At 38.6% G+C, this 125,334-nt stretch overlaps 1 protein-coding gene across 8 annotated transcripts; it reads left to right on the top strand.

Moving 5' to 3' along the window:
- Positions 1-32,743: 32,743 nt before the first annotated feature.
- FERMT2 (FERM domain containing kindlin 2) lies at positions 32,744-109,741 on the top strand. Of its 8 annotated transcripts, none has more exons than XM_058163084.1 (17): positions 32,744-32,900; positions 34,249-34,420; positions 51,759-51,992; positions 71,717-71,851; positions 81,682-81,714; positions 83,386-83,611; positions 83,707-83,809; positions 85,014-85,121; positions 87,397-87,531; positions 91,679-91,728; positions 94,319-94,443; positions 97,016-97,122; positions 97,253-97,474; positions 102,694-102,714; positions 104,982-105,106; positions 106,546-106,687; positions 108,310-109,741. In XM_058163084.1, exons 2-17 carry the CDS (start codon positions 34,261-34,263, stop codon positions 108,481-108,483), a joined length of 2,100 nt encoding a protein of 699 aa, XP_058019067.1. In that variant the 5' UTR covers positions 32,744-32,900; positions 34,249-34,260; the 3' UTR covers positions 108,484-109,741. The 8 variants fall into 8 exon arrangements, with proteins under 8 accessions (XP_058019067.1, XP_058019064.1, XP_058019069.1 ...); XM_058163081.1 differs by having other exon boundaries at positions 32,745-32,928; XM_058163082.1 differs by lacking the exon at positions 32,744-32,900 and adding an exon at positions 32,906-33,045.
- The last annotated feature ends 15,593 nt before the right edge of the window (positions 109,742-125,334 follow it).

Genomic DNA, 125,334 nt, shown 5'->3' with positions numbered 1-125,334 from the left:
TCTGTTCTAAACCAGAGCCATAGCTAAAAGCTATTACTTGGAATCACAAAACTTCCCTAAGAAGTGGCCTCCACAGAGGCATATGTTCTATGTTTAGGGATGAGGCACTCAGGCAGAGAACTAGGGCTTCAGTGTGGTGTATCTTAACTCTAATAAAGATGGTAGTATCCATCTGTAACAATACTATTTATCCACGTATAATTCTTGCAGATAAAGTCATGCACAGAACTGTGATCAGGTGCCTTGTAATAACTTGATGTCCTTAACTGTAAGTGCTAGGGAAGGAAGAATACGACTGTTGGGCAAAAAGCAGGAATTTAAAGAAAGTACTTCCCCCCCTCCCCGAAAGTTAAAATTTTGACCAGGGTGAAAGAATAACTAATAAAGGAGAATATTTGTAGCTCAAGAGTTGACATGAGAGGTCCTTCGTGCTGAGTTTGCTTGTTTTCTTGCAAACGTTTCATTACCCAAACCAGGTAACATCATCAGTGCAGCCTCTCTAGGAGTCTCTGGAGGTGGGGACAGCAAAAAAGTTACTTCCTGTTCAACCAGAAGTTGGCAAACGGTCAGTTTCTGGCCTCCAGAGAGCACCCAGGGAGGTGGGGAATGCATTTTCGCCCACCCCCCCACCCCCGACTCAGGCTCTGGAGTTAGGTGAGAGAGAGAAACGGGCCTACCGGGCCATAACATGCTAGGAGCTGGGGGGGGGGCGAGGGGAGGTTGCACGCACATGCATGCGGGCAGAGCACATAGAATTATGGGTGTGGGCATGCACACGACCCACACACACACACACACACTGCCTCCTGGCACGCAATGGCAAAAAGGTTGGCCATCCCTGTTCTAGTGGCTTGCCTGTCAGTGTTGGTGAGGGTGATCTTAGAGATTCTTTAGGCTGTTTCCCTTTGGGGTCTTATCTCTAAGATCACCCCACCAACACTGACAGGCAAGCCACTAGAATATAAAATGACAGCAAACAGCACCCCTTTCTGGCATTGATGATGTTACCTAGTTTGGGTAATGAAACATCTGCAAGAAAACAAGCAAACTCAGAAAGCAGCAAGGACCCCTCATGAAAGAATAACTGGCTGGGATTTTTATACTTGCATAGACCCTCAGTACATGACCCAGTTTGTTAAAATTCTAATATTTGGTATATAAACCTGGCTAGAATTGATTCTATCCTAAATAGTTTGGTGTAATTAATCAAAGGAATAAAAATATGTATATGAATTCATTTTCCTTGGGTGTGGTACTCGTCCTAAAAGATCAAATCTTACATATCAAGTGGTTCACTTCTGTCCTATGTCTTGACTGCTGGCAGTCCCAAGCAGTCAGCTGTGCTTGGGAAATTATTTATATCTGTTATATGTAGTTAGGTTCAACACAGCCTGATGGTAGCTTTCTGGGCTTTCAAAATTTTGAAGGCCTGCCCAAAAATATTTAGTCAACAAAATGGTTTTGTGTGTGAGAGAGAGAGAGGGAGGGGGAGAGGAAGAGGGGGAGAGAGAGGAGAGAAGGCGCATCTGCCCATTTTGACTTTGTTTGAAAAGCCGATTCCAATATACAGAATGTTTTACAGAGACTCCAGCTCAAAGTCTAGCTGTATCTTGACTTGTCTCCAAATCCCTCTACTAAGCAGTATGTCATTCTCTGCTAGATGACTTGGCCTGGTCAGCTGTTTTTCTCTGAACCACTTTTGTATTTATATGGATAGGAAAGCTGCCTCTCTTTTATCTCTGCCCCTTAATAGAACACCCATGAGTCAGAGGAGAGTTTCCTCCAATTTTGGTTTTGTTTGGGGGAGACATTCACCTTATTAGTGCCTTTTGGCTCTTTCATTAAGTAAAGGGTGCAACTTTCAGTTTCTCCTGCATCCCCTTTGTCCCTTTCTTGCGGATTTATTTTCAAAAATGGTTTCTGTCCAGGATGTATTTTTATGTTTTCCAGGATTCTGTAGTTAATCATGAACTTTCCCCTTTTCACTGAAAACTGTTGTCGTTTCAAAGGTTTGTGTCTTATGTAACATTAGTCTGGGTGAACTATAGTCCCGGTTTTCATGTTATAAGCCATTTGGAGGACAGAAGTAGCATAAAAGTAGCATGGCATAGGGTCGGGTTACTTACGGGACCGCCTACTGCTACCGAATACCTCTCACCGACCCGTGCGCTCTCACAGAGAGGGACTCCTCAGGGTGCCGTCAGCGAGGCAATGTCGTCTGGCGATGCCCAGGGGAAGGGCCTTCTCTGTGGGGGCTCCCACCCTCTGGAACGAACTACCCCCAGGACTTCGTCAACTTCCGGACCTCCGGACCTTCCGCCGCGAGCTTAAAACACACTTATTTATTTGCGCAGGACTGAATTAGATTTTAAATTTATGGGTTTTAAATGGGTTTTATTTTTATATTGTTTTAAATATTCGGCTTTTAGAATAAGTTTTTTAATTGTTTTTACTCTGTATGTATGTGTTTTTATGTGCCTGTTAACCGCCCTGAGTCCTTCGGGAGACAGGGCGGTATACAAATACGATTAATAAATAAAAATAAAATAAATAAAAAGAATTGTACTGTAAATACAGTAAACCTAACCTGTTGAAAATTGTAAGGGATCTTTAAAATTCTATTTTTGTGGGTTCCACTTTAATATAAGAGACGCCGTGTTAAATCAGGGGTAACATGCGGCCCGTACAGTGGCCTGAACCCCAAAGCTTGATTTTCAAACATTCAGTGATAAAACACCAATTTATTGTTTTCTTTCTTTACTGTGGTTTGTTACAAATAATGAAAAAGAAATGGCTCTGCCCTCACCCCACCCCCACCCCCTGCATCTGAAGGGAATCAGTGCAGTTGTTATCCTCTTATTTGTGCAATGATCAACCATCTGAAAGAACTGCTGTCATTAGGATTTTCTCGCAGATCTCTTGATGGCAGATTGCTAACTGTTATCAGATACACAATCGGAAAATCAGTTAGTTCTCCTAATTAACCAAGTTGCAACTGGTGTAATGCAAGTACTAATCATTGCGTTTTGAAGATCAGAAATTTAGAAGGATATATTATGATTATCTGAATTCAGGTAGTCCTTGGCTACAGTTCATTTACTGACTGTTCAAAGTTACAATGGCACTGGAAAAAATGACTTATGACCGTTTTTCATACTTACGACCCTTGCATCTTCCCCATGGTCATGTGACTTAAATTCAGACACTTGGCAACTGATTCATATTTATGACTGTTGCAGTGTGTGTGGGGGGGGGTTACATGATCACCTTTTGCGACCTGATAAAGTCAATGGGGAAGCTAAATTCACTTAACAACCATGTTATTGGCTACTGCAGTGATTCACTTAACAACTGTGACAAGAAAGGTGGCAAAATGACGCAAAATTCACTTGACAAATGTTTCATTTAGCAACAGAAATTTTGGGCTCAATTAAGATTATAAATTGAGGACTACCTGTACAACTTTCCATGTTAAAAAATAAATATATGTTTTTGGTAAAAATTGTTAAATTAAACTGGCAGCAACTTAATTGGCTAGGATACATTCAGAGTGCAGTTTTTCTAATGAATACAAAACATGGTACATTATCCATTTTTCCTTTGAGCAGCAGCAAGCAGAGGAATACCACCATCTTAAATAAAGAGAAAGTTTAATGTATAGTAAAAGTTAGGGGGTTGGACAAGAAACAGAAAATGTGAATTCTAGTCCTTCCTTAAGCATGAAAGCCAGCTGGGTGACTTCAGACCAGCCACTCCACGCAGCCGAACTCAACTGACAGGATTGCCACTTGAACTATAAACAGTTCCTCAGAATGACTACATCATGGGTATTTCTCCTCCCGTCCCGAAGAACTGCAAGAAGTGCTGCCAAGAACCTTAAGTTGTAAAAGTACTTATTTGCAATATGTTCAGATATTTCAGAAAACAATTATTTGATTATTTGACATTTAGATTTCCGTCCTAGTTTTTCCAGTATGGGAACACTTAAAAGTACTTGAAAGTATTTGAAATCATAGCTTCCTGAAATTTTTTAAATTACACAAAACCAGAAAACATATTAAAACATTTCTGAAAAGTCAATCACCAAAACAGAGAAGTAAACTCTCTGAGCTGTCCTGCTGTTTTCTGTCTGAACTGTTCCCAGGATCATCCCACATGGCACAGTATATGTCAGGAATACCAGGATCCAGAGCATAGGGAATGGCCTTAAAGGACATGAGGAAGAGCCCCTACCAAGGCAACTACCAGGTATGAGGCCCTTGAGTCTGGCCCAAGAAAAAAAACTTGAGAAAAATTCTAGCATTGCTTTTTTTTAAATTCTATTTCTGCTTTTTAAAGGCAGTTTATTCTCACAACTGCACAATTCTTTCGGACTTGATCCTTGATCCCACAGTCCAAGCTTAATACTATAACTAATACAGTACACAATATTGTTTAAATGGATAAGTATGTATGGAGCACACCAAGCAATGTAGACTAGGATCGTAAAGTAATTGAAAACGGAAGGAAATCAAGATTGGAATGGGACTCGGTAAGAATCAGTTTCTTCACTGGAATAAACTGGATTATGGGAAGCTGTTATCTGTTAGACAAGTAATTGAAGGTGTTGATGTAAGAGTTCTCATGTAAATATGTGCATATTGCATAAAATCCATTTAATATAGTGAAACTGATCTACGTTTTCCCTGCTCTGAGAATCTTATTGCTTGTTGATGAAAGATGCAAATTGATTCTAATTTGTGCATACAAAACAGGTTACTATTATTGCGCAATTTGAAACCCTTGGAATAGTGTATTTTCTATCTTCCCTCCCTCCCTCTCTCTCTGAACCAAAAAATATTTGGTTTACATGTGCCACATTTAGAACAGATAACCCCTTGTAGCAGTGAATAAACAAATGCCATCAGCTCCTTACAGTTTCCATTACTGTAGTTACATTACTACTCTGCAAGCTTTTGCCCATCCGATTATGCTCTTGGTTATTATTTTGCCTTCATTCTACAGTGTATTTTATCATTTCCATTCTGTTTAACCTGTACCTAGAACTTTGTCTTCAATCATGGTTGCTTTTCAGCCCTTTAAAAGTGATCGAAGAAATAGTATGTTAGTGAAAGTTCAGATATTGGACTGAAACTAGTGAAAGTTCAGATATTGGACTGAAACTCTTGGGTAAAACTGGCTCGTTCATTAAGCTTCGTATCATCTGTGAGTCCTTAACAACCTCTCTAACATCTTGCACAATCTTTCTTCTGTGCAGAAAAGAATAACAGATAAGCAAGAAAGTCCCTCTGGATCAACTAGGGCTGCAGATCCAGCGACATGCTTACCAGTCTTGTCTTGCAAAATGGGCTTGCTTCTCCTGTTTGTTTTAAGCAATTATAGCTTTTTCCTGAAGCTGGTTTCATGTAAGAAAGATGCTGGAAGAAATGCTAAGGTTTGAGGGCCCCTTGGACAAAGCATTTTCAACGGAACTCTTCTTTGTCGGCTGTTCTTCTCTCCAAAGCTGCTAATGCCCAGTCACTTTCTGCCTTTCTCTCATGTGCCCAATCCAGGTAACAACCAAAAAAAAGACATAAAACGAAGGCTGTCCACATTCTTCAAGAGGGCAGAAACAATATCTGCAAGAAAGAGGAACGTTAGAAACTAAAGATTCCAACTGTGGAACTCAGCAGTTCCCCAATAGTGTTTTTTTACCTTGCCTGCGTGAAGGAAAATGTTGCTTGAAATTACAGTAATTGGCATTGATCATACAGAAAGAGAAACCTTGGAGAAAGTATATAATCAAAATGATAGGATCCCCCAAAGCTGCTGCTATCTGTGATTTTTTTTTCATCTGGGTGTTGGCAAACAGCATTTTTTCCCTTACGCCTTAATATCAGATTCCATCTGATTTTCCTGCATTTCCCTCCCCTCCTGCACCAATATCTTTATCTTTATTTATTATTTACTTACTTAGTTAGTTAGTTTGTCAAACATGTACGAGATAACAGGTATAAGTATAAACATGGAACATGAGGACATGAAATGAGTACAAATAAATGGGGACAGTAGGACAGGGATGGTAGGCATGCTGCTGCGCTTATGAACATCCCCTTACAGACCTATTAGGAATGGTGTGAGGTCCATGGTAGTCAGTTTAAAATTGAAGCTATGGGGGTTTGACAACAGATAAGCAAGAAAGTCCCTCTAGATTAACTAGGGCTGCAGAACCCTAGTTTTTTCCCTCCCAGAGGGTAAAACCAGGAGCAAGGAACTTATTTCATCTATCATTTGTCCCTTAAATTTGTCCCTATTAATTGTTTCTTTTCCCCTCATAAATGTATGTATTTTTTCACAGAGCAAAGGATGCAAGAAGACAGAAGGTACAGCCAACTCCAGCTACAGAGATTACTTTTAAATAACAATTGTATTCCTGGTTGTGCAACTTGTTTTGTTGCAATTATGAAGACGTGACCTCTGGTATCAGAAACAAATCCAATCCTTTTCTCTAGGCCAAATGTGTTGGCATAAAAGACCAGCCTATGTGATCGTTGGGTTTTTTTTTTTTTTGTATGTGGTGAATATTTTTATTCCCTCCGTGATTGGGAAATAAGGTTTGTTGAGAGGGAGGGTTTTGAACTTTTTCCCACTACTGAGTTGAAGGGCTATCCATCCATCCTAGAGTCAGCAGAAAATGTTGACACAAACATTGCTATTTTTGTGGCCAATCCCTACCCTGGTTCTATTGTCTATTCTGAGATGCTGTCAGGTGGTGGTGTCCTTAATTAGCAAATGTGACACTCATTAGGCAAGGGTATTAGTTTCTCCTCTAACTTTGCTGCCATCTCTGTCCAGCATTTCATAACCTGCAGGAAAAGTGCCACCAATCAGACCCTGGCAAGAGTGGGAAGGGTCTGAATAAATTAGGGTTCTGCCTTTTCTAAATGCATTTGCCTGCTCTGCCTCTTTAATTTTCCAAGTTGTTTTTTTTTTAAAGGATAGAAATATTTCCAGAAAGAAGAGCAACAGACACTCCCTGGGATGATTGTAAAAATACAAATAGGGCCTGAAGAACAGGGAAATTGAAATTCACTAATTGCTGGCAATATTTTTACTCGGGAACAGCGGTGTGGTTGTACCTGCCAAATAAAGTGGCGTAGAAGCAGAGACATGTCCCCTCGCCTTCAGAAGAAATAGGTCTCTTCCCTCCTATACCTTGTTGGAAGCTGGGGGAAAGCTGGTGTCAAAAACAGAAAGTGAAGGGGTGATACGTCGAAAAGGGGCTCTGAAAATGAAGGATACTAACGGAAAAAGCAATGGCTGAAAGAGAAAGGATTATAGTGGAGGCTGGCAAGTGGCCAGAGAAAAGAGAGCTTATCTATACAGTATTCTCAGAATACAACTCTAATTACTTGTAGTCATCTGACTTTGTCCACATATCTTAAAGTAGCTGAGGTTGAGAAACACTGTCGTAGAGACTTTGGGGCGGCTTTCTTTCCGTATCTGCCATTTATCTAAGTTTCCTTTATATTATAGAACTTGAAGGACGACTCTTTCCATTCTCCCTCCTTGTGATATGTGGCTCTGCAACTCTACGTGGCATCTAAAAGGGTGCTGTTCTAGGAAATGGTGGCTGTTTTGTTGCCTTCCTTACTAATGTTAGGCAAAGGATAAACTAATGTGAGAGAGCGTGACCTGCAAAGTTGCTGAAGCAAATCGTTCTCATAAAGTACTCTGGCATGTACTTGCCTGCAATCCAGGTCACTATGCTCTTGGAGCACACACTTTTTCTGTTCGACAAAAGAGGCCGTTCTCAAAAATAGCACAACTACCGAATTGGGTGGGAGATGTACCCTGTTCCCCCCAAAATAAGACATCCCCTGATAATAAGCCCAATCAGGCTTTTGAGCGCATGGCAATAAGGCCAAGCGCTTATTTCAGGGTTCAAAAAAAATATAAGACTGGGTTTTATTTTCAGGGAAACACGGTAGCTTAACAAAAATCTGGTAGTAGTTATTTTGTTTCTCCCCCCGTCCAACTCCCCCAATTCCTATAGGATGGCAATATCTGCTTAAGCCTCAAAAATGGGTAGATTTTCAGCAGTTTGAGTCAAAACAGGAGGATCTCAGCTTCACTGTCTGGAAAGCTGCATGCTCTGTCAACTAGATAGCCAACTCTAACAGGGTTCATGCTAAGCCAAACGATTTGGTTAATGAATACTTAACCCCACAAGCATGGCCCCTCCTGGGCATCTGGCTGTGTATTGTGCAACCAAAAACATAGGATTACTGTCCTATATAAAGCCTCAATGTTTTTCCTATAGAGTGATAGTTTCTAAAATCACGGCTATTTGAAATTCAAACTAATTAGTAAGGCTTAACGCTATGGATAGTAACATGGCAGAGTTTTCCCACTCCATAATAAACTTACTCATTATGGTAATTTGTGGCTTAGCATGATATATATATTCATACAGAACTTATAAACTGATTGATTGAACCTACCCTGCTATAGTCTAATGACTCTCCATGACTTACTTCCACAGTATAATAATTAAAATATATATAGCACTTAGCAATAGCATTTAGACTTATATACCACTTCACAGTGCTTTACGGCCCTCTCTAAGCGGTTTACAGAGTCAGCATATTGCCCCCAACAATCTGGCTCCTCATTTTACCAACCTTGGAAGGATGAGTCAACCTTGAGCCAGTGAGATTCGAACTGCCAAACTACAGGCAGCCGGCAGCCGGCAGCCGGCAGAAGTCATTTGCAGTACTTCATTCTAACCACTACACCACCACGCCTCAATATGATACAATTTAAAGCAAACAACATCACAAAACCCAACAAAGACCACAAAATAAAACAGGAAGAAAAAAAATAGTGCAATGCTTAAAGTGAGAGAATGACTTTCAGAATGGTTTCATTTTCAATAGTTTCTTAAGTTTTGCCAGGTGGGACAAATCTGATCTCCCTGATGCATAACATCAACACCACCTAGGAAAGCAGGACCTTCTCATTTCATGCTCCCGGCATCCATAGAAGTGTAAGTAGCTGCTCTCTATAAGATCTGAAAGTTGGGCTGATTCTGGTTGGAGCAGGCTATCTTTTCAAGTAGCCAGGTGCCAAGCCACAAAGAGCTTCATAGATCAATATCAGCACTTTTCTACCCAGAAACCAATCAGCAATTAGCACAAGGCCCACAAAATCAGGAGGCTTGACTATTTGCCATCACTAGGAGCTGGTAAATATATAGATCATTACATTTGTTGGATCAGCTGAGTTTCTGAGTAGCCTTTAAGACCAGTCCTATGTAAAGAACATTGCTGTAGTACAACTAGATGGTACAAAGGTTATGAATGATTGTAGGTAGGTCTTTCTGCATTAAGTAAGGTTGCAATTAATGAACCAGCTGGAGCTGGGCAAAAACTCCTCAAGCTTCTATCAGCAAGTACCTCAAGTTCAGAAGACCCCACCCTAGTCTCAAACCACTTTTACTTACAGTATTTTTCAGCGTATAAGACGCACCAGAATATAAGATGCATCTTAGTTTTTGGGGAGGAAAATAAGAAAAAAGCTGATTGGCAGGTGGATTGGCCTCCCAGAATTCCCCCCAATCAGCTGTTTCCAGAGGTGAATTTTAGCCACAGTTTCCTTGGTTGTGAGCTCTGTGCCTTGCTTTTTTTTTTTTTTCTGCCTCTGAAACTTCTGAAACTTTGTTTCAAAAAAAAATTTCCTGCCTTTCAGAAAAAAAGCCTCTGAAGCTCTGTTTGGGGGCTTCTTTTCTGAAGCTTTGTTTCTGATGCTTTTTTCAGCCTCTGAAACCTCCCTTTGAGAAGCTGGGTGGGGCTACATTCGGAGTATAAGACACCCAGATTTTCACCCTCTTTTTTGCGGGGAAAAAGGTGAGTCTTATACTCTGAAAAATATGGTATCCATTTAGAAATCACACTGGTGTTGGTAAAGTCACATTCAGTTTCAGTCTGCCATCCATATTTTCACAGCTTCCAAACACAATTCTAGGACATCAATAGCATCTCCCCTACAATCCAGCATGGTGATGTAAAATTGGGTATCACCAATTGATAATACTGCTCCCAAGCTGGCAGATTACCTCATCCAACAGCTTACAAGGGAGAAAGAACTGGCTCCTGTGGCAATGCTATTGATATCCTAGAATTGAAGTTGGAGGCCTGACATTAGTTATCCAAAACACCAGGATCCAAATAGGGCTTCTTCAGAAGTGGGCCCACCCCAGCCTCCTTCAAGACTGATGGCAATTCCCCCTCCTGCAAAGAGGCATTGACAATCATCCAAATGCAGATGGCTACTTTTTGCCATGCTACAGAGGTATTGGACCAGCTTCTAGTCAGTATGACTGGACGTCAGCATTAAGTACTGTGAATTAGTCAAAACTGAACTAAATAAGTTATGCAAGTTTTGCTCGGCTACGGTATTATGTTAAAGCTGAATTCTGCTATTTTTAAAAAGAATGTAAGCGTGGAATGTGTATTGCCTGCCAACAGGATTTTGTTTCTTTTTAATGCACAGAGCCCTCCATAAGACAACATCAATACCCTCTGCAGCATTTTCTGCCTTATTGCCACTCAGCATGGCCTTAGATGTGGGCTGAGATAAGTGAAGCTAACGCCTAGCTTTCTGCCATGGCTGTGACCTTGTGGCACTCACAGAAGTAGTGGCATATCCGCAACAATAACGATGTCCCACCAAGTATCTGTGTCAGCCATATGGAATCCATTCTTCCACTGGGCAGAGCTGCAAGATCCAGCTTCAAAAAACAAACCAAAAAACCCATGCACAGAGCGTGGAATTTAGTACAGCCTTATGATGAACAGTGCAAGCAGCCAGCTACTCCTTCCTCTGGGTAAAAAAAGAAATGAAGCATTCATTGAAAAGTGATAAAATAAGTAGCAGTGCTTTGGAGGGGGAAGTTAAGGGAGGTTATAAATGTGAGTGGAAAAAATGCAGGGTTGGGTGGGACCCCATGCTGCCTGTAGTAGAATGGCCAGTGTCTGTAGCTCACAGAGACGGGTGGTGGTTCTTTATGACTTGCATTGCATTTAAGTCTTCTTTCTCCAGATCAGAGTAGGCTAAGAGGGATCAGTTAGTTAGCCAATAGTCAACCAGTTATATTCTTCAATGTTTTCCAAAAGATATTAGCCTACCCCCACTGCCTTCCTCGTGCTAGGGATTTTTCCTGCCTAAGGCTTACCACGTTGCAGGATTAAGACTCTTTCAGCTGTATTAACCTACCTGAATTTGCATTTCCTGTACTTCTAATGAGCCAAGAATGTGGGGGTTCTCTGCTTTCAGCTCAATATCTTGTGAACCATCCAGATGTTGCTGAGCTGCTGTTCTAAGCTCTCCCCCCAATTTGCTGGGCTGGGCTGGGCTGGGCTGGGCTGGGCTGGAGCAAATAGGAGATAAGAATTCAGCAATATGTGGATGTCCTTTCCATCATGGGCTAAAGCTCTCCTAGAATAGATGCTATCCACAGTTCCCATTACATTCGACCAGCATGATTGTTGACAGTCCAGAATGAGTCTAGTATATTTATAACAGCAGGATGTGCAAAGTCAATAGGGAAGCCTTATACACTGTAAGCCGCCCTGAGTCTTCGGAGAAGGGCGGGATATAAATGTAAATTAAAAAAAAAAAAAAGCCAGCAGGAAGTCCTTGCCAGAAGGTCCTCACTTGTCCTTAACAATCAGACATGATTCATAATTACATCCATATAACAATCACACCCAGGATTTCCAGAATAGCCATTGCTAAGTGGCATGGTCACATGAAATTTCACTTAAGTACTTATATATACATATAAGATGACAGAGAACGAGGTGGCTGGATGGAGTCACTGAAGAAGTAGGCATGAGCTTAAATGGACTCCAGAAGATGGTAGAGGACAGGAAGGCCTGGAGGAACATTGTCCATAGGATCATGATGGGTCGGACACGACTTCGCAACTAACAACAACAATTTATATATATTTCATTTCTAGAAATGCCAGCATTTTGAGGTGATTTCTAGCAAACAACATCTCTAACAATATAATCTACCAACAGCCCCAATGGTGGCAAATGGAGAAGGAAAATTATTATTATTATTATTAGAAACAGTGGTTGTTTGGTTGGTTTTATTCAGACTTCATTATTGTTTATAAATTATCCTAAGGTAAAGAATCCAGAAGCATATGTTAATTTTTTTAAAAAACCAACAAAAGACTTTTTAAAAATGTAATCCTAGGGGCAGTAAGTGGTTGGAGAAGACAAATTTAAAAACACGCCTCACTTTTTAAAACATGTCAGAGTTGAGACTTGGTATATTGCACACGGAAGGTCATCTCACAGGACAGATTCCCCCATGGAGAGGATAGCTTCTTCCATATTACCACCAGACAATAATCTGTAACCAGAGATACCGAGAGCAGGACGTCTTTGAAGAGGTGAGATGCCTAGGAGACTGTAATTTGTTCCTTGCAGTTACCCAATCTCAAATTGTTTAGCACTTTAAATACTAAAACCGACATCCTGGATTGGGCTCATTAGTAGGCTATGCTAATCATCAATCCCAAATGTATAGTATAACATTCCAGTCTGTAACCTCATATTTAAATACAAGTCTTTTGTATATATATCCATGTTGAAATCAAGAAGCTCTTCCAAGATTGCAGTGTTTTCAATTGTTCAAGTCTTCAATTGGGACAAATTGCTAATATAAATACAGTATTACACAGTTTTGAGAAGATGTTATCTTAAGATCCCCAGAGAAAGACTTCTAAAGCTCCTGTAGTTCCTTAATACTCTTAAAGCTGACAGCTGGATTTCACAAAACAAGGTCATTGGGATAGTAATAACACACATCTAGCCATTATCTCAATAGAGTTACACTATATCAATTAAAATTATTATGATCCCTTAAATTTACTTTACTGTATTTTATGACTTAATTTAGTAAACAATGGTTCAGTTAATTATGGGTGAACATGTTAAAGTGAATCCAGCCAGTGTTTCTAAAATACTAGAGAAACTATTTATTCTCCTAAAAGTTCCTTCTATACAATGGGAAAGAAAGTGGCTTCTCTATTAAGGTAGACATTCTTATTCTTGAAAATTGCTGAATATTATTTAAAATAATATTGTGTTACAGCTGACACTTAACAAGCGGCATAACTATTAATATTTTCATAAAATATGTATAAATATATTTACATAAATTGGGGGGTCTCTATGTGTGTATTTGTGCCTTCAAAGCAATCTTAATTATTACTGTAGCAACTGCCTGGATAATCCATGTCAATTTTCTTGGCAATATTGTCAGAAGCGGTTTGCCACTGCCTTCTTTTTGGAGTTGGGAGAGTGACTGGCCCAAAATCATCCAACTGGCCTCATACTTAAAGCACGGTCACCCAGTTTCCAGCCCAATACCTTGTCCCACAACACTAGCTCTAATAAATAAATAAAACTAATATAGAAATTAATTTAACTTCTTTCTTTCTTTACCTCTTCATTTTTTAAATTATGTGATGATTTCACTTTGTTGAAATTCTAAGACCCATCCCAAGTCAACAGAAAGGGGCAGGATAAGGACTGAACATGAACAGAATAAGAATGCAAATTGCTTAGTAGTCCAGTTCCCCATAAAAGCCAATCTGAGGCCAATGGGAATACCACAAAGGAAGCCATGGCAGTCGACTTTGTCTCTTGCTCTCACTAATTGCCAGTTGTGCTGCCTCCTAATTTTACAATTGGTACTCTTCAGATGCAGGAAAAATGGATAAACATATTCTATTACTGTGTTGCCCTGGGCCTCAAATGAATGAAATGAATGTATTCAAAAGTGGGAGTCCTTTTTTGGTTTTTTTGTCCTTGGATATGTTAATAAATGATGGAAAGTAATAAAATAACACTGCATTTTGGGGCTGAGGGAAATCAGAAATGCCTTCCAAAATCATGGATTAGGCATCAAAACAGCCTGGGAAATAGAGCCTTAATCCTGTTTTTAAATTGTATCTTGGCATTCTGATGATCTCCAGTTTTTGATTGTTTTACAGTATGGGCTTTCAATTTTTGGAGCAGAATGAAACATAACACCAAATGTTCATGGGAAAAGAAAAGAGAAACTTCATATTACTTGAAAGAGAAACTTCATATTGAGATTAGGTGTTCCTTCTTTTTCTGGTCATGGGTGGTTCTGGAAACAGTGTTAAGAGAGTTATTGTGGATTTTCCTAAACCCAGCTTATATTATTGTTCACCACCATTTAGAATAGAATAGAATAGAATAGAATAGAATAGAATAGAATAGAATAGAATAGAATAGAATAGAATAGAATAACAGAGTTTGAAGGGACCTTGGAGGTCTTCTAGTCCAACCCCCTGCCCAGGCAAGGAACCCTACACCCCTTCAGACAAATGGTTATCCAACGTCTTCTTAAAAATTTCCAGTGTTGGAGCATTCACAACATCTGTAGGCAAGTTGTTCCACTTATTAATTGTTCTAACTGTCAGGAAATTTCTTCTTAGTTCTAAGTTGCTTCTCTCCTTGATTAGTTTCCACCCATTGCTTCTTGTTCTACCCTCAGGTGCTTTGGAGAATAGTTTGACTCCCTCTTCTTTGTGGCAGCCCCTGAGATTTTGGAACATTGCTATCATATCTCCCTTAGTCCTTCATTTCATTAAACTAGACATACTCAGTTCCTGCAACTGTTCTTCATATGTTTTAGCCTCCAGTCCCCTAATTCTCTTTGTTGCTCTTCTCTGCACTCTTTCTACAGTCTCAACATCTTTTTTACATTGTGGCGACCAAAACTGAATGCAATATTCCAAGTGTGGCATTATAAAGTGGTATTAGGACTTCATTTGATGTGGTCCAGCATCTGCAAGGTTTATATAGACTGGGGTCATGGGACATACAGGTTATTGAGTTGGCAAAGGACAGGAAGGAGGGCCAAGAAGTGATTATTCTCATAAATAGTCCTCTCCCACTTAATTTCTTTATGCTTAAGGACTTGAATGAACAGGTAAAGTTGGGCTTAACTTTTCATTCTAAAGTAAGTTATTTAATGTTAACTTTAAAATGTAATCAGAAGCTGAGGGGTGATTGTTAAGTTTGTAGTGGGAAGGCTACTCTTTCTCCCAGACAGCTGTTACAACAATAAATAGCTCTTTATTTTGAAGAAAAACTGGAATAGATATCACTGCATCATCTGCGACATCAGCTTCAAATACGTGATTTCCATCAAGACAATAGAATGGGATGATTAAACTCTCCTTCGCTTGTGTGTGTTTTAACGATTAATTCCGCCTGCTATTATGATGTTATTTGCATTTTACAAACTTTAACACAGAGAACCCTTTAGCTCACTTAACTGTTTTGCAGTTAAGAGACTGAAATAAGAGCATCACCTCTCCCTATGAACTTTTTTTTTTCCTAGCTAATTTGGATGTAATTGGAACTATAGGTTTACATTCCTGCTGTTGTTATTAGTACAAAATAGCAGTTAGAAATAGAAGACTAAATATAAAGATGAACTTTAGGGAGTGACTATGAATGGATCAGTGTCCATAGCCTGGAATGCATCCACTAGAAACTTCCTGGCTGTAGCAAGCAGGGCTGAACCCATAAGGTGATAGGTTAATAGAGGCCCCTTGAGAACTTCTGTCTTATGAACTATCAGGGTATTCACCCTTGTCTCTTGCCTTGGAGTAGAAGCCTGGTAGTTTTTACTGCTGCCATCTATCTTCTAAGAGGTTATCTTCAACAGGCATCCTTCCCAGTGAAATCCTTGGTGGTCTCAGTGCTTGATTGTTGCTTTGTCCTATTGAGGGTTAAGATTTCAGCGCCCATTAATTCTTCAAATCTCATTCACAATAGCAAGAAAGTGCAAACTAAGCTGGCAAAAACCTCACAGCAATCATTGTATATTACGAATAATGCAATATGCAATGACTGTCACCCAGTATTTGCTAGTTTGCTGTGCTTGTCTTTGTATGTTTGAGTATGGAAAAGTAATCAGCATTTTTTTTTCTCTCTTCGTTCCTGTTGGGCAATGAACTTTCTTTGCCTTTAAAACTTTTTGTGATTGATAGAAGTCAATATGAAAGTTACTTTTTATGACAGTTGGCAGTAGCCTTGTCTTATTTAGGACTGACATCTTTTTAGAATAACAGATTTGGAAGGGACTTTGGAGATCTTCTAGTCCAACCCCCTGCCCAGGCAGGAAACCCTACACCACTTCAGACAAATGGTTATCCAACATCATCTTAAAAACTTCCAGTGTTGGAGCAGTCACAACTTCTGGAGGCAGATTGTTCCACTTATTAATTGTTCTGTCAGGAAATTTCTCCTTAATTCTATGTTGCTTCTCTCCTTGATTAGTTTCCACCCATTGCTTCTTGTCCTACCCTCAGGGGCTTTGGAGAACAGCCCGACTCCCTCTTCTTTGTGGCAGCCCCTGAGATATTGGAACACTGCTATCATGTCTCCCCTAGTCCTTCTTTTCATTAAACTAGACATACCCAGTTCCTGCAACCGTTCTTCATATGTTTTAGCCTCTAGTCCCCTAATCAACAGACATTCATCAGACAGCTTGCAGACGTTCATTATCCAACTGGGTGATATCATGGGAACAGGTGAATGTGGGTTTTGCTCTGTTTATGAGCAATGAAATGTCTGCAAGCTTACAGCTGAAATCAGAAGGCATCAAGGATTCCAGGCCATATTAAATAAATAGAGTAGTATACGGCTAGCTTGGGATAAGAGTTAAACATCTTGTGAATTCAATCAATTTTTTTCCTTGAAGGTACATTCTGTAGTGTGAGTGTGTGTTTGTGTGTGTACAGGGATGCCATTCTATGTGGTTGCATACTGAAAGCCTTGTCTGGAAGCTTCTTTGTATGAGCCACACTTTAAAAATGGTCAGCCTTCTATTTGTCTTTCTTTCATTGTGCAGGCATGATTCTTTCATTGTGCAGCCAGTCATGCCCCTTTCACTAGTTATATCTGTTCTGCCAACTTCATTTATCTGAGAAAGTGCACAGAAATATTTATTTTTATTTTTATTTATTTATTTGTCACAACATTATATATAAGCATAAGCATGAAATAATTATACGATATATAAACATATATATAATCATAAGTATGTAATAACTATATGAAATTGGATACAATCAAAGGGAACATTAAGACAGGAATGGTAGGCACTTTGGTGCTCTTATGCACGCCCCTTACAGACCTCTTAGGAATGGGGTGAGGTCAATAGTAGATAGTTTTTGGTTAAAGCTTTGGGGATTTTGGGAAGAGACCACAGAGTCTGGTAGTGCATTCCAGGCATTAACAACACTGTTACTGAAGTCATATTTTCTGCAATCAAGATTGGAGCAGTTCACATTAAACTTAAATCTATTGTATGCTCGTGTATTGTTGTGATTGAAGCTGAAGTAGTCTTCAACAGGAAGGATGTTGTAACAGATGATTCTATGAGTTAAGCTCAGGTCGTGTCGAAGGCGGCGGAGTTCTAAATTTTCTAAACCCAGGATTTCAAGTCTGGTGGCATAAGGTATTTTGTTGTGATCAGAGGAGTGGAGAACTCTTCTTGTAAAATATTTCTGGACACGCTCAATTGTATGAATGTGTGAAATGAGGTATGGGTTCCAGACAGGCGAGCTGTATTCAAGAATTGGTCTAGCAAATGTTTTATATACTCTGGTTAGTAGTCTAGTGTTTCTGGAGAAGAAGCTACGCAAGATTAAGTTTACAACTCTTAAAGCCTTTTTTGCAATGTAGTTGCAGTGGGCTTTGGCGCTTAGATCATTTGATATGAAAACTCCAAGGTCTTTAACGGGGTGGGGGTCATCAATAAGGTAGTGTCCATTGAGTTTGTATTTAGTGTTCAGATTCTTTTTTCCAATGTGTAAAACAGAGCATTTGTTGGAGTTGCCAAGTTTTTGACCATTCCGACACAAAGTCAAGGTCTTTTTGAAGGGTAGCTGTATTGTTGGTAGTGTTAAAATAGTTTAACATTGTCAGCGAAGAGAACACAGTTGCTTATAATATGGTCACAGAGATCATTAATTTATAATATGAAGAGTGTTGGTCCAAGAACGTTGCCTTGGGGAACGCCGCTATTGACAGGAACAGGATTTGATAGGGCACTGCCTGTTTTGACCACTTGTTGTCTTTTTGACTGTATCCAATTGTGGAGAGGTCCGGAGATGCTGTAGGATTTTAGTTTAAGGAGAAGTTTGTCATGTACCACAGAGTCAAAAGCTTTACAGAAGTCAATGTAAATTGCATCTATTGCTTTGCCTTGATCAAGATTTGTAGTCCATATGTTTTTGCAGTGTAGAAGTTGTAAATTACAGGATAATTTTTTTCTGAAACCAAATTGTTTATTAGAGAGTAGGTTGTTTGTTTCTAGATGGAGGGTAATGAATTGGTTGATGATTGATTCTATGACTTTGCAGGTGATGCAGCATAAAGAGATTGGTCTGTAATTTTCAACTAGACTGGGGTCTCCTTTTTTGAAGACAGGGATGACCGTGGCTAGTGACCAAAGTTTGGGAAGGGAGCTGGTCATGAAAGCTTTTTCAAAGATTATGCTTAGGGGTTCTGCTAAGTTAGTACAAAGCTTCTTTAAGAAGTATGTACATAGACCATCAGGTCCAATAGATAGAGATAGTTTCAGTGTGCGAACGCCCTTTTCGACATTATCTTCTGTGAAATCTATTTGTGTTAGGTCAATATATGACAATATGACACAATGAATTTGACACAATATGACACAATGAATTTGACACAATATGACACAATGAATTTGCTTTATGAAAGCCCCAAGAGACTCGGCTGTAGCAGACTCATAAGGCCACCCCTATCGGTCTTTATAGCTAGAAGACACTGATCTTCTAAGGAACAGAAAGCCACAGAATATCTTATTTTCACAAGCTGCAACAGCAGCTTGAAAGCATATCAGGTCACCCTGCTGTAGTCCATGTAATCGAACAAGTAAGCAGCTTCAATGGCTTACGCCCAACAAACAACAAAGCAGGCAGTTCCCAGGGCATATTTGATCTGCAAACAGATCCAGCTGCTTGTGTCCAAGTCATTAAAATGTTGGCTATATGAAAGCTTTCCTACCTCCTGTAAATGACTTTAAAAGCCATAGGAGTTCTAGCACTCTGAAAATAATGGTTTCTCTGGGGGTCAAACAGCCATTGGCTTTAGCTAGCTGGTAAACAGATTAGTTGGGGGTGGGGAGCATTAAAGTCCAACATACTTGGAGGATACCAGGTTCAGAAGACTGTAATTAATGAAGAAGGCTAGTGATATTGTTTTTCCTGCTCCAGCTGCCCTGTCTTGGACATTAGGCTTCTTCCGATTGCATCAGATCACATAATGATTTAAAACATAGATGATACTTGCAACTAATCATACAGCTTGACCAACTAACTTAGTATTATCTACCCTAGATCGGCTCTGCATTTTCTCTAGGTGAGGTTTTTCCTTTCCCTGATTACTAATCATTTGAGGTTCAGATGTTGGTTACTGAATATAAGACTTTTATCAGAACATAGGCGATGCCCAGCTGGATTGGGTCCATGGCCCATCTAGCAGTCTGCTCTCACAGTGGCCAATGAACTGCAAATGATACTAGTCTCCTGGTAGGTGGCCTTCAGAAGCCGTTACACTGTCTTCAAAGCTAATTCTGAGAAACTGTAGGACCAAGAACAATACTCAAAGCACCTTGATTTCTGCTCCCCACTTCTTTCTGTCATTTATTTCACAAATGAATAGCTCTTACCTCACCCTTTTCTTATGGTAATGATAATATGAAATGAACTCAGAAGAAGAGGGCAAGGTCACAAGCATTAGTGCAAGCAATGGTGTGCAATGGCATGCTAAAGTCACTTTGCCTAAAGATGAAACCCATTTCTTCCCAAGAGATGGCAGACTTAAAACTGGCCAATTGTAGCCCATCCCATTGGGAGGTGTACATCTCAAAGTGTAACATCTCCCCACATGCTTCCACTGAGGCCCAAGTGGGTTTTCTTGACTCCACACTGCACAGAGAAATCTGTGGCAAAGCTAGGTACTGACAGATGAAGCCAAATTTACAGTTTCTGAGGTCTGTGGTCTAACCACAAGGCTTTTGTTCCCTTTGAAGCTCAGTGGTGCTGCTCCTTGAACAAGTTACTGTTTGTCTTATTTTCCTATCCATGCCAATTTCACAGGCTGCATCATGGTTACATGTGCAGGGCTGATCATTTATCCTATTTATAAAGCCACCCATCTCATCTTCAACTTATATTGGGCAGTATTCCACAAAATTAAAAAGCAAGTTTACAAATTAATATTGTTAATATTTAAAACTTTAAAATTATAAAACACACACATATATACACAAACAGAATAAAGAGAAAGTGGGCAAAGAGGAGGTGTAGGTTTAGTTTCAAGGAAAGTTGACCTTACAAAAATTGACCTATTAAATCTGAAAATAAAACATGTTTCATTGTATCAGGATTTTCAGATTTTTTTTGGTTAAAAAATAAAAAAAATTATTTAAAAAAAAATAAACAAATCTGAAAATCCTGATACAGTGAAACATGTTTTATCTTATCTTTCATTTGTTTGTTTGTTTGCATGCTTATATGGATTTAATTTTAAGTGGCTGCCCAATTAACTCAGGGCAGCCAACAATCAATAACAATTAAAAGAACATTTCATATACAGAACTATACACAGGGAAAAACAAACAAACACTATTTTAAAAGGGGGTCACTCTATGGTCAGGGGAACAACCAACTCCTTAGCACTTTATGAAAGGCCAGCAAGGTTGGGGCCATCCAGTTTTGGGGGTGGGGAATGTTATTTCAAAGGGCAGGTTCTGGAACAGAGAAGACATATTTCTTAGAGCCTATTAGATGCTGCAGCTTAATGAAAGAGATTTGGAATTTGGTCATCTTGCCAGACCTTTTGAGATGAGCAGGGGGAAAAATGGACATAAGAGGTACCACAAATAACCCAGTCCTTTATATTTCTAAAATTTCATAGTAAGCCAGGGATTTCTAGTGGTTCACAAAATAAATGTAATTAAAATTCCATCATGTGATGGCCATAAAAAACAGGTAGGGCTTCAGTCATACTATTGCAGCCGCCATCTTGAGGTTTGTTTGTTTTTTAACCCTACCCTAAAGACATCTCTGTGTTTGGCAAAGGTAGAACAGGATGATATTTGATTTCAATGCCACAATTTACAAGCATAGAATCCAGAATATTTTGGAAAGTGAATAGTGTCCAGAGATTAAGGCGGTGAGCGAGGTAATCATAGATTTATTTATTTTTATTTATTTGTCAAGTACGTATTAGATAATATATATAAGTATAAGCATGAATTGAATACATAAAATGAATATGATTAAAGGGAACATTAGGACAGGGACAGTAGGCATGTTGGTGTGCTTATGCACGCCCCTAACAGACCTCTTAGGAATGGGGTGAGGTCAACAATAGGCCGTCTTAAGTTTAAAATTTTGGGGGTTTTGGGATGAAACCACAGAGTCAGGTAGTTTATTCCAGGCATTGACCACTCTGTTGCTGAAGTCATATTTTCTGCAATCGAGTTTGGAGCGGTTCACTTTAAGTTTGTATCTATTGTGTCCTTGTGTGTTGTTCTGGTTGAAGCTGAAGTAGACATTGACAGGTAGGACATTCAGATTCAGATCTGAAACTAGGAAGCCTGAATTTATGATTTTACTAAGTTGGGAGTTTGGGAATCTAAGGACCATTGCATATTATTGAGGTATAATTTCTAACACCATCACTTTTGATTACAATGATTAGGCCAGCCGAGATGTATAAGATTTGTAGCACCAGAGGACTGCCAATTCTCCACTTCAGCCTTAGGCATATTTTCTAACTAGGCCGGAAAGAAGAGATGAGCTGCTGTGCCAGGAAGCCCATAAAACTGTGTCTTATCCTCAAAAGTTAATAATTCGAAAAGGCAGCCAAGTAATTACTAAGGAAGCTAATGCTGTGTACATAAGATTGAAAGAAGAAAAAATATGGATTAAAGCTGGGTGCAACTGGAAAAAAAATCACATATACTGTGTGGTATCAAGGTGCTGAGAAGCACAGAGAAAAGGCTTTTTGCTCCGTTGGCTGAAAGAAAAGGCAGAAAGCCATAAGACTGTCAGAACCAGTAGCTAAAGCAAAGCCAGGTCTGGCTGATGTAATTTATGTCAACGTCTGAACCCCTTCATTTTGGTACCTTATTTGGACATGGCTGCCTATAAAATCCAAGCAGTTCTTACAAACAAATGGGAAGGGCTGACAGCTACTTTGCAATGTATGACGCATGTTGCTTGGATTTTCAACCTTGCCTTCAAATTTTGAAATGGAATTTCCTATAAATCGGGTGGAGTTGTTGCTCCTTTTGATTGCAGAAATTGGAGCAGAAGATATTCAAAAGAGATCATTTGTGTATTAAGTTTCTCCGCCAAAATCCCAGGGCAGAGGGATCCGCCTGCCCTGGGAACAGCCAAGAAGAGCAAGGAAAATGAGTGAAAAGGTGTGCAAACGTATTGGCATAACAATTGAAGGGACAGAAATTACATGCCTGGCCTGTGCCAAATTCCACATCTGTCTGGGGTAATCTCTCCCATCTTGCATTCTTTCTAAAATTTAAAAGGCAAGTGAAAACAGGACCAAAACAGCCAGAAATTTATCCTAAGAATTTATTCACAGATGGAAACAAAAGATGAAGAAGAAAGGAATAGGATTTCAAAGTAATTAGTGCAGAGACATGGGGGGGGGGGGGACCCAGAAAATGGGGATACTGCATCTACTGCAAAAATGAATATGAAAAATGTATGGAAGTAGTATAGAACATAAACATAAACACAGAACATCATCAGAGGGAATTTGAAGGTCATCTAGTCCAACCCTCTCTTTAGTAGGAGACCCTGTACCATTTCAGACAAACAGCTGTCTAGTCTCTTCTTGAAAACCTTTAGGGATGGAGCACCCACAACTTCTGGTGGCAAGCTGTTCCACTGGTTGGTTGTTCTCACTATCTGGAAATTTCTCCTTCATTCTAGGTTGTTTCTGTCCTTGGTTAGGATCCATACAGCCACCTAAACTTTGACTTCCCCACAACTCCACGGTTCAACCTAATGCTAATATAAACTGGGAACAGATTTAAAGAAGGTGCCTTCCTCCCTTCCAGCTTGTTAAAAAGAATTCTGTAACGTTTTTGAATTGGACTGTGCTGGGATCAGTAGAAGCAAATTCCTTTCCAAAATAGTTTACCCCAAAGAATGTATGGGTATCTTTTTTGTTCTACCACAAACCCCACACTGGCTCCCAGCTAGAAGCATGAAATTAGATTAGATAACAGAGGGGCAAACATTTAGACTTGGTTCACTTATCATAGTATGCCAAAATAAGCCTTCTTTGCTTCCCAATGTGTGATCCAGGGATTGACTTATTTGTTTTAAAAAAGCATATCAGTCACTGGGAGCCGTTTACCATTTGCAGCTAACCACAGCTGAACTATGTCCTGGCAACCAATAATGTCTGGGCGGATGGGGTGTTTGCTATGCTGGGCATGGATGGTTGCTGGCTGATTCAAGGATGGGTGGCTGGTATTTTAATTCAGCACAAGGAATGTCTCTGAATCAAATGTCAGCAGCAATTCTGCCAGCACTCACAGCATCAGAAGTCATCCTATTGATAATACAGTGTCCCCTTTCAATACCCTCAGAATGTACTTGATCCCTCAGAAGTCCTGGCCAGGAATAGCCAACACCTAACCCTAACCCTAACCCTAACCCATTCCTAAGAGGACCATAAGGGGCGTGCATAAGCGCACACGTGTGCCTACCGTTCCTGTCCTATTGTTTTTCTTTTCTTCTTCATATATATATATATATATATATATATATATATATATATATATATATATAAATATATATATATATATATATGCTTATACCTCCTAATATTTACTCATATATATGTTTTATATACTATATAATCTTTTTGTATGATGTTGTGACAAAATAAATAAAATAAAAAAAATAAAAATAAAGACAAGCTCAGGACCCAAAATGATCTTGACAGACTTGAACAATGGGCCCTATCCAACAAAATAAATTTTAATAGGGAGAAAAGCAAAGTTTTACATTTAGGCAGGAAAAACCAAAGGTATAAGTATAGATTAGGTGAGACCTGGCTCAAAAAGAGTAACTGTGGGACGGACCTTGGAGTCCTAGTGGACAATCACTTGAAAATTCAGCCAACAGTATGCGGCAGCAGCCAAAAAAGCTAATACAATCCTGGGTTCTATAAACAGGCATATAATCAAAATCTATGAGACTAAAACAGGAAGAACGGCTACAGGATTTGGTTTTGGTTAGTCTAGAGAAAAGAAGACCTAGAGGTGACATGATAGCAGTATTCCAATATTTGAGAGGCTGCCACAAAGAAGGGAAGTCAAATTATTCTCCAAAGCACCAGAGGGCAGGACAAGAAATAATGGATGGAAGCTAATCAAGGAAAGAAGCAACCTGGAAGTTTCTAAGGAGAAACTTCCTAACAGTGAGAACGATTAACCAGTGGAACAGCCTGCCTTCAGAAATCATGGGTGCTTCATCACTGGAGGTTTTTAAGAAGAGACTGGTCAGCCACCTGTCTGAAATGATATAGAATCTCCTGCTTGAGCAGGGGGCTGGTTTAGAAGACCTCCAAGGTCCCTTCCAGCTCTATTGTATTCTAAGTGTCTTTATTAAATCACTATCCCCTTCTTAAGAGGCAGGCAGAAAATTTGGCCACCAGCTCCAATTGGTGTTTGCCATCGAGAAGCTTGCTTTTTCAGCTGCACTTTTTCTTGGAGAAGTGATACAAAATTGACCCTGTTTGGAAAATCCCAAAATCTAGTTTAATTGTGATTTATGAAATGAGAACTGTTTGAACAGCTTTGAATTATATAGTATATGTGACCTGAAAGCTAAAGTAGTACAGTTTCAATTTAGTTTTTGCTTATATTTATTTTAACTTATTTATCAAGTTTTTAAACTAGCTATCTCCCTCACAGAGGGACTCTGACTTATGAATGGAGGGATTTATGCAGTCTTTGAGTTATATTATTCCTTCTAATATTTTTGGAAAACTTTCACTTACTCTGGAGAAGGTATGCAAACATAAGAGATTTTTAAAAAACACACATTAAGCTGTCCTTCCTTATTTTCATATGCCAAGCTGACAGAAGTTACCCAGTCACAAGCTTGAATTGTTATAATTTAATTTCCCACCTCTAAAACCCATTAAAATAAAGACTATGGTAATATTACAAAGCTGTTAAACCTTTAAAAAATTATGCATTATACAGAAGCCATTTTTGTATCATTGTTAAGCATATATGGATCACATGGAGAGAAGTGAGTTTGCTTAGAAAATTCAGATACAGTAGTCCTCAATGGTTCATTTAGTGACCAAAGTTACAACAGCACTGAAGAAAGTGATGTTTTTCAAATTTACAACCATTGCAGCATCTCCATGGTCACTTGATCAAAATTCAGATGCTTGGGTCATGTGATCAGCTTTTGCAACCTTCTAATAAGCAAAGTCAATGGGGAAGCCAGATTCACTTAACAATATTATTAACTTAACAAATGCAGTGATTTACTTAATAACTGGGGCAAGAAAAGTCATAAAATGGGGCAAAGTTACTTTACAAATATATCTTAAATTATTACACCCTTGTGTAATAATGTATTTTCTTTTTGTTTGTTTGTTGCAAAAAAAGTAATAAAAAAAACAAAAAAACAAAAACAAATATATCTTAAATTTTGGACTCTATTGTGGTTGTAACTCAAGGACTATCTGCATCAGGTGAGGTACAGCTACCTGATTAACTGAAAAGTAACAAAGAACATTTTCTGTTTCTCTGTCTTATCTATGTTTCTGCAACCCAGATACAGTGTCCCTTGTGTTAAATACCTCTTGCCCTGGGCATCAGGGAAGAGCAAAATGAACTTTGGAGAAACAGAAATCAAGGAATTTGAAAGAGTGTTTGTTCAAATGAGCAAACTTTGTTTAAGGGCAAGATCCTAATGACAAGTACTGGGTTTTCAGAGGATGCTATTAGTTGCTTATCCTTTAATATTCCCAATTTACCGTTTTGTAATGTAGCTGTTCTGTGCTTGGTTACACATCCAAGAGTAATTGTTTTTGAGCTATCACAACTGAGTTGTAAAAACCTTCAAGGTAGGTCTACACATTTTGTGAATGAACTCATCTCCATGAAACCACTCATTAAAAATTCCATACCTGCCAAGCGAGCTCACAAGGCTAGAGAACTGCTTTGGCGTCCCCTTGAAAGCATGAATGTTAGGAGGAGACAAAAATGTTGGACTCATGCAACTTACTCATTCCACTGTGCTGCTGTCCCTCCTCCCAAATTTAACCTAAGTTGCTGGATAATCATTTTGGACCTGTAGAAGATCATCACATCTAGGAAAACATAGGCTTTTCTAGGATAAACTCACCTGTTATTGTGATACACATTAGGATCTGCAAAACTAGCATGCCATCAGATTGGCTGCATGAATCCACACAGCAGGACAGATTTATATGAGTCGAGATATAATCATACCTTTCTTTTTTAAACCCATCATTATCAGCTCACGAAAACTTGCTTCTGGACTAGCTTCTGATGGTATGATTGGGAGAATTAATCTCCCTTCACATCTCTAATTTGTTTCCCTTCCCTGCCATTTCCATCCATTCTTGCCTTACATATTACATGATCCTGAGGATTCATTTTTATAATAATGATTGACTGTGGGATCTATATGACTTCTACAAAGGAAAGGATTTGTTTAAAAAAAAAAGTTAAGATTGTGGCCATGACTACAAAATTGTCCATTTGCATGGGCATTGCATGTGAAGAGCTTATAAAAAGAGGTGTGACTTCAATACAGGGGTGAAATCCAGCAGGTTCTGACAGGTTCTGGAGAACCGGTAGCGGAAATTTTGAGTAGTTCAGAGAACTGGCACATACCACCTCTGGCTGGTCCCAGAGTGGGGTGGGAATGGAGATTTTGCAAAATCCTTCCCTTAGGAATGGGGAGGGAATGGGGATTTTGCAGTATCCTTCCCCTGGAGTGAGGTGGGAATGGAGATTTTGCAATATCCTTCCCCTGCCACGCCCACCAAGCCATGCCCACAGAACTGGTAGTAAAAAAAATTTGGATTTCACCACTGCTTCAATGGAATAATAGTTGGCTGGTAGAGTGCTACAGAAGGGCGTCCATGTTGAAAACAGGGTGCAGGGGGGGGCACATGGCCTCCGCATCCTGTTTTGGCTGGCAGAGTGCTGCAGGAGGGCCCCACACACTCCGTTTTGGCTGCCAGAGACATTGTGGCTCAGTCATTTGCTATTTCTAGACTGGCCCTGCGGGCCAGATTTAAGCACCCTACAGTCCAGATCTGGCCTGCGGGCCTTGAGTTTAACACCCCTGCTGTATACTGTGTAGCCATCCCATAAGAACAACAGTCTGTGAGTTCAATTTCCAAGAGGATTTGAATCCCACACAATCAAGTCCAGGCTACCAACTTCTGATGACTCCTGGTAAGAATGAAATGAGTCACATACTGCCTCCTAGTGGTTCATATTACTAAAAGGACCATACAAGACAGACTAGTATTTCCCAACCTTAATAACTTTAAAATATGTGGACTTTGACTCCCAAAATTCCCCAGCCAACCATGATGACAGGGGAATTCTGGAAGTTGAAACCTACGTTTCTTAAAGTGCCAAGGTTGGGAAACACTGGGATAGATATTGTGCAAAAACACTGTTTCCCCATTCCTGAAAGTCATATAAAACCTTGTACATGACATAACATTTGTATACTATATCTCCCTAAGAGCTTAAAGGAGGGTAGACTGCATGTAGTACCATTCTGATATGGTAGATATTGCAAATAGTCATATGGTAATTCTTGAGTACAAGACAAACAAAAACATGAAAGGCTAGAATAAGAAACAGAGAATTCAAACCGCAGGGTATCAATGCTATGTGAATCTTGAGAGGTTATTTTGGGATAGACTGCCTGCCAGGGAAAATTTTTCCATAGGGTTCTTGATCTCTACCCCACCCCTTGCTGAAATAATGAGCTCTCTATTCTCAACATAGCTCTATTTTTGGTTGCCTTCCAGCCACTATATTGTTACAGCTGCTGGGTGACCCCTTTTTATTAAGCTGATTGCTTGATAATAGTCAGGAGTGATTGGATGATGTTCCTTCAAGAGGAATTAAAGACCTGAGGTATTTCTCTGAAAGGACATTTATGTCCAGACTGGGCCAGAAGTCACCAGTACCTCAATGAATTTTATACTACATTTTGAGAACTTGGAGGAGAAATTAGAATTGGTATTTGGAATGGACTGTAACTGAGGCATGCTCAAATTAGATGCCTCAGCATTTGAGACTATTTTAGATTAAAAATGACTATAGTGATAATATAGGAGGTAAAGATATGTACAAATATAATGTAAAATATGGATAATCTGTCTTTTTTCTCGCATGATGTTGGAACTTGGAATGTCCACTGCACTTAATTATAACACAATTAAAATTATTTGCAGGCATCAGATGAAAATCACTGCTTTAATGGCTTCAAAACTGAGATGCTGGGGAATAGTCAAAAGGGATCTTGACTAACAACAAGTACATTCCAGACTTGAGAGTTGTGTGAGTTTGGCCAATTGCAGTTTGTTCAATAAACCTTGGTTAGACAAGTACAAGGTATATATCCAACCACCATCCAACTTCCTTTTATTTGAAAGGAAGTAAGTAGGAAAGGACCAAAGCACAGGAACAGAGCACATTTTATTTATAATCTAACTGGCTAAAAATATCAGGTTCTTTCCTGTTAGCATCTCTGTTAATTAGATTAGCTAATAAAAGCTGGATAAAAGCATGATGGATCAAGGTAATTTCTCATGCATCTGCAGTGGTATGTAGAAAGAAAGGAATGTAGGTAAATAATAAAACCCTACTAGAACTACAAAATTTGGCAACTAAAATCACAATTCTATGTATGTCCATTCAAAACTTAAATGGAGTCTATTTCTGGGCAACCATGCCTCCAAATGCAAAATAATAGAACAACTGTTGAGAATCAGTATAAAATTCCAAAATGATCTAATAGCCAAGAAGCCTTCAGTTCCGTACATAGTTCCTCAGTCTACCAATGATTGGCATCAGAATATGCAAATACTCTAAGCTGCCTATACATTTGGGGAAACTAAAATTTAGTATGCAAAATGCTTATCTTAGATCACGTTCAGCTGTTCCAGGTGCCAAATATTTTCCTCCATTAGATCAAGGTTCACAGTTTCGTATTTCTTTCACCCAGAAATCTCCCTCCCTATTGGCCCACAGTGTATTTCTTCTTCAGCATTTTTAAAAGTTCATTTTAGCATTTCTTTTTGTTAATTTGTTAGAAAACTGCCAACTAGGCTACTGTCCAAGGAAGAGCTAAGTGTGCCCGAGATCCATTGTGAGTTGTTTAATCTTGAGTAGGTCGTCTTCTTGGTGGGGGACAGATTTAAACTACTCAATAGTTCCTAAGGATCAGAAGGCCAGGGCAGTTAACTACAACTCTTCAAATTGGATTGCCAATAAGTAACAAATCAGACATCAGATGCTACTTTTCTGTTCCTAAAATCAGTCTCCCCTTGCATGTGCTTGGCAGAGCACATGGGTGTGGGTGTGTGGCAAAAAAGACATGCCATGGCCATAACTTAAAGCTATGAAGTATTGCAATTGATATAGTTCCTCCAGCTTCATAAAGATCCTGAAGGAAGTAGCATTTTAATATATATATGGGCTGCAATACTGATTGGCTCAAGTCTTCTTGAATTACTTTTGATAAATGCAAAAAGGTCCTTAAAATGCTTCTTTCTTCAGGATCTTTATGAAGCTGGAGGAACTATTATATCAGTTGCAGTACTTCATACTTCTAAGTTATGGCCATGCCAGAATTAGATCATTGATTATTATACTGTTTATCCTGTGTGTGATTTTAATGTTTTGTTTCTACCAATGTTTACTTTTTATTTTAAACATAGGAATCAAATGAATTGTATAGGGAAGAGGATAATCATGCTAAAATTTAAGTCTGTAATATAAAACCTTTGTATGTGCCCTCTGCTAATTTGCAGTATGTTCAACACTGTTGAAAAGCTGATGCAGCCCATGCCCCAACAAAACTTGTGCAACCATGGCTGAGCTCAAAAAACATGCCAAGTCAATACCAGTGTAAAATTTCCTTGAAAGCATACAAGGGAGAAATCTCATGAAGGGAGAGTACAGTTTTGCTGAAAACCACCTATCTTGATTACACATATTGTTAGCCCTCTTCCTACAAAATTAACAGCACTCAACTGAGGTAAGCAGGCAGCCCACTTAGATAAGCAGAGTCAGCATAGTATAAAATCTAACTGCTACAACTGTCTCTCATATTGTGTCTTTGCGCCTTACTGTTTCTGATAACTATGCTTTAATTAAAACCAGTATTACATCTTGCCATGGAGATCTACTCTCATTCCAGTCACTGACCCTATTAATCCAAGACTCTGACCCCTTCTGACTTGCAGGATCACAGTCAAGTGGAAGAAGTTATTTCCTTGCCACACATTTCATGGCAAACACTGAGTTGTAGTTTCACAGCTACTCTGGCTCCTGTGCACTTCTCTCACTGGCAGAGACAACCCCACTCCTACTTCAGACCTCTCAGAAAAGCCTCCGGGTCCATAGAGTAATTGCTCCTGCTGTTCATTTGGGAATTTTTGCTCTCTGTGACCCCGTTGGCTTTCCAGACACTTCATGATTGGGCCAAATCTAAAGTGTTGGCAAAACATGCTTGAGTGGCCAGTTAAAAAAAAAAATCTATCCCAAGATCTGTTGCCAACATAGCCAGCAACAATGCTAAGCTTAGTTAATGTTAACCTTTTTTAATAGCTCAGCGTAGTGCAAGGTTCTCAAATTGTGGATTATGCTGCCCAGAGGTGGAGAGCAATTGGGGAAGGTCTTTTTTTTAAAAAAAAATACCTACTTGCTGTTTAAATTCACTCTGGGTTTCAATCCTAATTTTGCCTGCACAAGCCTACAAAGTTTGAGAACCTTTGCAAAACCCATACATGAACATTCAGTGATTAAAAACATGTCTATTCAGACTATCCATAATTCCAGAAAAATTACTAATATTATGGAGGAATAGAATAGAACATTTGTGATTAAGATACCCAAGCAATTTGTCTCTGATGCAGAAGCTCTCGGTGTACATCTAAAGCAACAGAGTAATAATAATCATGATGATACCAATAAGAGGAGATAGTAGAGAAGACCAGGATAATAGTACTAGAGCCATACGATATGGGTGAATATACTTAGACATAAGTGCTGTGAGAATTAGGTGTTCAACAGAGTGATGGTACAAGGGGAAAAAACTGTCCGTGTGTCCAGTTGTTTTGGCATGTAAATGCCCTATAGCAGCATCCCAGGGGGAGAAGTTGAATCAGTTTATGTCCAGGATGTGAGGAGTCTTTATATTTTTTCAGCCCTCCTCCTAACCCTAACCCATGTAATATACAAGTCTTCTCCGGAAGGCAGGCTGGTTGCAAGAGGAGATGAGACAAATTCCTGTATTTTACTTTGTAGAGCAACGTACGACAACCAGTGGCTTGGCCAGTTGGTTGTTCTCTGATCGTTTGGTTATTTAAACTTATATGGTTGCCCATCTCACACAAGGTGACTGCACTATAAAATAAAACAAGCAATTTACATGTTTAAAAAGACCAATTGAAAGCAAATCATAATTAAAACATATCTATAGAGATTCTCAGTCATCCAGGTCATGGTTGTCCCAAAGCTGCTTTTCCCAAGAGGCAAATTGGACTTTCGGAAAATCCAGTTGCCTGTTGAAAAAAAAAAGCACCTTTGGGACAGAACTAAAACAAACATCTGTTGCCTCTCCACGTAGGTATAGCCAACGCATCGCCATCCTAAAACTAGCTCTGAGGATTTCGAATAACCTCCTGGCTCTTGCCAGTCCTTGACTTTTTCCCCCAGGACGGTTTTTCAGAAGCGGCAATACGGGGGACAATCCCGGCACCTCCTGGCCCATCTTCCGACTCCAGTGCCCCGCCTTCCAACGCCTAAATTTGAGTTTGGCAAGCACCCGCCGTCTTATGCCGGATCCCATTCCCCATAATGCGCGCGGTTGTTGGCGAAGTTGTGACCCAACAAACGCAAGAGGAAAAGCGGTGGGGGAAAGGAAACACACAGCACAGAGAGAGGAGAGGGAGAACCACGTTGGGAGGCTGCGAGTTTGGACGGCTAAGTGGCGGAGCGCGCCATGCCAATTCTTCTCCCATCCCCAAGGAGGGCGACCCGCCAGGCTCTCTTCTCCTTGGGCGGGGGCAGCCCCCCAACCGCCCCCCTGAAGGGGAGCTGCCTCAGCGCCCCCTTCCCTTCCCGCGCTTTCCGCGCACCTCCTCTCCCTCAGCAGCCTCCCCCTCCTCCCCCTCTTCGCTTTCCCGCGCGTCCGCTGGCGGGGGAGTCCCGGATGTTGGCCCCTTGCCCCGCTGCTCCTCCGTCCTGGCTGCTCCTCCGTCCAGGCTTCCATAAAAGGGCAGCGCCTTCCCTCTCCTTCGTCCCCCAGGCCTCCCTCGCCCTCCTCTTTCCCCCCCGTCCCTCCCTCCCTCTGTCGCCATCCCCTCAGGCGGCGCCCCCGGCGGGCGGAGAAGGCTTCGGGGGTGGGGGGCGGCGGCTCCCGTCCTGGCTACGTCCTCAGGGCGGGGAAGAGAAGCGAAGCATCGGGCGAGGCAGGCAGAGGGCAGCGGCGTTGTGAGGGTGGGTGGGTGTTTCTCTGTCACGCTCGCAGCGCCGACTGGGGGGGGGGACCGCAACGCCCGCACGCAGGCGCGCGCGCGCAGGCAGAAGCGAGGCCGGGGAGCCCCTTGAAGGGAGGTGAGGACGGGCAGGCGGGGGGCTTTTCCCCTCGCGCGGCAAAGGCGAGCGGGGCTCCTTCGTTTCTCCGCTGCTTCCACGTCATCCTTGCTCGGTCGGTGGACGCGGGGGCATCTGCGCCCCAGTGGGGTCCTCGGGGTGGGGGGATCCGTGTGTGGGCTGCCAGGGTGATGGGTCGGTTTCTGTGTGTGGGGGTAGTTTGGAGGGTTTGTGTGTGGGTGCCCACTTCAGGGTCCTAGTCCCTTTTGAGGTAACTTGCTTGCCTTTCTCTCCTTCAAATAAGGTTCGCCGCGCTTTCAGCCTCGCTCCTTTTCGGTCTCTTCTCACTCTCCGTCCTTCCCAACTCTTTTTTCTCCCCAGGCCTCCTGTTCTTCTTTTTACCTGAGAAGTTAGCCTCCCCCCCACTCCCAGATTATTTTTATGGGATTCTAAAGATCCGACGGGCACATCCTCCTTCCTCTGTGAGCATTATTTTGGCTTGGGACATCCATTGCTCCTTTCTTTTTCTTGCCTGCTATACAACCCCGTATAATCTTGACTAATGCGCCTTGGAGAAAAGGAGCTTGCAAAATTTTTGTCCCTTATTTGTGCTCATGTGGTGCTTTAAGATGTTTATGCAATCTGTCTGCCGCTGTGAGTATATCTATGTTTTGTAGGACGAGTCCTAGGAGATCGTGGAGGTTATTATGGCTGAAAGGATGTGTTTGCTCCGGTGAATTATTCGGATTTTCTTGAGTAGTTTGGATCTTAAAGGGAATCTGTATCCTGAACTTCGGGGTCAAAGGGACTTTTGTCTCATTAACATATTGTAGGGACAAATACAGATCCGCGAAGAAGGGAATCTTGGTTTAAACATACCTGCAAACTGAAGCTAAGCAAGGCTTCACTTTATATTCCCTTTAACTTTACAAACCTCTTGCTGAGCGGCTGGAAATCTGCAATCTGGGTCCGCCCTCCCTTTACTGCTTCCCTAAGTAAATTGAACTGAGTTGGGAACTTCCTCCGTTTTGTTACTTCTTTACAGCTGATTTTTGGGAGTTTGTTTGCCTTCCTTGGTTATTTCTTTTTCTTGCTCTTTCTTTACTTTTCCTCACTGCTGTGATTTTCTTCACTTGAACGGGGAAGCAGGGAAGCTGCTCCTGAGCTGTGAAACAGGAGGCTTCAGCTTAACTAATGAAATGAATGCCATTTCCTCTGTTTCAGTAAAAAGGAGCAATGACGGCTCTGGACGGTATACGGATGCCAGATGGCTGCTATGCTGATGGAACGTGGGAGTTGAATGTGCATGTCACAGACTTGAACAGAGATGTAACACTGAGGGTCACAGGGGAAATACATATTGGTGGCGTCATGCTGAAACTCGTGGAAAAACTTGGTAAGTTGCAATAGAAAGTAGAGGGTTACAATGTTGGTGCTTTTCTGAATACTGTATAGGGAAATGAATATTTGATCTTTTTTTTTGACCAGATGAATTTGTTGAAAGAGATCAAGCAGCCTACAGAATGGAACAGGACTGCTGAATCTATAACTCTATAGCGGCATATTACAATCACTGCTGTGTATTTCTTTGCTTTGTCCCTAAGCTTTTTTACAATATTTTACTTGTGGTAGCAAGTTCAAATTTCATAGAGAAATACAGTGAGCAGTGATAGAGTATTATCCTAGTTTATGGTATAGCAAACTGGTTCTTAGATGAGCCGAAATTTATAAGATTTTAAAAATTTCAGTAATTATTAGGACAATATTTCTCAGTTGTTTAACAATAGAACAGTTAAATTGATATATGTGATATATGCTGTAATATATGTCTGAATACACACTTAAACCTATCCGGAGAATGTATTTAATTTTTTTTAGAACATTTATATCACTGATCAACTTAAATGCAAAACTCCAGGGGACAAACAAACAATTTACAGAACAAACAATTGAAAACACCAGAGTTACAAATAATCCGATACAAGAAAAAGAAACATCTGAGTATCATGTAGCAATTTTACAAAAACAAATATGTAGATTGCTCTCCCCTAAAATCCTAACAACTGGGTCATAAGAACCTTCTTGAAGGCTGAGAGGATTAGGTCCTTCAGACCTCAGGGACAGGCTGTTCCATAGAGCAGGAACCACGCCCTATACTATGATGAATGTGTTGATGAACTTTTAATTAGAAACCAAATTTAAATGTGCTATCTAGCAAAAGTGCTATATTGAAATGTTTGTTCAAAATGCATATTGCAGGGAAACATAAAGTTCTGCCTGACATATTTTAATATTCTGCTTGTTTATTGAGAGATGTTATTTGAATGTGCAGTCACAAGGAGAATAATTAAATGAATGTTTTTATTGCTCTGCTGGCTGAATATGCTAGCCTTAAATGCCTTCTCAAATACTGAATGATGTGCTGTGGACAGAAGCTCCATATAGAAGTCATCCTGCTTGATCCTCTGTTGCTCTGTGTTGTCATTGACAAGGGGTACTCTGCTAGGCAAACTAGAAAGGGTAATTAGCACACCTTAACCTGTATTTTAAATATTGCTGTGTCTTTGGGTTGCCATGGCAAAGAACTGTGACTGGTTCAGTTTGCCTTTGCCATCAAATGTTCCATTCTTTGAGAAGAGTTCTGAACTAACCCAGTATCAAAATGTGGCATAAGTAAAAAGCAATTTTATTTCTTTTCTGATTGCAAAGTGTGTTAGGAAAAGCTCTGCAAAGATTGTATAATTGAAAAATTTTAACCCGATGGATTATTGTAGTTATTCTTTTATTGTTTGGCTCATAAAATAATTAATTTTTTAGACTAATTGGCAAGAAGAACCTTTATTGTTGCAAAAATATTTCTCCTTTGCAAGAATGCTTGCTGCCATAGCAAAGTTTTAATTCTGGTTTTCTGAAGTGTGTGAAAATGACCAACTTCCTTAGTCAACTGATCTTGAATCTGATGGTGTTATGGCTTGTATTGCAGTCTCAGAGATAATTATACTTCCCCAATTAACTATTTTTCCCATTTTAATACTGTAGTACATCAAAAGTTCTGATCAAATCGGTGCAAATCATGGTTATTCGTTGATAGACACTGCCTTAACATTTTGCTTTTATTGCTAAGGCTGCTACATGTTATGTAGTTTTCTGAGGTTTAATCTGGTATTAGTTATATAGCACATATCATATTTGTTCAACATGTCATAGGCCATGTCTTGGAGGTTAGGATCTCACTGAAGTACATGAGCAGTACTCAGTTACTTTGCACTATGTTTTCAATCTTGAGCAGAATACTGTATTAAGTGCTAAAGTTCTTGTCTTGAGGCCAAATGCTGAGATATATTCAGTTGGTAATTAAAATATTCCTTCTATTAAAATACATAGGAAGTTGTTTGGAGTGCTAAAAACAAGTAATCCTTATAATGACTGTTTCCCTATGACTATCATTAACTGTTGTATCTTATGGTTCTTGATGAACGTATTTTTTTCTCTTTATGTACACTGAGAGCATATGCACCAAGACAAATTCCTTGTGTGTCCAATCACACTTGGCCAATAAAGAATTCTATTCTATTCTGGTCTCTAGTACATCTTTGGTTCACTATAACAAACTGATTTGTTGATTAGTTGCCCACTTAAATAATTTTGGTGTTGTTAAACCACCCCCATCCGGTACTGTATTAACAGTTTACACTGATGTAATAAGGAAGGAAAAGCAGATATAAATACTTGCTTCAAAGGGAAGCTTATGTTTGTATGAAAGAGTCTTATTTAGGTTTGATTTGATTTAGGAACTGGAAAGTCAAAGATTGAATTAATTGTGGGGTCAGCATTCTTCAGTTTCTACCCATTTTAAAATGCTACATTTTTCATATAGGCTAGTATGATGGTTTTGGTATATAATTTTCTTAAATGTAGGGTGGAAGTGGCTGTTAAGTTTGGTTTAAACTGGAGTGTATTTTCACTCAGACTGCTCTAGATTTAAATGTTGAGATTATTCATTATAGCATTGTTTCATTTTGTTATTATTTGTAATGGTTTTTATTTTAATGTTACTTTTGGGAGGGATTTGGAGCCTTGTTGAATTAATTGACATATACATTGTAGTAAACAAAATAAATGGTTAATAAATATTGTTTATGAAACTATTTTACAGCTGGGTTAATAACATTCCAGAAACAAGATAATCTAACCAATTTTAAGACATTGATGTTCAATAGCTGTTTAATAGCTCTTTTAGTTCCCCCCCTCCACCCCTCGCATAGTGTAATCTTTGATTTCAGATAATAAAAAGAGAGTGAGGGAAAGAGAGAGATCTCAAACTGAGAAACTACAGGTAGGTGTATAAAACACAAAAGGAAAAAAGCAAAGCAATTCTTCAAAAATTTGTTGTTGCTTTAATGTTAAAAGAGTTAGTATTTTAAAAAATACAGTGTTTAATTTGCAAATATAATTGTTAATTTGTGGGTGCTAAAGGCCCAGTCTGTACTGAGGGGTCCTTGGTGCTCTGAGCTTGGTTGTTTTCTTGCAGTCATTTCATTAACCAAACTAGATAACATCATCAGTCCTAATAAGGAGTAGGGTTTGCTCTCAGTTTATATTCTAGTGACTCAGTTTGTGCCTCCTATTTTGATACCACAAGAGGCAGAAAGAAATTAGAAGGTTCATTCTGTAAAACAGATAGTTCAAAATGTGTTATTTGATCTTGTGAATAGTATGTTAGTACTGTAGTGTCTTTGATGTTTTACTTGGATCTAAGGTTTATTATTTGTATATTACTCTGTAGTAGACATCACTGAAAAATCTAATCTAGGGATATTTGTAGCTTCGGTATATACTTTTTGTTTATTTTTTGCTTTTGATTGATTATGCATTTGCTTTAGCAAAATATAGTAAACAGAATTTGTTGGGATGAATAAGAGAGTGATAATAGACATAATCTGAATATATTTACAGATACAGATACAGATTAACAGAGTTGGAAGGGCCTTTGTAGGTCATCTAGTCCACCCCCCTCCCCTGCCCAAGCAGGAGGCCTACACCATTTCTGACAAATGGCAGTCCAATCTCTTCTACAAATCTTCCAGTGATGAAGCTCCCACAACTTCCAAAGGCAAACTGTTCCATTGGTTGATTCTTCTCACTGTGAGAAAATTTCTCTTTAGTCATGTCATATGTCAACTTCTAAATTATATCAAGTCTATTAAAAAGTTATTGAGATTTCTGTCCATTAGGCACAATTCAGTTCCTGTGCCACTTCAAAAGTGATTTATGACCTTTAACTTCCTAGATATTTTTAACTGAATTTAATCCCTGGAAATATACCGGTAATAAAATAGTTTCCTTGAATATCTTTCAAACTCTAGAAAATAAAAATATGTTCTAATTTTTCTTATAAGAAGAAAATTCAGGAAATGAACTTTTTTAAAATGACTGCTATCTCCGCATCCCTTAGCTTTAATGAAGATTTATGATATAATATGAATAAAACACCAAGAAAATGAAGCTTTACTGATTTACCAGTTGTATTGCACTACAGATTTTAGAGTAATGGAGGCAGGACTTGCGAATTCATTGAGCTGAATTTGTAATGTCTTCCCTTAAGCCACTATGCTAAATAAAAGTGCTGTTCAAATTATCCCTGTTCCTGCTTTTCTTTAAATGTTAACTTTAAATATGTTTTTTTGGTTTTCCCCTCCAAATAACTTTTCCATTCTTTTTCTGTCTTATTTTTAGTTTGTTTCTGGCTCACATTCAAAAGTTTTATATACCGGTAGGAAGATATCTAGGCAGATTGAAGATGTCCATTTTCCCATTTTTTCCCATTTTCCCTCCATTTCCTACTCAACTTCAACAGGCTTTTAAAACTATCATGAGCTTAGATAAATAATTTGCATTATTCAATCGGAGACTGCAATTTGAAAAAAAAAGTAGTGTTTTGGGGGATTGCGCTTAACTGAGTGCCTTCAATTAATTGTTTGCTGGGAGCATTAAACAGGGTTAGAGAGGGTTATTATTTGAAGTGCTTCTGCAGCCTTTATTACATATGCCAGCAGAGGGTCAGCTAGGAGCAAAGTAAAAATGAAGTTGGGATAGGCTAAAAATGGAGTAGGGGATAGGAATTCCAAATTGTGAATGCCAAAGAATGCCCAATTGCATATAAGTCTGAACAGCTGCTTAAGTCAGGCATTATACGCTGTGATTTATAGAAATTGCAAGTATTTCTCCTTTCTACCAAAATCATTTCCCCCTCAGATACTAGGATAAAAGTACCTACCATCACTGTCTCACATTAATGGGGAAGTCAGTTTTGCAGCTCAGAGCCAGTGTTTAGGAGTATAAAAGCCTCAGTCCCCAACACCATACCAAACTAAGCAAGCTCCTTTAGCGTAATCTTGCTTGCATTGCTCCATCCAAGGCTGAAGGCTTCCTGTCCAAACACAATTTGGGATCAAACCAAGCCAGATAATTGCTGCTTTGATAAACAATTCCTTTTCTTTGTGACAGTCATGAATGATGGGAAAGATCTATATCAGATGTACTGTTGAGCTTTCAGTCCATAGGTTCCGAATGCTAGCATAGGAATGAACTAGGTTTCAAGGCAACTCTTAATAATTCAGAGGTTTTGATAGTTAAGGTGAGTACATGTCATCAATATTTAGAATTTCTTAGATAGGATGGGTGGTGTAGAAAATAATTATATGAACATAATGTAATTTATATACTAATAATTTTAGTATAAATTTATGTACTAAGATAATTTATATAAACGTACAATACTTGTCAACCCAGCTCCCTTTGCTGTATCTTGTATTTTTATTTATATTTTATTCAGTTGCTATGAAATGGTTTATAATTACAGTGACAAAAATATATTCTAGTAAGTAAAACTGAGTAATTTTGAATTCAGATGCTAGATTACATTGGGACTTTGTGCATGGTTCTCAAAAGTTATGATTGAATACACCTTAATTCTCCTATATTTTCTACAAGTATTCTCTTGCAAGAAACTTTCCCTTGGGAAAATGGGAAACAAAGTGGAAATGTAGGAGCAAATGGGACACGTTCATAAACAAGCTTTAAATAAAGTAAATGACTTTATCTGCTAAGCAACTATGGATGTCCTTTCTGAACAGGAAGTGACATAGAACATTTGGCATTCTCATTCAGTTGGCAGAATTTGCTGCAAAGTAAATCTGGTAATTGATTTGCCCTTGAACAAAAAAAAAATGTTTCTTTGCTCACTACAAATTTGTATTTTTCCTCCCTAAAATTACTATTAAATATTACTACTTAAGAATGTTGTAAACTGATTCAAAATGTTTTTTTCCATTTTGCTGTAAAATAATCTTCATGCTTTTTGAATTATGGATTTCTTTACTACAACTTGAAGAATTAAACAACTGCTTTGGATTAGTCACAGAAATGGAATTTAATTAAATAGCTTATCCTGTTGAAATTATATGACTAAATGTGCTTTCTTCCTATCGCTCCTAGTCATAGCTTATCAGGAGTAAAATGAACCATACAAGTATGCACATTTTAGCAAACTCTACATGTGTACTTTTTAGCTTTATGTTTTTCTTGTGTTTCTAGAAATCTGCCCACAGTTGTAATCTAATTTCAAAGTACTATGTTCAAGAATGGCCCAAATTAAACTACCGTAATGAGTATGATAAATGTTATCAGAAAATATTCCCAAAGATACCAGGTATCTCTGAGCTTTGATTTCAGTTCATTTGCACTTATTTATTAGCTAGGTAGACAGTAGTAATTATCTTCTGGCTTAAAAATTAACCGCTTGAAAAGAATAAAATATTCTTGACTCATTGTTACAAGAATACTGAGAAATGGCATTTGAGCTTATGTTAGCAGTACTTATTTTTTCTTTGTATTTTAAAAGTACATAATGGTCTTTCCACAAGCTAGAGAAGACATCTGTTGAACTAAAAATGTGCCAATTGAAAATCGAGTGTCTTGCATTGAAACTTACTTGGGTCCTTCTCAGTTAAGCAGAAAGAAAATGTAAGAAACAGTGCTCCAACTATAGCATTGCAAGACACAGTATCAAGTACAAGTAGTCCTTGACTTATGACCATAACTGAGCCCAAAAGTTCTGTTGTTAAATGAGACATTTGTTACGTGAGACTTACCCCATTTTATGACATTTCTTACCTCTGTTGTTAAACGAATCACTGCAGTTGATAAGTTAGTAACCCAGTTGTTAAGTGAATCTGGCGTCCCCACTGACTTTGCTTCTGAGAAGGTTACAAAAAGTGATCACATGACCTTGGGGTGCACCAACGTTCATAAATACGAATTGGTTTGCCAAGCAATCTGAATTTTGATCACATGATCATAGGGATGGTGCAAAGATCGTAACTGAAAAATGGTCATAAGTCACTTTTATCAATGCCATTGTAACTTTGAACAGTCACTAAATGAACTGTTGTAAGTTGAGGGCTACCTGTATCTTTGTGGATGTTTTTCTCCTGGAGTGGACAGTGCAGTTGCATGCACAATTAGTAAGCAGCCCTACATTTTGAAAAATGAAAGCTAAACTGCTAGTGTTAAAAGTAATGGTGTTATGTTCAGATACTGCATTGGCTCGACTATAGAAGTATTAAGTAATCTTGTTACAGGTACTTCCCTCTGCCTAATTGGAAATAATATGAGTCTGATCAATAGATAGTTGTTCATAATAAGAACTTGCACTATAAAATACTTAAATACCTATCAGGAGTGCTGGTCAGGTACTTACAGAGGTATTCCTCAGCTTACGACTGTTCCTCACATTGAAGGCTATTACAGCATCCTTATGATCATATGATCACATTCTGGGAACATAGTAACCAGTTTACAATTTACAACAAATGTAGCTTCCTCTGGTCACCTCTTGCAACCTTTCCAGCCTGCTGCAGTCAATGGAGAGAAAATGGCAGGGAAATCACAAATCATGGTTACAGCGTTACTAAATGACTGGTGTTTTGCTTAATGACTGCTGCAAAATGGTCATAAAATTGATGCTTTAGTTAACCACACTGCTTAAAGATGAATGTTCTGGTTCCAATTGTGGTCATAAGTCAAGAGCTACCTGTATCTGCTAGCACAAAAAGTGTGAAATCTCTGGAAGCTCCACTGTTCCAATTGGAAGTCGTAATGGCCCTATTTAATTACAGATAGCCTCAGAAAGGATGCTTTATAGCCCTTAAAGCACGTCCAGCTGTTACATTGCAAAAACCTTCCCTCACCATTACATGGTTGCATTTCATCTGCTTGATAGCTGGCTTACAACTATAACTTGGTGTTGCATCCTGTGATTTGTGACCTTTTTTGCCCATTTCCAGCAAAAAATGCCTCTTTAGGAGAGTCAGTTCATACTTAAGATCATATGATTTGCTTGGCAACTACCATAAAAATGATTGTAAAATTGGGTCGTGTGTGTGTCTCAACTGAAAACTATCATAATTCATGACTGAAATTCTGATCCCAATTATGGTCACAAGTCAAGGTCTACATGTATATGGAATATATCCCTGAATCGTATGCTATTAACACCATTGCATTACATATGGGATATCGCAGTCTTCCTGAGAAAACAAAAATCCATTAAATGAAGAATGAATAATTTAGCTGTTATGGGTATTGAAGCCTAATACAACTAAATAGTACTAGAACTGTTAGTACTAGAACGTCTAAACAGAAGCATCTGGATTGAAGTCACAGTCAAAATTAGATTAGAAGACTCATAAAGTCTGTTAGATTACAAAAACAAAGAAAAATAAATACTGGCTAAACCTTAAGTTTGGTTTTAATGATTAACTATCTAGGTTATAAGGTATATGAATAGCTTATATCTCAGCTATACTGATTGTAGACCATGATTTGATGTTTGGATTTAAAAACCTCCCTCGAATGGAGCGTGATTATAATGACATCCATGTAGTTTTCTTGGCAGCGGTACAAAAATATTTTTAAATCTCTTTCTGAAAGTTTTGGTGGGAAGAGGCAGGGAGTGTTAACTATAGGAACATAAGAAAAAGTAATAACTGAAAACCAGAGGCCTGTAGGACAATCTGAAATATTGTGTCTGGCCTGTATAACACCCTTCCCAAATAGACATTGTAAAGCTCTATTTACAGTAGCATAAAAGGAAATTGTCGCTTTTATGTTAAATATGCCAAATAATGGCCTTTACAACAAGGGAAAAGAAGGTTTGTATGCCAAGTATAACAGATTTGCTGCCTTCAGTGTGGGAGATTTCTTTTTGGGTGCCTTCTAGGCTCTATGCTCCTGGATTGTTATGTATGATTGACCATGTAACCATAGCAGCTGTTCTGTGAATGAGCAGCCCCCTTCCCCAAAACAAATGTGGTACCCAACAACCAAAATGTGCTCTCAGAGTCTGCCGACTGACCCAAAGGTTTGGGAACTTTATAATAGATAAAGATATCATAGTAGTTATAAAATTGGAACTAGTGGTTCTGTATGTGACCATATTAATAGGTCATGTCACCATCCTAATATTGTCTAATATGCATGCAGATTAACATTTTCTGATTATTATTTTCTTGTTACAATAGGGTTAACCAGAGCTGCCAGCCTTTTTTTTTTTTAAAGAGGAAGGATAGATTAAGGTGGCTTGCTCCAGGCATCTGAGGATTTTGGAAGGTTTCCATCAACATACGGGCATTTTCCCAGTAATTCAGGAGCAGTTCTGTTGAATACCATGTTAAACTCTGGAGTACAGGGGTAGATTTTCCCTGGATGGCCTCTTCTCTCTGATCCCATGCATTTTTTAAAATTTAGACTCCAGTTTTATACACAGAATTGTGCCATGTCCAAAATTCAAGTTTTAGAATTTATATTTTAATTTCATGTATAATTATAATCTGCATATAGTTTACATTGTCTTACTATATGCTTTATCATCTTTGGTTTTTCTCTCTTTGTTTTTCATGATTTGAATTGCATCGATCAGAACTATGCTTTGATTAGGAGGTGGATATAAGATGTGTTATAAGAATTTAATGATCTATACAAAACATATATTTTTCATGGAGAACATCTATATGTGATGGCTAAGATTTGACAATGACTTGATGGCACATAATCAAGGGAATAAAATATCAATGATACTTTATATCAATGATTTTCCGGACCGAGTGCCCAAAGTGTGTGCTTGTGAATGCGCGCGCACCCGAACCCCCAAAATGCAATGCATGCACGGGCAGCAGAGACTCGAAGACCAGCTGGCTGGTGGGAGGCGTGCACATATGTGCGGTGGAGCTGAGCTGGGGCGACAGTTTGTGTGCCTACAGAGGGGGCGCTGCATACCACAGGTTCGCCATCATGGCTTTATATTGTTATCTGCCCATACTATTTAATATGGAGTCGGGTGGTCAATAAATTTATAACATAATAGTAACACAGCTTACCTCCTATGATGATACCTCTAACATCATCAAACATCAATATTTGCTTATCTCAGGACCTTGAGAAGGATTCAATAGATGGATAAAAATGCCAAATCCAGTCTAAATATCTGACTGACTGTATGACAAACTATAATAGCATGTTTTAGACCCTGTTAGAAAAGTACAGTCTAGAACAGGGGTGTCAAACTTGCGGCGTCATGTTGTCACGTGACGTATCACAACTTTTTCCCCCTTTGCTAAACCAGGGGTGAGCGTGGGCTTGGGCGTGGCCAGCGCGCGATGTATCCGGCCCTTGGGCCGCGAGTTTGACACCTCTAGTCTAGAAGAACCCATTAGTGTAAGTTGTAAGAATCTGGGTGAGTGTTTTGAGGACAGAATCCCTCACAATTGCTTCAGATGGGAAGCTAGATGGAATTTATTGAGATGACGGTGGTGTCAGGCTCAATACAGACCAGGGTGATTCTAATACAATGAGTCTGCTCTGGATACGCTGGACTAATGTCAGGCCCAGGGATAGGCAAGTGATGAAGCACCTGAATCTGCCAGCAGTCAGATGACAAGCGTCCTGTTCCTAGGCAACTGCCACAAACATACTATACAATCTTGATAACAGAGCAGAGTTGCTTGACATGCTACCTTACCAGGGAAAAATTGCATCTGCCTTAACTGATTCTGATCTGGCAATGGCCTTGTAGCTAAATGTTTGGGACTTCTTCATATGGAACAACCAATTCAAACTGAACCATCTGCGTTTGAGAATGATTTGTGAATCCAGAATCTCTGTCACAACCTTCCCAAGTGTGCCTTGAATTGTGACCTAACCATGTTAGCTGTATATGAGTCCCAATAACAGTGACTCATTGCAATCAAGTATTCTATTCCTGTGAACCTTGCTGAAGGATGTGCGTGACTACATACATTAACCTTCTAGTAGTGTTCACCACTGTATTTTCTGAGCTGCCTGTGGGTGTTAGGAGTTAAAGGCACAAAGCTACAATGGTTCCACCCTTCTCTGAGCAGACTGTTTCAGCCGGTGGCACTGTGGATGAGAAGTCAGACTCTAGGATGCTCTGTTATAGGGTTAGGATTTGGTCTTTGTTACCATGTTTTAACATCTACATAAAACTGTTGTGAGAGGTTATGTCAGTTTGTTTTACATAATCACCAGAATATATATCCATATTCACATTGCTAACATGGACCCAATAAGAGATGTGGTAGAAATCCCATCTCAGTGCCCAGTGGCTGCCAGTTCTGGTTGGGAAAACATAGGCTCAGATTCTATCCGAGTAAAATGGAGCAGCCATTAATTCAGAAATCTCCTGATTCCAGGGCTGTATTATTCTCCACTCTTGATAGCATTGTGTTGTCTCAGAGACCAGGCTCTCACATTTACTCAAAAAATATGTGCATACCATGGCTAGGTCCTTTGAGAGCACACCTGGAATGGGATGCCCTGAGGACAGTCATTCATACTCTTATCATCTTCTATTTTTATTGCTGTAATGCTCATATGTTAAACTCATGGCATCACGTGATGTAACGGTTTTCCCCTTAGCGGAGCTGAGATGGGCGTGGCCTGCTGTAATGTATGCTACTGCTGTAATGTATGCTACTTGGGTCTGCTTTGGAGGACCACCCACAAATTTCAGTTGGCCTAGAATGCAATAGAATAGAATAGAATAGAATAGAATAGAATAGAATTTTTATTGGCCAAGTGTGATAGCTATTGTACTGCCCTGATAAACCACTGTTGCTGGAGCTGTGCTGATTGCCAGTATAAATGTAATTCAAGATGCTGGCTGTTGTCTTTATCATCCTATAGGGCTTAGAATCTGGCTATGTAAAGATTGCTTTTCATGCAGATTTTGTTAGAGAATGCCAACTAAGGTCAGGTGGTAGGAGAGAGCCTGACAGTAGCATTTTTTCTAAGCAGCTCCCTTCTTATGGAACAGTCTGTCTCCTGAGGCATTGCTAGCATTTCTTGCTAGCAAAAAAGCAAAAGTTGCTTTAAAAAAAATCTTTTGAGGATTAACTGTGCACCCTAAATGCCTATATTTGTATTGTTTCCATTTTAATGATTGCATGCAATGTACTATTGTTACTTTAATATTTGTAAACTGCCTAGGCCTACAGGGATTTATTTATTGCACAAATACATAAACAAAAACTGGATGTCAATACTTTTATGCTATTTTAATCAATCATAGCTCTTTGTATAAGGATTGGCAGTCTATTATTATGAGAATGCTGGAATGTTAGGTGATGGATCTATCAGTGGTTTACCTAGTGCAGGGGTCTGCAAACTTGGCTCAGCTGGCTGAGGAACTCTGGCAGTTGAAGTCCTCAAGTCTTAAAAGAGCCAAGTTTGCAGACCCCTGACCTAGTGAATGGTCCACAGGTCTCACACTGCATCTGAATATATGAGTTTCACAGGAAGAATTGGGTCGAGATTTACTTTCCTTGTCTTTCTGACACATTCTATCTCTTTGCTGCAAACACAATATAAGCTGTTATATTGTATCTGTTATAGGCTAGCAAGGTGTAGTCCATTATATATGGATTATAATCAGAAATGTTCAAAATTCAGCTGTGTAGGAATGAGGATATAGTGTGAAAAGACACTAATGTATCCACTTGAGATAAGTGGCAGAAGGATGAGCAATAAATTTTGTGTAAATTGTGTATTCTGATGATGTGCAGTAAACTGGTACTCTGGAAGACCTCTACTCTACAATTGATCCAGGATATTGGTACTAAAGTACTAAAGCTTTTTATGTTTGAAAGAAAACTCTTTTTCCTATTATTGTCACAAGCTAAAAGATATACTTAGAATATAAGGAAGAAAGGCTGACATTACTTCTCAGTTTAAGCCCTGATTTGAGGGACCTTTAGGGAATAATGTTTAGTGGGTACCATATAGTTGCAATATCAACCTTGTTTCTCTGAGGGAAATTTGCCTAATTTCAACATGTTTATGTGGCAGCAAACATACATAAAATATCTTAGTTTCCTGAAATTATAAATTAATGCATTAGCCAAGGAATGTCAGGCTTGGAATCTTCAGGAAACTGAAATATTGATGTTACTTTTTGAAGGTCTATGATAGAATAGCTTCAGGTCTTCATTTGCCCAACAATATTGCTCAAAAGAATCACTCCTCTCCTGAAGGAGAGATTTTCAGGATTTTCTCCTGAAAATGCTCCTTCTGAATAGTTCTTTGGCCCCTGTTGAATAACTATTTCTGGGCCATCTCAACATTTCTTTTTTTGCAACAGCTGTTAGAAACTCTCTGAATTTTTGCCAGCTTTTTCTGGTTTTTCCATAACTCTTGTAATTATCGATAAAGATTTAAAACTTAATTAGCCCAGTGCAGACCTGGTTTTCTTGATTTCTTAGCCAGGGATAAATTATCACAAGCAGTAATAGTGGGGAGGCTGTTTGTTGATCTGTTCCTCTTTTCTTCTGTTGTTAAATTTGGTGTTGAGTTAGCGTGGAATGCACAATCAGCCTTTGATATCATACTCTCAGTCATGGTGCTATAGTTATTCACCGTGAAAGCTGTGAGAAAAAGAAAGCAAACTGAAATTCAACTACTGCTTCTATTGGCAAATGTCCTATCTCTCTGGCGAAGAAAGCAGGAGGAAATTATGCTTCCTTAAAACTCCCTTTGTTCCCCAGTTATGGTCACTCGGTCAAGAGAGTCAGGGACATAAATTTGAAGGGAGAGAAGGATGTGACGTTTCCTATTCTCATGGCAAGTATTTTCAGATCATCTGTCAAGAAATAGTCTTTCAGTTTAGCATTTACTCCTAGTGAATCAATGCTCTTTCACTGATACTAGTTTCCAGACGATGTGCCTATAACCTGCAGCTTCAGGATATAAATGCTGCCCAAGCAAAATTAAATACCATAGAGAAAGCAAACACTACCTTATTTAGCTGAAAACATAAAAGTTTAAAAGAGAAGCTATACATTTTATAGTGAAGAAGACATATATTTTTAGAACAGACTTCAGACTTAACTGATTTACCGTATTAAACTAAACCTATAATCAGGACATCAAAAGGGCTGTGTTTGGCCAGACCGGCCAAGACAGTCTAGTTGGTTTTTACAGTTGCTGTCACAATATCTCTGGGAAATTCAAATGCAGTAGAATGTTCAACTGGAGAGTGTTCAATGTTCCCAAGTTGTGTTAAGAAGTACACGTGTAGCCTTGTCTTCCATGAAGTTTCCCTAATCCACTTAAAGATGGTTAGCATTGTTGTCACTAGCAGCATTTCTGTTAACAAATTAACTTAATAAAGTTAAATTTTCCCCTTTACAAGAAGCACTAAAATAGTCCAGTATGTTCTTTTTGTGTGTCATTTACATGTGAGGCATTTTGTGTGAGCAAAGTCTTGCTCATAGAGCATTCTCTCCTTCAAAAATAAATTATTTAATAAAAGTAGGAATTTTTTTTTACTGTTTATTGGTATTTCAATATTTTTCAGTTTTAAAAAATAGGGTAGTGAGACAGTCCCCAGGTTCAGTTTCCAGTTTCTTCCTTGGTTTCATCTCTTCATAGCACTGGATCAGAGGTGAAATCTAAAAATTTTCCCTACCGGTTCTGTGGGCGTGGCTTAATTGGTGGGTGTGGCTTGGTGGTCAGGTGACTGGGTGGGCATGGCCAATAACAATAAATAATTAAAAAAATAAACAAAGTACACAAAACAATAAGAGGTACCAAAAACCAACTTTCACACTTTACACACACACAACACCATACAACTGACTCACACAAAATGTAAAAGCAGCTGCACCTCACCCAAAATGGCCCCTGCAACAAGCAGGAACCTCAAACAGCCACAAGCAGCTCAAAAACCAACTTTCACACTTTACACATACACACACCAAAGCACAACTGAGTCACACACACACACAAAATGCCACATACAGCTTTGTGAGATTTTGTGTGTTTGTGTAGTTGAATGAAACACTACAGAAACACGCCAAATCTCAGAAAGCTGCACAAATATTTTATTATTTTATTTATATTTTTAGATAAAAGCAGCTAAATTTAAAACTTTCTTAACTTTAAATTGCTATGTCTAAAAAAAAAAACAACTCCTAAAAAAAACCCCAATTGACTATTTTTTTAAAGCTCCCCCCCTTACTTACCTAATTCAAGGGAAAAGGCAGCAGATTGAGTTGCTCACCGATGAGATGGATTGCAGGCAGGGAGATTCAGTTGGTAGCTGATGCAATTGATTGCAGCAGCCAAAGCAAGGCCGGAATAGCGAGCGAGACCAAAAGAAGCAGGAAGCTGCCAAGTAGGCAAGTGAGGACCGGGCGGTTGGGTGGACATTGGCGGGAGGGGGGGCAGGGATTTTTGCTACCTGCTTCTCTGAACTACCTGCCCCCATCGCTACCAAATCATGTGATCCGGTCCAAACCGGGAGCATTTCACCACTGCATTGGATAGATATAAAATAAACAATCCATGTTAAAACCTCTTCCCCCCTTCCCAAATAGGAAGAATATCATGCAGGATGCACTCAGTTTCTTAAACCTGGATGAAAGATCTATCTTTTGTCTCTAATAGGTTGTGGTATGCCTAAATTGTCAAAAGCCAATGTAAAAAAATGATAAATCTTTTAATATTAACTGTAGCCCTCTAGGCTGATAAGAAAGCCAGTGCCCTTTTAATTTAAGTCTAAACTTCTACTATTTGAGAGTTCATAAACAACATCTTTCAATACCGAAATCATTCCCTTGCTCTTGACATGTTTTAGAGAAGCAAAAGTTTGGACCAGAGTTCACCATAATCACTTGACAGATTTCTTTGAGAGCAGCCAAGTCTTACTGCATGCTGCATGCTTTTCTATATTTGGCTTTGTTTAATTTGACGATAGAATGCCATGCTGTTGAGAATTGTGGCTGCTCCTCCTCTCTTCTAGCCATGTTACCCAAACCAAGATTATTCCCTTTTTTTAAAAGAATGACATGGATATTTATGACGCTAACGTAGGATAAATCTGAACTCAACTGTACCTTTCTTCTTTCTGTCCAGTTGAGCTTTTCAAAAAATTTAGAGATTATGAGTTAACAATATAGTAGTTCTGTATGTTTTCTAGGTTGCCTAAGTCTACATAATATCTAAAGAAACATCCTGTATTTTGAGGGAGAGGAAGAGAATAAAAAATTCTTTATAGTCAATTTTCTGCTATTCTTTGTATAGTTTAGCTGAGATTTATACGGCCCTGATAAGGTGGCATACATTATTAATTGTACCCTTTGCAAGCATTTTTTGCCATTGTGCTTTGAACAGCTAAACTTAATTTAATCATAAATCAGAAGTCATATAAATTGGATATATTATCCAAAACGCTGTCTTTACTTGCACGATACTCAAAGATTAATTTCAGATATCCTACTTACGCCATCACATAAGATCAGTTATCTGGGAGGTAGGAAAGGCATTGAATTCTCTGGTCCTGTATTTACAAAATTCTGTTCTATTTGAATTATATTAATTCAATTCAGAATTTCTAGTGGACCTTTCTTTTTCAGAAAGCATTATATATAATTGGGCTTTTAGCTTTATTTACAGGAACATTTGTATCCAGTGGGAAAGAAGAGAACCATTTCTGCAGCAATGCCTCAATCCTGAAATATTCTCCAGTTGGAGGAACAATTACTATTGGGACACATCAGGGAATTATTAATAGTACCTGGGGATGCAATGCAGATGTTGGAACATTTAACTTAGACTCAACTTAATTTGTGCTGAAGTTATCCGAAGTGTTAATAACTTATTATGCATATTGATGCACATATCCTCCTTGGCTATATCCCTAGCATATGGAATTATCAAAATACCAAAAGTTATTTTTTTCACTGTGAGAATTGGCTGAAAATATGATTAAGTAAATGGAAGGAGAAATTTAGTTTGACTTGAGGGAATTTTTATTTTTACCTCCTGGCCCTCCCTGGTGGTGTCTCAGGTGCTATGGTAGTCAGATTTGACCCTGTTTAGTTTCTGAGTTTTGTCAAGATTGGCCAGCTTCTGCCAGCAGCTGTGACATGCGTACAGGTGGGGGAAATAATTGATGTTAACTAGATTTTCATCCATTGAATGATCCTTATTTCACTCTTGTCTTTTTCAAGAATAACTGGCTGGGTGAATAAATACATGATATAAAAATCATTGGTATCTTATAAAATATATAAAATACATTTTGTCTAAGCACTGTGAATTTAGTTGCTCACTATTTGTCTTTAATTCATAATTGTGTATCTTTGTGCTCCTACTAGATGTCAAGAAAGATTGGTCCGACCATGCCTTATGGTGGGAAAAGAAGAAAACCTGGCTCCTTAAAACACACTGGACTTTAGATAAGTATGGAATACAGGCTGATGCAAAGTTACAATTCACTCCTCAACACAAATTGCTCCGACTCCAGCTTCCCAACATGAAGTATGTAAAAGTGAAAGTGAACTTTTCTGACAGAGTCTTTAAAGCGGTATCTGACATCTGCAAAACTTTCAGTAAGTATGATTTATGGAACCAATTATTACTTTTTTCAAATGACAAGTAGGCAACTTTAATAGCTTTGTATTACCTAATTTTTTGTCCTGCAAATATGCATTACAGGTAGCCCTTGACTTATGACCGGCCATTTAATGACCATTTAAACTTAAGATGGACTTTAAAATGCTATTTACAACTGCCCCCTGCAGTCACATCATCACAGTTCAGGTATTTGGCCACTCATTCACATTTACAACCAGTTGTAGCATCCCACAGTCACATGACAATGATATGCAACTGTTTTGCACTTTGGGTGCTCATCCAGCGGTGAAATCTGGCCGGATCTATCTGGCTTGCATGAGCCCACCCGCTGGGATGTCATCATGTCCTGTTTTTGACCCTCTCGCGAGCGCGCGCACTCACATTTCCAATCCAGTAGTGAAGGTAAGTGCATTTTACCCCTGGTACTCATCCTGACATCACTGGCTTGCTGGATTCACTCTTCAAGCTAAGGTGTAATGAGTTGGCTTTGTTTTAGCTTAGCATGTTGTGTGAATTCGTCACTGTGTTCTTAAAATCAGAGCTTGTATTTATGTTATGTATGGAAGCTGCCATTGTGATTCAATAAACCTTAATTAAACAATGACGTTTTACACACTGTGAATCCAGCTTTTTCCTATTTCTTTTCCTTTTATCAAATCAAACTTTTAAGTTCATAAGGTATAGAAAGTTATAGAAGATATACTGATTACTTAATCTTCTTGATTTCTATTAAAAAGTTACATTTTTTGAATAAAGAAATGTCCTTATTTACATTCTAGAAAAGCTGAACATTAGCTGTACTAGCATTTAAGCTGTTATCATTCAAAAAAGATCCAAACTGAAAAGGGTTTTTATTTTCAAGCTGATCCGAATTGACTTGTTTGTTATCTAAATTAAAATATAAACATTTTGAATCCAGGTTTTCGGATACTTTTGTATTCAGTTTGCTGATTTGATTTGTTTTATAAATACTGTGTTTACTTTTTTATGGTTAAGTGCAACCTTTTTTCATAGGAGTAATATAGAGTGGGTGATTGCATTTGGAGAAGGGGTTAAAATAGCATCTTTTTTGTGCAGCTGCAATTTAAGTTTTTTTAAATTGCATTTGGACATGCTTCAGTGTTTTCTGTTTTCCTTTCATTTTAGTTTAGCCGTTGTGGTCAATGCAGAACCTGTACCAATTAGATAAAACAAACTATAGAAGTTTTCTTTCAACAAGATTTACTTTGGCTCAAAAGGGTTTAGTTTTCATAGTGCCAGTGAATCAAGACATTAACTAATATATTCCTCTATCTTTAGTACTTGGAAATTCAAAGCATTAAAAACAGTTAACTAATCTTCATTTATTAAACAGGTTTTTTTAAAACGTGATGAAGGAATCTACTTAAGTAACCTACTCAAATCTAGAAAAAAAATATAAATACAGTATCTGCAGCCTTTTAGATGTAGCCCATAGATTCTTGTTAAAACTGAAAAATTAAGTTTAATTGTTCTTCTTAAAATTTTTTGCAGATCTTATACTTGCTTCCTTTTTCCTGACTTTTTTTTGTGTTAAGAGGCAAATGAAAGTGAATGACTTTAGCAGTGTTTCTCACTTTAAGCTCTGTGGACTTCAATTTCAAGAATGCTCCAGTCAGCATTCTAAGAGTTGACCTCTACACAACTTAAAGTCGATAAGACTGAGAAACAATGAACTCTATGGTATTAATAGTTATGCCTGCAGTCCTTTATTAAAATTATTGCTCATTCTCATTCTGAATGGCAGGGATGGTTAATGAAAATTGAATTCAAAACAGAATTACATTTCATGAAATAATGTTGATTTTGTAGAACGTAATCATATTGAATGTGTAATTTGAAAGTATATAGTGAAACATGTACTGTACAGACAAAACTGTTCAGATACTGAGATGATTCTCTGCAGTTCTTCTTTGCAGATTATGGTGGAAAGGAATTTTCAATAATAGCGACATATCTGAAGAATTCATTTTGCCTTTTAATCTGTGTTTAGATTTAGATCAGGGCTGTCAAACTGTGTCATGCGCTGGCCACACCCATGCCCGGTTTAGCGAAGGAAAAAAGTCATGTACGTCATGTGACGCTGCTGTGATGATGCAAGTTTTGACACCACTGACTTAGATTGTCCTCCAATAGCCCTCACTTAATGACCATTCCATCAGTGATTATTCAAAGTTATGACAGTGCTGAACAAATGATAGTTAAGACCAGTCCTCAATGTTATGGCCGTTGGAGCAGCCCTAGGGTCATGTGGTCAAAATTCAGGTGCTTGGCAACCCACCCACATTTACAACTGCAGTGTGCATGTCAACTTTCCCCACCCACCTATCTCTCCCCACCTTCTCTGCCCCTTTGGCTGCCCTTCACTCCTGCCACCCCCAGCTAACTTTCACCAGTTTCCTCCTGCTGCTGAAGCGGCACACTGGCTTTGGTGGTGCATGCTTATCTCGATCCCCCACACCCCATCTTTGCCCCTTTGGCCACCTTGCACTTTGTCACTGCCTCTCTGCCACCTTGACTAAAAAGATATAGAACTAATACAAGGATTAAGGAATTTAATCTGTCAGCGACCATTTTTTTTAATGAAACGTAACAGTGCAAAAGCCATGAATACTGATAGCAAATATAATGCATGAAAGTATACAAAGGAAGTCTTATGATTGGATGAGAAAACTATAGGAGCTTCACAGATTATTCTGTCTTTGAGGTATGACATCATCCTTTTCTGTATTAGCTTGGTGGAAATAAACTGGATTTGTTACCTATATAAGGAAGACTTTTTCTGAATATAATTCTTTAGAGCTCCTTCATTCACTTAATTTTCAAAAGTTGCCCAGATAGTTTCTGATGAGTGAAAAATCAATTGTAAATATATGTGTGTTCATAAAGATTTGGGACACAGAGATTTTTGTTGTTGTCTTCAGTGAAGAACAAATGGTATAAAAATATTAATTATTGAAAGTATGGTACTGATACCACAGAGCCATTCACAAATTCTGTTTAATCTGGCATGGTATACTTCAAATATTTCATGTTTATTGCTGGAATGAAAATAAGAGAAAACTGTACTATGATGTAAGTGATTAGCCAAAACCAGGAAAATGTTGCCAAAGGCAGGTTTTAAACTGTCAACTAGGATTTTCAGATTCACAGTTCAGCTTTTGGCTATTGTGTGTATTCTATTCTTGCGGCGTTTTGGCTCATCCTAATAAACATACCATCTGCTTGTGGATTTTGTGTTTTTCCTCCTGGAATACTGCTGATACCTTTCCTTTTTCTACATTATAATAGTTCTCATATAAGGTTTGCAATAGTTTCTCCAGCTGTGATTTTCCCTACCCCCAGCTTGGCATTCCTATTGTGTCTGTGCTTTCTGCTATAATTTAGAAATAGAACTGTTGAAATTCTAGCTAGCCGTTCACTACTGGGGGTAAAACTTTCAGCACTGTATCAGCCGTTTCCAATACACTGGAAAAAATAGTATTGGCCTTCTATTCTCTATCCACAGAGTAGGAGAAAAATAGAACATTTTTCAATCTAGCATGTACCTTAAATAAAATTGAATTTGTCAATTAAGTAGTAAATTAACAAGTACTTACAGTTTAGTGAATTACTAAACATTTTTATTCTGATCAGTTAAGCACATGAATGGTTTTCTGTTTTTAACAAGACAGGCTTCTGGCAAGTAACCATGGGGTCAAATGAGTAGGACATACCTTTTATATTTGTGAGAGATGTACCTTTCAAATTTGTTAGATGGTTACAATTCGTGGCACATTTTAAAATGCAACAAATATTTAACCAAATTTTAAAATAATTTCATAATTATATGGCTTTAGAGCATGAAAGATAATATGCTAACGATAAAAATACCTGCACCTCTGAAGGAAAGTTCTCTTTGTGGAATCCTTGGTGCTGTCCAAACTTGGTTGTCTGCTTACAGGTGTTTCGTTACTTGACTAGGTAACATCAGTGCAAGTGAGTGTAGGGGTTTGCTCCCTGTTTAGCTACAGTACCTTGCCCTGCCAGTCTTGGTGGAGGTGTAGCACCCTAATGTTTATTTCTATGCAGAAATCTGAAATCTCTGTTTAAGAAAAAAATGTGAAATAATGTTATGTAACAGTAACAGAGTTGGAAGGGACCTTGGAGGTCATCTAGTCCAACCCCTTGCTCACACAGAAGGCCTGTACAAGGGATTCGAACCGCTGAACTGCTGATCTTTCTGATTGTCTTAGCCACTGATTAAAGTGTGTGCCGGCACTATGTGTGTTAGATGATAGATAGATAGATAGATAGATTAGATAGATAGATAGATAGATAGATAGATAGATAGATAGATAGATAGATAGATAGATAGATAGATAGATAGATAGATAGATTTAGTTGTAAAGTAGGTAGGTAAGTAGGTAGATATGTGGGTCGGTGAGTGGATGGATGGATGCTGGTTTTTTTTATACATATAAACTGCCAGTAAATCCAAAAACTATCAAAATGACTTCTATACTCTACCCACTCCATTTTGTGGCTGCAGCTTTTTTCCCCAGTTGATTTTAAAAGATAAAGTACGATGTTTCAATTTAGCTGATAAATTGGATTTCCCATGCAGTACAGGAGAGCCATGTACCATTGGCAGGACTTCCTCTCCCTGCGGGTATCTGCCTGGCCCACTAGTTCAGATAGGCAGCCTGCTTATTCACTAAAACGTTGCCATCTATTGAAACTTAGGAAGCTTACCTTTTCCATGGCTGCTTTATGGAACCCCCCCACCTCCGTTCTAGCAGGCCCCACTCTCTTAGCCTCCCAAAAGGCCATTAAGACCCAGCTCTTTACCCAGATACTGGGCACAATGGTAGAGCCTGTGGAGAGTTGTTGAGGTACCCTGGGAGGTTGATTGAGGTGCCAGGCTTTTAGTTTTTGTTAATGGTTTTTATGATTTTTATAATTTTATTGTTGTGAACTGCCCAGACTTGTATTAAAATGGGTGGCCACACAGATTTTACAAATAATAGAGTACTAGTTGCTTTGTTAAGGAACAAATGGTCAAAATTGGCAACGCTCTATCAAATCCTGTTCCTGTCAAAAGTGGCGTTACCCAAGGCAGCGTTCTTGGACCAACGCTCTTCATACTATACATAAATGATCTCTGTGACCTTATCTCAAGTTATTGTGTTCTCTTTGCTGACAATGTCAAACTATTTAACACCACTAACAATACTTCTACCCTTCAAAAAGACCTTGACTTTGTATACGATTGGTCTAAAACTTGGCAACTCCAAATCTCAAAAAGCAAATGCTCAGTCTTACATATTGGAAAAAAGAACCCAAACACTAAGTACAAGTTTGATGGACATTACCTTACAGATGACCCCCACCCTGTTAAAGACCTTGGAGTTTACATATCAAATGATCTAAGTGCCAAAGCCCACTGCAACTACATAGCAAAAAAGGCTCTAAGAGTTGTAAACCTAATTTTGCATAGCTTCTTTTCCAAAAACTCTACACTACTAACCAGAGCGTACAAAACATTTGCTAGACCTATTCTTGAATACAGCTCATCTGTCTGGAACCCATACCACATTTCTGACATTAATACAATTGAACGCGTCCAGAAATATTTTACAAGAAGAGTTCTCCGCTCCTCTGAAAACAACAAAATACCTTACACCATCAGACTTGAAATCCCGGGATTAGAAAACTTAGAACTCTGCCGACTCTGACAAGACGTGTGTTTAACACAGAGAATCATCTATTGCAATGTCCTTCCTGTTAAAGACTACTTCAGCTTCAATAGCAATAATACAAGAGCAAACAATAGATTCAAACTTAATGTTAACCGCTTCAATCTTGATTGCAGAAAATATGATTTTTGTAACAGAGTTGTTAACGCTTGGAACACACTGCCTGACTCTGTGGTCTCTTCTCAAACTCCCAAAAGCTTTAATCAAAAACTGTCTAGCATTGTCCTCACCCCATTCCTAAGAGGACTATAAGGGGCGTGCAAAAGAGCACAAAAGTGCCTACCGTTCCTGTCCTAATGTTTCCTTTCATTATATCAAATTAATACGATTATTACATACTTTTGCTCATATATATGCTTATATGATATTTTGTTGATTTATGTTGATGCTTGTGTATACTGTTGTGACAAAATAAAATAAATAAAAAAAAGAGTTGAAAGCCCTGCTAAACACATATCTAAACACCCACATACATACCTGCTTATAGTCCACAATATATATACTTCATCTTTATATAGACTACTTTAAACAAACAGTTTATGAGCGAGGAGATGGAACCTGAACATTTCACAGTCTACCACTATGTTGTAATTAATGGGGAGGACAGAGCTTAAACTGTTTCAATATTCCCTCTCACTTCATTTCAGAAACCATCAGATACAAAAGCAATGGCTGCTGGTTGCAGGCAAGATGTAGTTACTGTATAAATGACTTGTCAGAAACTGCTAATGGATCCTGTAGGCATAGCTGTTTTATTCATTTAATTAAACATGATTTCATTTACAGGCCACTTGGTTCCATCCCAATTCTGGGTGGTGTAGAACATAAGACAATTAAAAAATGAATAATACAAAGCTCCCACCAAACAAATATCCGGAGGGAAAAAATACTAACATCACAAAAACAAACTTCCCACAAGGCCTGGGGAAGGATGGGGATGAGGAGGAGCCTGCTCAAGCTCAACCGTATAAAAATGTGGAGAATTAACTTTAAATGGAAATTTCTGGGCAGGAATAGTTTATCATGGGTCTTTTCCCCCTTTGGTTGGAATCTCAAGATTACAGTTTTGGATTAATTAACTAATATTTGTTTGCATGTCCAATGTGAAATACTGTCAGAAAATTTGAGCAAACTAAACTACCCAGTCTTTGTTTTGAAATAACAGCATAGCTCTTTATATCTTTGTATGCAAAAGTAAAGTAACAGTCCTTTGCACTCTGCCTATATTGTCAGATTATGTTTTAAAATGCTTTACATGATGGGTTTTTTAAAAAAGTGTTTTGATTGGAAGGTTACTCCATTTAAAATAACAGTAAAATATTACTGGAGAAAAGGGTTTCTTTGGAAAGCTTTCACTTCAAATACTATTAAATCCTTTTATAGGAGATCTTTGGCCTTGAATATATTACTGTCACACCTAATTTCCATATTGTGCCTCCTAAAATGTAGGCCATGCCTCTGTGTTAATAGTAGACAAGCTGTCAGCCACGTACATCTTCTTGAACCCCATTGTTTCACTATTCTCAATCTCCAAAGATTGTGCCACTAAATTTCAGTGGAAAAATATCAGACTGGGGGCATAGGATTATTTGCCAATTTTTTTAAGTAAGGACATACATATGCCTTTGGAGAAGCCTGAAATGTTAATTGAAAAAAACAACAACAACCTGGGAATATGTTGGGCCTCCTTTTATGTGTGATGATAAATAAACAATAAATAAAACAATAAGAAATCAACTTTTCCCCCATTCAAAAGTACTTAATTTAGCAAGGATTTTCTTTCTAGCAAATTCATGCATAATGGTTGCCAATGGGTAAAATATTTGTCACAATTCTGCATTTTCTAAAGAATATGTTAATAAGATTCTATTTTGTATCTCTTTTGTTATAACCTGTTTTGTGGATTTAGCAAAAAGTGAAAACCTTACAGTAGAATCAGAATTTAGCCTATTCAGCCAGCTTTGTGTTATAAGACATTTTTCCAATTTGAATGTATTTGAATTAATATACAATTTTCTGATATGTATTTGAACTAAAATTCTTTGAACTAAAATTCTTGATTAGGGAATAATAAAATGCACTTTGGGTGGATAAAATGGATAAAATATTGTATTACCCAAATTAAAGATTCTATTTAGTTGTTATTTTATAGGAATATTAGAAGGTGCTATGAGCTGATTTTGAATCAGTTGGTTTAGGCTTCCTTAAATAATACTATGGTTGTCTAATATATTAACAAAGTGGAGACTATAAAATGCAACCTGCTTTGTATTTCATTTTGCCACTATGGCATTAGAATGCTGAGTATGCAATCTTATTAATAATGTACATAGCAAGACCTCAAATCATTGTGTATCATATAATAGAGGAATCAAATCCATCTTCTCTGCAGTCACAGTTTAGATTGTAATAGCATCTAGAAAAACCTCAAAAAGAATTTAAGCAGTGAAGTACAGCACTATTAGACATGCTGACATGTGGGAGTTTTTGTGGAATTCAAAGCACTATGGTTTAGTTTCATTTCCCTTGGCATTGTCAACTTTGTAGCTATTTCACTATTTGCTAATTTGTTTTCTGATCTATTAGGATTTAATTTTCCTGGTTTCCAGCCAGTACCAACATTTGCCCATGTTAATGGCTAGTCGATTCAGAATCATGATCACTGCTTCTGTTCATTTGTCATAAAAACTATAATGTTGGTAGCCACCATATCAGCATGGTGTCCTAGTGATGTATGTGCCCTGTGTGTAGTTCCATCTTACTTGGCTATACATTGTGATAAAGTCATTCTTCAATAAAAGAATCTACTTTTCTGCCAAGTGAAACTGATTCTTACTTGGTTCATGATATTTTAAAGCTACTTTTTACCTTGTTGTTGTTAGTTGCAAAGTCGTGTCCGACCCATCGCGACCCCATGGACAACATTCCTCCAGGCCTTCCTGTCCTCTACCATCCTCTGGAGTCCATTTAAACTCATGCCTACTGCTTCAGTGACTCCATCCAGCCACCTCGTTCTCTGTCGTCCCCTTCTTCTTTTGCCCTCAATCTTTCCCAGCATTAGGCTCTTCTCCAGTGAGTCCTTCTTTCTCGTTAGGTGGCCAAAGTATTTCAGTTTCATCTTCAGGATCTGGCCTTCTAAAGAGCAGTCAGGGTTGATCTCCTCTAGAACTGACTTGTTTGTTCGCCTTGCAGTCCAAGGGACTCACAGGAGTCTTCTCCAGCACCAGAGTTCAAAGGCCTCAATTCTTTGGCAATCAGCCTTTCTTATGGTCCAACCTTCACAGCCATACATTGCAACTGGGAAAACTATAGCTTTGACTATACGCACTTTTGTTGGCAGGGTGATGTCTCTGCTTTTTAGTATACTGTCTAGATTTGCCATTTCTTGGCTGCAGTCCCCATCTGCGGTGATCTTGGAGCCCAGGAAAATAAAATCTGTCACTACCTCCATTTCTTCACCATCTATCTGCCAGAAATTGAGAGGGCCGGATGCCATGATTTTAGTTTTCTTAATGTTGAGTTTCAAGCCAACTTTTGCACTCTCCTCCTTCACCCGCATCAAGAGACTCTTTAGTTCCTCTTCGCTTTCTTCCATTAGAGTGGTATCATCTATATATCTGAGGTTGTTGATATTTCTTCCGGCAATCTTAATTCCAATTTTTGATAGTTAACCTAATAGTTACCAATATATTTTCTGTTCTTCTGTACTGCTCAAAAGACATTCAGATAGTTTTCCAGTGTGTTGTTCGGATAATCCATTCATTGGGTGATCTCATATCTAATGAATGGATTATCCTCTCAACACATCGAAAAACGACGTTCAGGTAAGTCAGTGTCTGTTTTCCAGTGTGTTGTTCGGATAATCCATTCATTAGATATGAGATCACCCAATGAATGGATTATCCGAACAACACACCGAAAAACGATGTTCAGGTAAGTCAATGTCTGTTCTCGACTTACAACAGTTCATTTAGTGACTGTTCAAAGTGACAAATGCACTGAAAATGTGACTTTTCACAGTTAGGATCTTTGCCGCATCCCCATGATCATGTGATCAAAATTCAGATGCTTGGCAGCTAGTTCATATTTATGACTGTTGCTGTGTCCCAAGGTCACGCGATCCCCTTTTGCAACCTTCTGACAAGCTAAGTCAATGGGGGAAGCCAGATTTCACTTAACGACTGGCTTTCTAACTTATCAACTGCAGTGATTCACTTAACTGTGGCAAGAAAGGTCGTAAAATGAAGCAAAACTGACTTAACAAATGTTTCACTTAACAACAGAAATGTTGGGCTCAATTGTGGTTGTAAGTCAAGGACTACCTGTAGTTACTGTCCTTAAAAGGTCCAGCTAAAATTTTCTAGCCTGTCACCTCAATGTTTTTTCCAAATGTATTCTGGTCACTACAAGTTCTAAGGGCCAAATAACTGTGTCTACTGCAGATGGGAGGTCATTCTATGAGAGCAGTACTGACCTAAGCAGTTTTTCTTCATAACATTGGGCTACCAACATTTTTTAAACCAGGGGTCTCCAACCTTGGCAACTTTAAGACTTGTGGACTTCAACTCCCAGAGTTGAAGACTTGTGGACTTCAACTCCCAGAATTCTGGGAGTTGAAGTCCACAAGTCTTAAAGTTGCCAAGGTTGGAGACCCCTGGTTTAAACAATTGTCTAACCTCAGTCTTCTAACATTTATTTATTGCTAAACATGGATCTCCATTCCAGAAGCTTGAAGCATTTGATAGAGAGGTTCCCTTCCCACATGTGACGATCAGAGACTACAGTGAAAAAATTGGTTACTTAATTGAGTTTTTCTAGTATTGCCTGTCTTCTATCTTTATTTGGTATCAGGTGACATCAGTTCTCTCAGACATACCAACTCATTGTGTCAGAAACTGACACAAAGCTGAAACTGAAATTATTAGAAACCATCTCTAGGATATCTGGGAAGTGAAAGACTGCTCAAAATTTATAGTCTTAGGAAAGTTCCAAATAAGGCTTTGTGTATACAATAAACCCAGAGTTATGAATTCAGAAATTATCAGTTGAACCTCAAATATAGGTGCATAATCTTTTTTCCCCTTTAACAAAGGAGTCTTCTACTTACAAAAGGTTCTTGCAGGGCCAGAAGGACAGTCAACTGGAAAAAAAAAATTGACATATAATTATTCTAACCATTCCAGTTTGACATACTTTAAGTATTAACATGGTAACAATTTTGTGAAATAATGCAGTTCCAGGAAACATTTTCCATGAAATTCTTCATTTTGTATTTTTTCCAGGTCATATATTAATAATAACCATATTGTCATAATGAAAACCTTGTATGTGCAAGCGATAAACCACAGATCAATTCTGAGTTAGAAGATTGCTTAAATCTTTCTTTGCTTTAGTAACTAATCTCTCAACCCGAATATTTCCCATGTGACTTTCACTTATTTTTAAATAAATGCAATTTAAAAATTCCTATAATATGCAGATAGTTTTCTTATATGGACCATTTGGAATACTATTTTGGCAAGGAAGCCATTTCTGTTTGGAAAATATCTTTTTTCTTTTCCTTACAGTTTGATATTTTCAGTATGTTGGGATAATTCCAGCTAGCGCTGCTTCCTGAAAATTTACTGGCAGTGTAACAGACCCTCCTCTGGAGAAGGAAGAAAAAATAGAGTGCTGTTTCAGCTTGAATGAAAAAGCTTCTCTTATTCAAATAAAATTTTTAAACATAGGGCTAAATTCATAAATCTCTAAGTACTTGCTTCCTGTGAATAATATATAATACTAAAATATAAAATTCTTTCCAGTTCTAATACAAACAATATTTTGTAATGTGGCTGCATTATAAGTGACAATTTCCATTTGTTCAGATGGCAAATGCAGTACCACAATATTCATTTTTTTTTCTATTGCAAGAAAAAAAATTAAATAATAGCATCTGAACTGGTAGTTGATTAGGGTAAGAAATGGGCACTGTGGACAAACCTTCAAAATGTTGATGCAGTATAATAACTGTGAGGAATGCAATTTTTTTTGTTATGATTAGCAGGAGAACATATCAGGAGAAGGTTATGATTATGAGGAGGAAAAGAATTGCTATTATTGCAGTGTTTTTAAACAAACTAAGATGTAAACAAATCAGCAGAATTATTATCAGAAGATTCTCAAAGCTCAAATGACAAAAAGCTGAGATGTCTCACATAAACATTCCAGAACTTGCTTAAAATGTACACCTATCTCACTTAGGAGTTGATGTTGACAGTAGTTTCTTGGGTAAAGGAATAGCTTCATTGATGACAGTACCATAAAAAGGACTCAAGAATGTTTATCTGACCCCCTGCCCCCATCCTCCACAGAATCACTGTTATATGCTAGTGCTTCTTTGCAGGTGATACCTTGCTCAAGAGTATCTAATATTATTGTGAGTTAAGAAGTACCAGAAAAGACACTCTCCATGTTCCAGTAGAGGTCATCTACCAGGACAACCAAAACCATTCCATTTCTGTCCCAGTCTGAATCCTGACCGAACAAGATCTAGACATTAAGTTTCTTCTAGGGCTTTCTGCAGCTGAAGTCCAGAGAAGACCTATGTAAAAAAGAGCATGCCAATATCTCAAAAGCTTTATGACACATGTTTAATCCCCTTAAACCTGGGATGTACCACATGTAATTCTTTCATAATTCCTGTGCAATAGACAACTCCAACTTGTGATAATAGCCAGCTGCCTTTCCTTACAACAAAAAGAAATAAAACATTTTCTGCCTTGCCCTAGAAAATGGCATATAAAGCATCAATTTTCCAAGTTTTAGCTATTGATTAAACATAATTATTTTTATTTTAAAGGTATATTACAATTACATTCTGTTCCCATTTGTCACTTGCTTCTTCCTTGCCCCTTTAGGCGACCTAAAGTCTAACTGAGACAACCTGGAGTTAAAAAATTCCCACTCCTGGTTTAAATGATCAAGCAAAGAATTTTGGTTAATTTGTAAGGCTTTGTGGTTTGCAAATATGTTTCATTCTTAAAAGAACAGTTAAATAGAATGGATTTACTTTAGAATGAAAGTTAATGATAACTAGCGTTTTGGTGGAAAAAGCTATCCTAATTACTCATTCTCTCTCTCTTTCTCTCTCTCTCTTTATCTCTCTCTCTCTTTCCCTCCCTCCCTCCCTCTCTCTCTCACACACACACACTGACTTACTGACTTTTGTTTCTTTTCTACTTCCAGTTTTAAATATCTTTATGTTCTTGGATTTGGTCATAATGGCAGCTTAACATAGATTCCTGTAGTATCTATAAAATGAATTAAAAAATAAAATACATACAAAAATGTATGTATTTTGGTGGCGTCTTTATATTGAATATCAACTTGTTTGTGCCTTTTTATTTAAAATTAATTATATGGAATAATTATTGTCTGCTGCTTTTCTTCTTACTTGTCGGAGTCAGAATTGCCTCTTGAATCCAATTCTACATGATATTTGCATTACACCTTTTCCCTTAGATTGTATCATTTCAATCAGGAAATTTTTAGGAATTGAATCCTCTCTCTCTTACACTGACAGAACTTTTATACCTTAGTACATTAGTTAAAATCAAAAGTACATCTTTTTGCCAATATTTTTCTTTAACATGTTTCTATATAGCCTGCCTTTATAATTTGCAATTTGGCATCTCACAGATGTACTGTACCAGAAAAAGGGGACCATTGTAATGGTGCCATTCTTGACATGGTCGATGGGGTGGGTCTTGGCAGCATCCAGGCAGCAGAAGACTCCCTTCAGGAGCTTGGCTTCAACATAAAAGCTCTTCCATCCTAACTAAAAGGGCAAGAAACAATAAATGGTATTCATACACATAGGAGTACAGTCTGCTGAGAAAATTCAACGTTACAAGCTCCCACCAATATTTAATAGAGGCAGCCTTTTTCCTACTGCCTCTTAATACAAAATGTAGTATGCCTATGTGATCGAATTATGAACTGTAATTAGTTCCTACTGTTTGTTTCTAAGATAAATTATTTGGCATAAATAGTACCAAAGACAATCATGCATGGCAGAAGTGTATTGTTAGAGATCTGTGCACCAGTGTATGAAAACAGCACATTGACATAAAGCTAAGTTAACGCCCTTTTCTTTTTCTAATTGGGATTTCCTAAGTTACAGAGAACTGTCTTTTATGTAATGTTCTATATCTGGTAAAATATGCCTTTGATTGGGAGCTGCCCATAGTTGATTATAAGATATGGCTAGCTTTATAAATGTTTTAAATGTTATTTTATTTTATTTGCCCTTGGTTGGGGGGGGGTGTCATACTGGAGGTAGTTAGGAGACTGAGATAAGACCCCTACTTCCTCCCCATGTGCATCTGCTATCTTTGTTAATTTTAAGTGAATTTTAGTGTCAGTATTTATTGTTTAAAAGTGTTATTGTTTTATTGATTGTAAGCCACCTAGAAGTGCCTTTAAGCAACAGTGGTGGCATACTAGTTAATACATAAATAAAAACTATACTAATTAAATTTAAGAAACACAGTTAGTCATGATTTCTGTTTCATGTGCAGCATTCAAACAAGGAATTGTCAAATCAAGAATGGATCATGGTTAACTAATTCTTATGCTTAAAAGTGGGAAGGGATAAAATATTTAAGCTTCTTGCGGAAATTAATCAGTGTGGATTGTTCGTTTGTTTGGGTCAGGGGGTCACATGTTAGATTTGCCCCACATCTAGAAAGCATCCATCTTACGTTGAAGTTGAAACTAGGGGAGGCTAGCAGGAAAAAAAATGGGTATGACAAAATAGATAAGACTTCAAATTCTCAGAAACATTAATATTACTGAGTTCTAGCTCATTGTGCTGAATCTCAGAGGCCTATGAGTAGTTGATGTACTCTGATGCTTCATATTCAGCATGGCAGTTCTATTAAAATTAAAATGAAATAGCAGCTTATTAATAGATATCTGCCATACAACACAAAAAAATTTGATATTCTTCACCATGAACCCATTAATCCTATGGGATAAATGTGGGGAAAATTGTAGAATGCTAGAACAGAGAAAACTTAGATTTTGCATTCTAGACTACTTTGCATTTAGTTTTAGTATTGCCACCACAGCATCTTTTCTATTCTTTTGCTTCTCAAAATTGAAAGTATGCCAAATAGCATGTAGTATAATATTTCCATTGTAAGGGGAAAACACTTCTGCACCTTGAATAAAAACAGATTCTTCTGGATTAAAATAAAATTGTCCACCTCCAATAGCGTCCATTCGAATATACAGTATCCACTTAAAGCCAACTATGAAAGCAATGAGTGCTAAACAGCATTTGATATTAAGTTACATAATTAGCTAAAATAACTAGTAATTAAGTAGACCAATCATTTCCATAGTATGATTCTTGAAGGAACGTTTTTTAATTGGACATTTCTGAAGAATCTTTGAACAGACGTAGAAGCAATTTTTGAAAGTTCAATCTCTAACATTGTTTAGATAAATGAAAGGATAATTCCCACCCCTTGGCTCCAAACCATAATGGTGTCCTTTCAAACCTGTCATTGGCTTTTGTCACTTCTTTAAAACTTCAGTATATAACTGTAATATTTAGTTATTTTCTTGCCTTAGAAATTTACATTGGCTATTAAATATTAATGAAATCTAAATACAAAAAGATGATAATGCTTACAGATTGAGATCTGGTAACTGCATTCATGCCATATTCTTGATAGCATTACAGGAATGGTTTGCCATAGTTATATTCCAGAGAATTTTTGGGACTTCCCAGTCTAATTACTAATAGACATTAAATTCCCAGATGTTTTCCATCCAAGTATTTACTGGAGAGACTCTGCTTAGTTTGTAAGTTCAGCCAAGGTCAGTTTATGTCTGCCCTCCCAGGTAAGCAAAATGGGAAGCATGATCAGATGAGCTAATTTTACTTTATGTTAAGATTACATTAATAGAATTGTGAAAGTCTAGATCTCTCACAGCCACTTTTAACAGCCTGATCAATTAGGGAAGGTCCTTTCTAAGTCTCTTCCTCTGACCATTAAACATGTGCTAAAATGCAAAAAACACAAGCGTGCACCCATGATCTAAAGAGAGGTATAGGATCTACAAAAAGTTTGATTACTTCCTGGTGCCCTGGGAACCTGAAATTTGAATAGCTATTTTATTTCCACTTCTCTGCTTTTCTTGCTTTTTATAGAATTTTCTCTGTGTGGGTTCATGACCTATAATGGAGAGGAAAAAAATGTGGTGCTATTCCTGTCTGCCATAATAATGATCACTAATATTGATATTATGATGGGAATCATAGGTCAGTACATTTAGAAGATGCTATTCTCCTACATTTTGCAACATACCATTGTTTAATATTGAAATATTGTGCAGGGAACTGTCACCTTCCTAGAGTACCCACCCGAAAAGTATTCTGATCATAATTCTTCCACTTGAAAAAATTAAAGTAACCCTAGACATATAGTTGCTGAAATTGAAGAATATATAGGGACATAATTAGACATGAACATTTTCTCTAACATGTAATATACACCTATTATAGGGAAGGAATGCAATTTGCAGAAAGTATTTTCCTTCTAACTACTAATACAGTAGGCATAGAAAATAATCAAGCAAAGATTTTTGTTCCAAAATTGAGAGATTTGTGTAGATAAGAATCAACAGCTTTTATGTTTTAATAGAGAAACATATGGGGAATATTTTAGTAATATAAATTTGATGTATTAATTTATGATAAATTTGGGGATAGACACGATGGGATATACAAGGTGTACCAAAGGTCAGTTCCCATAGACCAATCAACATATGGTTTTGTTTTATTATTATTTTTTTCAGATGATGTTACTATACTTAGCAAAGTTCAAATGCCATGCATCAAATGAATAAAGAAGTGTTTAGAGAGAAAGACAATTTCGAACATTTAATATGATTTATATAATAAATTGACAACAGTGTGGGACTGTGTGGGAAATTGTTCAATCTGTCTCTAGATTTGAGATTATGATTTTATTATTCCAGGGGAAACAAAACAAAGGTTTGGGGACTAATCCTTTGTCAACAAGCAGAATGAAATGTGCCTCTATCTTTAGCATCATATATAAGATAAGAATGTTTATTTTAATCAGTAAATTCAGAAATCACCAGTTCATTTTTAGGCATTTTCAGCAAAATATCCAGAAAGAATTTACAGTCTTTTATAAAAGTTGTTCCTTCTCTAATCAAACAGGTCAATTTAGCCATTTCTGCAAGCTGTGGCATCTTCACAATCCAAAGGTTCCATTGGCTGTTAAGGTGTTGTCATTTAAATACATTTCATGTTACAAAATTAATAGACTGCTGTCGATATAATTTACTTGGACTTCAGTAAAGCATTTGATAAAGTAGACCATAACCTACTACTAGATAAAGTAGAAAAATGTGGGTTAGACAGCACCACCACCAGATGGCTGACCAACCGCACTCAACGTGTAGTCCTCAATGGAACTACATCCACATGGAGGGAACTATGCAGTGGAGTACCCCAAGGCTCTGTTTTAGGCCCAGTACTCTTCAACATCTTCATCAATGACTTGGACGAGGGGATAGATGGGGAACTCATCAAATTTGCAGATGACACCAAGCTGGCAGGAATAGCCAACACTCCAGAAGATAGGCTCAAGTTACAGAAAGATCTTGACAGACTTGAACATTGGGCGCTATCTAACAAAATGAAATTCAACAGTGAAAAAAGTAAGGTTCTACATTTAGGCCAAAAAAACAAAATGCACCAGTGCCGTATATGTGGTACCTTGCTCAATAGTAGTACCTGTGAGAGGGATCTTGGAGTCCTAGTGGATAACCATTTAGATATGAGCCAGCAGTGTGCAGCAGCTGTTAAAAAAGCCAACACAGTTCTGGGCTGCATAAACAGAGGGATAGAATCAAGATCACGTGAAATGTTAGTACCACTTTATAATGCCTTGGTAAGGCCACACTTGGAATATTGCATCCAGTTTTGGTCGCCAAGATGTAAAAAAGATGTTGAGACTCTAGAAAGAGTGCAGAGAAGAGCAACAAAGATGATTTGGGGACTGGAGGCTAAAACATATGAAGAACGGTTGCAGGAACTGGGTATATCTAGTTTAATAAAAAGAAGGACTAGGGGAGACATGATAGCTGTGTTCCAATATCTCAGGAGTTGCCACAAAGAAGAGAGAGTCGGGCTGTTCTCCAAAGCATCTGAGGGTAGAACAAGAAGCAATGGGTGGAAACTGATCAAAGAAAGAAGCAACTTAGAACTAAGGAGAAATTTCCTAACAGTTAGAACAATTAATAAGTGGAACGACTTGTCTGCAGAAGTTGTGAATGCTCCAACACTGGAAATTTTTAAGAAAATGTTGGATAACCATCTGACTGAGATGGTGTAGGGTTTCCTGCCTGGGCAGGGGGTTGGACTAGAAGGCCTCCAAGGTCCCTTCCAACTCTGTTGTTATGTTATGTTATGTTATGTTACGTTACGTTACGTTACGTTACGTTACGTTACGTTACGTTACGTTACGTTACGTTACGTTACGTTACGTTACGTTATGTCCCAGAGCAAGGATGGGCAATTTTTTTGCACCTAGGGTCATGTTTCTTTTCAAATTCAGCTATGAAATATGGTGATAAGAGCTTTCTGCACCAGATGACCAGTCTGTCAAAGAGACATGCAGTAGTGAAGAATAATGTAGTATTTCAATTATCTTGAGATATGCTAGGAATCTTAACTCTGCTGAGGTAGTTTTCATTGCAATTTAGATTGGAGCACCTCCCTCTCAGCCCTTTGCTTAATGGAACATTGTTTTAAACTGTGATAAAAATAATCCATTGATGAAAAGTTATCTTTCTGTCAAATAAAGTTGAAAAACAGTCTTTGTAATATTTACAGTTGTCCTGGTTCCATTATAATTGGCCTCTCTTCAAAGTTTTAAGAAGTCTATCAGTAATAGTTTGGTATTATGAATTATTTCAGATTATTTTTAGATGGAAAGGCTTATCACTAAGTTTGAAATAGCAAAGTAATGTCAAAAACTGGAGAAAAATACTGTTGTTCTGTCCTTTTGTTTATGCAGCCATTGATATTCAGAGTAGGTTTTAGGATACTAATCACAAATGGGGAAACTTATAAATCCTGATATCTTTCTCTGAGGCCGGAGCCTAATTGTGTAGTGAGCATGATGCTCTATGGCTATCACTATTGTGGATCGTTCCTGATGAAGTAGTGATTACTTGAGAAGATTGTCCTAATTGTTTCTTGACCCATGTCCGCAATAGTTCATCTGTCTCATAGTAGAGCTTCCCTGATCTATTCTGGCCATTACATGTTATAAAATCTGTTTTTGAGGATATTCTAATCTGCAGAAACAGATTTAAGAATTTCTATGGGCAGGGGTCTGCAAACTTGGCTCTTTTAAGACTTGTAAACTTCAACTCCCAGACAGCTTTGCTGGCTAAGGAACTCTGGAAGTTGAAGTCCGCAAGTCTTAAAAGAGGGAAATAGGAATTCCGCAAGTCTTACTATAGGGAAATAGGAATTCACTTAGCTAAAAAGATGTTTGGAGGTCATCGGACCATTCAAATTATATTTTATTCTTTTCTTCAAATGGTGTGATGTGTACTATTCAATTATCATTTGGGCTTTATAAGCAAAGCATTATGGTGCCATTCAGTGGTGGGATTCAGCCAGTTCGCACCACTTCGGGAGAACCGGTTGTTAAGTGTCTGAGCAGCTTGGCAAACTGGTTGTTGGAAGAAATCATTAGGGCAGAGAAACGGTTGTTAAATTACTTGAATCCCACCACTGGTGCCATTGTGTTACAGTATCCATACCATTTTTATATTCTTTAAAATATGAAAAAGCCTAAAAACATTTTCTTTTTTATAATATAATTTCTTATTTAACTCCATAGACATCAGGCATCCAGAAGAACTCTCTCTTTTAAGAAAGTCCCGCGATTCAACCAAAAAGAAAAAGAAAAAGCTGGATGACCAGTATGAGGATGAAACACTTGAGCTGGAAGGACCACTAATCACACCTGGATCAGGTAGAAACCCACCCCCACCCTCCAATAGCATGAATATGTGGAATATTGTGAAAAAGGCTTGGAGGGGAAAAATCCTTTCTCATTTACTAGTGGTAATTTTGTTTAGTCACACAATTCCTTGATGAGTATGAGAGAAATGGCATTTCAACCTGTGTACGCATTGGAGAGCTAAATAATATTTAGTAATTACAGTGTTTAATATCCAGTTACTCAGTTCTGCAAAGGCAGTAGCACTCTTTAAATAGTATTTTCACTATTGAGCCTAACTTGTGTAGTAATTTAGCATGTCTTGAGCTTTATGCTAAGTTTGAGGAAATTTTCTGCATATATTCTAGCTTGTTCCTTGCCAATTTGTTTATTATACTAAATGGGTAGTACCTGAATTTAGGTCTGGTGAAGTGCTAGCTTATATGACTATTACTTCTCTACTGCTAGTTTATACTCTGTTCTCTTTTACTCCCAGGTAGATCACAGAAAGTTTCAGTTTTATCTTTGTTTGTTATTTAACAACAGAGTGTACACATGTGTTTCCCTTTTTAAAAATACTGTTGTTCTTTGCTTCTTTAATTATGGAATGGCATTGCTGTATAATTTGTTCTGTGACCTGTTTGTAAAAAAGAGATTAAATAGAAATGTCAAATTTAAGCAAAGTTGAGCAGTTGTAGGGTTTCCAAATACTTTAAGTTGTGATTGAACCTTATACTAAGATGGTGCTGCACTGGATATGTTTCCAAAACAGATTGAGAGGAATTTAAGCTTGCATAAATGAACTGCTGGACAATAGAGAAAACTGTAGGAGGATTTCAAATATGGAGTAAAATAGATTGAAATGTGAAGGGAAGAAATTCCATACTTGCTGGAACCTCCATAGAAAATGCTTTTTAAGATGCAGTGTTGAAATTCCTTATGGGGGGAGGGCATGATTGAGCACTGAGTTACCAAATTCAGACTACTGGAGTAGGTCATAAACATACCCAAAGTATGTGCTATTCAGAGCCTTGAGTGCCATCAACACTACGTCAGTTGTAATATACTGTTCTGTGGACAAGACAATGTTGTCTGTTGTGCATTGGCATAGCAATTGTATCTTTTTTATCATCAACATAACAATCATTAAAGCTTTAAGCTTTACCCATCTGCTTTAAGAAGTTCCGCCAGATATTGATTTAAAGTTCTTTGAAAACCTCTACCCTGTTCCCCCCAAAATAAGACATCCCCTGATAATAAGCCCAATCGGGCTTTTGAGCGCATGGCAATAAGCCCAAGTGTTTATTTCAGGGTTCAAAAAAATATAAGACAGGGTTTTATTTTCGGAGAAACACAGTACATCTACTGTGCACCTGCAAAAAATTCCATCTAATGTATGATATTGGTTTGAAGAAACAGCTCTTTCTATTGTTGTTGTCAGCAGGAACTGCTGATATTCTTCTGAAGTCTGGCAATGCCAGTCCCAGGAACCCCTGTGGAGAAATGTAACAGATCATTTTACAAAAGCAAACCTGAGTGGAAATTTAATGCCCAAAGATCTTTCCTGTCTCCTACTTAAAATGCTAGGCTCCTCTTTTTAAATGGCAACCGGAGATATTATGTGCCAGCAAATGACTTCATGTCAAATGTAACTTTTCTTGCCACTTTACTGGATGATCAGATGCTTGAGATTAGAATTCTAAAGCATCAGGCCCAGTGAAATCATCAGAAGAGATTTGTATAATTACCATAAGTTATCCAGTGTTTTCAGATTTCTACATGTAGATACGTAATTGAGGTTCCCAATTTATGCAAGAAAGGGTTTCAAGGAAAAGGAAATAATAATTTGAGAGGCAGCTATAGTAACATTAACATGAATCTTGTTTTGGTTGAGCTCTTTTACTTCTTTTTTTCCTCCGTCCAAAAAATAAATTTTTGGTTATAACTTACATTATTTTAACAATTTGAGACCAGTATCAGTGTTTAAAGATTGATCGATGAGTGGGTGCTTTGCCCAGTTCATCTACCTCAAGTCGTTCATATGTATTTATCTAAGACACAAAAAAACCCCCAAAACTTGGATCATTTCTGTTTTCTCAGCACAGCTGTTTTGCTGTAAAGTGAAAAGAGTCAGTAATTCTAAATCTAGTCTTGTTTGAGTGTTTTTTCTCCCTCCTCTCTCAGATATGTTAAAATTGTGGTCAATTTTTTCCTCCAGTAAGAATGTCCAAACTGGGAAATACTGCAATTACTTGTATGAAGGAATCTCTTTGTAGTTATTCCGTAGCCTCTTTCTGTTTTGTTTTAAATATAGAACCAGAAATGGCGTTATAGCCAGGTAACTGCAAAACCACTTTTCTGTGCAATGTGAGAAGGGGGTCATCAGATTCAAAAGTTCCAAATTGTATTCCTCAGTAGTTTCATGCTGAACAGATGTAACCTTGTGATTACATTGGTCAATCACTTAAGTGTGAAAAAGTAATCTGCCAGCACTATCTTCTGGACATAGCCAGGAAGGGCCAGAATCCTGGAAAATCCAAGGAATAATAATAATAATAATAATAATAATAATAATAATAATAATAATAATAATAATAATAATAATAATAATAATAATAATATCAGAGTTGGAAGGGACCTTGGAGGTTTTCTAGTCCAACCCTCTGCCCAGGCTGGAAACCCTACACCATTTCAGACAAATGGCTATCCAACATTTTCTTAAAAATTTCCAGTGTTGGAGCATTCACAACTTCTGCAGGCAAGTTGTTCCACTGATTAACTGTTCTAACTGTCAGGAAATTTCTCCTTAGTTCTAGATTGCTTCTCTCCTTGATTAGTTTCCACCCATTGCTTCTTGTTCTACCCTCAGGTGCTTTGGAGAATAGTTTGACTCCCTCTTCTTTGTGGCAACCTCTGAGATATTGGAACACTGCTATCATGTCTCCCCTAGTCCTTCTTTTCATTAAACTAGGCATACTGAGTTCCTGCAATCGTTCTTCATATGTTTTAGCCTCCAGTCCCCAAATCATCTTTGTTGCTCTTCTCTGCACTCTTTCTAGAGTCTCAACATCCTTTTTACATCGTGGCGACCAAAACTGAATACAATATTCCAAGTGTGGCCTTACCAAGGCCATTATAAAGTGGTATTAACACTTCACTTGATCTTGATTCTATCCCTCTGTTTATGCAGCCCAGAATTGTGTTGGCTTTTTTGGCAGCTGCTGCACACTGCTGGCTCATATCTAAATGGTTGTCCACTAGGACTCCAAGATCCCTCTCACAGTTACTACTATTGAGCAAGGTACCACATATCCGGTACCTGTGCATTTTGTTTTTTTGGCCTAAATGTAGAACCTTACTTTTTTCTCTGTTGAATTTCATTTTGTTAGATAGTGCCCAATGTTCAAGTCTGTCAAGATCTTTCTGTATCTTGAGCCTATCTTCTGGAGTGTTGGCTATTCCTGCCAGCTTGGTGTCATCTGCAAATTTGATGAGTTCCCCATCTATCCCCTCGTCCAAGTCATTGATGAAGATGTTGAAGAATACTGGGCCTAAAACAGAGCCTTGGGGTACTCCACTGAACAGTTTTTTCCCGAAGGCCATCACTCTGCTAAACAAATAATTCCCTCAACACTGTCAAACTATTTACTAAATCTGCACTACTATTAATCTTCTCATCGTTCCCATCACCAATCTCTTTCCACTTATGACTGTATGACTGTAACTTTGTTGCTGGCAATCCTTATGATTTATATTGATATATTGACCATCATTTGTGTTGTAAATGTTGTACCCTGATGAACGTATCTTTTTTTTAAATTATTATTACTTTTTTCTAACATTACAAACAGGAAAAAAAAATACATTATTCCATCTTGTGCTATACATAAAAAAGGAAGATTTGGGTCTTCGGATATGTCCTCATGATTGCCAAAATCCACGTTCTCGAGGTACAGGTACCGAGGCGTCCAATTTTCCAAGCGCATAGTCCATGAATGGTTTCCAAATCTTCCAGAAAATATCTTCTTTATACACACCACTTCTAATTTTAATATCACGTATCTTTTCTTTTATGTACACTGAGAACATATGCACCAAGACAAATTCTTTGTGTGTCCAATCACTCTTGGCCAATAAAAAAAAAAATTCTATGTGGATGTAGTTCCATTGAGGACTACACATTGAGTGCGGTTGGTCAGCCAGTTACGAATCCATCTGGTGGTGGTGCTGTCTAACCCACATTTTTCTACTTTATCTAGTAGTAGGTTATGGTCTACTTTATCAAATGCTTTACTGAAGTCCAAGTAAATTATATCGACAGCATTCCTCTGGTCCACTAATTTTGTCACTTTGTCAGAGAATGCAATAAGATTAGTCTGGCATGATCTGTTTTTGACAAACCCATGTTGGCTTTTGCTTATTATTTTGTTTGCTTCTAGGTGTTCAGTGATTCGTTGCTTGATTATCTTTTCCAGAATCTTCCCTGGTATTGAGGTTAGGCTGATAGGTCTGTAGTTTCCTGAATCTTTTTTTTTCCTTTTTTGAAGATGGGAACTACATCAGCTCTTTTCCAGTCCTCTGGCAGTTCCCCTGTGCTCTCGGATCTTAGTGAGTAGTCTCACTAAAGAATAAAAAAAAATGCTGGATGTTCAATAGTACCAAAATCATTAAGAATTTCAAGATCAATAGACCATGCTCTTCCCATCCAATTTGACATAAGTTATCTGTTAAGGCAACCAAATAATCTTGACAAAATCCAGGCCGAGGACATAATCGAAATTAATTAATTAATGTCATCCAGATGCATTTGAGTCCTTCATCTTCTTTCCCAGAAATAAAATGTTTTAGATTATCTTACAGTGTCACAGATCTTCTGGATCAGAAAAGAGTTTTTTCAGTAGGAATCTTATCTTCATTATGCTGGGGATAACACTTCCCACCTATGAAGAAGCAATTCATCTGCTCTCCTAAGCATGAGGTAGTTTACTCAAGAAAAGACCAGAATTCCTGGAAGTTTGGCATTCAGACAAAACAGCCCTCAGTACATTCACAGAGATAAACCACATTTACACAACATTCAAAACAGAGACAATAAAACACCTAGGAAGTAAAAAGACTAAAAAACCATCTCTTCCAGCAGCCCATAATCAGATAAACAGGGATCAGCACCAGACAAACAATAACACAGAAAACAATAATCAAGAAACCACCAAGGAGGAAACTATATCCCCACCGAAACTGGCAGGGCAAGCTACTGCAGAACCTATACTCTTGCACTGAGGATGTTATCCAGTTGGGTAATGAAATATGAGTTGGGCTGAGGAGAGACAAGGGTATAGGGGAAAAGGAAGACTGTTTTGCTCCACTATCTTCTCAGCCCAACTCATTTTATGGGGTTGTTCTGAGGAAAATAGTAGGAGGAAGGTGTATAGATACGTTCACTGTCTTGAATTATTTGTAAAAACAATAAAGGTGGGGAATGAATAAATCATTTTTGCAATTTGCAAGTTGCATCATTAACCTTTAAACTGCCTTCATGTAGAAGTCCAAGGTGAATATATTTGACATTAAGTTGTTCACAGCAATCATGGCTTTTCCCTTCCAACATCTTGGAGATTCTACACAGAACAAAAAGCAATACAAACCTTTGATATGGAGGTAGTGAAGACAGAAAAGTATATACTCTTTGCTGCTTCTTTTCATCAAAGAAGCCACTTGTTTTGATCCATTGCAAGAATTCCCACGCATGTAGTCAGCTATCACCCAATCTGCATTATTGCTTTCAGTTCCTTAGTAAATTAAGAGGCTGATTTGTCTCCATTTGTGGGAGAGATTTCTTTAAAATTTGTAAAATTTGGGCTGCCTGAATATTCCACAAATCCACAAGGCTATTTTCCAGCTATTTTCACTTAACACAGAATTATTAAACATTAATTGGTGACTAATCTCTTTCCTGATTATACTGTAAGCACAATTTCAGTATTTATTTATTTAGCATTGGGAGAAAATAGCCCTGATCTAAACGGAGAAAAGCCATGTGTGTACAATTTATTTTTTTGTTTAAGTTGAAAAATGATAATAGCACTGGGAATTAGATTTTGAATTATTCACTTCATTTCAAATTAGTTAAATAGTCATGGATTCTGACCGTGCCCTTGCTTCCCACACAAGAATTTTAGAGCATTTTGTCTATTCTGCTTTAAAATATACACATCAAATGTTTTGAATGCCAACTAATAAGTTTTACTCTATGTTTTTGCCTAGCTCCATTTGATTGCCTGCTAATGCTTCAGATTCTTTGACCTTCTTAATGATAAAACAGGGATTTTAAGTACACAGATAAACAGTGGACCAGGGTTGCTCAACCTCATATCTACAGTCCTTGCAAAGATCTAGCTACTCAAGGCCCTACCCTTTCCTCTCACTTATTTCAACATGCAGGTTTTTATAAATGGCTGTTGTTTAATAACTGATTCAGCACTCTCAACAAGAGAGAGCAGATCCTCTTCGAATTCTATTTTTTCTTGCTCTCGGCAGTCTTTCAAACAACCTGGGTAATAAATAAGGTAACCTGCTGTTTTGTAACAGTGCCTTTTCTTTTTCTGTTAAAATGCTTGAAGCAAGTTAGGCTTATTTTTCCAGAACAATTTTTATTTTGAAATATGCTTCTAATACTTGGATGGTTTCATTATGAGTTAACCTGGACTATGTTAAATAAGAATGATTTTTTTAAAAAATTTCAACAAAGAACCAAGATCTAGATCCCTCCTTGCATATTTAAGAGAGTGCATGAGGTTCCAAGGATGTGGTGAGAGAGAGAGCAGGATTAAACTCAACTCCTCACCACAGTGTCCTTTGTACATACCCATCTCTTCATTTCCGGACCTCACATGTTGAGCAGGGACTGCTAAAGAGTTATTCTGTGTGGTTTTGCTTGAATAGCTGATAATAATTTTCTATGCAATCCAAATTCCACTGAAACAATGACCATGGATATGCAGTTAATCACGTTCAAACACATTTGTATGCAGTTCCCACTCAAATCTTCCTGTTCTGTAAGGAGCATTTCACACTAAAGGATGGGGGTCAATCACACATAAGAATGTAAAAAGAGTATAGTGATTTTGTAAAGCCTCGAATCCCTACACATGTTCATCTTTTAACTGTTCAGCCAAAGTAGTCAAACAGGACATAGAAATTACTGCAGAGAAAGTCATCGTTTAAATCTTTAGTGAAAAGCAACTCCAGGAAGCCCAATCGGCAATGGGAAAATCTTGAAGGAGTGGAAAGGATTGTTTTCCTGTCCAAAATTCCTCTCTCCACCTTTTTTTTTTTTTTTTACCAAGAACATATGAGTATCCTTAATTTTTCTGTGATGGCTGGAAAGAGCATTTCTTTTTCTTAAAAATGGAAGGAAAATAAATCTGTGGTGACATGGTTATTTCTGTTAACTTTCTAGAGCTTTTACTGAGTTTTTTAAAAAAATAATTATGGACTGCCTTGTTTCACTAGTTGGTTTGAGAATCTGGATCATTCAATATTCTTCATCAGCAAGATAAAATAAATATTTTTTATTACAAAGCAAGAGAAACCTAATACTGTTGAAGAACAAATACGGATAGTTTGATGCAATGGCTATTGCAAGGGTCTTGCTTGCTCATGGATTAGTTACCCTAGTGAGGATGGCTGGTCTTAACATAATCATTTTGTGTTTTGGAAGACAGACTTAAGTTCAGCTGTTCAAGGAGACTGACTATTGGGCACCCAGAAAGATATTTAGAAGCCCTTTGCTTTCTTTACTGTCATATTATCTGTCTGATCTAATGAATAATTCTACATTGGAAATGTTTAAGTAAGCATCTGTCTACAGGTAACTAAGAGTTGGAAGAAAAGCACAATTTGAAGATTGACTGTCCCACAAACTATTATGAGAAAATATGCATCAGATCAAAAAAGTGGACACAATGATTTTTTTCCTCTTGTCTATAATCAGACCTATTACATCAATTGCTGTGCAACATACTAGAAAAAGATTGCCCTAATATAAAACCTTTGGACTTGTGCCAGTTAAAGGGACAGGAACTGTTCAGCTAACATTTTAAAAAACAAAAGGCACTGGAATCTGTAGTGTCTTAACATTAGTGTTGCGTGCGCAAATGAATTGCATGATTCATTTCGGGTAAATGAAGCAGAATAGCAAGAAGAATGCATCTAAATATTGAAGTTAGCATCTGCCTGCTCATTGCTTTTTCATGCAAGATATGGTACAGTGCAGATTATATTTTATAAAAAGAATCTTCTGCAGAGTAATAAATAATTGGGGTTTCTTAATTTATTTCAAAAGTGATAAAGGACTGTGCATGTTTAAGTGAATTAATCAGAATTCTAGTAATGTCATTTATGTCTGTGAGTATATTGTGTCTGTTTGCACTGCCTTGATATTAAAATCAACAAAATTATTCCTTATGTTCAGAATATAGTTTCATTTACTAATTATACAATTTTTGTACACATAATTACCCAGATAAATCAATCTTTATCTTTCCCTTTCTTTGCTTATATTCCCTATCTTGAATTTATTATTTACATTTTAGCAGTAAGTGACCAATTATAAAATATTTTGCATATTTGGATGAAATTTTGTTTGCTTGTTCAACAGATTTATGTAGCTGCCTGTTTAACCAGCAAAACTATAATCTCCCAAAATAGTTCAGTTGTTGATTCTTAAAGTCAATTTCAACAATTGCTTCTGAATAATTCTCCCTGTTATTTGTTCCATAGGTCATCTAAAACTAAATTGCAAATGAATCCCCAAATAAAACAGTTTCATCAAATAAATATTTTATGGGGATGTTTTCTGATAGTCACAATAAGTTTAATATTAGATTAATCTAGTGGTGATATTATAGAGTGAAGCTCTTTATAGAAATGATACTATCTAGAATGTGGAAATAGATACTTTGTGAATAGAACATTTATTTTGCCTTTTCTTCCGAACTACCATCTTAATTAACCAGTAAGCATAAGGGAGAATTGGCTTTTCTCCAGATTCATTTCTTTTTGTTTGAACATTTATCATAAATTTACCTTAAAATAACTGTAAGGCGATATGGTCAGTATATTGTATGAAACAAATATGGACGTTCAGAATGTTGTTGGATTTTAATTGGATTGGAACAGAGCAGTGGCAGCCAATTCATCATCATATCCTATGGTATTCTCTCCCTCCCTCCCTCCACCTACCTACTCACCTAGCCAGCCACCTACCTATCTGGATTTTTTGTTACAAAGAATAATTTACCAAGTGGTTTGAATAGGCTTTCTGTTCAAGCTGATGTAGAGACAGCAAATAGCAATGCGTGTTAGCTTAATTCCTGCTGTATTGAAATGTACAGTTGTTCTGAACTATTTTAAGAAATACTGGTTTTGAGACTGGAAACCACATACTGTGCTGAAACCAAGCAGCCTCTTTCTGTGTACTTCAGGAATACAGAAAAGGAAAATTACTGCTTTCAGGACTTTTTCAAATATCTTATCTAAACTAGTAACATTTTCATGCTCCAACTGTAGTGTTTCCTTTTCATGTTATGTAGTATTTTCTTGTCATGTCTTTTCATGTGCTTGGTTTTTATCATGTCTAAATCTCATACAAAAACATAGAAATTAATTTTCTTCATTTTATTAAACTTATCGCTTGTCATGTGAAAATTTTAAAAAATGTAAAATATCTCAACTTGAAGTCTTAGTTTTCTTGATGGCATCCTTGAATATCTTTGCCTATTTTCATCCTTGTTGTTCTTATTCTATTCCTTTCACTGCCTTTACCTTACTGTCTTCTATTTTCCTTTCTTTCTTTCTTATAGGCTCTGATGTTCTTTACATTGGCCCAGTAAAAGGTGAGCCTCATGTGGATAGGACTTTTCTCTCCTGTCTTTTCTGCTTCCTGTTTCTCTGAACTATATGAATCTGAAAACCAAGAAACTTCTTGGCTATATTTTGACCAGATGGTGCCTCACAATTGTCTCTCAAAGTTGTCTCTTGATTATATTTTGACCGTATGGTGTCTCTAGATATTTGTTACAAAATATGTGATTTAGGTTCTGAGGTTTTTTTCCTAATTGGGAAAACAGTTAATATATGTTGAGTGCTATTTAAATAACACAGTGTTTTAACATTCTATCAGAAACAGTGTGTTAGAAATACAAATTATTCATATTTTATACTTTATATATGCAGTGTAACTATGAAGTAAAGGTACATATCTGTCTATTTTGATTGGAAAAATGCTGCTTAACTGAAAGTAGAGCCTAGAGATTTCCATAATTTATATAAGAAAAGCTGTGACATTACAGCCCCATCTTGTTTCACAATGCCTAAATCTATAGCAGGTAGCAATAACGTATCTCCCTCCATGTTTCTCAACAATAAGTACCGAGAACCATATTGCTTTTGATATTTTAGATAACGCATGAGAAATCATAGCCATGAAGATAATCCATTTGTTTGTTTAGATGTATAAGCTGCCCAATTCAAAAAAGAAAAATTGCATATAGCAATAAATAAATGCAATATATAATTATAAAATGGAGAGCCAAGTACATAACAAAACAACTAAAAGGGGATTCTCACACAATTGGCCAGTAATGATGGAGGGAAGAGCCAAGTCTTAATGGCTTTCCTAAAGGCATTTGGGGTATCTTTCCAGAGTACTCACAGAATTTACAATATTTATAATCTGTCCTGAATGTTGAGGGCCCAGAGGAACTAATAAAAATCGAAGTACAGCCTTGTTTTAAAGCAGGGGTATCAAACTCAAGGCCCGAGGGCCGGATCCGGGCTGCAGGTGCTTAGATCTTGCCGCAGGGCCTCCCTGGAAACAGTGAAGGACCAGTCCGCAGGGCCTCTGCCAGTGAAAACGGTGCTCTATAGGGTTGTGCGTGGCCCTCCCAAGCTCTGTTTTTTCTGGCAGAGGGTTGCAGGAGGCCATTGCAGCTGAAAATGGAGCTTGGGTGCCCGTTTTCTCTGGCAGAGTGCTCAGGCCACCACAAGAGCCCCCCTGACACAAGTGACATCATGCTGGCCACACCCACCCTGGCCATGCCCCCCCGGCCTCCCCAAGGTCAAAAACAATCCTGATGCGGCCCTGTTTTAAAGCCATCTAAATAGCATCTTCTAATTGTAGCTTTCTTAATTAAATTATATGTTGTTTGGAGAACTTCTCCATTGTCCTGAATATCCTACCATTCAGCTTCACTCGATGATCTAGGTTGTCTTATTACAAAAAAACAGAATGGATGGGGTTTTTTCTATCACATGCATATTTTTTAATATCTTAAATCACATAGGTGGCTACTTTCCAAAAGATCATCATGTGGTCACAGTTAAATTCTGGACGCCATATGGACCTCATATTCACATGTTCCTGTACACCTGATATCACTTCTTATTTCTGCAGCATTCACTAAAAAAATTGAGTTCTGGAGTTATTGGTATTATAAGTCCTCTTCTGAATTGAGTGGAACAAGTATGGAATACTAATTTTTTCTCCCTATCTTTCTCCAATGTAGGGAATGTATATTCAAGTCCAGGGCTTTATAGCAAAACTATGACACCAACTTATGATTCTCATGATGGGAGTCCTTTATCACCAACTTCAGCTTGGTTTGGAGACAGTGCTTTATCAGAAGGAAATCCAGGTATACTTGCCGTCAGCCAGCCAATCACCTCCCCAGAAATCTTAGCCAAAATGTATAAGCCACAGTCACTTCTGGATAAAGCCAAGATCAACCAGGGGTAGGTTTAAAAAACATTAGTTTTGGAGCTTGTTTGTGTGAAAACATTGCTTTGTAATGACTGAGCTAGTATTTTTTTCCCCCCTCTTTTGGAAGATGGCTAGATTCTTCAAGATCACTTATGGAACAAGAGGTGAAAGAAAATGAAGCTTTACTACTGCGGTTCAAATATTACAGCTTCTTTGATTTGAATCCTAAGGTATAGAATTATGTTAACTATAATATGGTCAGGATTTTCAGTGCACGTACGAATTGCTAGGAAATTGTTGGATTATAAAACATAAAAAGCAAGATAAATGCCAGTAAGGCGAATAATTTACGAATAACAGAATAACATAGAGGGGTATTTAAGGGAGAAAATAATGATCAGTATGCTAATGCTAATTTCCAAATCGTATTTTAAAAGATATGATTTTATTTGATACCAAAAGACCCATAATTTCAGTAATATTGTGGCTTCCAGGATTAGGATATTCCAAAACCACAGCAAGGCTGTCTTCCACTTCTCCATGTAATACAGGTAGTCCTTAATTTATGACCATAGCTGAGACCAGAGTTTCCATTAATAAACAAGGCATGTGTCATAGGTAAGTGCATGCTTGGGAAATAATCCTTAAACTAATGGGATACCAAACTGAGAAGGGCTTCAAATGTTATTAGTAAAACTTTGAATTGACCTATAATACAGGCAGCAAGAACAATTATTTCAGAATTAAATTTGTGTGGATTTTTTAAAAAAGTCTATTCGGAATATGTTTTGCTGTTGTATTCTGTACTAATTATACTCCTAAAATGTTCAAGGGCAATTTTGTGCAGAATATATTGCAGTAATCTAAAGAAGATGACATCTGTTATGGATTATTATGATTAGGTGGTCTTTGTGCCGCAAAGGCTTGCAACTCTCAGGCACTGATGCACTGCACTGAGGCCTTGAATGACAAAGACACATTTAAGAGTGTGTGGCAAAGCTGCACATTGTACTCCTTCAGGGAGGTTGCAGCTTTTATCCAGAGTCAGAGACTCTGGATAAAAACTAAAAAGCTAAAAAGATGGGCGTACCATTTAAATGGCAGCGTTAAGGCAAAGATTAATTTTGCATCTACTAGGGGAAATAAAGATTGGAAGAGAGATAATTTCAGCATATTTGGAGTAGATGGCTTATTTAAATTATAGCAGGGAAGATTTGTACAGTATTAGTTCCAAGAGGGAAGGAAATTTTCTGTTGGAGCACTGCATCTTCTGACCTTAAATGGTCTGTTGTATTTCAGAGTGGCATTCGATCAGCAAGTAAAAATGAGAACTTTGTAAAAAGTTTATTGAAATTTTTTCAGGGTCTGGTAATAAGAACTGTATACTGTCCATAGGATGGGTTATGAATCAATAATTTGGTTATGTCTCCATAGTATGATGCAATCAGAATAAATCAGCTATATGAACAATCCAAATGGGCTATTCTTTTGGAAGAAATTGAATGTACAGAAGAGGAAATGATGATGTTTGCAGCACTGCAGGTAAGGGTTGGCCTTGAAGTCCCAAGGCTCTTTAACTCTTGGTTTTTGCTTTTCAAAGAATCCTTAGCAAACACTGAAATCTTTGCTGTACTAAATTTCACATATTGCATGTATTCATTTTTTTGAGTTAGAACATTTCGTCCCAACAAATATTGCCTTTTTTTCTCTAATGTTTTACTTGAACCTTTTTAGGGAATCTAAAATAGATTTGCCTCCTTTCAATGTCTCATGCAAAAGAATTTAGGTTCTTTTTTCACAAACATGTTTGTATCTTTTTATTAGCTTTTAAGCAAACGACAAGTACATTAGGTTACTGAACCACAAGATTCTGGCACTGAGCCTCTCAGGCAGCTGGTGATAATTCCTGGGTTTCCCAAAAATATCTTTGCCCCTTCCTCCGTGTTCTCAGTCTGCAGCACATTTGGCAAACAAACTTATAAACACATTTCACTGTACTTTCTTTTCCCCTTCTAAAGAAATTCCTTTCTATACTATTAGTTTAAGGTGTCTCACATTGAACTCATTTGTGGTCTGTCTCTATGTATTATACATAAGGCATACCACTTAGGAACTCAAAATCTCCTTGGATTATTGAAATCTCTAGGTACAACATAATCTTTTGAGGCCAAAACAGATTGTGTTAACTATATCTAGAACTAAATGAAATTTTGACATAAAAGCCATTTCCAGTCTCTTAATATTTTACCATGTGTGGAAATACTTAGCAGCCACTTAAAAGAATCATAGTTATAGATAATAAGCAACTGCTTGTTTTGTCTAATTTCATTAATTAATACTGAAGCATTAGCGGAAACAGAATTACCTAGTATGAGAAATGGAAGGGCTTTGTATCATGTAAGGTACTCTATTTAGTAAAATAGTAAAAAAGACTAAGCTATTTCTTTCCCGGTTAATATAAGTATAGATATACTATAATATAAGTATAGATATGCAGCTGCGCGAGTGGTAATGGGAGCCGCTCGAGGCTCCCACGTAACACCACTGCTCCGTAGTTTGCACTGGCTTCCTGTGGTCTTTCGGGTGCGCTTCAAGATCCTGGTTACCACCTTTAAAGCGCTCCATGGCTTAGGACCCGGGTACTTACGAGACCGCCTGCTGTTACCGTATGCCTCCCATCGACCCGTACGCTCTCACAGAGAGGGCCTTCTCAGGGTGCCGTCCGCCAAACAATGTCGGCTGGCGGCTCCCAGGGGTAGGGCCTTCTCTGTGGGAGCACCGACGCTCTGGAACGAACTCCCCCCTGGCTTACGTCAAGTTCCTGATCTTCGGACCTTCCGTCGTGAGCTAAAAACATACTTATTTACTCAAGCAGGCATAAATAGTTGATTTTAAATTGGGGTTTTAGAGATTTTAAACATTTGTAAATTTTAAAAAATTTTTAAATTACCGGCCATTTATTAATAGTTTCTTTTAATTTCTTTTAATTGTATATACTCTGTATTTTATTTCGGCTGTACACCGCCCTGAGTCCTTCGGGAGAAGGGCGGTATAAAAGTTTAATAAAATAAATAAATAAATAAATAAAGATATGTTTAAAGTTGTCATTAGAAAAAAATAGAAGTAAAAGGAGATACATACCTGGGAATATACTTCTACAAAAAGTTATACTCATTGTAGTGTGCTAAGTGAAGAGACTATTCATCATGGAACAAGTCCTTTCACATAAAGAAAATTATTTTTGTTCTAAACCACGGGTCCCTGACCCCCGGGCCACAGTCCACTACCAGGCCATGACCCATTTGGAATCAGGTCATGCAAGTGGTGGGTGAGCCCATGCATGTGAAGCTCCATTTGTGTGTCCAATCACACTTGGCCAATAAAAAAATCTATTCTATTCTATTCTATTCTATTTGTGTGAGCAGCAGGCACATGCTTCTGCCTCTTGCACAGATGGAGCTGTGTAGGCGCCTGTGCTTGCCGCTCGCACCATCCCCATCCCCACCAATCCGCCAATCCAGAAAAGTTGGGGAACACTTTCTAAATACTTCTTATATAAGTGAAAATATGAACCTAATCATATCTACTGAATCAAAAACATTGAGATTTATTTGTAAAATGAATTCTAGATTAAGAATTAGCTGAGTTAAATCATAAAACACATCCCACACTTGTGTCTTGTGGCTGTCATTCAGATTTTTGATTAGATATGATACCAGGTGCTATGAAGGCTATATTGTATTATCACCAGCCTTTGAGCAGATCAAGAGGATTATACATACGTACATACAATTATTTTTCAATTACTTTATTTCAGTACCACGTCAATAAATTGTCAATCATGTCATCTGAAAATCACTTGAATAACAGTGACAAAGAAGTTGATGAAGTTGACGCTGCCCTTTCTGATTTGGAGATTACTCTGGAAGGTGGGAAGACCTCCACCATTCTGGTAAGAACTGAGAAGTAAGAGCTTAATGTTTTTCCCAAGAGGGTGAGACTAATAGTCTGGACACAAGAGAAACAGTCGAACTGCTGGTCATATACGGGCAGTTTGAGAAGAACTTAGTTCATAACCTAAAAAATAGGTTTCTCAGAATCTGTAGCATCTTTAACTGAATTAGGTAAAATCCTGCAAGTCCTTTTCATTGACTATTCCATATTGAGTTGGTAAGCTACAAGTAGTCCTCAATTTATGATTGGTCAAAGATACGATTAACCTCCTGCTTTGTTTTTGGAGTTAAATGGCCATACACAAGCATCCTCATCACATACACATGGTCACATGATTGTAGTTTGGTTCCTTGGCAAACCAATCATTTTTATGGCTGTTTGAAACACCCCATAGTCACATAAATGTAAATTGCAACATTTTCGCCAGTTTCTGGCTAAAAAGCAACCATTTGGGAAAATGGATTTGCTTAATGACCACTCTGCTTTGCTATGTTTACAACCTTTGGGGGAAAGAAAACTGTCATAACTTCAAATCTAGTCACATGATGCTTCAACTTAAAACCTCAGCATGTTACGACTGTAATTCTGGGCTGAATTGCAGTCGTAAGTCGAGGACAACCTGTACTGCACAAAATCATTGGGCATTTTCAATAGAGTAATTGAACTTACAGAAAGCAGATTGTCATGTTCCACTAGTAAGTTCTCATAATAATTTAGAGAGTGAGCATCTGGCCTACAGATGCCATAGAAGTCTCCACTTTGCATGTCTACCTGAAACATTGGTGCAGAATATGAATGCAGCGGGACTTTCTAGTTGAAGCACTGAATTGATTCTCACTTAGACCCTTCTCTTTCTTGAAGATATTTCCTGGCAAAGCAGGTAACCTGAGATGCACCTCCTTAGAATCTGCCCTGTGCAAGCATTACTGTAGTGACTGAGAACTCTGTACTAGCCATGATTTGCATAGGGCCATTAATTTCAATAGGGTTTGTAAGAAGGCTTTCCTAATTGGGGATTATGTTGTTTAGTAAACATTTAGGACGAAATGGAGACTTGTTGCCAAAGCATACATCTTTTGGGATTCGTTTATATAGTTCAGTTTCAGAGTTTGTCCTTTAAGGACACTTATGCTAAATCAGCCATGCCAAGGAATTTTAGGGTATTTTTGCCAAGCACGTCCTTGTGGACTCTCTTGGACTGTTCACAGGTCATTTGTTTTTTTTTCTTTGGAGCTGCAGCTTCTACCCCCACCACATGACAACCTTATTCTCTTGAACTTTTTTATGTACAACTGCTTACCTAAGATGAAAGAGATGTGTTTGTCCAGTTTTCTAAAATCTGTAAACAAACACCCACGACATCGGTAAATAGGCAGTGGAGTCTGTGCAGAAGTTTTAGTAAAATACGCCATCTTTCTTTCTTTTCTTAGGATATAAAGGTCTTGCCATCATTATCACTATTGTTATAAACCTGGAGGAAAACAGTGATAAACTGCTTCTAAATTGTGCCAAAAAAAATAACATGGACATATCCATGTAGCTTCAGTTTAGAAGAGATTTTGATTTGGTTAACCTGCTAAATTTTGTTATTCTAGTTTAGTCCTTTCCTTTTCCACATTTAAAGCCTTGTGCTGAGGAGACAATAGCTGAAATTGTGGCTGTCCCCAGGGGTGGCGTGGGGTAGGGAGAATCAGTGGAAGAAACTGAGGGTTCTTTTAAAGAGATTCCAAGGAAGAAAAGAAAAAAAGCCAAAATGAGTATGTTATAGTCATCTAGATCAGGGGCCTCCAACCTTGGTCGCTTTAAGACTTATGGACTTTTTTTTTTTTATTTGCATTTATATCCCGCCCTTCTCCGAAGGGCGGCTTACACTATGTCAAGGGCGGCTTACACTATGTCAAGCAATAGTCTTCATCCATTTGTATATTATATACAAAGTCAACTTATTGCCCCCAACAATCTGGGTCCTCATTTTACCTACTTATAAAGGATGGAAGGCTGAGTCAACCTTGGGCCTGGTGGGACTTGAACCTGCAATAATTGCAAGCAGCTGCTGTTAATAACAGACTGCATTAGTCTGTTGAGCTACCAGAGACCCATTCAACTCCAAGAGTCCTTCAACTCCAAGAGTCCCTGGCTGAGGAACTCTGGGAGTTGAAGTCCACAAGTCTTAAAGGGACCAAGGTTGGAGACCCCTGATCTAGATTACACCTAGATGACATGAGGGAATTTGATATCCTGCTCCTTTTATCTAGTGATGTATTTAGATAAATGAATGATATGGTGAGCTTCATTTTTTAAAAGCTTCCGATCTCTATCAATCCAATATGGTACAAGTCGGGAAGCTACCTTAACTGTGACTTTTTAAGTTTCAGTCAACATGAATCATGCTCTCATATCCCAGATTAGAGCTGTTCTTTAGAAATGCATTCATATTTGGACATATGAAGAAAGAAAAATACCATTAGCTAAGCAAAACATAGCTCTGTGTGCAGATCAGTAGAATTCCCTTTTCGGTCCAAACTTTAAAGACCACAGAATTCTGTATCTGTAGAGTTACCAAAATTGAAGGAATACTCTTGTTAGTAAAGGCAAAAGCTTCTCTTTTCTCAGCAAGGGAAAAAGAATGAGCAGAATCCCGATAGAGGAGTGGTTGAACCCAGCTGTAGATCTCAAACCACATGGCGGAATCAGATCAGTTCTTTTAAGAAAAACAATTATAAATGTAAATATAAGAATTTACATTTACATGTAATTGTAAGAATATAAATTTCAGGTGCCCAGGGGCTTAAGGATGCTCACATAAATAGCAATAGCACTTAGACTTATATACTGCTTTGCAGTGCTTTACAACCTTCTCTAAGCGGTTTACAGAGTCAGCCTATTGCCCCCAATAATTTTGGGACCTCATTTTACCCACCTCAGAAGGATGGAAGGCTGAGTCAACCTTGAGCCTGGTGATATTTGAACTTCCAAATTGTAGGCAGCAGAAGTAGCCTGCAGTACTGCACTCTAACCACTGCGCCACCGAGGCTCATCCTAGCTGTTCTCAGGGATCAACTAAGTGGACCTTATCTTTCATAGAAAACAAACTTTCAGAGAAAACAAGCTTTTGTCCATCATCTTTCATAGAAAAGCCCAGTTTGGAAAGATCCTCACCTATCAAGAAAAAAGGAGAGAGAGATTGAAACTGCTTTCATTTTCACTCTTTTCCTCTGAAGAATGAGCTCACGTATAGCCCAAAGGGCCTTCAAGGAGAACAAAGAAGTTGTTTCTGTATAGGATGCTTGCTATCCATATGAGATAAAAGCTTGATATCCAGGAGGAGGGGCCGATAATGTTGACAGGTATCCAGGACTAGAGTTATGCAGTAAGTGCTGCACTTGTGATTCCAGATTTGTAACAGCTGAGTTATATTAAAATTGTCCCAAAGTCCATATTGCTAGATCTTGGAAAAATGAAGTAAAAATAAAACTCAAGACCAGGCTAGATTAAAGTTACTGCATTCCTACTTTAGAGCACAGATAATTAGGATACCTTAGTTGCAGATTTATATATAATTAGCTGGGATTTTCATCAGAAAAAAAATGATTTATTTTTCAGTGAATAAATTGTGAATGATGGACCAGATTCTTTTAATGACTGACTCCACGTTATAAACAATCTTACATATAGCTCACAACTGCATGATAATATCATTTCATCATTTGAAGTAATGGTGATGGCGGGGATTTTTGATCCACATATCCTTTAAGTGAGCAATGTCTTAAAATATGCCTCAGAATTTTGAACATAGATTCTCTGTGCAGAAATGATAACCAAAACCTAGATAGTAAAAATGAATGTCAGCCACAGAGGAAAGTTGAGGATTCTTTCTTCCATATTTAAACTAGTTTAGAAAAACAACTAATTTATCTTTTCCAGATAATATGATTTTCTAAAAATGTAGATTTATTCCTATAATTCTTTTAAATCAAGTTTCTTCTTCCTCCTCAACCAAGAACATTGTCTTTTTGTGAAGGAACTCTGTATCCCTTTAATCAGCTAAATTGATTCTTCCAAATTGTTTGCTTCTCAGTATTCTCTTTTAAGAACCAATTTCAGATCCTGCAGATAAAATATAATGGCAGCTGTCTTGTTTACAGGGTGACATCACTTCCATCCCTGAGCTGGCAGACTACATTAAAGTGTTCAAGTAAGTACTGTCTGGAAATTTGGAAGAAACAGCACAAATCAATAAGCTTTATAATAAATAAATAGGTTATAATAAATGCATATCTCTTAGTGTCTAGAGCAAGGTTTCTCAACCTTGACAACTTTAAAATGTGTGGCTAGAGAATTCTCAGAATTGAAATCCACATTTCCTAAAATTCCCAAGTTGAAAAACATTGATTTTGCTACATAAACTTGGAGCATGTTTTCTTTAAAAAAAAGATTTAGACACTTTAAAATCTTCCCACTCCTTTCTAGAATTTTTCTTAAATTGCAGAGCTAAACCTGAAAATACATGAACTCCAAAGAGTAACTGCTGCAGAAACTGTGCTGCTTGTCTTTAATGACTAGAGAAACCTTTGCATATTGATTTAATTTACATTGTTCGGAATTTTAGAATAGAATAGAATAGAATAGAATTTTATTGGCCAAGTGTGATTGGACACACAAGGAATTTGTCTTGGTGCATATGCTCTCAGTGTACATAAAAGAAAAGATACGTTCATCAAGGTACAACATTTATAACACAATTGATGATCAATATATCAATATAAATCATAAGGATTACTTTAGGTAATCAAATAAATGGAAAATATAAAAATGCAGTCATTTGTGATTTACTTGATTCCTGTGTGTCATTTCTTGCTCCTTTGATCAATAAGGAGTAAATGTCATTTTTCAATTCCTAAAGACAGTGGTTGGGGCTGGCATTTTCCCTAGAACAGAGGTGTCCAAACTTGGCAGCTTTAAAACCTCTGGACTTCAACTCCCAGAATTCTCCATGCTGACTCGGGAATTCTACAAGTTGAAATCTTAAAGTTGCCAAGGTTGGACACCCTTGTCCTAGAAATAGAGATGATATTGCATAGTTTGAAGTGTTATTCAAGTATTTTTCCTGGATTTCATGAGCGTATAGATAGATAAATAAAAATCCAGTTAATTTGTTCTGTTTACATTGCCAGAAAAAGACAAGCTTTAGATTAACTTTGCTGCTCTTTAGTCAGGTTTCTTTTTACTTTTAAATAAGACTTTTCTTGAGGGGAAGAAAAAAGGAAGAATATTATCTTGGATCTGGACATGTGAAAACTAGAAACAGTTGTGTCTGGAATTGGGTTAATATTTTGGCAGGCTTAGCTGTGTTTCAAATGAATACCCCACTATACTACGGATATGAGATGAATTTTGGAACTGGTACAAAGACGTGTTGAATTTTGCAGAATTGACAGGAAGAACAGTTGAAAGGAAATAGCATAGAAACTATCGGTACTTTTGAGAAAAATTCCAAAATGGCTTTGTCAGCCTTGTATTTGGTACCATATAGGTAATTCTTTCTCCCTTCTGTTTTCTTTAATTAAGTAGGGAAGATATACTTGCTCTCTCATTTGTTAGTAAGCATTTCCTTTTGATAACTCCATTGCATAATTTATCACTTTTTAGAGCTGCAGTTTTAAGATAGATCTTATTTTAAGGCACTTTGAATGATGGGCTTGAGTAATGGTTTGATTTCTAATTGCTTAATGAAATGACCACCAGTTCTGGCAAGTTCTTCTCTGTTCTTAACATATTTCAGTGGGCTTTTGTAGAGATGAATCCTCTGTACCAAAGAACTTGTATTAGTTATGAAAGAGAAAGCAGCCTAAAATTCTGGTTCAGAGGAAAATCCCTGCATAAATCACATACTGAGGCACAAAATAAGTCTATTTTTCTTATAAACAATAACATTTTGCAAACTTCCTGTCCTCCAGAAAATATTTTCATACTGCTTTATCTGTCAAGGATTTCCTGTACATCTGCAATAGCATTCTAGAATGCATTGGGGACACTGTTATTTTGCTAAAATGCTGCTCTTGGGTTTTGAAGCTCAGGTGTTTAACTCATACAAGCTGGGGGGCAAAATCAGCCTATAATATGCAATTCAGTTTTGCTGTAGCTGTGTGTTGCATAGAGCAGGGGCGTCAAAACTTGTGGCCCGCAGGCCAGACGCGTCATGTGCAGGCCACACCCACCCCAGCTCTGCAAATGGGGAAAAACGTAGTGAAACGTCAAGTGACGTGGCAAATTTGGCACCCATGGCATAGAGAATCAATAATTGTAAGCAATCTGCAGTTGTATAACATTATTGTCATCCCCATGAAGACAGCCTCCTGTTTGACCTCTTGTTTCACATAATCATACTGTTTTTGATGGAGTGAGATCTTTGAAATGGAGCAGTGACCCTGGGAATCTTTACCACTTATTGGCTGGTGTACCACTTGTGGCCAATTTCAGTAATAAGATACACTAGCAATAATCACTCATGCACTTTTTGCCTCGAGACTGAACTGTAATTTGCTCTGCATGGGGCTGAAGGAGCCAGCTCATATAAATCACTTTGCACTAAGTTGAGAATTTGTGACCCTTCTGATTGTGCTAAAGACTAGTTCCCAGCAGCAGCCCCCATCTTTGTCCATATTAAGAATTGTGATTCAGCAGCAGCCAGAAGACCACAAGATTGTGTGTGGGCAAGAGATGAGAGGCTGTTGCAAATGTACCTCCATTTCATTCAGTGGTAGTAATAGTTGACTACTTTACAGGCCAAAGAAGCTGACACTAAAGGGTTATAAGCAGTATTGGTGTACCTTCAAAGACACATCTATCTCCTGTTTCAAAAGTAAAGAAGAATCTAACGGGACCCCAGCTCATCAGATGAATTTGAGAGGTAACAGAGCAAATGCGGTTTTGGTGATCTTCTCATCTCTCCACGATTGAGCTTTCATTTTAAATTTGCTTATTTTGACATTTCTCTGACTTTGCGATAAGATGCAAATATTTCCCTACATGGCATGACTCCAGGATGACTCTGCATCAATCATTCACTCGCTGAAAGGCAGGATTTCTTTCACACTAACTTCTGGGGACCCTCAGAATTAGTAGAGTCACTTTGTCTTTTGTGGCTCAACCGGGGAACTGAGGGATGAAGGGATTGAAATATTTTGTGGAGCTACATGTTCCTTCTACAAGCATAACCCCCAAAGAGGTCTGCTGATGGCTTAATGGCAAAACTAGATGTAGGATTCTTTGATTTGGCAAAATGTTTCCTATTTGCATAATGTCTGTGTTTGTTCAATGTAACATACTGTATAAAGCAGGGGTCTCCAACCTTGTCAACTTTAAGCCTGGTGGACTTCAACTTCCAGAATCCCCCAGCCAGATTGTGGGAGTTGAAGTCCACCACGCTCAAAGTTGATAAGGTTGGAGACCCCTGGTATAAAGTACAAATAAAAAGAGAGAACCAAGTAAACGACTTTAGCTAAAAAATTAGGAATGTTTTATCACCCAAAAGAACATCCTTTTTAAAATATATTTTCTTCCCTCTGCATTAGTGTGCTGAGCACACACACACGTGCCCACACAACTTTATTCAGATGGGGACAAGGAATTTATGCTGCATAGGACATTCCTCTGGCTACCAGCTCTGTTTGTATTCCACAATAAGCTATTCCAGTTTAATGGATTGTGCAATAGGCACTACTGACATTCGCTTTTAAAGCCTTCAAGGCAGAAACAGAAAGGCTGCCAGATGACTTCAGACTATAAGTATGAACTAGAGAAAAGAAGCATGGAATACCTTTTTCGGAGCTTTTTAACAAAACTGTTGATGACGGAATTTTAAAAGAATTCTGCTGGGAGAGCTGAAATAAAGCTGAAATTGTTTCCAAGAAAATGAGTTATTTTTTAAAAAAATATTGTCCTTTATAAAAGGTTGCATTAAAAATCCTATATCACTGTTCTGAACATTATGTCTCCATTATCCAGTATCCATTAATTTTCTTTGACTATTGACCATGGAGTAGCCCTCAAAAATGCTGGCTTACGTTTGGTTTAATTTCCCAAATTTAGTAGACAAACATCTAAATGAAAGAATAATAAAATGGTTTTATCTTCCCATTTATAGTTATCTGTGAAGGGTAATGTTTAGATTTAGCAGGTCCCGGTTCCAAGAATAATTTACTATACTTATGCTAACATATTAATTAATTAATAATCAGGGTACAATGTCTATGGAGATTCTTAATCATCCAGGTCATGGTTGTCCCAAAGGTGCTTTACCAAAAAAGTGGGAGAGGCCAAAATAAGAGGCCTCCTCTGCCTAGACAAGCTGGCTACTTCGAAAATGCAAGCATGGTCCTGTATGCCAAGCTCAGATCTCTCTGTCCAGATAAGCCAACTTCTCCTGAGCAGGAAAAATATGAATTTCTAGCTTAGTGGTAATGAAGGTGACAATTTAATAACTGGTGCTTGTGAACACAGGAATAATCAGCTAGATCAGGGGGCCCAACCCCGATCTGCAGCCTGTTGAGAACCAGGCCATGCAAGTGGCAGGTGAACATGTGATTGTGTGAAGCTCCATTTGCACATGAAACCATCCCCTCCCCCCCCCCACCACACCACTGCCAGTTCATGGAGCCGTAAAGGTTAGGGACCAATGACCTAGATAATACAGGAACTTTGCTTAGATTTTAGACACTTTAGAAGTGTCTAAAATCCCATTTAATTCAAATTCTGATTACATTCAAATTCCCTCTGGAAGCACTTTTGATTTCAATAGAACACATTCAGATATATATAAAGAATTCATGATCAATATAACATTTAGGTAACATTTAAGACTGCATTCAAATGAATACAGACCTGACTGATACACTTCTAATCCTACAGTATATTTGGTATCAGGAACTTCTTTTGGATCTTTAGTCTGTTACAAAGCTAATGTTTCCAATCAAGGTGAGATTTTTATGCCAATCCCATGTTATGGTGATATTATAGAAAACCTTCTATACTATGTTGCTTCAGAAATGAAAAGAACAAATATTTTTAGATATTTGTTAGATTTTGGTGGATGTCTGTGCTGATCAAGGAAAATTTTTGATACTTTGATGGGTAAATATAGATTTGGATTATAAAAAGTTTTCAAATTATCAATTTGGGGCAATTTATCAACTAAGCATTAAGAGTCATTTGTGAAATGGGCAGCTACATACTGTAAATTTGATTGAACAAATACACACAAAAATGTATATTCAGGCAATAGAGATTTGATAATGCTGTTTTTTATTAAAACAAATAGCACTAGGTTAATAGGTAGGTATGTTTTTTTCTTAATTAAAATGAAATGGTTGGAAGATATTCAAGGCTAAAAGGAGAAATAGCCTCAAATCTACCCATATGTGCCTTTTGTCCCATCCTTATCTTTATGAAATACATAATATTTACATCTTCTTTTATTATAGGGTGTGAAGTAACTCCTGACGTCAACATATCTGGCCAGAAATTTAACATAAAGCTTCTGATTCCTGTTGCTGAAGGCATGAATGAAATTTGGCTCCGTTGTGATAATGTAAGTTTATATGAAATGTCAACCAAAGTCGATTGGATGTAGCTGATTGTGCAGCAAGATCCTTGGAGACACAATAAAATATGCCAAAGAGTCCATCCCAACAAGTGCTTCTTTTTCTTTTACACTGCAGGAAAAACAATATGCACATTGGATGGCAGCATGCCGGCTAGCCTCCAAGGGTAAAACCATGGCAGACAGTTCATATAATTTGGAAGTCCAGAACATCTTGTCTTTTCTGAAAATGCAGCATCTGAACCCAGATCCACAGATAATTACTGAGCAGATCACAACAGACATTAATCCAGAATGCTTGGTTTCTCCAAGATACCTGAAGAAGTATAAGAACAAGCAGGTACATATTTGGAATTACATTTTACTGAACCTTTTCTATGAAAAGTGAATGTGCAGGTATACAGAGCCTTGTGGATGAATGGGGGGAGTCCAAAGCAAATAAAGGCCTAGGAACTGAAAAGAATTTGCACTCGCTTTGAAGGTTAAGATCCTTCACCTGTGCATCTTTCTAGTCTCACTATTGTCTGTGGAAATGCTAGGTGGAATTAGTAGTCAATGATGCCTTTTGCCAGGTTTGGTTTGTATTTCAGCTAGGGACTATGATCCCTCCAGAAGTCATGCACATCCTAGTTACCTTCTGACTATTATAACACAATCTGGTTGGGATACCTTTGGACATGGCTTGATATCTTCGTTTGTTAAGGAATGTGATGTCTTACATTTTTTGCTGGAACATTAATTATATTAATATGTACTAGCTACACTAGCAGTACATTTTGGAGTTTAATTTAAAGTATTAGTTTTGTTCTTTGAATTTTGCGACAAATTATTTGTGAATCATTTGTGCTTTAAGATCACATTCTGAAGATGTGCTTATTTACTTAATTGTTGAGGGTTCCAGAACTGAACCATATCTAAGGGGATTTCTCCATTTCAGGACACTTCTAAGAGGACTTTTTAAAAAAACCTAATTTGTTAGCTCTTCCTTTTGACAGAAACACAATTTGCTTTTGTATCCTTGAAAGTTTAATTATGGTTTATTTTTTAAAAGGTGCATTTTTAATTTCTGAAATTACTTTGCATTGTTTTCATATGGTAAGTCCTTTGAAAAGAGCCTGGCCTTAATAAACGGCTAGTAAATATATTAAAAGAATGAAATGAATGCTATCAAAATGGCATCCCTCTTGTCTTCGGAGTTTTGAGCTATAAACACACGTTGCAACCATTATACAATGATTATTGATTATTTCCTTGCTGTTTTAGAGTTTTTATAATCCTATTGGGGTAAGAGTCCTTTATGGGTTACTGTGAATTCAGGCACTTTTTACATTGATCTTCCTACTGTGGTGTGAATAGGATCAAGTCGGAGGTGGAGGGCACTTTGGGACTCTGGTTGCACCTTCAGTCTGGTATTGTGTTGGTTTTTAAATACCTTTTGGTCATGAACCCATTGCTTATTTCATCCATAGAACAATTTAGTTAGCATGATGAAACAGGATAAAGCATTAGGCGAAAACTGGCCTCAAGGAGCACAGCAGCCAGTTTAGGGTGATCATTACATGGTAGCAAGAAGAAGATGCAAGCAATTGCAACTCTTTCCTGCCCTCCTGGAGTTTTGCAATCCAAATCCATTGATCCCAAAACTAAAATGACTTGCTGGGCCTGCTCTATCACTAAGAGATTGTCCCAATCTGCCACTGCTTCAGGTTTTTTTCCCTGAGAGTGCTGAGTATTTTCCTGAGGGTTGAGTATTCGCAAGCCACGGGAACTAGAGAAGGGCTGCTCCCTCAAAAACAGCCACTGAGTCTTTAACTGAAGAGCAGCGTTGGAATGGGCAGGGTGGGTTTGGAAGTTTGTCTGGAGGCCTAGGAAGTTTGAATTAACACTGTAAATTTGAAAAAAAAATTGCTTTGCTTTTTTAATACATTTCCTAGTAACTCATAGACGTATATTAAAATCAAGCTAATTGATTTGGCTGAATTTTCAATTTTAACAGAAACACAGAATGGGTTAGAACAGTGTTTCTAAACCTCAGCAACTTTAAGATATATGAACTTCAATTCCCAGAATTCCCCAGATGGCATTCTTTAAGTGCATATATCTTAAAAGTTGCTGAGTCTGAGAAACACCGGGCTATAAGATATCTTGGAGATAATCTGTTCCAATCCCTTCCGAGCAGAGGAATCCACAGCATCCCTGACAGGCTACCATCCAGCCTCTATTTAAAGTCCCCCTCCCAACAAAGGAGCACCCATCACCTCCTTATACAGTCTGTCCGTTGTCAAATTCTCCTTACTGTTAGAAAATGCTTCCTGATGTTCAACCAAAATCTACCTGCTTGTAATTTAAACCTATTATTTTTCATCTGGTCTGAAAAAATTCTGAACAATTCTGCTCTGATCCTCACAACATCCCTTCTTTTTTGGTTCAAGCTGGTTCACAAAACATTTCCATATACAGTACAAGACAGTTTTTCAGGGTTCTTTAACATGAAGCACAAAATTGTCATGTGCCAGGTGACTTTCTTGCTCTGTTTGAAATCTTCATATCTGTTCCAGGTATGAGAATTATGTTTTACCGAATTGGTAAAGATCAATGTTTGGGGGCAAAAAAATCAATGAAAGGCAGTTGATATACTTACTCAATGAAAAATCAGTGATAAAAGTCAATATACTAGACTACAGTTTTTTCCTCTGCTCTTCCAAATACAATTTTGCTGATGAAGTCTTAAGGAATCTTTCTTCTCCAGCTTCTTTCCTACTTGTGGAATAACTCATTGTGAGCAGCTTTGCTTCTGTCATAGTTCGGTAGCATACTCAACCCTCAGGAAAATACTCAGCACTTTATTTATTTTTTACATTTTTGAACTGCCCATTTGCCTCGGAGCAGGACATTAAGCACAATTTGAAATTTGAATAATAAATTAAATGCAAAATCATGTGAGATTCCACAGTCTCATCCTGAGATTATATAAGTATCTTCAGCTATAAGATTTGACCATCTTGTAAGAGATTTGGAGAACGGCCTGAAAAGGTTGTCAAATGTGAACTTGGATCGATTATTTGAAGAATAAAGTGAATAGTTCTCCTTGGGATTCTTTTTCCCTCAGACTTCTTTATGACCTAATTCACTAACTTGCTGACTGACGTTATTCTAACAGTTACATTTTTTATTTATGATACGAAATTCTCATATCAGTATGTGATACAGTACTTGAATTTTTAAAAAGAAATGGAACCATCTAACCAAAAGTAAAAACGTAATTAAATGTTACACCATTAGATGTAGGCCTTTTTCATTTACAAATCATTATCCATCAGGGTAGCCAGCATGGTGACATAAAATATATTAAAGAACTTACAGTTGTGCTTCTTTTTCAAATCATTGCCAGGTACCATTGCAGGTTCAGAAACACAATAAAGAAAATGAAACAAAAAAAAAAAAAGATTTAGGCGTTAAAACAAAAACCTAGTGGAATAAGTGGACTGGGTTTAATTCAGCTCAGTTCGTAATAATTTCCTGAAAATAATCATGTTGTTGTCTTGAATACAATATTGCCAACATATTGTCTTGAATACAATAAGTTTCACTTCTTACAAAATGGTTTTACTGGTTTTTATAGTGTGTTCCCTGCAAGGACCAATCTGATTTACACACTAAGATATGTGTGTATTACTGCGGCAGTTATACATGTATTTTGTGTCTGTGTGCATGTGCGGGAATATTTAATATGAAGTGTTTATTTACCTCCTTTAAGAAAACCTAGGGGGTTGTGCCAAGGCACTATTATTCCCGCACATACACTTGGCATGTGGGCAGTGTGATGGTATGAAGGAAATCTGCTTTTGTGGAATTTGTAGAATGCAGGGAATGTTCAGAAGCAAGAGACAATGTTGTTGCTTCCAGACTAGCAGTCCACTGATGTAAAAATATACGGACCAATAAAAGATGAGCCATTTTTAATGTGCTTTGGCCTATTCTGAGCCAAGAAACTTCTCTATTGTTTCTACTGTAATCTGAATACAGGCAATCCTCAGCCCATGACACACAATGGAGCCCAAAATTTCTGTTGCTAACCGAGACATTTGTTAAGTGAGTTTTGCCCCATTGTGTGACCTTTCTTGCCACAGCTGTTAAGTGAATCACTGCAGTTTTTTAAAGCAGGGGTCTCCAACCTTGTCAACTTTAAGACTTGTGGACTTCAACTCCCAGAGTTCCTCAGCCAGCTCTGGGAGTTGAAGTCCACAAGTTTTAAAGTTGACAAGGTTGGAGACCCCTGCTTTAAAGTGAATTAAGTGATCATTAAGGAACTCTGGTTTCCCCCATTGACTTTGCTTGTCAGAAGCCAGCTGGGAAATGATGTCACATGACTCTGGGACAGTGCAACTATCATAAATACAGTACATGCGTGTTGATAGGCACCCAAAATTTGAATTTTATGCTACAACAGTTGTAAGTGTAAAAAAACGGTCATAAGTAACTTTTTCTGTGCTGTTGTAACTTCAAATTGTCACTAAACGAATGCTAATAAGTCAAGAACTACTTGTAACAAATATGATTCTTATATACAGCAAATAAAAGCTATAACATAATTGTTTGCATTCAGTTTCTCTCTGACTTCCCACTTTCAATCAATTTAGGGGTTATTGTCCATAATAAAGTATGTCTCTTCATAACTTTTGTTATTTCCCCTCCCTCTTTTTTGGTATAGTACTGTCATTATATTGTACTTGATGCTTCATGTAATTGTTAACAGGACTCTGTAGCCCAGTGCTACAAAACTTTCAGTGTCTCTTCCTGCAACTGACTCACATGGCTACTTTTTGGAAATGCTTAGAGGTTGTACTTTGATTATGGAATATTTTTTTGTCTGGATTTTGGTTCATCTAAGAAAGTGTGTTATATTAAGGAGGAAATAACCGATAATTCAACTGAAATTTATTTTCTTCTGATTTGAGGGCAGTCCATATTACTTTATTTTTGTATTTCCATTTGAACTATGAAATTAACCAGGATAAGCACTAAAGAGGATGTCACTTTTCCATGGAGAGAGACCCAAATTTCATTCAGATATTCTAGGGCAGCTTTCCCAACTTCATGGCATCTTGATTTCTTACCATCAAGAACCATCATAATCATGCTGGATGGAAATTATGAGAAATGCACTCCAAATTGTCTGGAGCACCATTTCTCAACTTTGGCCACTTGAAGATTGGGTGGACTTCAACTCCCAGAATTCCCTAGCCAGACTTGCCATCCATCTTCAAGTAGCCAAGGTTGAGAAATGCTGGCTTGGAGGAACTGAGTTAGGGAAGCATACCTGGAATTAGCATCTTGCTATGCTTCTTTTTGCTTCCCCATCCCCCACATGTTTTTCCATTTTCATATTCATTTCTTGCTACTTTTTCTCCCCATGAAAGATTTGGGGATTTTTAAAAAAAATTGGTTTCACTGTTGATAATTTGCACATTTTCCTTCCTTTGCTTTAATGCCATTTTTCTGATTGCCTTTTTTTTTTCTTCTGCTTCCTTTTCTTTTCTTCGCATTTGTCCTCTGCAGCCAGGCTATATAAGAGACTTGGTAAGTGACAGTAAACCTAAAATAAACAAGCATGAAGACTTTGCTGTTTTATTAATATAACCTTGTAGAGGTGCATATAAGAGACAAAGTATATCTTGAGCAATAAGTATTTTGGAGTAACATTGGGCCATAATGTTGTAAATAAGACATAATGGAATTATCTGGTTTCCTTGAACAATGTCTACTAATCTTTTCTTCTGGGACAGAAGTGTGTTATGTTTTTTTTTTTATGTGATGCACCTTTTGTTTTGTTGCCTTCTTGTCTCAAATTCTTTCTGTAACCTGGTATAAATTTCTTCACATATTGCATTATTAACTTATAGAAATCCTAGCGCAAGATGTGATAATGGGCATAAAATTATTAACTATATATAAGAGCTATCTGCCAAACAAATTCTGCTCAATTCAGAGGTAGCAAAATTCTAAATAATAACTGGTGGAGAACAGGTTTGCGGCTATTATATCCTTCTTTTGTGAATCATTTATACTAATCTGGTTGGTTGCTGCTCAGAACAGGATACTCAACTAGATAGAACTTTAGACTAATGGAAAGGGGCCACTTATTTTTATATTCTAGCTGAGCAATTCAATGAAAAACGGACAGTTCTAGTGCAACTATTTTAAGTTCAGAAGTCCTAAAAGGAGCTGACTATAATTTGCAGCCATTTCTATTTCTGCAGTACATTGCTTATATATCTCCCATGGTTTCTTCTCTGCTTTTACCATTTTTAATCTACATTAAATTTTAAAGTCTTAACCCAGGGGATGGAATCAATGAGAAATAAAGAAACAATCCATTTATAGATTTTTTAAAAATGATAAAAATCATCAGAGGAAGAGAAAAATTAACATTTTGAGGTTAGGAATCAAACATGTGCAGCCATAGTAGATTATCATATGGCATGCCCATCTATATCTTGCTTTTCGATAACCAGAGATGCAGATAGCAGGAGAGAATTAGAATAAGAAGAGCTCTAATTAGAGAAGATGAAGCCAACCTTTTCCTACTTGGATTCAAGAAGGCAGGAAACAGACAATGAGCAAACTTCAGATTCCTCAGGGTGGAAAGCCCAGATTTGAGCAAAGCATCCAGACCCAACTCCTGTAATAATTATTGCTGGAAAGGAAGTTTTTTGCCAGGTCATACTGTACTTGCCAGAAAGTTTTTGTTATTTTTTTGTAGGTGAGTGAAAACCTGTTCAGTGCATTATTAATTACCCTTTTGAATGAATGAAGGGTAGAATGAGGATAAAAATGGGAATTTTTTTTCTTCCTATGCATACTCACTGACCCATTTATCCATCTGTCAGAAGGAACATTTACTTCAAATGCATTTTGCATTTGTTTGGGAGCTGGCCTTTACATGGTTGGCTTTTTATGGATTAGGATAGAAAGGATAAAAAGGAATGTACAGGAGGAAGAATCAAAGACTGTTGGCATATGCTACATTTTCGATGAATTTAAGATCATGAGTTGCCTGATGCCTAATTTTCTTGGTTTGCACGATTAACCACATGCTAGATTACAATATCTTTGGCCATTTGTGATTCAGAGTATGATGCAAACACAGTTATAGGGAAAAAGAACAGCATACTGACTACATTTGCCAAAGGTTCCTGTTTGAATCCAGAAACACACATCTGCATGCACACAGTTATTTCTTCTGAATTCAAGTAAGGAGAAAATAATTTGTTTTCCTGATATTTTAAATAACCTTCAGGAAGCCAAGTCCTTGCATATGTGTTATAAAAAGGCGTGTGCGTGTGCTTGCTATAGGAAATACATTATCTTTTAACTACCCTGCCATTTTTGTAGTTCTAATTCGGCCAATAGCTGATCTTTGTAATTTTGTACTCTGGTATCTTTTGTACATTAAGGCCAATTCTTCATTAGAAGGAAGAGAAGCTGAATTTGCATAATCCCAGATAGTTCTCCATCCCATGAAACCTCTTCCTCCCATTTCCCATGATATATCGATATTACAGCTGTTCCTCTAAACATCCCATTTTTTAAAGGAACCTGAGATAAGCCCCAGTTTTAAGAAATGCACACAGAAGAAAATGTTCTCCAGTTAGTCTTAAACTGACAGTTATCCGAAGATAGAAAAGGTGTTTCACAAGTTAAAGTTAGTGGAGTAGAGGGACCGAATAGTATTTTGTCTCTCTCTTGGTATGCTCTCCCTTCATTCTGCCTCCCTTTCCATCCTTTATAAATTGTATCTGAAATTCAGATCAGTTGCCTCAAGTATTTCTGTTTCACCCTTACAGATCACTGCCCGGATTTTAGAGGCTCATCAGAATGTCGCTCAGATGAGCCTCATTGAAGCCAAAATGAGGTTTATTCAAGCTTGGCAGTCCTTACCAGAGTTTGGCATTACACACTTTATCGCAAGGTCTGTGGCTCCATAAATGTCCAGCCAAAATTCCATGTGTCGATGTTTGCGCTATCATTTTTTTTGTGTGGGCAGTTACTAAAGGCTGAGATTCAATAGTGGGTTTCAATTTCGCTTACTACCAGTTCACTCGTGGGCATGCGCAACGCTTTTGCGCATGCACAGAGATGTCTGGGTGGGCAGAGCCTCCTGCCACTGCCGCTACCGGTTCGCCCAATCCAGGGCGAACTGGTAGCAACCCACCACTGCTGAGATTCCTTGGGTCAAGACAGCTAACCCAAGTATCGAATTGGGTGCACAGCAGGGTTGAAATGTAAAATTTGTTACTACCGGTTCTGTGGTTGCGGCTTGGCGGGGGTAATGTGACTGGGTGAGCATGGCCAACTTTTTTTTTACTTTTAAAAGCATTTTTTCTACAACCTCTTTAACTGAAGAGGTTGTAAAAATGCTTTTAAAAGCCTCTGATGATCAAGCAACTCAGGTGGGATCGCCAGAGGAGCCTTTTAAAAGCATTATTTTACGACCTCTTCGGCTGAAGAGGTTGTAGAAAAAATGCTTTTAAAGGGTTCTAGAGATCCCAGCTGAGTTGGCTGATCGCCACATGATCATCAGAGGCTTTTTTTTTTACTTCTAAAAGCATTTTTTAGCCCGAAGAAAAAATGCTTTTAAAAGTTAAAAAACAACAACAACCCTCTGATGATCGCTCAGCTCAGCTGGGCATGGGCAGGGGTGGGGGCAGGGATTTTTTCTTCCGGTTCTCCGAACCATCTGCCGCCATCGCTACCGGATCCGGCGATCCGGTCCCAACCGGAGCATTTCAACCCTGGTGCACAGGTATTGAATTTTGCACAGCAAGTAAAGGGCGCTTTACTACTCCAGTTTGAATGAAGGGGAAAATGTTACTTTTTATCTTCTTAAAAAAACTAAAAATAATTCATAAATGGTTTATTATAAGAATGACTAAAATAAAAAGTAATATAGTACATGATCTGAGTAATCTTATAGAGAGCCAATTTTCAAATGCAAATATGGTTTTCTGAGATAGCTGGTATATGTAAGATCTAAATTCAAAGGTTTAAAAATTCCACAAGTGTCTAACCATACAGGAGCTTACTTCTTACATCTTGGCCTGACAGAAAATATTTTAAAAAACAAAAATCTTGGTTTGACATACAATAAAGCAAGGATTCCTTAATATCTTTGTATGAGGCTGACTGATAAGTCATATTATCATTAATGCAGAAGCATGGTAGAACTAGTTGTGTAGAAGCTGAAAGCTTGCTTAAGGTCCTATTCCTATTACAGTCACGCAAGGCCATGTGAATGCACACATAAGGAAACGATGTCTCAGAAGACCAATTATTCTTGAATGCCTTATCATTTGGGGACTTGACTAAAACATTGCTGAAGATGTTCCTTGTAACATGCAAAAAATGCAGGTTCCAAGGTGGTAAGAAGGAAGAACTTATTGGAATTGCCTACAACCGGCTGATACGGATGGATGCCAGCACCAGTGATGCCATCAAGACATGGCGGTTCAGCAATATGAAACAGTGGAATGTGAATTGGGAAATCAAAATGGTAAGCAAGGGCTTTCCCACAAAGTTTTCTGGTCATGCTCAAATCTGAGATATTTCAGTTAACTGACATTTTTGGTTTAGGTTGTTTAAAGTTTGAGATAGTATTTCTGCCTTCAGGCTTTGGTGATGTCTTTACTTTTATTTCTTGGGTATTGTTCTTCTTTTCCTTCCTTCCTTCCTTCCTTCCTTCCTTCCTTCCTTCCTTCCTTCCTTCCTTCCTTTAAAAAAAAAGCCAAAACAACCTCTTCTCTATTGTGAAGCTGACTGTGGGCCTTTGTTTTGTTATGAAGAAAGAAATAGGAAGAAGAGCATAACATCCCAATCTTTCTCAACTCGCAAAAAGCAGGGTTGTGCTAAATCAAGAAAGATCTTCTTATATAACACTCTTAGATAACATTTTGGAAATCCAGAACGTGGTAGATAAAAGAATTCATGTGACCCGTTGAAACAGCACTTACTAACTGATCATCTGACCATTTAATCAGTTTGTGTTGAAGGATGTGGTGTTCCCTTGATAAGAAAGCTGAATAATGAAATAGAAGGCTGCTCAAAATCCTTCTAACTTGGTAATCATAAGAAAAGATATAGTCAGGTGAATTGCCTCTCAGAGAAATCAGTCCGATCCTATAATTTACAGTAACCTGTGGAATCCAGGAGGCTACGTTCAGCTATAGCAGGGATATCAAACTTGATTTCATTGAGGGCCTCATCAGGCTTGTTGGATGCAGGGGTAGAAAAGGGTGTGGCCAGGGTGGGCATGGCGAGCTCGACATCACTCGTGTAGGAGGCGTCTGTGGTGCCCCCAGTGCTCTGCTAGAGAAAACAGGCTCCCAAACTCCATTTTTGGCTGCAACAGCCTCCTGCAACCTTCTGCCAGCAAAAACGGAGCTCGGGAGGGCCACATGCTTCATTTTCATTGGCAGGGGCACCACGGGCCAGTCCTTCACTGTTTCCAGGACAGCCCTACGGGCCAGATCTAAGCAGCCCATGAGCCAGATCCAGCCCCTGGGCCTTGAGTTTGACACCCCTGAGCTATAACATAACGGTATTTAGCATTTCAAGTGTTGAACATACCATTTAACATATCTTACTAATCTAACATTATTAATTTTGTAAAACAGGAGCCTCAAAGAATTGGCTGGATTTAAAAGTCAGTTTCAAAGCAAGGATTTCCTTTTTGATTGTTAGGTTACATTGGCTGCAGTTTCCCCTGCGATTAAATCGCTCTGGTTATCAGAAAACAATAAGGTCCCTTTTTTCGCTTTACATCTCAATCTCCTGTGGACATGAACTTTCTTATGTAGCGGCACCCACACTTCACAATATGCCAAGCCATTCAAACTGGGTAGGCTTTGTTAGCCTACTTTCATTCATCGTTCAGTGCCATGATCTGATCTATATACAATGGACATGAATTAATGTTAACTGTAATTTCGTAGTTCAAATGTTTTGGCAAACGTTGATAGTTGCACACACCAACCCTCCTCTGTTCCTTCAGGATGGGCCAGGACACAAGCTACTCTGAGTTTATATTTATTGTAGCATATTTATTTTTATCTCCGTGTGACTTACTGAAAATATGGAAGCTTTATAAATCATTTGCTGGATTTCTTGCACTTCTAGGTGACTGTAGAATTTGCAGATGATGTCCGAGTTTCTTTCATCTGCACTGAAGTGGATTGCAAAGTGGTGCATGAGTTTATTGGTGGCTACATTTTCCTGTCGACACGTGCAAAAGATCAGAACGAAAGCTTAGATGAAGAGATGTTCTACAAGCTTACCAGCGGCTGGGTGTGAGTTGGATGAGACTGCCTGTTCTACTGACATAAACTAAATGGTGATATTAATATTTAACTCAAAAGCTGTTCTTGGAAATATGCTGCTTAATCAAATTAAGCTTGAAGTGTATCTTTTTTTTTAAATATGGAAACTTGCATTAGCAGATACATTTTTACCTGCGTGAAACAGCGCCTCCGTTAATCTGCTACGCAAAACCAAAACACAGCTCATGCCATGCCTAAGTTTGTGCCTCTTTCCCCTCTCAGCAAAATGAGGGGCTGATCAGGTTAATTTCTGACAAATGTAAGCTAACCAAATCATTTTTAAAACAAAATTAAAACTCTAAAGCCATTTAACTATTTAGATACCCAGGGCCTAATCTATATGAAGTGTATTTATCATGTTTAATGCATGTTTTATGAGATTTTATATATATTGTAATTATGTGTTCTTCCTTCCTATGTTTAAGGTAGAATTTTTGGAGTGCAATCCAGGAAGGTCTTTCTTTCTTTCTTTCTTTCTTTCTTTCTTTCTTTCTTTCTTTCTTTCTTCCTTCCTTCCTTCCTTCCTTCCTTCCTTCCTTCCTTCCTTCCTTCCTTCCTCCTGTCTTTCTCTTCCCTCTCTCTCCCCCCTCCCTCCTCTTCCCCATATATTTTAGTGGGGTTTGTGCCTGGGATCTCCTGTGCATCATGGTGCTTGGTGGACTGTGTCCCTTATGCCGTATGTTTTTTCACACTACATTAGCCTTTCTCATATTGCTGTTCCTCAGATGTTCTGTACCACAATTCCCAGAATTCCAAGTGTTCTGATTTGGGTATTGGGAGTTGATGTCTAGGTCATCTGGAAGCACCAACTTGAGATCTTGAGACATAATCAGGTCTGTTACAGGAGCCTGAAGGTTTTTTTTGTAAAAACTAGCCTGAGTGGCCTTGACAAATACTGGCAAATTTGGTTCTAAATGTATCTGTTTTCCCTTTGATAATCATTTCCGTGCTCTTTCCTGTCCTCTGTATTTTTTAACACTATATTGTATTACAAACACCTTTAGTATTCACCAGCATAGCCACTCTTTATCTAAGATGATATGCAAAATCTTTTCATAACAATATGAAGTAAAGGTCTATGAAGTATAAGAATTTTTGTTTTGTTTTATGTAACTAATGTAAAAAGAAAAACACAAATTTTATAAATGTGTACAGGTTTTTCTTTTAAAGCTAGCCTCACAAGCCAAAGTAGGAGGAATCGCAATAGTATCAAATATATTAGCCTTACAGTATATTTTTAATGTAAGTTAAGTTTCTGATTTTGTTACAGCTGTGCCACAAAACCCTTAACAACAATTTACTTTGTTGCCTGAGTCTGGGGAGGGGGGGTGTCTCACTTTAAGATTAATGCTAGCCTCCAGGGATCCCCCAACACTAAGGGATAAAATCAGTGTTGTCTTCAGTAGTCCAAGACATATGTACAAATGCATTGTATTTTAAATAAAGGTTGGATCTTTTATTTAACATTCAGTCTTTGTTTCAATTTTTTGTTGTAGCCAGTGAAAATTCACCAACACATTGTTCATATGAATTTAGCTGATGTATTGCAGCATGTGGAATGTAGAATTTAATGTGGCATTATAAAGATATTAATTTGTGTCCTAAAGCAGGGAAGGGTAAGAATTTGAGGTGAGGGTTGGAGGGCCGCATGTTCTCTATAGAAAGATCTAGAAGTCTCTGGAATTTCATAAGTATTGGGACGGTTGGACTATGAGACATATGCACATATTCATACAGGTAAACTGGGAGCAGAGAGACAATAACCTTGTTCCACTGGGGAACAATTTAACCAGGTAATGATAATCAGGATTACCATTTGTTCATTATGAATACTGATGAGCAGTCTGGATTCAGGAAAGAAATCCTTACCGTTTGTGAGAAAGTCCATTCTTTAATATATTTAAAATTAAATATATTCCATCGTCACTTTTAAAAAGGAAAGTCACATCGACCTTGACAAAATGCAAACTTGTTCTCCTTCCCATTCATTCCAAACCAAATTCAAATGGATTCAAGAGCCTTCTTTTCCTAATCCTGAAGAAGGAAAAACACGTTCTGGAAACTGCAAACCCTTTCCAGCAGATCAATCAGATTTTGCATTCCAGACAACATCCAGGAATAAATAACTAGAAAATATACAAAGAGACACACTCTTGTTTATCCATTTCACATAAAAATAGCTTCTGCTGCATTTCCTCTTATTAAAATCATAACCTTTTGGCCATAATAAGATTTCCTAGATTTAGTCAGTCATAAATGTTCCAAAGTCAATGGTAATTATATTTAGGAGATAAGTTGACCTGTTCTGCAAACCAGACTATAAATGTTTAGGGCTAAACATTGTCTCTGCAGCCTTGATTTGCAAGAGTAATGAAATCAAAGCGCTATGTTATAGAGATCAATTCTGCTGGAAGGATAATTACTTAATGATTTTTTTCCCGTGTGACATGATATGTAGATTACCAAACAAACAAGGTCTGACTCTTATTAAGTATAGTATAACAATAACTGAAAAATTACATGAAACTTTATCTTGGGGTGGTGGTGTATCATCCATTATATTCTTGCAAAAGTTCTGTCAGGAGAAGCATAATTATCGATTTCAGCCTAATTGGTTGTTTTAAAACAATTTAATGCCAGAATTTATTTATGGGGAGGGAGTTGAAAAGTGTAAGGTATATCTCCTTCATACAGAATTTTATGAGTAATGGGACTGCTGGAAGCTGCTGTCAGTGCCTTTTTTTGATTCTAAGCATATAATGATTGCTCAGATGATCGTGAATGACAAAACACACAAAAATGAAGTTCACCTTCAGTGCTTAGGTATGATTAAAAGAATTCTAAAATAGGGTTTTTCAGTCTCGGCAACTTTAAGTTGGGTGCTCTTCAACTCCCAGAATTGGATTTGGCAATGGGGAATACTGTTAATGTTTAATGTTGCTCAGCTTGAAAAAAATCACTGTTCTAAAATGATTTGACAAGATAACCAGTAACAGGGGAATCGACATGAAAAACAGGTTGCGTTCAGATGTTCTAGAATTCTCTATGTGAAAGCACCATGTCTGAGGTAAAAGTTTCATGAAACCATATCCATCCATTCTTCTTTTGAGTCTATTGCATGAAAATGGCACCCACCTCCAACAATTGTTTTCATTCCTGTATATCAGAGGTGCCAAACTCGCAGCCTGCAGGCCAGATGCATGATACCCTGGCCATGCCTACCCCCAGTTTAGCGAAGGGGGGGGAAGTCACAATGCGTCACCTGACGACAATGTGACGTCGCGAGTTTGACACCCATGCTGTATATGAAAGGAAAGCTAAATCAAGTCAGCCAGTCCTGTGAAGAACTGGTTTAATATTAAGGGCACCAATTATGCTTTCTTGCTTTCTTTGCAGCATGACATCTGCTTTCTTTAAAAGCTGAAATCTAGTTAGTAATAAATCATGATTAAGCCGATCCTGAATATAGCCAGTATTTATCTGAATTCCAGTCAAAGGAGGACATAAGCCGGAGGATGTACAGTTGTATTCACATCCTGCTTGTTAACTTCCAGGGGCATCTAGTTGACCACTGTGGGAAACAGGATATGCAACCAAATAAGCATTTGACCTGATTAAACAAAAACTTTCCTTCTGCCCTTCTAATCCCCAAAATTAGCACCGAAGCTAAGGACAGCCAACAGCTTTCTAAATATTGTGTCCCTTGTTACTATCGTTGGACTGGCTTAGGTTAAAAGTAAGGGATGGGAGGAGCTGTGGAGCACAACTTGAATGTTTGGTAGAAGAAACACATCTTAGTTTTCTAAAAGCAAATATGTGTGTGTTTGGAGTAGGAGATGAGGTAATCCTTTTCATGCATTCTTTACTGTCCACTGGAACCAAGATTATTATTTCTTAAAAATGCTGTCCTCCTTCCCATGGCCTTTGGCTGACCTGTTTTCCTTCTTGTATCTAATTCCCAGCATTGAGTTCAGCTGTTTCAACCACCTTCCTTTCTATGCTGTGCTGGTGTATTGCCTTGATCTTTGTGTAGGCTATCAACTCAGCAGTTTCCAATGAAATGGCTAGTTGAGTATTTAAGTGATGCGGCTAATCAAAGCAGGATAGTCCCTCACTGTGATCCCTATGTAAGAAACCACAGGCAGAGGTTGAAGAGACAACAACTAGGATAGGATCAAATACACACAGAGCCAGATGTTAAGGACATACAGCTTCACATAATACACCAGGCCAAAATGTGGTTGACTACTTTTTTGGCTCAGTATACATGCAAACCAAGGAACTGCCAGAGGACTGGAAAAGAGCTGATGTAGTTCCCATCTTCAAAAAAGGAAAAAAAACAGATCCAGGAAACTACAGACCTATCAGCCTGACCTCAATACCAGGGAAGATTCTGGAAAAGATAATCAAGCAACAAATCACCGAACACCTAGAAGCAAACAAAATAATAACCAAAAGCCAACATGGGTTTGTCAAAAACAGATCATGCCAGACTAATCTTATTGCATTCTTTGACAAACTGACAGAATTAGTGGACCAGAGGAATGCTGTCAATATAATTTACTTGGACTTCAGTAAAACATTTGATAAAGTAGACCATAACCTACTACTAGATAAAGTAGAAACATGTGGATTAGACAGCACCACCACCAGATGGATTCGTAACTGACCAACCGCACTCAACGTGTAGTCCTCAATGGAACTACATCCACATGGAGGGAAGTATGCAGTGGAGTACCCCAAGGCTCTGTTTTAGGCCCAGTACTCTTCAACATCTTCATCAATGACTTGGACGAGGGGATAGATGGGGAACTCATCAAATTTGCAGATGACACCAAGCTGGCAGGAATAGCCAACACTCCAGAAGATAGGCTCAAGATACAGAAAGATCTTGACAGACTTGAACATTGGGCGCTATCTAACAAAATGAAATTCAACAGTGAAAAAAGTAAGGTTCTACATTTAGGCCAAAAAAACAAAATGCACAGGTACCGTATATGTGGTACCTTGCTCAATAGTAGTACCTGTGAGAGGGATCTTGGAGTCCTAGTGGATAACCATTTAGATATGAGCCAGCAGTGCAGCAGCTGTTAAAAAGCCAACACAATTCTGGGCTGCATAAACAGAGGGATAGAATCAAGATCACGTGAAGTGTTAGTGCCACTTTATAATGCCTTGGTAAGGCCACACTTGGAATATTGCATTCAGTTTTGGTCGCCACGTTGTAAAAAGGATATTGAGACTCTAGAAAGAGTGCAGAGAAGACCGACGAAGATGATTAGGGGACTGGAGGCTAAAACATATGAAGAACGGTTGCAGGAACTCGGTATGCCTAGTTTAATGAAAAGAAGGACTAGGGGAGACATGATAGCAGTGTTCCAATATCTCAGGGGTTGCCACAAAGGAAAGGGAGTCAAGCTATTCTCCAAAGCACCTGAGGGTAGAACAAGAAGCAATGGGTGGAAACTAATCAAGGAGAGAAGCAACCTAGAACTAAGGAGAAATTTCCTGACAGTTAGAACAATTAATAAGTGGAACAACTTGCCTGCAGAAGTTGTAAATGCTCCAACACTGGAAATTTTTAAGAAAATGTTGGATAGCCATTTTTCTGAAATGGTGTAGGGTTTCCTGCCTGGGCAGGGGGTTGGACTAGAAGACCTCCAAGGTCCCTTCCAACTCTGATATTATTATTATTATTATTATTATTATTATTATTATTATTATTATTATTATTATTATTATTATTATTATTATTATTATTATTATTAAATTTCATTATGCTCAGAAAATAAGACTGGGTCTTAGATTTGCTCCAAAAGATGCATTAGGGCTTATTTTCTGGTTAGGTCTTATTATAGGGGAAATACGGTACTAAATGCATCTGTTCTGCCCCCCTCAACAACCCCCCAGAAGACACACGAGCTGACTGTATTTGCCAGCTATTTATTCTTGCTACAGATATCAGCTCTGGCAACGAACCTGCGATTGCCTGACAAGTCCTCCTTATCTCTTCAGTGCTACTGCAGGCTGGAGCAACCCAGAGTTCAGAAGTAAACAGAAGTCCAAAAAGCCAATTCCTGAGTCTTGCAATAAAGCAGCCAAAGTTTCCAAAAGTCAGTTTTTGTCCGTCACGGAGACCAAAGGCAGCTCCACCCACTTTTATACCCTGTGGGGTGTGGCTCCGTGACTCAGCACTCCCTGGGCTGGCCCCTTCCTTTCTTTCGCTGCGCATGCTTCACTCAGTGTTGCTGCCTTGCATCCAGCCACGATTGATCCTCCTCAGTTGGCTCTTGGGGTGTTGCCAGGGGGAAGGAGGGGTCAGGGGAAAGGGGCCATGTCAGCTCCTCCTCCTCCACCTGGCCTGCCTCTGGAATCGAGTGGAGCCAGAGAGTAAGTTTCTGCAGAGGGAAGCCCTGTCGGCTCTTCCCCCTCACTCTCCGAATCACTCTCTGAGAGGAGGCCCGGATCGGGGCCCGCAGACACAACAGCATCCATCTGGCTGACAATCGTAACTGGGGCTTAATTCTTGTTAATAAAAGTGGCTGATTTTGCCCCATACAGTGAACATTAATTAGCCAAATTTATTTAGTTTAGTGTGTATTACCCAGCTCACGGAGCTAATCTGTGGTTCAATATGTCAGGTGAATCCAGAAAACAGTTGAATAAATTATAGTTGTTAAACATGAGTAAATGTATTGTATGCTGGAATCCTCAGTTTATGAAGTATGTATCCTTCCATTTTGCTACAACCATTACCTGTGTGAACCCAATAACTGTGAGAAGGCATTCATCTGCAATTCAGTTTTGTACTGGTTCAATATTACCACTGCCTTTCCATCAGGCAAATAATGTAGCATAAGGAGTATGGTAACCTAATCAATGAACACTGGAATTACAATGGGGTGGATCTACTGATGCTCCAGGATTCCTAACTCATGATTTGAGAAACACTTTTATTAAAAAAGTGCACAAAATATTTCTGATTGCTGTGCATGGGGTTCGTGACTCCAGAATGGAGCCTTCTATAGCTCTAAAGCAGGGGTGTCAAATTCAAGTCCCGTGGGCCACATCCGGCCTGCAGAGTGCTTAGATCCTGCCCTCGGGGCCACCCTGGAAACAGCAAAAGACCAGCTGTGATGCCTCTGCCAGCAAAAATGGGTTCCTGCTCTTCGTTTGCAGCTGGGACGGCCTCCTGCAATCCTCCACCAGTGAATATGGAGCAAGGGAGGGCTGCATGCAGCTCTCTTGAGCTCCTTTTCCACTGGCAGAAGGTTGCAAGAGAGCATCTCAGCCAAAAATGGAAATCGGGCGCCCATTTTCACTGGCAAAGGCATTGCAGGCCACCACAGGTGCCCCGACATGAGTGACGTCAAGCTGGCCACACCCACCCTGGCCATGCCCACCCCAGCCCCCCACTCTCAAACACAACTCTGATGTGGCCCTCAATGAAATTGCATTTGACACCCCTGCTCTAAAGGTATAAGTAGTCAGGTGAAGCTGTAAAGAAGCACCCAAAATGTCAAGTAATTGGAATGGGAGAACATTTTTCCTCTTTTCTTAAAAGTAGAATCTAGCATCAACTACTGAAAATGAACAGCGAGAAATATAGAACAAATAATTTCAATTATGGCATCTGCAAACACAGAGTGTCGTTATAACTTCTAATATACAGGTGGATTCTACTTGCTTAAGGAGGAGACTATCAATGCCTATTAGTTCTTCTACAATCTGAGGCAGTATATGCCTCACTACCAATTGCTAGGGAGGGAAATGACAAGGAACTTTGCATTTTGGGTTCACAGAAATTGAAAAGGGACCACAAGGAACATCTGGTTCAACCTTTTGCAATGTGCAGGAAAGCCAATTTAGCCATCCATGATGTGGTGGTTGTGCCTCTTCTTAAAAACCTCCAGAGTTGGAAAACCCAACACGGATCAACAGTCCCAGAGATCTTACTATGGTACTAGAAAACAGTATAACTGCAACTATCTAGATTTCACTTAAATACAAATCCTTTAGTTACAATTTGAATCTTAATTTAAATGGGCGGTTGATTGGCTAGTGTGGAAACAGAATGCTATACTAGTCAGATCTTGGTCCTGACCCTGCACAATCCTTCTAATGTCTTTGTCAATTTAACATTGTCATTTTACACTGTCTGGGATGCATGGGATTCCTGGGAAATCCACGAATCCTCCCAGCTGCAATGACTATACTTAAGGTAGTATTGAGAATGGAGTCCCTGGATGGAGTGGGGAGAAGCGTTGAAGCATAAATAGTTATTGAGTTCAGTCAAAACTAAGTACAGAACTGGCTAATAGGAGCTGTTGTGACCCAGGCCCAAGTAGGTAGTAGGAAACTCAGTCAGTGTAAAAACAAACAAACTTTATTTGAACAGCTCAGCATTATTTCATTCTCAGCGTAGTTCAACTAAATTAAAGCAAATTCCTCCCAACACAATTCCTCAGTCCTATCACCAACCTTGGTCCAATTAGGCAAACTGCCAAAAGCCTTTCTTGGCAAAAGTTCAGAAGACACCAATACAAATGCAACAAGACAAAGCTATCAATGTTGTTTTCTGGCAAAGAGCTCACACACCGTTGCTGGTCTTTTAACCTTATGGGAGGGGCCAATCATCTCTTGGCCCTACTCCCGAGTCATCCTCTTTGCTTGAGTTACTCTTGCCTTCTGGCAGCTCTTCTCATGCATGCATTAGGAACAGACTCCTTGTTGTGTCTTGCCCGCCCTCAGAGCAGCCGGGGCCTTCTTACCTGCTCCCGAACACTGAGGAATGTATGCCTCCCGGTCCCAGTCCTGGCTCCATGCCCACACAAACTGCAGAAGAAGGAGAATCTCCCTGCCCCAGCCCTGACTCCATGCCCAGGCAAACGGAGCAGCTAGACCCCTCCCCCTCCTCCACAGCATGTGAGCCTGAGGAGGGTTTACTCCCAAGAACAGCTGATTGGAGTGACCCTCGCATCAGAAGATTGGAGAGGGGGAGGGAACAGAGGAAGGAGGGCAGGCCTTAATGAGTGCTGAGTCATGGAGCCACACCCCATGGCCTATATAAAGGAGCTACTTTCTGGCAGTCTCTGAGTCAGGCAAAAGTCAAACTTATCTTGCTGAAGTCACTTACTGGTCTCCTGCCTGCTCTGAGGACTTTGCTAGGACTTTGGGCAGAGCTGCAGAGGCAAGCCTGATTCAGATTTCCCGGACCCAGCTGTCAGCGGAGGAGTGGGACACGACACTCCTCCTGTTCCTCTGCCTCACTACTATCAGTCTCTGGAGGCTCTGGAGTCTGCACATCACTCCCCGATGGCCCTGGCCCCACCTCTGCCTTTGACGGAGACCCCTCATCCGGGCCTTCTCCAGCCTCCAGGACTGGCCCATGCTCTTCCTCAGCCTCATCGCTGTCCGATTCTGTTGCCACCTCCACAGGCTGCTGGCGGACCACAACAGGAGGGATGTGAAGGAGGCTAGTACAGGAATATACTGCAAGAACTTTACAAGAACAAGAATTTTATTGCATGCTCATCTAGATGCACTCGGAAGCAAGTCTTCCGACTAAGGCAACAATGGCAAAATGTTTGGGCTTGGCATGTCAACAATTTGGAAAATGCCTAACTTGACTCTGCTGATGTGTGTGTGTCTCTCTCTCTTTCTCTCTCTCTCTCTCTCTCTCTCTCTCTCTCTCAAGCACAACTTGGACAAAAGAGAAACAATTATCTTTCCTCCCCTCCACCCTTATCTAGGCCATCCTGAACAGTGGCACTCCATAGCAGGCTCTGAGGCTGGGCCTGAAGTAGAGCTGTAGGCAGTGGTGAAATCTCAATTTTTTTTACTACAGGTTCTGTGGGCATGGCTTGGTGGGCATGGCATGGAAAGGATACTGCAAAAACTCCATTCCCCCCTCACTCCAGGGGAAGGATACTGCAAAATGCCCATTCCCTCCCCACTCCTGGGGGAAGGATATTGCAAAAACTCCATTCCCTCCCCATTCTGGGACCAGCCAGAGGTGATATTTGCTGGTTCTCCGAACCACTCAAAGTTTCCGCTACCGGTTCTCCAGAACCTGTCAGAACCTGCTGGATTTCACCCCTGGCCCCAGGCCTCAATTTCAGTCCTAGTGCCATCATAGCTGCTCCAAAAGGCTGCTTCATGCCAATTCACAAGGAACCTGAGCCCTGGGGAATGATGCAGTTGCCCCTCCAGTCACTCCCCAGGTTCTGCCACATTCTAATTAACTTCACTAGGTCTGTACTTTCTGCGGACAGACCCCCACGGCCTACCCAAGGCTGCTCCAGGTTCCATGAGGCCTTCGTTCTCAGAACAACTTTGGAGAATGCTCTTCCACGGCTTCTGCAGCCTTTAAAAACCATGCAAAAGCAGGTCCCCTTCTCATGCAATTTTCAGAGGCTCTGGGGACTGCATGAGAGCACAGGCCTCTCGCATTTTCCAGAGACTGTAGGACAGCACACCCCATTATTGCGCAACCTCTGAAAACCGTGTGAGAACAGAGCGTACTTTTGAAAATAATTGCCAGGTGTAGGTGAATGCTGGCATGTTTCCCAAAATATCATGGTGTGACACCTTTGACACATGTGTCATAAGTTCACCATCACTGGACTAGGAAAAACCAATTTCCTAGATCAGGGGTCACCAACCTTTCGGACCTCAGGGACCACTAAATTCATAATTTTAAATCCCGCGGACCACTAATATGAGCTGCTTAATGACTGGCTGGGTGGGCGTGGCTAGGTGGTCATGTGACTGGGTGGGCATGGCCAACTCAATGTCACTTGTGTCGAGAGGCACATCGCCAGTCTCTACTCACCCCTGCCCTCCCAACCACTCCTCGCCTGCCCGCCCGGGCTCCTTAGGGCCCCAACAGGAAGCCGTTGTTGGAGCTAAGCAGCCACCACAAAAAAGAGTTGGCAAAACAGCTGGCTCAGTTCAAATTGGATCTGGCCGAGAAGGAGGCTCAGAAGAAGCACCTCACTGAGGCCTAGGAGCATAGGCTTTCCAAGCAGAGGGAAGACCTGCAAGAGTGCAAGGCCAGGTACCAGCGCCTGGAGGCTCAGCGGGCTGAGATGGTCAGCCAGTTCCAGGCCATGATGCAGTCCCATTGGAACAAGGTTCGACGGCTCTTCGCCACCGGTGGCACTTCCCTCCAGCCTTCACCCAAAGCCCCACACCAGGAGGCTGAAGCAGACACCAAGTCGGAATTTCTGTCCTCCTCCGACCCACACAAAAAGACCCCGAAGGGGGAGACTCTTTGCAGCAACAAAAACATTCATTGCACGTATTCTGCCCAGGGGCCATAGTTCGAGGACTCCTGATTTAGTGCAATATAAAAAATGCAAATAATTTTTCTGCGGACACCAGTTGGTGACCGTTGAGGTGATAATAAGACACATTTTTCTCCCATTGTGCTGAGATTTAGCTCAGATTCTTAGAACGACCGGCAGTAACTCTTTACTGCCATCTAGGGACCCCAAGAGAAAATGATCTGTTTCCATCTGCTGAAAAGAGTAGGAAGATTCAGAGAAAATTCACCGCTTGGTCCTCCTTCCCTTTGCTTCATTCCCTATCCCTAAAGAGGAGTTTGAGCATTTGCAATCCAGCAGGGACTTTTCAGAAGCTCCAGCTGGGATGCAAACCTGTAATAAGTAGGTCTTTCCAAGAACTTGATATTTGAGGAAGCTGTACAGTACATGTTATGACAGTTTGGATAGCTTATGAGTAACACTATCACTCAGCCTTCTTTGAAGCAAGAGACTGTACTAAAGTTTCATAAAGTGGCAGCTTGAAAATATCTGGATTTTGAAAGCATGCCACACAACATAAACATACATTAATGGTTGTCTTTCCAGCAGTGCCCTCACCACCAGTGTTAAGGAAATTTTCCAGACTGGGGTGGAGCTTTGGATGCTCCAAGCTTCATCTTGCTGCTTGGTCACCGTTCTTTTTCCTACCAATTTTCACACCTTTATAGATTTCTCAAGAGAGCTAGGTCTTCTCATGATTTGCCCAAAATATGATAATCTGTGCTTGGTCATTTCTGCCTTGAATGGGAAGTCTGGTTGATTTATTCAGTGATCCATTTATTTGTTTTCATGGCTATCCATGATATTCTCAGGAGTCTTTTCAAATATTAAAGTTCAAATACATACATTTACTATCCTGGTTCTTTAAAGCCCAGACTTGCTTTAGGTATGAAACTAACACAGTTCTGTCTATCCCTCCCCCCCACTTTTTTTAAGGAGGGATAAATTTCAGGCCACTTAGATTTGTCGTGTAAAAGTGTTCCTCACTTTTATGTGGCTTGTGGGAAGCGGGGAGATTGGGGTGAAATCCAGCAGGTTCTGACAGGTTCTGGAGAACCGGTAGCGGAAATTTTGAATAGTTCGGCGAACCGGTAGCGGAAATTTTGAGTAGTTCAGAGAACCGGCAAATACCATCTCCAGAGTGGGATGGGAATGGAGATTTTGCAATATCCTTCCCCTGCCACAACACCAAGCCACACCACGCCCACCAAGCCACTCCCACAGAACCAGTAGTAAAATAATTTGGATTTCACCACTGGATTTCCCTATTAAAATGGTAGCAGTTGTGGGGGGGGCGGTTGTGAGGCTGGAGGGTGTTGGTGAGGGGTATTGTGGGTAAATTTGCACACAGATGTACGTGGTCCTCACCCACCATTCAGGATTATACCATCAAGATGAAAAAACATGTTCACCTCTGCCAGAAAGACTCTTTTTTGCATTTCAGATATATTTTATTTGTTATCACTGCTTTCTTTTTCTTTCAACAGAAGAACAAAGTGTGCCTCTTAAGTTTAACTAAGAACAGAAACAAAGAAACTGTTAAACTGAGAGGCTGTGATGCAGATGTGGGGAAAACTTTCCCAGAGATTTCTCTTGCCTGTTGCCCACTAGGTATATATGACTGTATTCAGGGAGGGGGGCTGCTAGGGGTTCGTAGGGGTTTGGGAGAACCTCTAGCTAAGATTCTGTGCAGTTTGGAGAACCCCCAAATCCCACTCCTGGCTGGCCCCGCCCCTCTCCTCCCAGGAGTCCCCACACGGCCTGTTTCGGATGCAGGTAAGTGCAGGGCACGTGCGGAGGCTTGGAGAGGGCAAAAAAATGGGCCTACCAGAAGTTCGTGAAGTCTGGAAATGGTCCCTCTGGAGCCTGGGGAAGCTGTTTTTGCCCTCCCGGAGGTTCAAGGAAAACCTCCGAAGGCTGGGGAAGCCTTGGGAGGGCAAAAAGACCCCTCCCCACCATGGTGCAGGAGGCCACCTAGACCACACCCACCATAGCCACACCCACCCAGCAACCAGGCAGAGAACCCCATGCTAAAATTTTTGAAGCCCACCCCTGACTGTATTGGACCATAGGTAGCGTAACCTCTGGCCCAGGGGTCTCCAACCTTGGTCCCTTTAAGACTTGTGGACTTCAACTCCCAGAGTCCCTCAGCCAGCTGCTGCTGGCTGAGGGACTCTGGGAGTTGAAGTCCACAAGTCTTAAAGGGACCAAGGTTGGAGACCCCTGCTCTGGCCAACCAGACCATTATTTGGTGAAGAAGGTTCAAAACTTCCTTAACCCTAATCCAGTTCTTAGCATTTTTTTCTTTTCTGAACAGGAGGTGAGACTGCTCAAATTGAGCGCCTTGCTGAGAAAATGTGACACAAGTTTAGATAATGAATGCTAATGCTAATCATCTGCTATGATTAACCTCTTCTCATGGAAATGGAACTGTTTCTGTTTTTGTTTTTTTTAAAAAAAGATAAAAGCAAAAACAGACCAAAACTGTTATTCTGAGCAACGGAATAATAAAGCCATATGATCTAAAACTATAAAAAGTTCAAGCAGCACATATGAAAACCACATGAGCTGCAGCTGGTTTGTGTGTGTGTGTGTGTGATGACTCATTGGACTTTTATGGCAGATTGACCAGTAGCTTCATGAAAGTGACTCACTGGTCCTGCACAGGGTGGGGTGATGGGGAAATAGCTATTTTTGATGGGGCTCTTTTCGTATACTCCCCATGTGTATTAAATTTACCAAGTAAATAATGCACAGATTGGCATATTTTAAGAGAGTGGGCAAAACTAATCTCTATTTAGTAATGGCAAAGCAACCCTTTCACTAATTCCCCCCCCCCTTTTTTTTAACTCAATCCTCTCCAAATGTGTTGAGGGTAAAAAGTTCTCTTTTCCAAAATGCTATCCTCCAGAAACTGCAACTTCAATACTTTGAGACTCCAGGGAGTTACATGCAGGTGTCCCTTTCAAGATCAGGTGTTCCTTACTAAAATTCTAGTACATATAGAAATTGGATTGCTGTTCGCTATCAAGCTGTTCTTCCAATATTTTAATTATTGTTATTGTTAACACTATGTTTCCTATTGGAGTCCTTGATGCTCTCTGAGCTTAGTGGATGTTTTGTAGACCTTTCATTACCAAACTAGTAACATCATCAATCCACACATGCATCATCAGTGCACTGATGTTGTTACCTAGTTTGGCAATGAAATGTCTACAAGAAAACCACCAAGCTCAAGAGAGCGCCAAGGATCCCACAGTTCAACCCTGAGCTACAAATATCCTCTTCTGTACGACTGCTTTCTTTCCATGTTTTAAGGTTGTGCTAACCAACGGGACACAGTGGCTCAGAGGCTAACACGCTGAGCTTGTCGATCGAAAGGTTGGCAGTTCAGCGGTTCAAATCCCTAGCGCCGCGTAACGAGGTGAGCTCCCGTTACTTGCCCCACCTTCTGCCAACCTAGCAGTTCAAAAGCAAGTAAAAAATGCAAGTAGAAAAATAGGGACCACCTTTGGTGGGAAGGTAACAGCGTTCCGTGTCTTTGGCATTTAGTCATGCCGGCCACATGACGATAGAGAAATCTTCGGAAGCACCGGCTCTTCAGCGTTGAAATGGAGATGAGCACCACTCTCTAGAGTCAGGAACTTCCCAACCCGAAAAGATCCAATGGGAGAAATTTCCCCCATGGGGTCTTCCCTTGGAGGACCTAGAATGGCAGAGGCTGGGGAGGTTGCTGATGGCCAGTCATGGGGTTTCTAACCACGGTGGCGCAGTGGTTAGAGTGCAGTATTGCAAGCTACTTCTGCTGCCTGCTGGCTGCCTGCAATTTGACAGTTCGAATCTCACCAGGCCTTCCATCCTTCTGAGGTTGGTAAAATGAGGACCCAGATTGTTGGGGACAATATGCTGACTCTGTAAAATCGCTTAGAGAGGGCTGTAAAAGCACTGTGAAGCGGTATATAAGTCTAAGTGCTATTGCTATCTCAATGGGAAAATAAGCTTTTCACACCCATTTCTTGGCCATTTGCTAACTCAATAGGTGGCATGCAAGAATACCCCACCCCACCCATGTGAATTACATCCAAATTCTCCTCTCCTCTGGAAAAAAAAATCCAGATGCAAAAACTTCCTTTAAATGAGAGCAGGTTAAAAAGGAAATCAGAACACTTCTTTGCATCACCAGGTAAAAGAGAGAAAGATATCTAAGGAGAAAGCATATTTTTTCTGAGTCGAATGAGTGGTTGTTCTCCATTGTGTTCAACAATTCAATGTTCTCCAGATGTTTTGGACAGCAACTCTCAGCCAGCCTGCCCAGAAATTTGTCAAGTATTATGGGGGTTGTAGTCAAATCCATGTGGAAGGTATGGATAAAGTATCTGAAATCAAATCCGTAATAGTAACAGAGTTGGAAGGGACCTTGGAGGTCATCTAGTCCAACCCTCTGCTCACGCAGGAGACCTATACTAGGGGTTCGAACCGCCAACCTTTCTGATTGATAAGCTCAGTGTCTTAGCCACTGAGCCACCTAGGGAGACCCTCTAGGGGCTCTGGACGTGCAGTTGTTCTCTCTGTCTTTTGGAAGAGGCAGAAACCCTGCTCAGCATTTAATTCCCGAACCTCTTTGTCTAGAACTAATAGGGCTACATTTCAAAGGGCTCTTCCTTCTTCAGCAAAGAATATGGGAAGCATCCAGCTGGAGTCTGTCTGCCTGTCACAGCATCTCCTAAACTATGGCAGCCTCCACTTTTCCTTTAACCACATCCGGAACTGAAAAACAATAAAATATGCCGCAACTGAAAAGAAATCCTTCTTCTCGGTCCTGAATAAAGGCAATATTGCAACATCCCTGCATTTTTAAAATTCTGCATAGATAACTCTTTGAAAGAAAATGGAAAATAGCCCAGAATTTGCCTTTTCTAAATTTAGCCAATGCAGAGGATTCTGCTATTTCTCCTTTTCGTTGGCTGTTTTCGTTGCACAGGAAGCAGATTTGACCCTTTGCTGGGAGAGGGACTCTAATTGAAAACCCTGGATAATGAGAAAGGCAAAGACCTCATAACCCTCAATTCAAAAATAAACATATTTTTTTTAATTTGAATTTATATCCCGCCCTTCTCCGAAGACTCAGGGCGGCTTACATTGTGTAAGGCAATAGTCTCATCCTATTTGTATATTTATATACAAAGTCAACTTATTGCCCTCCCAACAATCTGGGTCCTCATTTTACCTACCTTATAAAGGATGGAAGGCTGAGTCAACCGTGGGCCTGGTGGGACTCGAGCCTGCAGTAATTGTAATTGCAGGCAGCTGTGTGTTAATAATAGGCTGCATTAGCCTGGTGAACCAGGCTAATGCACCATTAGCCTGGTGAGCCACTTCCCAGCCCTTGGTCAGTTCATCTTGGTCGGCTCATCTTTATCAGAGGACACCTGGAAGTCATTTTTTTAAAATTTATTTAAGAAATTTATCACATCACACGAGCCATTTAATGGGATCCA

The sequence above is a fragment of the Ahaetulla prasina genome, chromosome 1 (assembly GCF_028640845.1).
Source record: "Ahaetulla prasina isolate Xishuangbanna chromosome 1, ASM2864084v1, whole genome shotgun sequence".
NCBI classification, from domain to species: Eukaryota; Metazoa; Chordata; class Lepidosauria; order Squamata; family Colubridae; genus Ahaetulla; species Ahaetulla prasina.
Note: the sequence above shows the minus strand (reverse complement) of the source record. Positions and strands in the feature narration are given on the sequence as shown.

Coding starts and splice junctions, on each gene's coding strand:
- FERMT2 (XM_058163084.1), top strand. CDS start 34,261: ATGACGGCTCTGGACGGTATACGGATGCCAGATGGCTGCTATGCTGAT. Junction 71,852..81,681: donor ACTAATCACACCTGGATCAG/GTAGAAACCCAC, acceptor TCTTTCTTATAG/GCTCTGATGTTCTTTACATT. Junction 105,107..106,545: donor ATTACACACTTTATCGCAAG/GTCTGTGGCTCC, acceptor CAAAAAATGCAG/GTTCCAAGGTGGTAAGAAGG.